Here is a 139,328-nt window from a genome sequence, read left to right as displayed (position 1 = left end):
CGTCTGTGTTTGACTTTGTTCTCGTGCAAGTTACTGTTGGTCTGACTGAGCCTCTGTATGTGGAATTCCCCCTGCAGTTATTGGGCCTGGTGTGCGCCAGTCATAATGGCGTGAGCGAATCGGAGGCATTGGAGATGTTCCCGGAGCTGAGCTTCCCCGCCCTCTCCTCTCTGCTCTGCTCCCTGCGCTGGCTGCTCCTCGTCTCATTCTCCTGTGGACTCGTACGCTTCTGCCACCAACAGGTCTGTTGCCTTTAAGTGTGAGTGTGTGTGAGTGTGTGTGCATATTTAATTTTGGAATGGTGATTGGTGGATATTTTTATTTTGTTTTGCTTTGTCTTTTTTCACATCTTCAGCAGAAAGAAACAAAAATGTTTAAAAGGGGTGTGTGTGTGTGTGTGTGTGTGTGTGTGTGTGTGTGTGTGTGTGTGTGTGTGTGTGTGTGTGTGTGTGTGCGCGCATGTGTGCGTGTAGGCGTGTGAGGCCGTGATGCAAGAGTTTCTGCAGGGCGGTAGGTCCTGTTCCGTCTACAGACAGAAGCTGATTAGCTATTTCAGCCACCTGCTGAGGTCAGTGCTTCATTAAAGCCTTTTCTTGTTGTCTTTTTGAGAACACACACACAGCTTTCTAAAATGTGTGTGTGCATTTATAAAATAAAGCACCGGCCATTTGTCCACACCTGCAACTGTGTGTGTGTGTGTGTGTGTGTGTGTGTGTGTGTGTGTGTGTGATCTCAGTGAGAACAGAGTGACATGGCGTGTCGCCGATGAGTTGCCATGGTTACTGCAGCAGCAGGATGACCGGAGTAAACTACAGCTCAGTCTGCTTAACCTGTTTGTCTCACAGAATCTTTACAAGAGGTGTGACTTTCAGTCCCCACCCACACACACACACACACCCACACCCACACACCCACCCACACCCACACACCCACCCACACACACCCACCCACCCACACACACACACCCACACACACACCCACACACACCCACACCCACACACACACACACACACACACACACACACCCACACACACACACACACACACACACACTCCTTTCCCGCAGCTGACAGAAGGCGCTTTCCCAAAGTGCTGCTCAACAAGTCTCCATGACAATTCCGTGCAACCTGCGCTGCCACATTAGAGGAAGTGTGTGCAGGTCGTGTGACCAGGGAGAGGACGTGTGATGCCTGTTACTGTGCACTCGCAGGGGTCGTTTCTCCGAGCTACTTGCCTACTGGCAGTTCGTGGGGAAGGACAAGGTGTCCATGGCGACGGAATATTTTGATGCCCTGAAGGATTTCGAGCGCAAGTGCGAGAGCGAGGAGAGCATGAGCCGTCTGGCCAGCCTGTACGAGATGCTGGGGCGTTTCCTCAAGGACCTGGGTCTGCTCAGCCAGGTATGCCCGCCCGCTGCCCCTTACACACACCAAACCCGCCCTCACTCGCGCACACACATACACCCTGCCCGCTGCCATTTACGTCTCCCGCTGCTTCTTCCACACTGCCAAATCACTTGCTGCCACCTTGCTGGTCGCATGCTCCTGCTGCCACTCGCGCGGCCTCTGCTATGCTGCCACTCGTGCGCTGCCTCTGCTATGCTGCCACTCGCGCACTGCCTCTGCTATGCTGCCACTAACGCGCTGCCTCTGCTATGCTGCCACTCGCGCGCTGCTGCTGTCACGGTCACACAGCCCACTTTACCGTCCCCGCTGCCCTGGTCTGACCACCCCTTCCCCTCCCCAGGCGGTAGGCCCCCTGCAGCGCTCCCTGGAGATCCGAGAGACAGCCTTGGACCCTGACCACCCCAGCGTGGCCCAGTCGCTGCACCAGCTGGCCGGCGTCTATGTGCTGTGGAGGAAGTTCGGCAACGCAGAGCAGCTGTACAAGCAGGCGCTGGAGATCAGCGAGAACGCATTCGGACATGAGCACGGCAGCGTGGCCCGCCACCTCGACGCCCTGGTGCTCCTCTACCAGAAGCAGAACAAGTGGGGCACGCGGCACACGCCACCCGGCACTGCCCTGGAGGTTTGGTTCCACTTCATTCCGTTTCGTTATGTTTCTATCCGCAGGTATGAGCAAGCCGAGAAGCTCCGCAAGAGATCCGTCAAGATGAAACAGAAACTGGCTCGGCAAAAAGGTCACATGGTGAGGAGCTTCACGCGCGCACGCACGCAGCACCATACATGAAATATCTTTAGATTAACATTCCTAATCCATGTGTGTCTGTACAGCACATAGAGTACATACTTGGATGTCTTAATAGACATGCTCATTCTTATATTAGTACTAGACCGTTGTATGAGTTTGAGGTTTAAGTTAAAATGCAAATATAAAAAAGATGTGTCTAATTTATATCGTGTGTGTGTGTTTATAGTATGGATTCACTCTCCTGCGTCGGCGAGCACTACAGCTGGAAGAGCTGACTCTTGGTAAAGACTCCGCTGACTGTGCCAAGACTCTCAACGAGCTGGGAGTCCTCTACTACCTCCAGAACAACCTAGAGTCAGTGCATCCGCGCTCCTGCCCACCATACCGCTGCTGTCCCTGAGAACAACCCGGTTGTTTCTACATCTTAAACACAGCCTCCACAAATCCCCCGGGTCTTCCGTAACGCATGCACGGCTGTCCCTGAGAACAGCCCGGTAGTTTCTACATCTTAAACACAGCCTCCACAAATCCCCCGGGTCTTCGGTAACGCATGCACGGCTGGCAAACCCAGCAGGTTACAGAGATGGCCCACGTTTGCTGTTCCTTTAAAATCATTTGCGCTACACTACCCAGGCAGGCTGGTGTCAGGAGCCCTGCAATGGGAAGCTCAGTGTGGGTGTGTCTGGGAGAGACGTGTCTGCTCTTCTGCGTTGGCTTTGTGTTTAGTCCTGCAGACCTGTGTGGTCAGATTATTGAACCTGTTGTTTGACTGTTGTTGTCTCATGCTAAACTGCGCTGTAATGTGTATGTGCGCGTGCATATGTGCATGTGTGTCTGTCCCTCTCCCCAGTGCGGCGAAGGTGTTCCTGACACGCTCTCTGGAGATGCGCCAGCGCGTGCTGGGCGCCGAACACGCAGAGTGCGGGCAGTCGCTCAACAACCTGGCGGCACTGCACAGCGAGCGGGCCGAGTACGAGGACGCCGAGCGCCTGTATGAGCGGGCGCTGGATCTCCGCACACGCGCCCTAGCCCCCGACCACCCCTCGCTGGCCTACACGCTCAAACACCTGGCCATGCTGTACAAGCGCAGGGTGAGTGCGCTGCAACCTGGCCTTGCACGGGCTACGCGTCACTTAGCTGATGTGCTGGGGAACTCCCTGGGGAGTTGGGGGTGAAGGTGGCATAACTGGTCATTGACTAAAGAGGCAAAAGGACTTTGATTTTAGTTTGGAGGGATAAATAAAAATAAATATTAATGTTTGATATGATTGCTTAGTCTGGTGCCTCAAATAGGTGCCTTAACGATACACCATTTAGTCCTGAAACAATCCCGCACAAATTCCAGCAAGGAGCAGATGTCGCACTTGTCTTCTGGAATGGCAATTTTCTGTCATGTTATAAAAAATATGGTACAAATATGGCATAATGTTTGCCCTCTTTTAAAACAAAATTAGGCTTTCATTTGAAAATGAGTTAGACTATATTTTTTTTGCTGCTAAGCTTATATTTTAGTATACAAAGGTTTAGCAAACAAGTTGATAATTGTGTTGCGTGTGCGTGTACGTGTGCATGCATGTGCTTGTGTGTGCGCGTGTGTGTGTGCTCCAGGGGAAGCTAGAGAAGGCGGTGCCTTTGTACGAACTGGCTCTAGAGATCCGAGAGAAGAGCTTTGGGCCCAAGCACCCGTGTGTGGCTACAGCTCTGGTGAACCTCGCCGTGCTCTACTGCCAGCTGGTAATGCCACACCCCTCCTCACCTTTGTCAACCTGACATGGTCCAGCCAGGATGTTCGCTTTGACCAATACTTCAGAGCTACACTTCTCTTTAATATAGTGCCAAACATTTTAGCCTGCAAAGTTGTAAAAGACACAGATTTTATCAAATATTTGTTTTTTATATGCCACTTTTTTTTTTTCTTCTTTTTTTTTTACCGAGTTACTACTTTTTTTTTATTGAGTGCATTCCCTGCCCACAGCTCAGAAGAGGACGGAAGAATTCTGTGGCTAATATGGCACACAATCTTGCCCTGAGAAAACCCGACTGAATTTCCATTTATGGCACTTATTTTGAAGAACCGGACGGCTTCTGACCTTAGTGTTGACTGTTTTGTGGTCTGTGTGTGTGTACCGCAGAAGAAACACAGTGACGCGCTGCCGTTGTATGAGCGAGCTCTCAGAGTGTATGAGGACAGCCTGGGCCGGCAGCACCCGCGAGTTGGGGAGACTCTGAAAAACCTGGCAGTTCTCAGGTTTGTTCCCGACACGTCTTCAACGACTCGCCAAAACCTTGTTCTCTCTCCCCAACCTCCATCTCATTGTGCCACTCCCTCGTCCAGCTACGAGGAAGGAGATTTCGAGAAAGCTGCCGAGCTCTATAAACGAGCCATGGAGATCAAGGAGGCGGAGCCGTCCCTGGTGTGTGGGAAGGCCCCCTCCCGTCACTCCTCCAGCGGCGACGCCTTCAGCCTGCAGAGCCCCGCCTTCCTACCCCACAATAGTAGGTGACCCTGATCCCTGCGCTGGTGAACAGACTTCTAACCGAGGCGTCATCCTTTCACACTAAGTGCACCTCTACAATTAAGCACGGACTGAATTTTGAAACGCATAAGGGAGCCATTTTTCTCTGGTATTGGAAGTATTTGTCAGGTGCTGGAGGTCTGAAACAGAATGTTTCAGTCTTTTTTCCTGCTGTAAACACTACTATTTTACAGTATTTATTAACAGTATTTTTAAGGTGTTAGCCTTGTTCCAGAGCAACGGTCCCTTTCTGTCTCCAGTGTCATGTGAGCAGTAGGATTGGATCTAAATGTGAGTGTAAACCTGCCTTAGAACTACACTACAGCTGTCTGGCCTCCAGTGCCGCGGTCTCCTGAGTCAAAGGCTCGTGGCTATAAATGTGAAAAGAGCTTTAGGAGGAGGACGATAAACAGATGACTGGGTACTGGGGGGGATGATGAAACTATTTTTTAAGAACCATTTAATCGAGATTCCACTGAAGATGTGCTGCACTTTTGAAGAGAATCATGACCTTTTACATCCCCAAAACGCTTCTCTGTAGTGTGTGTGCGGTGTGTTCACAGTAAATGCCAGTCAGACGTGTGCTTGGTTTGTGACACCTCCTGTTGTTTTATATTGTTCATACATCATCTATTGGATCAGATAGTCGGAGGTCCACACGTGATCTCCAGAAGCCCCAATTATGGTTTGTTCTGCCATTTATTATAATTATGTATTTTTATATTCTGATTCTCAGACGTTGCAGCTTTTAGATCCCAAATTCTACTTATACATATAACTTAAATATTAACAAAATACTGAGCTTCTGTTAATTTGATCTTTTGTTTGTTTTTCTGGCGACACATCCACATTCTCCTGTTCAGAGCGGCGGATTCCTGCAGCGTGTCCTAAACGTGGTGCCATAGCGTAGCCTATACTAGCCGGCTCACCCCACTAACGTCGCGCTGTTTGCAGCACTAAGCCCAAGTCTAGATTCGCAGTCTGCAGCTGTGCTGCTTCAGGAAAACATTAACCCGTATCCGCACTCAGCTCAGGATGTCAAAATGCCTGATCAACTCAGTATAATACCCCAGCCATATGAGATTATGGAGGCTGCAACTTGAGAAAAGGCTTAGCACTGTTTTGTATTACATTAAATATTAATAGTCTTCAGGGTGAAATTACAAAGTTCACTGACTTCAAAACATACCAATTAATGTAGATTGATACTGTGTGTGTGTGTGTATATAAAATCTGTATTATTTGGTATGTTTTGAAGTCAGGAGAGAGATTGATTCAAAATTGTAGTACACAATCTCCAGAGAAACAGAACATCCTTCCTCAGCTGCGCAAGCATAGTGGACATATATATAATGTCTGAAGAATACACTGAGAATGTTTTTATCCGTATGACTTACACAGCGATTGCTACCGAGTGCACTCTGAACAACGCCAAACCTTTACTGCGTCAGGCAGAGGCACTAGGGGGCACCGTGTGGAGTTCACGCTGCCGTCCATGTTTTGATACTTAGAGAGAAAGCGTTTGGCCCCCCATGCCAGGTCTTAATGTGAAGCTTGTGTGCAGTCCTAATACATCTGTTTACACTTAGAAAAGAAGTATGTTATTTGTATACATGTATGAAGATGAGTTTTATACGGCTGTTAGTGAAATTAGATTTGTTATAAGACATCTGTTAATAATACAACAATTTATACCATCTTATGCAAGCAAATTTCTACACATTTTATACCCAGAATGTACAGCATGATGTGTACACCATATTAACATAAGTATTACAGAAATACAATGAAGGAACAAATAAAGTTATCTTGTGTGTACTTGCTGTGGCAGTTATTGTGTAAATAAACATTAAGGAACAGTATTTTTCCTAATTTGGGAACCACTACTAATATATCCAGATCACTATGGAGTAGCAGATATCTAGAGGGACTGAACAATAGTCGTTGTTTTTGCAATGCTCACGTCACAGGCTCCACTGTACAAGACAGCCCCCCAAATGCTACAATTTATATACAGTTATCATGAATATTAATAAAGATTTTATTGAACAATGTCAATATTTTTAAGCTAATAAAAGCACAAAGAACTAAATGTCCAGCTTGTTAAGTTTACCAGTAAAGTGATTTTGGAAATTAAGTTCCTTTATGTTGAGTACAGTCACATGTACACACACCTATGAACAGGGTGAAACTTTTTTTTTTTTTTTTTTTAAATTTACATCTAGAATCCCATTCCAAAAGGCAGACAAGTCCTGGGTAAATCAACATGGCTCTCCAAACCCGGAACAGTCAGGTTGGTCTTGAGCAGGTGTTCATTCTTGCTGTGAATGAATATTTCCACGCTTGTGTGTAAGAAAACAGTGTTACGTGATGTGGGGCCTAGTCTCATAGAACCTTATAAATGGAGTGGGAGTGTTTTTTCCCCTGTATGTGACATTCTGAGAAGGTGGGTGGGTGAGAGACACTACATTTTCTTCATTTGAGCCATCAGCTCCTCGAGACTCTGCTCCGTCTCCTCTACCATGTCCTCTGGACTCTCTCTGACCTGTTCAAGTTCACATGGCAAGAATCACAACATGTGAGCATCAAGGCAAGGACTAATGTGTGATGGCCACATTCATGTTGCTGTGTACCTTCTCAGGGGGGATGGTGTAGATTGGAATTATGCCCTCTGGTAAATCTGGTTTTGGGCCTGAAGCAGCCTGCAGTTCGTCCTCTGTCACCTCGTCTACCACCTCGATGCCTAGCGGTGTGCAGTAGGCCCACAGCAGGGCAAACACTCAGACGACACTTTTAACACGATCTTCTGTTGTGTGCTATAGTCTGTCATTATATTAACATCACCTTGACTTCTATTTCGAAAAATGCAATGTCTCTCTGTAGTTTAGGATATATGTACATGATATCTGAAGCCAAAGATTTTGAAAAGGATTAAAATTGTCTGTTTTAGTGTTTACTGCCCACTGCTGATCCAAAAAAAGACCCAAGTGTTTACCAAAATGCTCCTTAATTATCGCTAAGACCAAGTGCAGGTAATTGTAAACCCCTTTCATGTGAGAAAGTGGCAAGAGTTCATTCTATTAACCGCTGCAACCACAAAAAACCCAGATCCCATTTAAGAAAAAAAAAAAGCCAGCACTAGCCTCCATGTGGGCACTTCACCTACCCCACTCATTATCTTCATGCACTACTTCCTCCTCCTCCTTCACTACTTCCTGTTTCGGGTGCTCTGTCGCTTTTTTCTGCTCAAAGAGAAAAGTCAGCACTATTGGGTACGGAGCACCCCGGCCTAGAGCAGTTGGGCTTCAGGGGTTCGCACTTCACGTAGGGAACATTTGTGTCTGAATATAGTGCTACAGTTTTGATTTGCAGCTGTGAGATGCTAGTAAACACTGGACAGGGAGAGGGAGAGACCCACCTTGTGCTCCTCCTGCTGTCTCCTGCAGTGCATGTCGCTGCACTGGGCGTTTGCCTTCATGGTCATGCTGGGGAAGAAGTCCTCCATGGCGTTGTAGCCCAGGTAATAGCTAACCGTTCCAAAGCCCAGCAGGTACCTGCAGAACCGCATTAGTGCACTTTAACATGACCCAACCACGCATGCCCGTAGAAAGGAAAGCACTGGACAAACGGGAAGGAAGTGACTGTCCAGGGCCCTGTTTATAATGTTTATATAATCTTTTATATTTATGAGCAGATACTTTGGCTATGAGAGTGAAGGTTTAAAAAAGATTAATCAGTGTATTGTTCCAAAAAGAAATAAATAAATAAAAATCCAATAAAAACTACTAATGAATATTACTGGACATACGAAACATGCTCAGGTTCAGATGTCACCCAGTGAGGAGCACTAGGACTCAGGGCTGTGTGGGTTGTGACTAGCTTACTTTAGGACATTCTGCACAAGGATCCCAGCAACCACGCCCATGGTGGTGGGCAGACTGGCAGCACAGACTCCATCCTTCTTCAGCGTCTTCTCATCGATGTTGGTGGCCACTACCAGGGGAGGGGCGCACTGCCAGACAAAAACTGGACATGAAGCCCGACATGCTCTAGACTGACGCTGGCATGACTCAGATATGATTACGCCACCATCGTGAGTGGTTGGTGAAACTACGAGCTGCCAGCCATTCAGAATGTTCTAGAATTCCATAAAACAAGGCTGCAAGTTTTGTTCCAGGCAAGCACTACTGCCTCAGACCTCCTTGTAGAAAACAGTGCTTAATATAAGGCGAGGTCTGAACCCAACATGTTCGTTATTAGCGCAGATGTTCTCAAACACAGTCCTGTACATATCTACATTCGCCCAAACCCTACACACCTGATTCAACTCAACAGCTGATTATTCAGTACTTCCTGTGCTGAGTCAGGTGAGGGGGGAAGGGGGAGGGGCTTCTGTAGTGTGTGTGGGTTGGAATACGTGTGCGTACAGCGAAGCAAGCCGTCTCTCCTGGGTTAATGAGCTGGATGTGTCCAGACACGGCATTTTCACTGACTCCAGACTCCATCCAGACCTGACCCAACTCATTACAAGCCTAAAACAGAAAAAAAACCTCTCATTTGCTGTTTACTGACACATCATGAGACATGATGGTGCATAGCTCAGTGGTTAAGGTACTTGACTTGTAAGGTTGCTGGTTCAAGCCCCACCACTGCCAAGTTGCCACTGTTGGGCCCCTGAGCAAGACCCATAACCCTCAATTGCTCAAGTTGTACTCAGTCATAATAGTAAGTCGGTTTGGATAAAAGCATCAGGTAAATGCCATGAATGTAAATGATGACTGGACTGCTTGAAAGAGAACCAACTTTAAATATCACTGCGGAACATCATCGTGAAAGTGCAGTTAACTGCTCACGTGTCTTCTCTAATGTAAATAAACCAAGACCAAGCTCTGTCTGAAAAAGCAGTAATAAACATGTTGTGATCAAATACCCACTGTGTTAATAGCCATTCGAGCCTCGAAATTATCCACACAACTCAAAAGCAGGTCCACTGGCTTTCCCTCTTCAAGTCCACCATTACTGAAAACATTCTCACACAAAGTACAAATATAAGTAACTATCACACCACAAATGACAAAGCATGCTGAGAAGAACTTAACTTGTATTACCCATGCTGCCAGCTAGCTTATGGACAAAGCACCCACCTGATACGGTCCATGAAATGTGTGAAGTTGTCCATAGTGGTGATGTTATAATTGTGTGTCTCAAATACAACATCTGGATTGATGCACCTGCAGGTCAAATATGAGCAGTGATGGAGCTCGGTATAAAAAGTATCATCTTTATAATGTGATCCTCACTTAACTTCAGTTACATACGATAAAAGCACTAAATCCGAACAATGACTTTACTACTAAATCTCAGACCTTTCTTTTCTCCAAGCAATGCATGTGACTGTTTTGATCACAATTGGTTAACCATTAAAAGAGCACTAAAAAACAAACACTCTTTTCAGTCTTAAAGTGAGGGGTAGTCATAGCTCAGTGGTTAAGGTACTTGACTAGTAATCTGAAGGTTGCTTCAAGTTGAAGACCCACCACTACCAAGTTGCCACTGTTGGGCCCCTGAGCAAGACCCTTAAGCCTCAATTGCTCAGGGCATACTGGGTCATAATTATAAGTTGCTTTGGATAAAACCTCCTCGCACACCTGAGTGTGTGTTCTGCTGCCTCAACTTTGCTAAGCCCAGCTTGATGTGGTTGGAAGAAGAGGCGGTTCATGTTGGCCAGCTCCACCTTGTCATAGTCAAACAGCAGCAACTGCATAGCAAGAAACCACAGACACAGCAGAAAAGGCCGATCCACACATCACTGCAGAGCTCTGCTTCTAATACTACCTTCACTTCAGTGATAAACATTACAAAGAGATTACAGGTGCTAACCCTGCTTATACCAAACTAAACAGATGGGGCGGGTGCAGGAGGTAGAAGGCTGGCTATGTTACAGAAGGGTGGCATTACCTTACCGATGCCACATCTTGTGAGCATTTCCGCAGTGACGCTCCCGACGCCTCCTACTCCGACCACCGCAACAGTAAACGAGCGGATTTTCTAGAGACGAAACATGGGAAAGTCGATTAGATAAAGAGGCCACGAGGTCTCCTGAGGGCTGACTTTATATTCAGCACAAGCGGCGTACCTCGTAGCTCTTGACTATACCCATTCTTTTCAACGCCATCAGTCGGCTACAAGAAAATAAACGGCATATCAAAGTCAGATTCCGGATAGTTTATTCACTACTACAGTAAAATGAATCGTGTCTGCAGAACAAGCTGCGGGACAGCCGCGCACCTGTACGGGTTGGAGTCCACCACCTCGGCGCTCATTTCTTCGATCTTGGTTCTTACATGCGCTGGGGTTTCAGGATCTGTTTTCTGTTTGCATTTTATAAGTTCATTTTCTAACTCACGGACGCGCAGCTTTAGTTCCTCGACCGTGGACATTTTAAATAGGCACCGGTACGTTCTGCACGACAAATATGAAGATACAGCTGATCTTATAAACACACCTTTGCTAAATGAATGTACACGTCTGCACTTCTGTAACCAGCTGGAACACGGTGTCTCACAATAACGTGTCCGTGTAGAAACCAAGGTCTCGTTAGCAGTTAGTGCCTTGAAATAACTAGCTAACTCCTAAAATAAAATATAATAACATCATCATCAATAATAATAATAATAATTATTATTGCTATTTATTTATTTATTTATAATTATATATTTTGTAAATAAAATAACAATAATAATTATTATCTAGCTATAATTATTTTATTATGTAGAATAAATATCATCATCAATAATAATGATGATCATAATAGTAATAATAATAATAATAATAATAATAATAATATAGTAATAACTATCGACACTTGTCATGTTACTTGTTGAATGAATGCTTTTTTTTGGTCTGTGAAATAAAGTTTCAGTTGAATGAACTGAACAAATGTTTCTGGGGACATCTGCACACAGCTGCCTGTGACAGCCATGGGCTGGTGTCTAGTGAGAGGTGGCGAAGGGGTGATAATTTGGGGCTTTCCTCCAACCTCAGGCAGCTCTCTAGGGTTTCTCTCTGGGGCGGCTCTCTGCTGCCACTGTCTTGGAGCAGCTATCTTGTGGGTGGGACTTTTTTTTTTTTTCCGCCAGTCGCTTTCGCCTTAGATGTAGCTACTGTTGAACCGTGATACACGCTAGCTGATATTGATGTTGTGTACTTTCAGTGTGGCCAGACATTACTAACTTTATGACTCCAGGAGAAAATGGATTTTAATGTGAAAAGATTCGCGGCGGACGCCGGAACCTTCCTTAGTCGAGCGGTGCAGGTAAAGTCTGGTATTGCTGAAAGGCGTTGTTTGGACTGAAATGACGATAACGATAACGTGTTTATGGACGACCGAGCGGTGTGACTAACGTGGCTGGTTAGCTGAAGAAACACTGGACATTTAAAACATACCAGTCGACTAATATTATTGGTAATATCAGGAACCCGCCGGGCTGTCCTCTTCAGTCAGAGAGCTCGAAGCACTTCGATACAAATAAAACTTCGATTGAAAACGGATTCAGCACGAACATGATCTGGGAACAACATTTACGAAGCGGGGGCGTTGTTCTTTTGGATCTAGCTAGCAATATGACTTTTTTTTAAATCTGGGAAAGGTTGAGCTAGCGAGGCAACAAAAAGTTTCCGAGTGCTAGCTCAGCACATCCGGCCCTGCCCAGCCAGCTCAGGGTGAACACGCCGGGCTTTGTTTGGACTGAACCTAGAGCCAGACTAAGGATTACCACCTATCTGGCTACATTTTGTATCACAAGACAAAACACTAATTCGATAATCCAACACAATCAGATGGTTGATATAGATAATGTTAGCGCAGTAAGATAACGTTAGGTTACCAAATGTCCTGGACCGTATAAGTAACGTTTGTGTAACTGAGTCACTTGATTATATAATGATGTATCATTCGGACGTGGGGTGTTTGTTCTGTAATTTGTACCGTTTTGTGTTGCCTCGGTGGATGTAATCGACTGGCTAAAATGAGTGACTACGATCAAACGGTGGCACTGGAATATCTCTGGGGCTTGTGTGTCCCTGTTAGGTTATTCATGCTTTAGGTTTCTAGACATGTGTCCGCTTGTGAGCTTCCCCCAGTTAAGGGTTTCAGTTATTATGGAAAGATGCAGATGCAAGACTGTCGTATTGCAATGGGTTTTATTTCTATATTTTATTGTCTGTCAGTTTACAGAAGAGAAACTGGGCCAAGCTGAGAAAACCGAGTTGGATGCACACTTGGAAAAACTTCTGACTAGAGCAGAATGTACAAAACACTGGACAGAGAAGATTCTGAAGCAAACAGAAGCATTACTACAGCCCAACCCCAGTAAGATCAGAGGGCCTCAGTCCCCTGTTTGGCTATCTGTTCATATTAGAAATGTATAAAGTATGTTAACCGATACCAGTCCTGTATATGCGGTCTACCTTGTAGGGAAAATGAAAACAGCTTACTCAGCGTTTTAATTACTCAGCTCAAGTTTCAGTGGATGTTTATTTTCCCTTCATGGTGTTTAACATTTTAACAGAACTTTAAAGGTGTGTACACAGCTAAATCCACATCAGTAGCCCTTCTAAGATCTCACACAGTATAACTCAGTCTCACTGGAACACAGACACTCATACACTGGCACTCACACACACGTGAGTGCAATGGCATCTGGCTTATTATGTGAATGGTGTTTGGTGTCAGTTTATTTTTCTCTTAATGGAGTTCCTCCTTTAATTTGCCTTGCAGATGTGCGGATAGAGGAATTCTTGTATGAGAAATTGGATAAAAAAGCCCCCACACGGATGAATAACCATGAGCTTTTGGGGGAAGCCATGATAGACTTTGGGAACGAGTTTGGGCCTGGCACAGCCTACGGTTAGCCTCCATCTATAACTATTACTTGAACTAACTAACTATAACAACAGCTATAACTATAACTCAGTGCTTTGTGTCATCACGCTACTGCAGAACGCCATAGAAATGTATAGAAAAAAAACAGCTCTTCTCTTGCTACTGTGTTGAAAACTTTGATGTGTTTCAGTTATTCCAGTGATGCTACATATTGTTCTGCAGTACTGACTAGAAATGAAATAATTCAAGTAATCATAACATAATAGAAAATACTGCTTATTTAGTACTGAGATAAAATCCAGGGTGAGTGAACGGAAGAACCTTTGTGTAAGTTGCGATCCAGTTATGATGCTGAACCTAGCGGCAGGGCTTCCTGTATGTGTGTGTAGGAAATGCGCTGGTAAAGTGTGGGGAGACTGAGAAGCAGATTGGAGGAGCTGAGAGGGAATTTATCCAGAGCTCAGCCATTAATTTTCTTACACCTTTCCGGAACTTTCTGGAGGGTGACTTCAAAACGATACTGGTGAGTTCAAACCTTGGTCAACATTTAGAATTCATCTGAAGTGCAAGTTAAGGCTTGAGAAATTTGTTATCACATGGAAGCAGGTTCTCTTTTTTTTTTGCAGTAATTTCTGTCCAGTGGCACAGAGGCAGTAGTCTAAAAATACAGCGATAAGCTTTCCAAAAATATTTTTAGTATCGCCATATAAGACTGGAATCAGTCCTAACCTTCGATGAAGGGAAGCACGTTTCTCACACAAACTGGTCATTTTGCACCAAGTAATGAAATAACGACAGCATGATAAGTTAGGATTTATCTGCCTTTGTGCACAATGAGTGAAGCAGATCAAATCTGCTCCTGTTTTCACTGTGACCCAGACAACACTCGTCTGGCCGAGGTCATTAGAGGTCAAGGTCAAGATCAGGCTTGTTCGGGTGCTTTCAGTGACAAGGTTGCTACAACTGATTTGAGACAACTCATTTATTTCAAGCTTGAAAATAGCATAGCAGTTATGTTTTAAAGTGACCCTGTTTACATTAGCAGTAATGTACCCAAGAAGCTCTTAGACGGATATAATCTTGGGAAGTATGTTTTAAAATATTTTTATGTGCTAATTTTCATATACATGAATCTGATATCTGAATAACCGCACATGCTGTGAGGTTTTAGAGTTAACGAGTTATTGAAGGTATTGAAGTAACTAACGACCCTGCATTCTCAGCCCTGTGAAATTTTAGAAGAAAGTGTGTGTATTTTTTAAGTGATTTATAATGAGGTGATGCTGGCATGATGTAGCTGCTCTGACCCCTCCGCCTCCACCCCTGAGCAGAAAGAACGGAAGCTACTGCAGGTCAAACGTCTGGACCTCGACGCAGCCAAGACCAAGCTGAAGAAGGCCAGGGTGATGGAGGCCCGAGCTGCTGTGAGTCCTCCTCCCTCCTCTCCTCCGCCTTTCGCTCGGTACCAAAGGTTCCACGGAGGCCCCTGCTAACACCTCCCCTCCTTCCTGAACGTCCTGAACCTGGCGCCGGTTCGAGGTTGAGTGTCGTAGCGTGGTCTCGTCTCAGCAAGCGTGAGCCTGTCTTCGGCATCCTGGTTCCTCTTTTCAGCTGAGTGAGCTGCCTTCGGGAGCTCGTTGTTAGTGTGCCCGGCGAGTTCCTTACAAGGTTCCTTTTTCTGAGTATGCCTGCGATATATTTTTTTTTTTCTTTTTTTTTTTTTTTAGAGGATTTCCATGTTTGCTCAACAGTGCTGAGCCATTTCAAAATTGCACACTTGCTGGTGCTGGGTTGCACTTTTGTAACGGAAGCGCAAGACAGGGCACATCTCTCTCATGCAGACACACACAGATACACACACAATCTAATCTTCTGTGCAATTCCAACAAGCCTGTTTGGTCTCTACTACATTTTTTTTCTAATTAATGCTTTGACTCGGTCACTTTACTAAAATAGTTTTTGCTTGTTTGCTGAGGCCAGTTTCTCAGTGAGGTTTCTCAAGTGAACCACTTGTTGAAAAGAAAGGAAAAGGAAAAAAACCTACTCAGCAGCTGAGGGTAATCGCCTGCTCCCCTATAGTGCTTTAGCGAAGCCTTAAGACTGCTTAGTGCGCACGTGTGTGTGCGGGTTGGTGGATATTTCTGGTTCCCCTCCAAAGATGTGGGCAGAGGAAGTGACAGAGGTAAGAGGAATGATTGGACTTTTGGATTCCTCCATACTACTTGGCAGAGACGTGTTGAGAGCAGCTGCTGTAAGGCAGCACCCCAGTGGCCTTGAAGCCACGTCAGGGTAATGTCCTGAGTAACTGGCATGGACCTCCTCATGGCCGGAGTTTAATCCACAGTCACTCCAAATCTTAGCAATGTTTCCTGTTCGTTCAGTGTGCGTGTTTTAGTACAGGGATAATATAGGTTCAAGGTTCAAAGGTTCAGAAGGCTTTAATGTCATTTCAGCTATATACAAGTACACAGCAAAGATGAGACAATGTTCCGCCAGGACCGTGGTGCAACACAAAACAAGTGCAACAGATGACGCACTACACGAGTGCAACAATACAATGCAGTGCAATATGAAGCTACTTTGTGAGAGTACTTGCATGATTGATGCTTCATTTTATACCATCTAATTTTATGTCTCTCTCTCTCTCTCTCTCTCTCTCAGGCAGAGCAGGATGTAAAGATGACCCAGAGCGAGTTTGACAGGCAGGCCGAAATCACCAGACTGCTCCTGGAGGGAGTCAGCAGCACACATGTATGCATGATGGCTACGGCCCAGAGCCTCTTAAAAAGAGAAATACAGTCCAGCAGACGAGTGTCGCTTGACCCAAAATTATGTCCAAAAGACATAATTTGTGTCTCATAAGGGACTCATAGACCCTGTGGTGATCTTCTAAAATATGAAAGTTGCCGACCCTTGTACTTTTTGCCGGCTGGAGTCTGACAGGAACACGTATTGGTGTTCGCATCCCTAGCTAGCTGGCCTGGCTGTCTGTAGACTGTGGACTGGCCTGAAATTTGGGCGTAGGGACCTGGGGTTCGCTCGCTGCCAGCGTTGAGGCCCCGGAAGGTTGCTGACTTTTTCATGCGGTTGAGCGGGGCTCGACTGCGGGACTGGGATGGGAACTTGGCGCGGTGTGGTTACATGTCCATGCTTATCTCACACAGGCCCATCACCTTCGCTGCTTGAACGACTTTGTCGAGGCTCAGACCACCTATTACGCGCAGTGTTATCAGTACATGGTCGACCTCCAAAAACAGCTCGGAAGGTTCGCCGACTTTCAATACCTTGTTTCAACCCTCGTGTCTATGCTAACAGCTTGGCTAAAGCCCGCGAGGCCGCGCTCCAAGAGGTTGCCCGCTAACGCGATCACCTTTCTTCTGTCTGCAGCTTCCCTTCCACGTTTTCCTCCAGTAGTAACCAGACGGGAGGCGGTGCCAATGTCTCTGTGCCCACCCTGCCGGTGTCCACGTCGCCCGCCGCCGCTCCAAGAAAATGCTCCTTGGGGTTCGGCGAGCTACTCACCGCGGGGGGCAGTCGCCGGGCGCGTGTGCTCTACGACTACGACGCTGCCGGGAGTAGCGAGCTCTCCTTACTGGCTGATGAGGTATGTACTGTCTGGTTGTTATCGCCGCGATACACGGATAACACTGTTTTGGCGAGCTTCTCGTGAGGAGAATGGCACCTTCAGCAGTGCGGCCTCTGAAGCAGCAACTGTCCTTTTCTTGTGCAGGTGATTATGGTGAGTAGCGTGCCAGGCATGGACTCGGACTGGCTTATGGGAGAGCGTGGGAACCAGAGGGGCAAAGTGCCAATAACCTACCTAGAGCTGCTGAACTGAAGAGGGGAGATGGGGATTCAAGAGTTGAATGCCAAGAGTAAACACAAACAAACAACAACAAAAAAAAAACCGCTGCATATAATTCACGTGTGATTTAACACATTTAATGCATATGTGCAACTATGCTTCTGTGAGCTCCGTCCATGCAGACAGTGTCTATGGATGTTTAGGCCACCAAGGGAAGTCTCATTAGAGGCCTTTCTGTTTACAAGCTGATCAGTTGATGTTTGCAGCACTCCGTTTGGTAACGCGGGACAAACTGTGACCTTGAAAATGTGGCCTTCATTTTGAAATGTGTGCAAAAGGAATCACTTGACTTATGACTGAACCTTTTAGGTTGGAAAGACATCCAGTTCCTGCCCACAGTGGAACCTGCCAAGCTTGAGTGCCTGTAATCACAGCCACAGTGCCTCGGTACACACTGCTAGCAGAACGCTTAGCTGTTTGCTCCAGTTCTATGGCTTATGTACAATTAACCCCTTTGCCCCCAAATACCTCCATTTCCCACCTCCTTTTAGTCGAAATGTCAGTTGAAACAGTTTTTTAAAACAATTTTTAAATACCTTTTTACTTTTACTTCGTAGGCAAAACATTGTGGAAAGTGGACCAGCAGTATTCAGTGTAACATTTGTAAAGTGTTTTACAGTTTAGTTTATTGTAAGGTACAGTTAAGTTGATTGAATACTGTAAGTTCTGATCTTGTGTGCCTTAATGTCATTGTGCCTTCTTCTAAAGTTGACAGTAGTTCTTTTCAGGTATCTGAAACAGAAATGGTGGTCTAATGAATGTTAGGCAGCATTAGGGCTATACAGTGTGACAGACTGCACCAAATGTTCATTTACAGCTGTGTTTGTGGTTAAATTCAACTCTTCACATGACTCTTCCTGTTTACGGGTTAAGTATAAGTATTATTTGGGGTTAATATTCAATTTGAAAATGCATTGTTTTTGGGTTTTTGTTTTGGACAAAACATTTTTATTACTAGTCTGTCTTAAGATGAAAGCTGGCGTCCGTTTTAAAGGATGACTTTTATTTGAAATTTGTCTTTGTTTTGTGGTATTTTACAACTTGATTAACTTTTTTTAAAGACCCGTCAGCTTATTCACAGAGTGCAATAGCACAATGATGTTTAAAATGTGCATTTGGGAAACGGTTTCCCTCAGAACTTCAGAAAGTATAGCTTATAAATTCATGTTTGACCGAACTCTAGTCTTAAATGTGAATCTGCTGTCTTGAGACAGGTGACCGTCTTGGTGTATGTTTTCTGCTATACACTACTCAAAACAAAAGCATCCTAGCAGTGCTGTGTGCAGATCCATACGCTTCCGTTTTCTCCCCACCTAGAGATTATAAATATAGGCTGCTGCCACATTCATGAATCCATTATAAAAATGTCAAAGACCTACAAAAAACATGCATCAACAACACACATTCATTTGATGATAAAGTGAACGTGTACACATGATAAATAAGACTTTCAGTATTGTTCCAGAGAGGAACTATATTTGCCAAAACGTTTCTGATTTCTGATGCACGTCTAGAACGATTAGTTTTTAACTGCTAGACTATCAACACGATTGAGGGAAAATTGTACAATATCCTTCACATTTGTTTAGTTGGTCATTGGTATTTTTACACAGTGGTCAATGCTAGTGTGGTCATGGTCATGAGTTTTACCCCAGCTGAAACCTAAACCCAAAATCGCAATCTGGAACTTATTGCAAGTTCACATCCTCAACATCAACTGAGAGGTCTTCTTAGTGCTGATATTTTGAATTGAGATTAGTTGTTAGTGTTGTGCAGTTAGTTTCCCTAACTTAAATAATTGCACTTTACACCAATTACCATATGCAGTACATGCCTGAACTATAATTTCATTTTGGGAGTCCACTGGTATAGTATTCATTTTATCTTATGACCTGCTGTAGATTTATAAAATGTAAAGTTTTTATAATGGATTAAAGACAGGACTTAGCCTTTCGCACTTTTGTGCTTGTCTGAATTTCCGATATTATCACCCTAAAAACGGTCGACCCTCTGTGTCGGTCTATGAAGTTATCTCCATTTGTGACTGATTTCTATATGGACCAGTAGAGGTCAGTCTTTTCATGCAAGTGTTCTATTAAATAATGTATATTTTAACGCTATATGACATGTCTTAAGAAATAGTTACATAATGGAGAGGGACAGTGTTTTTTTTTTTAATCCTTCTGAAGAATTTCTCTGAATTTCAGGATTATCTTAAATGTTTTCCAGAGCAGCTGATCCTGTCCTTGCAGATAAGGGTTTACTTGCAGTCCACACTTGGATTCTTGGAGACTCACACTCATATTACTTGTCTTTTTTACCCTACAGTAATGAAAGGGTTAAGTGGAAATGGAGCTCACTCGGCTGTTCGCTTCCTGTGCTGTGGTTCTGTAAGCCATCCATCCTTGGTGTCCGTTACTGAGTCTCATATGCTGGGGATGGGGGAGTGGCTTTTGGTGTGTGTCTGCGTTGGGGGATCATTCGGGTTCCTTTCTGAAAATAGCAGTGGGAGCACAGCCAATGAGCTGGCCCGGTGAGCTGTTCGTACCAGTACCGAACACAAAAAAACAGACCCTTGAGTATAAGAGCCTCTGTAATGAGAAGAGTTCTGGCCAGGGTGGTTATCAGCACACATGACTCACTCTAAAACACTCTGATCAGCCACATTAGCCAAACGCGCTCACTTCAGCCTGAGAACTCTGGTACATGCTGACAGTGCAGCATCTCTTCAAATGTCATTTTTAATGTTGAGTGGGGTTTTTTTCCCATAGAAAAATTCTAATCTGAACAAATGGGCACGTTTCAGTTTCACCAGTGGAACGCACTCTTCCTCACATTTCTGGAGTGATTTTTTTTTTTCTTTCCTCTTTTACATATCTGCATTTTTATTATTTTTTTTTGCCTCTATAACAACTAAAGATCATTTGTATTACCCCGAGGCCATAAGTCTCATGACTGTGACTCAACGTGAGACCAGAGATATCAGAGCAGCTACTGCGAAGTGCAAACAAGAAGTGTCACAGGTTTCATAAAATTTGACCTCGCCAGCTCCCACACTCCCTGGGATTTCAACATCTAGCATAAAGAGGGAAGTTTCTGCAGATTTTTCCATTCCAACGATTGCAGCAAAACGATCACAAACTTCATTCATTCCACAGGAAACAGGTTTTGTGCAAACAGAAATGGGGCTACTCATGACACACACACACACACACACACACACACACACACACACACACACACACCCCACCCCCCTTTATTCTTTATTTATTTATGCCAGCAAAGCAAAATGAACCCAGACTCTTACACGGGCTGAACCCGACAGGTGGCAGCTGTGGGCTCCGCCTGTGATCCCCAGTTTCTCTTTCTCTGCTCAAACCACCATGACCCATAGTATCACCACAGTGGTATTCTGGTTACACTCTGGTTTAGCCTGCATGCTCTGCTTTCAGCACACTTCACGACTGCAGGTTCCAGTGCCTCGGGACTGTAGCCATGGTCGGGCTCCTGCGTACCTCCTCTCGTGCGCCGCCACCCACAGAAATCCGCTTGGGCAGATCTCCTGGGGGGGGGGGGGGGGGGGGGGACGAGTCGTAGGGGTTAGGTTCAGCGGTCTAACCCGTGTGTTGCGTGTGTTTGAGGCATTGTTGAAATTGACCTACAAGCTTCACTTTGGTCTCTGTGGAGACGCACTGGAACCACCTTGTGGGGCACACTACGAAGATACAGCTCACATCTCTTTTTATTCACACACACACACACACACACACACGTGTGTGTGTGTGTGTGTGTGCGGTTAAATATACAGAAGTATACAAATTGCAGTGTATTACATTTCAAGAATATGTTTTCATGAGATACCGTGCACCGAGGTCCGTGTGGATCTGAAAGTGCTTCTGAAGCACCGGCATTGGGAGGTTAACCCAGTCTGAGCGGTAGAAGTTCACAGAGAGTGGTTATCATTCCTTTCTCCTCAGAATGATTTGAGGTCTGATTCTCTGACTCTTAGTGTGCAGGCCATGAGCAGTGAGCTGCTGGGTGTGCTTGCAGGACTAAAACAAAGAAGTGCACAAGTCTTCTAGGCCCTGCACGGTGGCCTCTTGAGAAGTGAGCATGGAGCCAAACCTCAGCCCTCACTGACACCTTGTGCTGGGCAGTTGCTACAGATCTGAGCAAAACAGGAAATTTCATGTTTCCTCTGTTGCTTTTGGCAACTGTTTGCAACACGCAACTTCTCATATTCAATTTAAACTTGTTCACACATGTATATGTGTGTAAGCAACAGTTTTGCTATAGCATTTGCAATTTGTGAAGTGTTTTTATTACAAATGTAAATTGATTTAGAATCAAACTGTTGTGCATGGTCACCTAACTCCTAGCAGGTCACGGAGACATCTGGCTTTGGCTTATCTGACAAGAAGAAATAGTGTACTTAAGAATAAATCAAAGTATTGATCAGACTTCTGTAAAAAGACAAATAATTAGTCAAACAAAGGGTTTATAATATAGACTTGTTGTAACCTTCATATTTTAAAATACACATGGCACATTTCCAGTTGTGGATTAAGGTTTGTCTTTTACTAAATTGTGATCAACATTGGAAGTTATATGGTCATGGTTTAAGATGGAAAACTGATCCATGATGCTAAGTGGTTGAATAAGATGCATTTCAATAATTTTGGTTCATGCTATTATCACATGTGATAATAGCATGTGTTTGTAAATGTAAAGTTGTATATTTTTGTCACAATACAATATTAAAATTGGACACGGTTGAACTCATTTGAAAGGTTGTAGGAAAACGATCATCTTGAGTTATACAAATATACACAATTGCTCAAAGTTACTATGAATGGGCCACTACCTTTCTTATCCAATGTCTGACAGCCAGTGATGTAAAGAACAACTGTGTGTTTATATTGTTAAATAAAACCCTCTGATTTTAACTACTACGTGGAGCTGTAAATAAATGCTTTAGCTAACATTCATTTTAGGTGGACTAAGACTTGGACTAGACTAAAGTAGGTAATAAATTACATTTGAAATTAATAATGAAAGGCTGTAATTATATATGAAATAATGAAAATGCAATAAAATATATTTTGCTATATCAGAGGCTATTTTTGGTGAACTGACCAAGGAAGACATATTGGAGAAGTGGTAGAATGGCCATATTCTCAGCCACAGAACTAGTATAGTTAATGACTGTATCCGACCCACAGAACTAGGGTAGTCAATGACTGTGTCTCAGCCACAGAACTAGGGTAGTCAATGACTGTGTCTCAGCCACAGAACTAGCGTAGTCGATGACTGTGTCTCAGCCACAGAACTAGCGTAGTCGATGACTGTGTCTCAGCCACAGAACTAGCGTAGTCGATGACTGTGTCTCAACCACAGAACTAGCATAGTCGATGACTGTCTCAGCCACAGAACTAGCATAGTCAATGATTGTGTCTCAGCCACAGAACTAGCATAGTCAATGACTGTGTCTCAGCCACAGAACTAGCATAGTCGATGATTGTGTCTCAGCCACAGAACTAGCGTAGTCGATGATTGTGTCTCAGCCACAGAAGTAGGTATAAAAAAAGTGAAAGTTATTGCTGGAGCTGAACATCATGAGACTTCCTAAGCATTACGTATGTGTCAATTCATATACAAAAGATTTCACAACTTGTCATCAACACATCTCTTCTCTGTGGTATGTGTCCTCAAGAGCTCACATGCTTTAAAAAAAAACAAAAACACTTTTGTTTTAAGGAATAAACAAAAATACTACAATGTGCATGTAGGAAAGGACTTGTGCAAAAATGAGGTTTGTTTACATTTTGTAATCGAGATGGACAATCGCTTTCATGTTCTCTTATTTAAAAGAATGAGCTTGCAATTTCATTATTAGAAAAATGTGTATTTAACTTTATTTGACCAGTTTTACAAGGGCTGTGTATTTCTTCAGTATGGTGTGGGCCGCCAGCATCTCTTTTTGATCGCCCGAGGCAACACCTTTGGCCTGAATGTAAGGAAATAAATGACACCAATGCCCACCAGGGACACACTAACAGATAAAAACAGTAGAATGTACCAGAAAAACGACTCCTCTGTGTTCCTGCGACCACAGAGGAAGGAGTTAAAAAGCACAGCTCTTTGTCTTTGGTAGTGAAGGTCCGTACATGTAACTTCTGATAGATCAACAACAGAAAGTGTTCTGGATGCCTCAAGTGTCCTGTACCACTGAAGCTGGCAGCAGTTAAAGGCATTTCCATTCACATAAAGAATCTGAACTCTGTCTGCCAGCACAAATGCCTGTTCTGACTGGATGGTCGACAACATGTTATCCCTCAAGTCCAGGAGCTTCAGGTTCAGTGTCATTAGTGATCTCGGAAGTTCCAACATTGAGTTTTTGGAGATGTTTAAAGACTTCAAGTTTTTATATGGAGAGAAGTCAAAATTTTGCAACCCTGTGTTACTCAGTCCCAGATGCTGCAAAGTCCCACTGAGTCCTAATAAAGAGTCTTGGTCAATGAGCAGACCAGGGTTGTTAGATAGTTCAAGATGTGTTAGTGGAGTACCTTTAAAAATGATAGGTGGCACATTCATGATGTTACACCCAGCGATATGGAGCTGTTTTAAGGAGGAAAGATTTCTCCAAACAGCACAGGCAGAAGAGTCCAAGCTAGTGGTGTCTCCTGGAAGGCACAGCCCCACCCTGTTGTAACTGAGGTCTACACTGCTGACGCTAGGAAGCATAGTGAACATGTCGGGCGGGAGCTGCTGGATGTCGTTTAAGCTGAGGTTTAGATGCGTGAGGTTGTTCAGCTTGCTGGTTGAGCTCAACTGTGCACGCACCTCGGTAAGTCTGTTGTTGCTCACGTCCAGCTGGTAGAGGGTGACGGGCAGGTCCTCTGCTGTCAGGTTCAGGGACTCTAGACAGTTCCTGGTCAGCCACAGCCTATTGAGGTGAGGCATTTTCTGAAGGAATCCCTGAGGGAAGTATCTCACCTGGTTTACTCTGAGATCCAGCAGCTCGACGGAAGAAATGTCTCCATGAAAGCTGTCATTCCAGAGATCCACTGTAATGTTGCTGAGGTTTCCACCTAAGTTGTAGTACTCAACACTGGTAGTCCAGTTTGGAGAGGTGTGCTCTGCAAGATGACCATAAAAGCTAATCTGGTTGTTGGAGAGTAACAAGGTCTTTAGGCGACTTTTTTGAGGAAGAAAGGGGAAATACAGCAGCTGGTTGTCAGACAAATCCAGCGTCTCCAGCTGAAAAGTCTCTGTGAGGTCCAAATTTGTTATGAACCATTCGATAATGTTATGACTGGCATTCAACACTACCAGCTGGGTCATCTCAAATTTCACCAAACAAGGCAGAGAATTGTAGGCCAGGTTAAGCCGTTGGAGTCTTTTCAAGTGATCAAATGCTCCATCAATTTCAAACAACAGATTCCTCTCGAGATTAAGCTCCTTTAGCTGATGTAGGTCTCTAAATATGGCTTCATCTAGCCTCAATAGATTGTTATTTGATAAATTCAGGAATTCAAGCGATGAGAGGTTCTGTAGCAGGTCAGAAGCCATGTCTTCTCTAAGCCCATTACCAGACAGATCCAGAGTTCTCAGCCTAGTCAGACACCTCATAGAGTGAGCAAGCTGCACGTATCCATGGTGAAGCTCATTGTTGGCTAAACTGAGACTCTCTATCAGAGGTGAACCGGAGAACCCATCCTCTTCTACTGCCCTCAGATGACTGTTTGCACAGCTGAAAAGGCGAAGGGATGGATACCGTGACAGGGAATCATACTGTAATTTTAGGACGAGGTTCTGATTTAAAAAGAGCTCCTCTATTTGATGTGGCAAGTCACTCGGCACAGAAGTGAGGCGGAAGCCATCACAGCGAGCCGTGTTTTGAGTCTGTGGGGTCAGAAAGAAGATAAGAAAGAACACAGGCAATGAGAAAAAACAAATATCTCAAAGTAGATACCCCACACAAAATAAGGAAAACCAAATCAAATCAAATCATGGAGCAATAATTAATCGCTGGTGAACAACAGTTGATTTTAAATGAGCAACTAGTAAGGCTTACATTTCAGGTTTAATTTAAGGATAGATTTTATATTATTTACAAATGTTTACACAGCTAGCTATGTTCAAATAGGCTTTGTGAGTAACTGTGCAGCACTTGAACATTACAATTAAAAGTTAAGTGAACAGAAAAATACCTGGTTATATACTTATGCGACTTCACTTTATAATGCCATACATTGATATTTTAAAATGACAGTCAAGTCTTAGTAAGAGCTTAAAACTGGATTAGTATTATTTATAGTACAAAAGGAACATACTTTATAGACACTGTATTTTATATAAACTATTTTTCATATATTTAACCGAAAAAGCCTCAGTCTGTAGATGTGAAGTCTTATCTCGGAACTCTCCTATATTGTATCATTGGTGTTCAAATAAACTTTGTTGCCCAACAACAACAACGTCACCTTTACAGATCACTGTGTGGCATCGTAGTTATATGTGCGTCGCATTGGATTGGTTTGGTTGGTTTTCCATCTTACCACTCTGCATGGGCTGTTGGGTGGATGGCTCAGCCCCTGCGACAGGGCCAACAGGACGGGCAGAAGGGCGAAGAACGGCAGCGTGCGGGGGGCGCCGAGGTCCGGCATCTTACCATACTCGCTAAAGCCCGGAAAAGAAAGCCAAGATAAAGGCAATAACAGTGAAACACGTGCCGAAGAGAAAACTAATTAAGATATCACACTTTGTTTCAAGGTTTGCTCCATACTGGCGCGTTCACACCATCAATCGCTCTCCCAGTAAAGTCGCTATTCTGAACATCCATGTACGCTGGACACTGCGCTACCGATCGCCTTTTCATATACTTAGACCTAATATTAATGTAGATGTGTTATGGACATATCAAATAACATTTATTTTGTGCTTAATAGAAATCTATGTGAGTTGACATCTATTTTAATAATTTATTTTTCAAACTGATTTTGCATAAAATTCCGAATTTTAATTCAGTCTATCACTTGTTCCAGCAATTTTATCCACCATTAAGAAATTATTAAGCAAATAAATAAAGTTTCAAAGAAAACAGTGTAACCAATACGATGTATGCAGCAATAGATGTATTTGTTTCCACTATAAATAAAAAGTGGAAAAGAGGATAAACACGGCTTAAAATATTGATAACTCTTAAATTATTTTTTTTCTGATTGTATGCCTACCTTAGCCTACAACTCCGAAACCTCTAACTAATTTGATTTAGCACTGACAATATATATCAATACATAGACACGCAAAAGATAATATGACTGGTCCAGCGATGAACCCACGAGTAGGCGCAGCCAGTCTCTGGGGTCAGGCGTTCCCTCCCTGGCTACAGCTGAGCCATACCGGAGGGAGTCCGCGACATCGCCGCTGTCTTCTGTAGACTACGCTTAGGCTCACGCTGAGGGCTGACGGACAGACTGGCTTTAATCCCGCCGTCTCTCGCCGCAGGCGCGTAAAGCTCCGCTGCGGGATCCTGAGCGCTCTTACCCCGCTGGTTGGGCTCGCGTCCACTGCGCAGCGGCAGGTTCGGCTGTCGACCATCACTTGGTTTTGCGACCAGCGCGCTGCGATCGGGTCCATCGGAGAACCAAGCGCTTGACATCTGCAGCTCTGCAGTGTCTTTTGTATTTGCGGAAGCAAGAAAGCAACGGAAACCAAGTCACATGTAGCCTGCCAAGACAGTACAGCGTAGAGGTTCGTATTGCGCGGTGGTAGATTTATATTAGCAGGGCGCGCTCGCTCTCGCTCTCTCTCTCTCTCTCTCTCTCTCGCTCGTGGACTCGCGGCAAACGCAAGAGCGAAAATTCTACTTCTTATATGGTCTGATGTGTCTCACAGGCTGCAAAAAAAAAAAAGCATAAATGATTAATGCGTCTTGATAAGTTTTATTTAGGTCTTATTTAGTAGACCACAAAATCATGCATAAGGAACACACCCATGTCAGCCACTACTGGTTTTGCTCATCAGATACTACTAAAGAGGAAACCACGGAGCGCTCACACCCTTCCTGTCAAAAGCTGCAGCTCCATCACTTTGCTACAACAAACCGTCATATGCTCTGCACAGCCATGCATCAGTAGTCAGACAGCTCAAGCCTGTAAAAACTTTCACCTTTGCCTTCTTTGCCAACATTTGTGTTCTACGACAAGCTCAGGGTAATGTTATTGAAAATGTGTTGTACAGTGCACTTTCTCCATCTCTGTAGCCCAATTTAGAGGCTCTGGCCTTGGGTAACTCTTAGGTGTCTTAATAGGTTTAATCCAGTACATCGTGCAAGCATGTAGGCCAATACATTTTAAATGGATCACAAGTAGCCATGAAATCCACGGGTTCTAAGGTGGGGTGCCATCTGAACTATCTGAGGTCTATAACATTGAATAGGCCTGCAACGAAGCAGTCGATGAACAGAAAGAAGTGCAGGTATATAGTATATAATCCATGCCAATAATGCCACTGGGTAGCCTCTACATAGAAGCAGTCGTTACTCATCTTAAAGTAGTAAATTAGTCTAAACAACTGTTCAGCGCGCTCAGATAGACATTCTAGGAACTTGACAAATCTGGGAAATAATTACTTAAAGTAAACCAGTTAAGTAGGTTTAACGCCCAGTTAGTACAGTCTAGGAACGTACGGCTATTATCTCGTGTATTCTGCATTTGTACAATAATTAAATTCTAGTGACTAGCCCAGTAGATTTTATTTCCCTTATATTTCCATGTTCTTATTATTATAGTAGTATGTATTGACCACTAAAAACAGTTGTAAGTAGTTTACGGACCGTAAACGTTTTGCTCACTGACGCACTAGAGTCCTAGTTCTTAAGCATTTGACCCCACGAGGCAGTGTGTTAACCAGATTAGTTAAAGGCTGCTCCCCTTCTCTTCAACAAACTGGACTGTTGCACCAAATCTATTAACCAAATATATGTGCAAAAGTTGCACAATAGAGGTACCGAACTGGACTGGTCTATGAGACTTTGAGGAATGAGCATTATATGCCCTCTTGTGGTACAGCCACATTCTGTCACCATACACTGGATATTACAACATACACTGCTTGGCCAAAAAAAAGGTCACACACTCTAATACTTCGTTGGACCGCCTTTAGCTTTGATTACGGCACACATTCCCTGTGGCATCCTTTCCACAAGCTTCTGCAATTTCACATTTATTTCTGTCCAGAGTTGCATTAATCCCCCCCAAGATCTTTTATTGATGATGGGAGATTTGGACCACTGTGCAAAGTCTTCTCCAGCACATCCCAAAGATTCTCAATGAGGTTCAGGTCTGAACTCTGTGGTAGCCAATCCATATGTGAAAATTATGTCTCATGCTCCCTGAACCACTCTTTCACAATTTGAGCCTGGCATTGTCATTTTGGAATATTCCAGTGCCATCAGGGAAGAAAAGATCCATTGATGGAATAACCTCGTCATTCAGTATATTCAGGTATATTCAGCTGACCTCATTCTTTGGGCACATAATTTTGCTGAATCTAGACCTGACCAACTGCAGCAACCCCAGATCATAGTACTGCCTCCACAGGCTTGTACGGTAGGCACTAGGCATGATGGGTGCATCACTTCATCCGCCTCTCTTCTTACCCTGATGCGCTCATCCCTCTGGAACAGGGTAAATCTGGACTCATCAAACCACATGACCTTCTTCCATTGCTCCAGAGTCCAATCTTTATGCTCCCTAGCAAACTGAAGCCGTTTTTGGTGGTTAACCTCACTGACAAGCGTTTTTCTACACACAGCCTACACAGCTATTTAGTCCCAATCCCTTGAGTTCCCTTCGCATTGTGTGTGGAAATGCTCTTATTTTCACTATTAAACATATCCCTGAGTTCTACTGTTGTTTTTCTACAATTTGAGTTCACCACACGTTTAAGTGATCGCCAATCACTATCATTCAAGATTTTTTTCTGACCACATTCCTTCCTCAAAGATGATGTTTCCCCACTGTCCTTCCACTTTTTAATAATGCATTGAACAGTTAACCCACTTTTAGTTGTTTCAGCAATCTCCTTAGATGTTTTCTCTGCTTGATGCATGCCAATAATTTGACCCTTCTGACACAAATTAACATCTTTTCCATGACCACAGGATGTGTCTTCCTACATGGTTGTTTAACAAATGAGAAGCTACTCACTGCGTCAGTTAAGGTTCAATAACTTGTTGCCAGCTGAAACAATCACCCATGCAGTAACTATCCAATGGGAGGCTCTTACCTATTTGCTTAGTTAAATCCAGGTGGTGACCTTTATTTTTTTTGGCCAGGCAGTGTATATGGATCAGCAGCAATATTAAAAAGGACTGACAGGTGAAGTGAATAACTGTCATTAGCTTGTTACAAGGGCACCTGTCAAGGGGTGGGATATATTAGGCAGTAAGTGACCAGTCAGTTCTTGAAATTGATGTGTTGGAAGCAGGGAAATGAGTACACTTAAGGACTTGAGTGACTTTGACAAGGACCACACTGGGTCAGTGTGCGTCACACTAGTCAGCTGGGGTGTTCCTGGTATGTAGTGGTTAGTACTTCCCAAGCCTCTTCCAAGAAAAACTGGCAATAGTTTCACAGGCAGCCAAGGCTCAGTGATGCACATGGTGAGCGAAATGCTAACACAGAATCCCGCAGAAGGGCTAATGTAGCACAAACTGCAGAAAAGGTTCCTGGTGGCTATGACAGAAAGGTGGCAGAACACACAATGCATTGATGGTTTGTGGCTACACAGCCACATATGCAGACTTCCCATGATGGTCCCTGTCCTCAACCAAAACGCCTGCACTATACAAAGGCATATCAGAACTGGATCAAGGAGCAACACAAGGTGGTAGCCTGGTGAATCAAGTCTTCTTTTACTTCATGTGGATGGCTGGGTGCGTGCGGGAAGGGACCGCACCTGGACTATGGGAACGCAAGCCAACAGAAGCAAGGTGATGCTCTGGGCAGTTGCTTTGTGTCAACGGTATTCCCTTGTGGCTCTTTCAGCAGGACGATGCTCCATGCTGCTCTGTAGAAATTGTTTAGGAATGGTTGCAGGAACATAAAGCAGTAGCTCAAGGTGTTGACTTGGTCACCAAATTCCACAAAGCTGAGTCTGCAGGACATGCTTGAAAAAGAAGTCCAATCTTGCAACTTACAGGACTTAAAATATCTGCTGCTAACATCTTTGCACCAGTTACCACAAGACACCTTCAGAGGTTTAACGGAGCAAGTGGCTTGACGGGTTAGAGCAGTTTCGGCAGGCTGGTGTGCATTTGTGTGTGTATAAGCACTTCGTACTTGCACATCTGATGAAGGACCTCCTGTCCTGAGACTTCCTGTTTCTCTAGAAATCTTGCTAACTGTAGTGGACTCCAGTAAAAGAGGTAGATTTAGTCAGAATTACAATGAAGTAGAGAGAAACATGGTTCCAGAGAAACAGGACATTTCATGCAGAGGTCCTTTTGATAATTTTGATACCCCGTCCACCATATATCTGTGTGATTGAATTATTAGTTTTGCTCAAACTGAATACTGCTAATATGTAAAATGCTTATAAGGTAGAAAAATACAAACATTTAAAAGTACAAACATCTACACTTAGACTGGCACCGTATAGTTTATTCACTGGTTCCATGAACTCAATGATACCAAGGAAAAACCTAATAAATAAATATATCATACACTATTACATCACAATGGAGAAGTAGTACAGGAACAGTTACAAGGTTTCCCTGCACAAACACTAATGGCGAAAGACAGCTTCAACTTATAGTGCATGCAAAGTACTAATTCTTGTAGTGAAGCAGTCTTACCTTTGAGCTCAACATGGTCACGTTGTGAAGAGGCAACAGAAACATCATTTTGGCATGTCATATGCCTGCATATGAGTTGGTTTTGTGGTGCAGAGTAAAATTCTAAAGTCATCCCGTTGTTGTATTAATGCAATACTTATTGGACATGACCGCTGTCATGTGTTATAAACACACTGATTTCAGATTATGTATAGAGTTTGGGTTAAGATTAGGGTTAAAATTTCCACCTACCATCTTTTCTGGTTGGCTTGATTAACTAAGACATAGCCCAGTGTCTTTTAATAAATTAAATTCAAATGAACTTTAAAAATAACCATCCTCAGCCATCGAGAAAACTTGCGGAAGCCAAGCACGCATCCTGTGGCGCGTCGGACCCATACCCCCCATTTGTTCGTTCCAAACAGCTCATCTCTGTCACACCAAGGGCTGTTCCGAGTCACTGTCATGTGAATGTCTCCTGGTCACGTGCGATGTCTCAGCCATCCAAAGGTTTGCCCAGGTAGACCATTGTGACTTCGGTGTTGCCGTAAACCGCTGAAACTGCTGGAAAGAGGCAGGCCTTGGGCAGCCCCCTGAAGGCCACGCCCAGGAACTCAAAGCCTCGCTCAAAAGCCAACGTCTTATCGTCCATGTCCAGGATCACTCGTATCCTCTCCCCTATCTAGAACACAAGACCATCAGAGTTTCATATTACGTGATGATGAAAAGATGATTCCATGCAAATTTAAATGGGATTCCTTACTGTGCAATCTGTGTTCATAATTCAGAGAGCAAAATCACTAGTTAGAGAAAATAAGTGAGTCTGGAAATTACCAATTATCATGCAGCCTAAATTTTGTTGTAACATTCTGATACCATATGACTATGTGATGATCTGGTTTCATTTAGTTTATAAACAATATATAACTGTGGAAGTATAAGAAAAGCCTGGTTCTGCACAAATAACACCTGTGTTTTAAGCAACTTCAGGTAGTTTTATTGCTTGTATCATATACAACCATGCTGCACATCTCAAGTGTAGTGAAGACCACCTGGATGATCCACAGCACTTCTGAAACAAAGCTCTGTGGAAAGATGACCCATAAAGCTGAAAGTTTTGGTAACTGTACACAGTGTTATATCTGTAGAATCAAACACTGTGCCAACTAACACAACAACCGGACACCAACTGTAAAGTAGGGTGGAGGGAGTTTAATAGCGTAAGACTGCTTTGCCAGGGTGTCAAGTTGAAAACCTCAAAAGAGGTTGTCATGATGCGTTCCTGTGTTACGGGTTATTGTCTTGCTATATTAACAACATAGTGATTCAAAGAGAAGAAATACTGTATTTTAGACTTAGCCAAGTCAACATCTGGCCCTCAGTCTAAAGTAGGATGTTTGAGTAAGACAGCCCAAAAGTATACACAAACCTTTGTATAGAGCAATGGGCTAAATGAGATCAGCACACATCTACACCTTTGGTTGGGTGAAGCAGACATTACTGGTTAGGATATTAAAGCAGAAAGCAACTTAATTGAGGTAGGTCTTCTTAATAAGGAAACCCCTGAGTGACCCTGGAGATCAGATCATATTTTAGGAGCCTGTTGTACAGAAAGAATTAAAAAGAAATCAAGTTTTCACTACATGAGAATATCTATCAAGCTTAAAATAATTTCTTAAAGTACCTGGAAATTACACTATTAAAATGGTATGTCAAAAAACTTTGACTTTTAACATTTCATCCTCCCCTTGATCCTTCTCTCAACAGGTTTGTTCCTAATCATCTTAACCTAAGGTTTTAAGCATTGTCAATGTTCCCATACTTAGGCCTTTCTCTGTTAGTGAGAGATTTGACCTCAATTTGATTTCCACCCTGGCGATTACTTTCAGAGTTTGGGCAAGACGAGACTCTAAACGAGGGGTACACTTCCATCCTGAAGGGCAACCATTCAGCGCATCTTGTTCGTTGCACCTGCCCTGAACCCATCGGTGGATTACCAGGTTTACTGGTGTATTAAGCCATCTTTACACCATGTGATTATCTTGACGATTATGCCATTGCGGATAACAGGTCACTGATTGTGGAAGTCTTTGTTCACAAGCTAATATTCGCCTTTGACCGTATAGTGCATTCTCTCCACGACAGCCTGATTATTGCCTACAATTATCTTTTGGAAGCAGCAGGAATTTTGCTCCATTATTCCGTGTGTGACCACTGCAGCTGCGTTCGTCTAAAAACAGCCAATGGGGAATGGCCTGGAATTGTGCACAACCAGTATGGAGTGTCCTGGAATTATGCAGAACCTGTGAGCCAACTGAAAATATGCAGCAGTGTAGTAAAATGAAGGAGCGGAATGTGGGACGCAAAGGCGGACTGTTCCGTTTAGCAAACGCAAGTCGCAAATGGACAACAAAAGCAGAAGAAGAGTTTTCTAGCACCGTGGGTTTTGTCACCAGAAAAACTTCAATCACATAGTCTGACGTTCAGCACAAAGTCCGTCCTGAGGTTTGGCCAAGATTTCAGCATCTCATGGTCTGATGAGCAAAAAACAAAGAAGACAGCTGGAATGGCACAGGGCACCATGATTAAATGTATACCAAGTCTTGGCGTTTTGCCCATCCAAAATTGAGGCTAAACCGAAATCACTGGGCTTCCCCCCAAAAAAGTGATACTCTCTGAACAGACAGATTGACAGATTAACAGATTAACGGATTAACATATTAACGGATTAACAGATTAACTTTGCTTTTTGGTATTGCCCAGAGGACATTTCAAACCCTTGGTTATTTCAAGGTTTCTTCCTTATGCCATTGCTTCCCCTGTTGCATAAAGTGCTATACAAGTACTATGCAATTAAAGTAAAATAAAGCAGAAAGCCCATTCACAGTAAAACATCTTGGCTGCATTCGTTCGCACTGACTTCAGAGTAAGGAACCGTATTAAGTTATAGATTCTGGACCCCAACTGCCTCGTGTAAACCCAAGCCATCTCACCTGGTACTTTGGTGCATTGTTGCACTGAGGGAAGTTCCCGTTGACTTCACCGTTGTGAAGGAGGTTGTTATCCACCAGGTTCCATCCCCAGCTCTGGTCATCACTACCCAGCAGCGCTACGTAGCCTTGGCACTGCATTGGTGCCCGCTTGGTTGCAATCCCAATCACTGCCACGGTGCCAAGTGGCCCCTCCCACCAGATCTCCCAGGCATGCCTGCCTTCCGTGAAGCCGATCTTACCACGAGCGCCATCAGTGCTCTGGGCGATGGGGTTGCGGTGGAGGGTGAAACCGTTCTTCTTAACATACACGTTCCTCGAGCAGTCGTGGGAGCTCAGAGCATGCTGAAATGACTTCAGCTGTAGAGAGAGCAGGAAAATTAAGTGACGGGTTCAGATTCCGTGCTTCAGATCAAGTACATCCAAACGTAGAAACAGTGTACGCGGAAGGACAAAAATGACAACTATGACAGCAAGGCTGCGGAGCTTGTTCAGGAATTTTGTAACTGAGATGGCATGGCAGATACAAAAAATGTATTCTTGTGAAGGCTAAAACATGCAGGTCATAGATGAAGGAGATATAAAAGAGTACTTCTCAAAAGGTGAGTGATATCTAACAATAACAATGAAGAGCAAGGATGCCACAGCCTGTTCCTTAGGAAGTGAGTTAGTCTTGGCTTAAGCAATAACTTTCTTAAAGCAATAATTCTGCTGCTCTTTGGTTAGTAGGGTTGGTTAAGTTCTACATATGAACCTTACAATTAAACGCTATGTAAGTTTCATCTTGTTTGATATAGTGCATCTTAAAGAAACTGTCACGGAAAGCTTTATGAAAATAGTCATTACTTGACATACTTTCCAAAACATACATTTGGAAATACTGATGTTCACAAGCAATAAATATGTAAGCAATTTAGAACCTATAAATTGTCTGCAAACTGTGGGAGCTCAGTATGACCAACTCCACCACTCTCTTATCAGACATGCTAGGGCTGACTAGGCAGCAACACTGCAACCTGGAATACAGCGCAACTCCAGGACAACTCCAGGTCAGAAATCCTTCCAGACGGCATTGGGATGCGCCGAGATCGTGCGGTCGCTGTAAACGGCTAAAATAACCGATTCCGCAGATCTATATTTAGTATTTACAAGTGACGTCATGAGCAAGTGTCAAACAATCTCTCGGCTGCTTGTAACGTCGACCATACACTGTGCGGCTGCTTTTAAACCTTTTTAAGGAGGTCGTGTGTCCTCTGACGCCCACCCACCCACACACACACACACACACACACACACACACACACACACTATAAATGTGCACTAAACAGATGGAAGTACAAATTCAGCCGGCCAGGTCGTTACTAGCTAGCTAGCTAACCAGCTAATAACGACTTGTAGACATAGGTTAGTTTAATTCCCGATACTTCGTGTTGGCCAACTAGTTAGCCGTGTCCTGGTTGTTGGAATAATGCAGAAATGCGACTTACTTTCCCTCTGTGCGTTGGCAAGTTGCAGAGGATGTCTGAGCGCAGAGCCTCTTCGCTGAGCAAGCGGGCGCAGAGGCTCCGCCACACCTCGCTGTTCTCGTCGGCGAGGCAGTGGTTCCAGTGCCAGCAAACCAAGAAACACTTCGTGAGGTCCGACAACTCCAGATACGAGAAAATGTGCTCCAAAACCCGAGTCGGTAGTCTACCCGCAATGCCCGAACCGCCGCATAGTGCGCCAGAGGTAGAGCCGGCTGAAGTACAACTCGCGGTGGCCGCGCCAACGCTAGCGCACGCCCCAGCTCCAGCCACGCCAGACATATCAGGCTCCTCTCACAGGGCTAGTTGGTGTCAATTAGTGCATAGGAGCACACCGGTACAAACATGAACCGATCTTAGGATACAGGAACCGGTCAGAACCAAATCATGGTTCCGATAAAAAAAAAAATGCTCGGCTAGGAATGACCGACCGAATCCATTTCGCCGCGGTGTTGGTGGTAAGGAAAGGACCAAATCTGGGACTTTTGTTAAGGTCCTCATATGTATTCTGAAACACCGTACTCACAAAGCAAAGCAGACCTTTACGTTGATACAATATTTACAACGTTCGTAATAATATTTGGACGAAACGCACTTTCAGCGATATCTGCACATTACACATGACGCCTCATTTGAAAATATTGCTTCATTGCTTATAAATTACTACACGCCTTCAAGGACCTGACTAACAAATTACGTCTGCCATTAGGCTACATTTCCCCGACAGGTGGCGCCAAAAGATGCTTTCACAAGTCCATATCAGACCAAATTTTAAATGAGATCCAATATTCACTGCCTACTGTATAAAGTGGGGAACACATGAGCAAATAATTCCAGACCTCTTGGCATAAATAAAATCATGTTAAAGAAGTCTCACATTTTGTGTCTCACAACCTGAGGGAATCCATCCTGCTTTAAACTCAAAGCCAACATTCATGATGGATTAAAACATCCTAAACATCAGAGCCTGTAGGAAAGGCTTAAAATCCCACTTAACTCTTGGAGAGGCACTAGGCTCGTACTGCTACAGACTTATCACGTGACCTGTCACCTTGCTCTTTGTCATATGTCGAAGCCCAGTCCAGGTCAGTTATCTTTTGATGAAAGGCTACAGGTTAGAGATCCAGTTGACCCATTACTACACAATAATCAGTGCGGCCTGCGCAACATAGAATATAAAGCAACTGGGAACTGTATAAGAGTACGTCTAGAGAACCACATTTGAACTAATACAGAACAGCATTTTACATATCGTCGTTGGCATTTCCTTTTCTGAAGCTAAGTATGGTGGTGGTAAAATATTCCACAAACAGCTGACTTTACAGCTGACGTCTAGACAAACACTTCTAGATATTCAGATTGTAAGAGGAATAGTACTACAGAGGGAAAACACCATCTCTTTCTGCATATTAAAAAGAGCTAAGAATTACATGTAGAATGAGGAGCGCGACAGACTTGACAAGGCAACAGCAACATGCAGATATATAAACTGTAATTATTTCAATTATAAATAACAATTAACTATGCACAGAACCTCACAGCATAACATCAACAGTAATGGATTTGAAAGAACTTTGCCTGAAAAGAACAGGATCAACATCTTAGAAAAATACAATGTTTGACCTAAGAGAAGTGAGGCTATAATTTACAGTAAACGGCTGTGTGGAAAAACTGAAGACAGAACCTGTCTGGACTTGTTAATGGGTCATTTTATAATTTTTTTTTGCAGCACACAGAGGAGCCTTTATTGGACCAAGTAACTTTTACTGTGCTACATTAAAAATGCACCAATTCAGATCATGTATTTATACATCACTTTATTTGTATATCCATCAAGCGCCGATTTTATGTACAAATGTTGATAGAATAGCTAAAAATCTGAACAATATCCACTGTTCATGAGAATATCTGATCATACAAGAATTGCTGCTCTTTCAGTTAACATGCCCATTTGAGATATTTCCCTCATTTTATCTGTTACTCTCATCTTGGACAGTGTCATGCCTGATTTTAAACAGACAAATTACCACAGAGAAATTTTGGACAAGGTTTCACTGAAAGCCAAAACCCACACTTTTCGTTATAAATAGCAGTTCATTTGGCTTCCATCAAAATGAATCATATGAAATTCAGATTCAAATTCAAGCTAAAACTCCCAGGCTGTGTCTACACATTATCTGACATTTGATATTATTCTCCCAAATATCTCATCTTAACATTTCTACTCAAACTCATTATGCTCGAGCTTGTTTTCCACCTCAGTGCTTACACAACGTGCACAGATGCAAACAGATTTTTCTCACGTGACCCAATCCACTATAACTGAGAAAACAGCTGGACTGCACCATCCACATTGACAGGCTCCCGAGGGTTTTCCTTTATAACCTGTAAAACATTTTTAAAATAAACTATAAACCAACTGACAAATTTTAAATCTTCAAACTGAGCACTATTGAATATATGTCTCAAAAATGCAAAGCATGCTAAAGCCATTTTTACTTTCAAAATTTATGGGAGGCATTTAACAAACGGTAGGTCATACATTCTGCTGTTGAAAATAGCCTTAGTTTTATCTTAGTTTGGTCATGATGGAGCATACTACCATTGCTTTCTGTTTAGGGTCTGGGCCTGTAGATTTTGAAATACTTTTCACATCCCTCTGGACCTCTGAGAAGATCTGATTCAGGTTTTCCACTTTCTCGTTCTTCAAAGTGTTAATCTTATGTCAAGATAAATACAAACGTCAACTCACTCTTCATTCTACACCCAAACAGCAAATCAAGAGCAAAGCAAGTAGCTACAGCACGTGGGAACGCTTAACGTACATGTTTTAACGAAGTTTTAACAGGCTTTGTTTTGGTCTTGGGTTTGGCTTGCTGGTTGGCAACTTGAAACACGTTCTTCTGTTTTCTACCCTTCTGTTTATTTTTTGCCATCTCTTTCTAAAAAGAAAAAAAAGTAGTGAGTTGATAAAACAAAGAAACATTGCATTCTGAGAAGTTAAGTTACGGCGTCAACAATAAAATCAGCTAAAGAAAACATATCTTCCTAACGTAGCTAGCTAAAGACTTCCATGTGGCTAATGTGAGCAGGTCTGATGAAGGATAAATTACTGCCTAGATCGACAGTTAGCCATTGAGGAACCGGTTATACGTTGTTTTTCTATAATATATAGAAAAATAGAAAGGATAACTTACAGTAGACGTCAGACGTTTCTGCTAATATAGCGTTAGTCTACTACCTCAGCAACGCATGTGTTGCTACATACTTCCGTAAGCATCTTCTTCTACGATACTGATTGATAACCAAAATCAAAATGTTTTACCGCCATCTACTGTTTAAAAATAAATAAATAAATAAATAAATAAATAAATAAATAAATAAATAAATAAATAAATAAATAAATAAATAAAATAAAATAAAATAAAAAAAACTTCAGTAAAGTCTCCATGGGACCCAAGAACAGTTTGTGATCTCTTCTGGGGCTACAGATTCGCTAGACAGGCACAGTTGGGGGTCCAGTTTGATTAGGCTGGTCCGAAGGGTCGAGCTTGCATCACAACCAGAAGAGACGTGAGGGACCATTGCAGATCTTGGCAGACTCTGGCAGAACAAGCTATAACAGCTAAGCAGGGTGAACGCATGAGAGCAGAGGCATGTCAGCTCCAACATCTGTTTACCTTCATACTCTATGTCCACACACACCAAGATCTGCACCATTTATTAATTTCAAAGCTTGACTAAATAAACAAGTTTTCAAACTAGACTTTAAAATACAGTCATAACACTGACTAGAAGATTATTCCAAAGCTGGGGGATTTGTATGAAAATGCTATTATCTCTTGCTATAACTTTCATAATGCTAGGTGTTAATAGATAATCAGCACCTTGTAATCTAAGTAGGCATAAGGGTCTATAATAGGAAATATGTTTACCTAGATACTGAGGAGCAAGGTCGTGTATAGATTTGCATGTCAGTAAAACAATTTTGTAATCGATACGGAATCTGACAGACAGCCAATGCTGCGTTGATAATATCTGGCTAACATAGTCAAACCTTTTGGTTCTTGTAAGGACTCCAGCTTCTTAACATCCAGTTAGCAGGGCATTACAGTAGTCCATTCTTGAGGTGATAAAAGCATGAACTAGTTTTGGGGTGTCTGGTACAGACAGTGCATTTCTTAGCTTTGTTCCTGGTGTAATAGGAACAAAGATTTAGCATTAAATCGGATCATTTGTTTCTAGTAACTTTAGGTCCAAGAAGAGGGTTCCCTCCCCCGTACTGTATTCTTTAAGGAAATTAGTGAATATGTGGTTTTGGAAAAATTGTCTCCAAGCTGACATCTAGATGTACTGAAGAAGGTCAAAAGGGGCAAAAATGATAGAGTTCTGATTTGAAAACCAAATGGTATTATGTGAGGATTATTTAACTTGATGTCTTAGAGGGTACTTACACATCCCCAGTGCTTCATTTATGTGTTCCTGTAGCAGGGCTAAATGAGCTTGGACTGCAACATTAGTCATAAGGGTAGTCATATATCATTTCACATAGAAGAATGCAGTAAAGTGATGCAAGGTCTTTCAAACGACAATCATTGATCTTCTTAGACTCTTCAAGCTAGAACAGTTGTATTTTCTTAAATAAAAAAAGCTTAATAGCCGTCCTGGAACAGTTTGATTCTTTTTTCAGACTTCTGTTCTGTCCAGCTGTTTGTTGTCTGATCTTCTATGACCACTGATCCCTATTCAGTCCATCAATATTCGAGCTCTAGACTAGACTACATGCATGCAACTGGTTAAGTTTAGGAAAGTGAAACAACTGAAATGTTATTTATAACTATTCTTAAATCCTTTTAAACTCACGAATTATTATAAATATTTGGCTGTTGGTTTCAATGCTTTCTTCTTTGCCGCTTGAACTAAAATTCCACTCCACCGCCAGATGGCAACGATGGATTTAGCTTTTGCCGTATTCATTTCTCCCCACCAAGCATGCTGATATGATAAATGAGACGAGCCATTCAGTGCATCCATTATAAAAAAAAGCAGCAGTCTATTTATTTTCCACTTTATATCAGCGCAGCGATGAACAGATCTTTTCTATGTGCGTTTGCGCTTTTCGGCCTGCAGTAAACCTCGTTGTAAGTGCGGCACTGCAGCCACGGAAGCGCGCGCGCACGCGCGCGCAGTGCTCTCCCCGAGCGTGCTTACTGCCCACGAGCGCCGGAGGAGTTACACGGACATTAGCGCGGATTAAAAATGCAGCAAGGTGCGCATTCCGACGGAGGATGAAGCACTGTGCGCGGCGGCATCTCGAAGCTGTGGCACAGCAAGAGCGACATCTCAGGACTGTTAGAAAGAGAGGAGAGGAGATGAGAGGAGAGAGAAGGAGAGAGAGATGTGTCATCGATCCTTTGCGCTAGTACCTCCTCCTAGTCGCGCTCGAGTGTGTGCGACCAGCTTCAGAAGAATCGCGCTCAGGGGACCCTATATAAACCCCGACGCGTCTGCGTGGATACTGGCGGTTTACGCACAGGGCTGACTCAAGTAACAGCAGCTGCTCGCACCTACAATCAGTCCAACTGTGACAATGTCTGGCGGATGGGGCTACGCAGAGCACAACGGTGAGACACTACGCTCTCTGTTCCTATAAAGTCAGTTAATGTCACCTATTCGTGCGCTCGGAGGACAAATGTATCAAACCTGCCTGACTGCGTAATAGTGGTTCATACATGCCTGCAGACCTTGTGCATCACTTTTTATTTGACATTGCCAGCGACATATTCACCTTGGCCACGGCTAGACTGATTTTGTATAGACCGAGGTTGCGGTTTTGTAAAATCATCGTTCACTTCTCGTTGCAGGACCTGACAAATGGTTTAGAAACTTTCCAATTGCCAATGGACCGCGGCAGTCCCCCATTAACATTGTGTCTGCCGAAGCGGCGTACGATCATGCGCTCCAGCCGCTCGCCCTGATGTACGACCCTTCGACTTCCCTTGACATCCTCAACAATGGACATTCCTTTCAAGTTACGTTCGCTGACGACGCGGACAGCTCAAGTTAGTGCACCTCTCCCTGCTTTTCAAGTGAATACCGGCATGTGTCGCGGTGTCCGGCGGATGCATCAGTTACAAGCATTTAAGATTACGTGCTTTGCGCTTCGGTAAAACTGGTTTTCTCGCTCGACTGATATTCTGGTGGAAGAATGTCCCTAATTTAATACTAATAGAAATATACAGGCGTGCAGTTGCGTGCAATATGACTACTGTTTGTTGTCGTTAAAGTTATGAAATTATGCAAAAAGGGAAGTTTCATCAGCAGGGTAAAGTAAAAAAGTTCCCAATGAACTTTTGACTTATTGCTAAGTTAAGCATTAAACTCTGCAGTTTGTGTCCGTCATCAAATGTTACACTAAAAGATTTTGCAACGCTCAATCAACCTTATAATTCACACCCGCAAAGGTGTCAGGAGACGCATCTTTTTTTTCCCTACAGTAACGCGCCAGTTGCAAATCGCGCGCACAGTACTGCAATCTTATCTAATCTGTTTACAGCAAACCTACTTTGTCTTTATTTTATTAGCACGGGGACAACATGAATTAAGATCAGTTCTAAGTGTCTAATTTAATGCGCTTACCTAAAATGTATTTAGCATGCAAAAAGGATTTAGACAGTGTATTGTGTCGGTAAAAAATTATTGCACTTTGTGCGCGCGTGTGTATGTGGTGGGGGAGGGCGTATTACGCAGGTGTGTGTGTGTGTGTGTGACTGTAGCACTGCCCGATTCTTTAGAACTTGGTTTATTCTTTAATTGTGGCTGGAATCTCTGACAGCCTCACGTGTATGATGTATCATGCTACATTTGAACTTTTTTTCTCCACATAACCATTTTTTCCCCTTCCGTTTTTGCATCATGCTCTCATCAGCTCTGACAGGAGGCCCTGTTTCTGGCACCTATAGGCTGAAACAGTTCCACTTCCACTGGGGCTCCAGCGATGACAAGGGCTCGGAGCACACCGTTGACAGCAAAATGTTCCCTGCCGAGGTATGGAGCCTCCATGACTTAGTCTTGTACTTGTAGAGAGATCAGAAATGTGGCAGTGCACATGATATGGGGGTTAAACATTTGATCTGTCTTCAGCTTCATTTAGTACATTGGAATACTGCATACCCCAGCTTCAGCGAAGCTGCCAGCAAGCCAGATGGTCTGGCCGTCGTCGGAATCTTCCTCGAGGTTTGTGTACCTGAAAACGTTCTGTTGGTTTACTGTGATAAAATAACTGCTAACAGAGCTGCTCTTCAGGGACATATTTAACTGTGTAGAAGCACCGGTGTCTGCAGGCATGTCCCTAATGTCCAAGGCCTTGGATCGTTATGTACCTGTGCTCTTTTTGGACGTTGATCAGGTTGGTGATGAAAACCCCGCACTCCAGAAGGTTCTAGATGCACTGGGTCCCATTAAGGCAAAGGCAAGTTCTGCAAATTTCTATTAATTGCTTTTACTTTCTGAGGGCTTGAACAGATTAGGCCTGAAAATCCTTTCCCAATCCTTTTCCGTCTCTGTGGTTCTGGGAACAGGGCACGCAGACTTCGTTTGCGGACTTTGACCCATCCGTACTGCTTCCAGACTCTCTGGACTACTGGACATATGATGGCTCCTTGACTACACCCCCTCTCCTGCAGAGCGTCACATGGATTGTCTGCAAGCAGCCAATCAGCATCAGCTCTGTCCAGGTCTTACCCATTTATAAGCCTATTAATTATTTTAGGAAACTGCTGGAATCCTGAATTCATAATTGGTGTATGGAATAGCACTAACTAATCACCATGCACCATGGAACCAAATATAATTTTTTAAATACATAATATTCATGGGATTCCCTTAAAGAGATTATGGCAGACAGAATGTTCTACAACACTATGAAATACTATTGTAATGCTGTAATAATATCTGATTGTTCAGGACTTTTTGTTGTGCTGAAGTAGAGTACTGTGGTTATCTGAACTGTGTAATGTGACGGTTAGTCACTGGACAGATTTTGGGAAATGTAATTACGCTCACCGGGTTCTCCTCCAACGTTTGACCCATTTGATCACTGGCTTCCTTATCAAGGTTGCAAGAGGTCACTGACAAGCACGAGCTAGTTGAACAGTAACAGACAACTTAACTTCCTTACCGCGTCTGGACGCTTTTCTTGTCTTCTGCTCTTCTAACTGGCCTAGTGGGCATCTTGCAACTATATGGAAATGAACACTTTCCAGAGAAATGTTCAGATTGCCTAGAATCTTTTTCCCAAACTTATACTGGGAACATAAACTTGACAGAACAGCCTCCTTTCACTTGTAGTTGCTGTCGGATGGAATTTGCGGCTACTCACTACAAACTTTATCTCAAATTCACAGAGAAGTAAATGAACAGCATTTCCTTTGGCTGCTACTGTTCAGGGCCCCATTTCCCAAAATCATCATAGTGTTAAGATTAACATAAATGAGAGCGAGAGTTCAGTATAATACTCGCTCTACCACTTAAAGATCATCTTTGTTTTATGATGCTTTTGCAAAACCCATCTTAGTGAAATTAAATGAATGAAAGTTGTGTTTCACATCAAGCACAAAGAACAGAGTGTTATGGACACATACCTCTAATCTAAGTTTAGGCTGCATTATCACCTCCTTGTGGAGACTGCAGTTTTAGTCACGTAAGTGGCATTGACAGGTGCTGAAGTCTTTCTCCCCTTTTCTCTCTCTCCACCCTTCGACAGATGGAGGAATTCCGCAACCTGCTCTTCTCAGCGGAAGGGGAACCAGAGCGCTACATGGTGGATAACTACCGCTCCCCGCAGCCTCTGAAAGGTCGCAAGGTCCGCGCCTCTTTTGAATAAGATGGCCGCGGCCTTTACCCTGCACCCCTGTTGCTGTAGTGAACCCCGCGTGCCTCAGTAGACACAGATGGAGCCCACACGCCTGTCATTTTATTCTTTCACAACAAACCTCGCCTGCAGGAGCTCTCACTGAGAGAGTGCTGATGTCTTTTTGATTCTTGTCGCTCTGCAGTGCTGTCATGCCTGGCAGATCCTCCGCAGTCTTAAAAAGCAGGCCGAGAGTGATTTTGCATTCGGTTCCCAGCATGCCCTGATCCTGCTACCCAAAGACTCTGTCACAGCTATCCAGTACAGTGGGGCCATAGGCAGACAGTCCTGCCTACGGCACCAGTGGCCCTGGCCACTGGCCATCTGCGACGGCTGTCGCCCACCGTGCCCGGCTGTAAGCTCTCTCTACTTACCTCAGGATCACTGCAGCTTAGAACTCCCTGCAACACGAACTCTCATTATGGCAGAGTGACCTCGAAATTTCCTCTGGTACACACACACACACACACATGGTCCAGTACATTGAGGCTGGATTTCGCAGAGGAGATTTTCTGTAGTACTGATTCTAACGCTTATACCTCAAATCATAAAAGCAATTTGGTCTGTTTTGCATTAGGCAGCTTGTCCATTAACTCGACATGAATTGTGATATTAGCGAGGAAGCTTAGTGCGGGGTTATGTTGAATGATTCCATAACGAATGTTTATGATCTGATGCGATTTCCCAAATTAGCTGTATGATGCGCGGCTGTGTATGAAGTGTGCTCCTAAAACTCATCTCTTTACGTGAAACTGTGGGACCAGAGAATTGTATCTTGTATGTTTTTGTGAAAATGACTGGGGTTGAATGAAATGGAAACATTTAGATTCGATATATATACACACGCACACACACACACACACACACACACACACACACACACACACACACACACACACACACACACAGTCTGCTATCCACTATTTTGGGAAAAAAGATATTTTAATTAAACGTATTATATGTTTTGAATCTCATTTTATTGTGTATGTACAACTATACTAAGCCACATTAAACTTAAATAGTTCATCATCAGCCACATTCAACTTATATTTAATTTATATTCATGTAAAACAAACAAAATCTTCTAAAAAGTGTTTAATTATTGATTTACATGTTGATAGCTACCTTTACTGATACAGTCTGTCTAAAGGCTAGCCATATCTCATAAGTCTTACGACTTTGATACAGAAATTTAAGGAGCCATTCTGTCTACTCTGTTTTATACTGGCATCGCTCTGCCATGCTGTTTGTGTGGTGCAGAAGTTCTTGACTGGCATTTACTGCTCATTGATGATGCCCACAAATCTTGATGCATTCTCATTATTTGCTAGAAACTGACACTGTGTCAGTGGACTTAGTTACGTGATCTGCCGCTCACGTATAATCTCTGCCTCAGATCTCCTTAATGCAGGTTTTGTGCCAACATAAAATAGAGTGACAGAGCAGACTGGATCAGCCAGCCTGAAAGGGGCCCGGAGCAGTGAGACTATGCTGATGCAAGCACTACTTACGTCTCTCTAGCAAGGCAGAACCAAAGAAGAGTGAGTCTCCAGAAGGAAAGCCTTTCTTCCTGGTCCAGAGGCGGATAAAGCACACACACACACACACACACACACACACACACACACACACATATATTATATAAAAATTATAAATACACATTTAGTTAAAGATAAAGATTTCAAAAAAAGAGAAGTACACAAGGTTTACAGAGAAACAGGATGTTTCAGACAGAGGTCCTTCATCAGCTGTGCAAACAAAGAGGTGGATCTAATTTATATATGAAAAAGTAGATGTTTAAATGATAACATTCAATTCATAAGGTCTTAAAGTCCCAAGAGTGTAGATCACATCTTTTTTTTTAGTTTCACTGCTGCCATAGCTACAACTGGCAATGCAAACAGAACTGTCATTAATGCGGTGTCCATTAATATTAAAATGGATAGTCACTTGAAACGACAAACCCTTAATTCTGATGGTCCAAAGGTGGTCACTAAAATGATTGGCAAGCCTTCTCTTGGTTTCTCCAGTGTAAAGCTGATTACATCTTACAACTTTTACACTAGGCACAGTAATGCAGGAGGAGGAATCATCCATTCATGCGAGTTATTTTACTGGATTTGTTTTGTCTCAGGTGTTGAGCAGTGAAGGATCCTTAAAAAAGGAAGTATTCTTTGCATCACCTTGGAGGAGTCTGAAGTGTTTAAATATAATAATAACTACTGTTTTATTTGTAGGGTAATAAGTCAACACCAAAGAAATTCTTGTTGTCTTAACAGTAGATTGTTTGTAGGTCGTTGCATCCACTCTCTGGTATCAGGTATAACAAAAGAAAAGGCATCATCTATGACTTCCTCGGGAAAGCCACAATTATAAGAAATATTCACACATTTCCATACTTTTCTGGAGGAAGTCTTCATTCTCACTGTAAATGCACTAAAGTCGTAATAGCTGTGAGAAAAGGAAGGAGGCCTTGAAATGTGAAGAGTGGTTCTGTAAATAAGAATGACAATCCATAGCTTTATAATAGATGGTGGTGTTTTCAGACTTCACTGAAGCATCCAGAATGGTTATCCCCATGCCAGGATGTGCTGTATTCCATGTATATCCCAGAGATGGGTGGAACTTGCAGAAGGAAGCAGTAAAAGTTGGAGTTCTTCAAATATTTTTGTAGCTGTACCAAAAATATCATCAATGGATCTCAGAAATACCAAGGGTACAGGTTCAGTGTACTGTTAAAAAAACGCTTCACAACAAATCCAACAAAGAGGTTTGCATAGGACAGTCCCATTTTAGTACCCATACTAACTGCTCTAATCTATGAGTGGTACTGGGAGTCGAAGATGAAATAAGATGAAACACCAGTTCTGAGTCTTATATCTGAATATCTGAAGGAGGGTTCTTCTCTAATCTTGCATTAAAAAAAAAATGCTTTCAAGATGTCAAACAATTTTCATTAGGGATGACTGTATATAAACCTTTAATGTTCATTGAAATAACGAAGGAGCTGACAGGTAAGGTTTCTTTCTTTTAGGTGTTCACAAATTTGTAGAAAATGTGAAGAGTCTTTAACACATGTAGATAATGACTGAACAGTTGGTTGAAAAACTGGGACATTATTTCTGTTGGCCAGGAACAAGTATGTACAATAGGACGTCCAGGATGATTTTCCTTATGAATTTTCGGGAGAAGTTGGAAACGGCTACAGCGAGGATTGTCCACAGTGAGATTCCGTGTGGGATCAGGGAGGTGTCCTGCTGAAATGGCATGACTGAGTGGAGGTCTGTAACTGTGGAGTGAAGTCAGATCTGCTCTGCCTATAAAATCTGGAATCATAAAGCTGTGTTATTGCTTTGTTCTTGTAAAGTTCTTTTCTCCAAACACTCCACCCTTATCATCAGGTTTAATAGCAATGTCATTAATGGCAATGTCATTCCCATGTCATTGTTTTAATTTTATGGACTTATGGGTAATAAGAGCTTTTGATAGAACAGATCACTTCAGAGACGTCTGTTCCAAATCACTGAATGGTAACAACTGTAGTCAAAATAGGCAAGAATATATTTATATATATATTTAAATATATTTAATGATATTACATTATATATTTATGTTGCACAAATACTATCCTTAGTCCAATACTGTGATCCACATGCCAAAAATACATTTTTGGACTTGCATTTTGGAATATCGAAGCAAAGATCTTTCTTGGAGTCAGTTTCACATCATGATCCCAAAATAGCAATTCTATAATAATTCTAAAAATCTGCTTTTCTAGCACTATAAAGATGTCAGGCAACAGACAACCACTGCCCGTACTGGAGCCAGAGGGACCAAACCTTGGGAAAGGAAAACAGGCTCCTTAGCTAACGCCTTTAACCTCATCCTCCAAAGAAAGCGAACGCCCCACTGCTCATAACTAAAACATGGAGTACAGTACACAGCACAAAATTATACATGAGTGTATGAGGCCAAAAAAAACCATAATTAAACCAAAAATGGAAATATGACAAAGAAACCGACAAATGCTAATGTTGAGACTTATCGTGTTAGATTACGCTTGCTACGTTTGTGTTTGCTCACTCCTGACTGGAGGTAACGTGATCATATAACTTTAAAATATGCAGGCGGCATGAGCAACAACAGATGTGTGATTACACAAGCCTTACCCAAGACCGGTGCCACCACGTTTACATCAGACGGGGAGAAAATCTACAAAAGTACACATTGAAAACACACCCATTGTTCATTATCTTGTGTACAGTGTACTCCCAAAAGTCCAGCATGAACTTAATCAGAATGCAATCACAGATGCAGTCATTAGGGCTTTAATATCTATCTTTAATATCTATCTATCCTTCCTCTCCACCACACCAGTCAGCCTGGAGGTGTAGATTAACCATGCAGATTTTCACGTGTCTAGGCTGTACCATTAAATCAACACTGTGTTCCTCACTGTTAAATCCAACCCTAATGTTCAAAGTAAGATACAGCAAATAACCCTTATTTTAGTGAAATTGAGTTGAGATGGAACAGTGAACGGCCACAGCAGCGGCATAGGGATATTTATGTGAAAAAGAAACATGAAACCTTAGAGCTGCGTTTCATGTAGACCATGTCAAGCTCCTTAAGGTTCTTCTAGATCTAGTGCCCCCACGAGCTAATTGGAGGATAGAGACTAACAGTAAGCATACCAATTTTTTACAGATTTATGGGCGTTATTTTGAGAATGATACTTTTAATTGGGATTGGGTGGCAATAGTTTTAAATAATGCTTACAGACAACATATTTTATTCTAGGAACTCCAGACTCATATTACACCTACTAATGACACACAGTCCCCACGGTCCTTCATCAGCATAGACAAAGAGGACACGAAACCAGCATTTCTGCTAATTCATCAAGTGCTAAGGCTTTAATATCTTCTACTTTGTGAAATACGCATGCTAATGCCAGGAAAGAAGCTGAAAGGGCCAAATATTATAGAATTCAGTCAGAAGGGAACATTGGAACCTCTAGATATATGTGAGCAGCTTTTCCTCAACAGCCTTGTGAGCCGAATTCCACCCGCTTTATATCAACAATGCCTTGCACATTTGCCACCTCTGGGACAGGCCATTGCTCCAGGCATAGTGTGGGCACATGCCATTTGGATGCATCCATTCCAGCGATGTTCTCTCCAAAGGCTTCCCACGTTCAGTTTGCATTGCCCATAGTAAACAATATTAAAGTTCAGTGTTGCATTGCACAGTATAGGTAGACCTGGTTTTCAAGTGACTTAGATATTTATCAGTACGGTAGAATGTGTGCACCCAGAGAAGGAACCCAGTAATCTCAATGTAATTAGCGTCTTGCTGTCTCTGTGCTCTACCAGATGAACTACTGGACTGTATCAGCTGCATACATGCAACAGAATTTAGGCAACAATCAGCCTCCTCCACAGAGAACTTATAGCCAATTTATAACTGATATATCATGCCATACATTTTCATACATGTGGATCTGACATCCAGTTTGACCACAGTGAAAGTGCACAGAGTCCAGATGTCACTGCAAAATTCATGAGAACGGGGATCACGGTGGTGGTGTTAGCACAGATGTCTGCGAGGCAACAAGCAGCTAGGCACTGCCCAGGGCAGCACCGTGCCCAGGTCATTCGGACCCTTTTGTGACATAATAGAGATGATACAGATACAAACGAGCTCGTGTCCTGTGAACTCAGAGCCATTGGGTACCACTGGGAATCACTGGGAGTGATTTAGGCATGAACCAGCTGAAATGACAAACTGATATGAGGGGTCAGAGTAGCACACTAGTGACATCCCTCTGACATCAATTGTGAGAGGAGGGGAGCACTTGTGCAGCAAAATATTACATAAGAGAAAAGACACACAAACATGCTCACATACGTTCATTACTGTAGAACCATCTTTATTGGGGATTTTTGTAAAGCAGCAATACAATGCTTAGATCTAAGCCTACAGAAATGTTTTGGCTTGTATCAGTGCAGAATATTACATAGACATAACACATGAATGTACACACACACACACACACACACACACACACAGCCATCTTGGTAAACAGTGTCTCTCATCCATCCCTCTGTCTCTATCTCTTTATCTGTTTCATATGCATCCACCCCCACCTCCCCTCCAAAAAACCAAAACAAAAACCAAACACGCACGCACACACGCACACACACACTTTGGCATGTGTTAATTAAAGAAGAGAATCTGCTGTGGTGAGGTCAATAAAGCGGACCAGGCTTGTCTTCATTATGAATCAGGAGGAGCTGTAGTCAGGAAAGGACAGTCGTGTCTGCAGGCTGAACTACTTTCACTGCTGTGTCAGTGAAGACGCCAAGAAAATCCCCCCCCCCCCATCATCTTCTGATATAACAACCTTGGAACTGAGTAACTACCCAGCAAGCACTGCTGCTGGGTAGTTTATACCTATATAGACCTGCCCTGCCTCTCTGGGAACACACAGCCCACAGGCTAAGGTACCGGCTCTCTAGAAGAGGTCACTTTGAAGGCCACAGGGACAGTTACAGTAGAGTGAGTATGCAGGCTGTAGGATTTATCTCTGTATACACCTCAGGGACAGACAACAGAGATTTCGGGCTTCCGTGTTATGCGCAGCTACTGCCGTCCTTGAGTGTGTCATATCCGAGTGCAAATTCACACTGTGCAAGGATTTACTTACTGCCATGATACTGCTGCTAGTTACATAAACTAGTGGCTGCAGTGGAACCCTGTTTTATGGAGCAGTGCATGTGTGCCACATATTAATCCTCATAAATGGTTGCACAAGTTTTGTAACAATTTTCTGCCGTATAGCTGAGAACACTGCATTATCTGGTTAAATGCTCCCAGTTTCCTCTTTCATTCCATGCAATTGCTTGTCAAGCGTCACTGAACCAACATTATATTGACCTTAGCTGAGGTACAGCAATAAATTTTTTTAAGAGCTAAAGCAAACATTGAGATGTAACATTACTTCATGGACAAACTGCCTGTATTTCCTGGACCTTATTCATTCATTGTCGTTTGGTTTCACAAGCCCAGTGTGTCAGGTACTTTGGCTTTTCAGCAGTGGCTATGGAGATGGCAACTGCACATACAATGCAAATGAGGAAATACCTTACAAAATATGTGTGTATTTGTAAAGCATCTTAAAATACGATGATATAGCAAAATACAACACTATATGCAGATTTTCTTTTCCCCATAAAATTCATTGTTGGATTTTAATTATTCTTATGCAGTTATCACACATATCTTTAACTATATTCTATCATTGCCCAGTGATCCTGATTTATCAGATGAACTCACTGGTCCTGCTCCAAAAAAAACATTTATTTAATCAGTTTCTGCATAATTACAGATTAATCCACGAGAATCTAAACAATCTTGTGCACAAGACCCCAAGTTTTGTTTTTTTGTGGTCAATACCCAAACCTTTTTTTTTAACTGAGAAAAAATATAAATATTTGTTACTATAACACATCCCTAGTGGAAAAAAAAAAAAATTCTAGGAGAGAAAGCACTTATTTTGCTAAAGTTTGATAGTATTGCTATGATAAGATAATTTATCTTAGATATGTAAATTATCCGCATTAGTTAGTAAAGGAAAACTCGCAAGTAAAAGTAGGAAACATCAGCACGGCATGCTTAACGTGATTTCCAGTCCATTGCTGCAGATTCCTGTAAACAGAGATAGCACAGACAGGAACATAGAGCAGTTCTGCTTTCTGTGATTTCCCATGACTGCTCAAACATGTCTCAGCAGATCTTATCATGGGTGGAGAGGCAGAGATAAGTAAATGATCACCAGAGATATACTGCCTATACGACAGTGTTCTGTAGGATCCCCCCCCCCAATAAATAACACCACAAACAACTCCAGTCACCACAACAAAGGCCTTTGCAAGCCTCCCCAAGCACACAATGTATACGTACCACCGGTAAGACAACAGTTCACTAAGCACGGCCCTGCACAAGTCAGGCATGTTTGACTAACTTGCAGCCAATTAGCCAGCATTTTCCCATTAGCTCACCTCTCCTGTCTCCAATTAGCTCGCGTCTCGTGTGCAAGGGCCGCGTGCTCTTGTTTCTCTACACTTTGTTTCTCTCCCATGAACTTAGCAGTTTACATGAGGTGGGTTTTAAATGAGCCGTCCAAGTTTCGGAGAGCCTGCATCTCCCGCATGGTGCTGGGACTCGCTGAGACATGCCACAGTACAGGCTCCAGGCACTCGAACTTCCATTCAGAGGAACCGCCTGCTGTGTAATAAGTAGTTCAGTAAAATGCTACTGGCCAGTGCTCACAAAATATAATACATTCATTCAGTGATTTAGTGTTTAGCCAGTTGAAATGGAAGTCGATGTATAAATCATCATTAAATTAGACAATGTGAATTAGTAATGAGGCCAGAAGAGGTTTCAGGGCTCCTTTTCCACTTTTAAAAAACACTGAACTGTTACATCATATCTGTAAAGTATTACATATATATATATATATATATATATATATATATATATATATATATATATATATATATATATATATATATATATATATACATATATATAATTTATTTTTTCCCCCCCCTAAATGTATTTATTTATTTATTTCAAAATATCAAAAATTCCCATTCCAGCCATGCAGAGTTTAAGAATGTTTAAATCAGAGCACTGTGTGGTGATATAACCATTATAATCTATACTTTTGGACAAAATCCTGATTTACATTAGTCACACTACATAACTTTCATTTAATACTTACATTTATGGCATTTAGCAGACGCCTTTATCCAGAGTGACTTACAAAAGTGCTTTGTCATATACTCATAGAATGTATCCTAGCCAGTACAGTAGGTTACAGTTCAAGATACCATTGAACTAAAATACTGCTGAAATGCAGGGATCATTTCTGATGCCTAGAGGTGCAAAACACATATAAGATCAATCTTAGACACCAATAAGTGCAATAAACAATACCCTACAATAAGTACTGGTGTTTCAATTACTCAACATAGGTGCAGCATCAGTGGTATTTTAAATATTCCACGAATAGATGGGACTTCTGTCTGCTTTTGAAGACTGGTCTGGATTCAGATTCATTCCACCATCTGGGAACCACAACAGAGAATAGTCTCCATGCTTGTCTTCCATGAGACTTGAAGCATGGTGTTTCAAGATGAGCTGTATTGAATAATATGTGTATAGTATGTGTATAGTTTAAAAGTTAAAAAGTGTTTTAAACCAAGTAATAATTATTTATTCCTCAGGCCAGATTAAGTGCTATGGTGTTAGAATGAATTCTAAAAAAAATCACTTGCCGGTGCTAAGAAATACACAGGATGTATTTTTTAAGTAGTATTAATGAAATACAATGTTCTCTACAATTATTGGCATCCTTAGTAAAGATGAGCAAGGAAAAGCTTTGAAACGGTGTTCTCTACTGGCTCACAGTGTCACAAATGTAGTGGGATTAAGGATTAAGAGATTAGGAGTAAAATGGAGGCAGGAGTTGTGCCTTGGGCATGGTAGAGCTACCTCAGGTTATAGTGGTGGCTGTAGAAGATGAACGGTTAGGCCACGTCCTCTAGACAGACTGGCCCCACTCCTCCTGGGCCCACTGGATGGTGAGGAGCTCCTGATTCCCCAGGTCATAGTTGCACTCTGCTGAGGAATTTCCTGGATACAATGTGACTGTCAGTTTTTCAGATTCTTCCTGCTGGAAAAGTATGGTCAAAGGGAACATGATGGAACTGAAGCTCCTAATGAAGTGGCGCTAAAACTTGGCAAACCCCAGGAACCATGGGAATTCCCATACGGTCATGGGTTGTGGCCACTTTTTCACTGCATTGACCTTCTGTTCCTCCATTTGCACACCATCAGGTGAGAGGATATAACATAAGAAGGAAATTGTGGTTAGACAGAACCTGCATTTCTTCAACTTAACAAATAGGTGATGCCCCAGAAGCCAAACAAACACTGCCCCACCATAAGTGACTACTCCCCCTTGATCAGCAAATAGGTCAAGATGTCATCAGTGTAAACATGACCAATGAAGCCTGTTCCTGAGTACTTCACTGATGAAGGCCTGGAATATCAACAGTGAGTTAGCTAGGCCAAACGAAATCTTTCCCGTCTTGGTTGCATTTCAGGTTATACATCAGAGAAATTGGTAGATTAAAGAGTGTGGAGGTGAAGCACTGGGCACAAGGTCAGAAGACGTCAAGGATCAACAGTCCCACTACTGGTGTTGGGGGAGTTCAGTGGCATGGCGCTTGCTGAACACTTCCTCCTGGTCTTTGTAGGCTGCAGGGCTGCGGGACCAGTCTCTCAATGGTTGGAACCTTTACCAACCAGGACTCAATCACCATAGAGGCACAGGAGAGCCATGGCTTGTGTCATTCCAGCCAGGGAAGTCGTAACATAGAGGAACAGAGGCGAGAGGAACAAAAATATGTGTATATAACATGTATTAATAAATCAATAATTTTTGCCTCACCCTTCCAGTGTGTGGTCATATTTTGTTTTTAACAACACTCCTTGGTATAGATCCTGGTGAGGTGGATCAATGAGTCAACAACCCTTTCTGAGTTCTGGATGAGGCCTCTTATTGACAAATTAACTTTATTCATAAAAGTTTTCCCCCTCTTGTTGTTGTATTTCTTTATTGTTGCTGAGTTCTACAGAAATCTTGAGATCAGATGACTGTTTGAATCACTGCTAAGAAATGCCACCTATTTTATCTTCCTGTGGTCTTGTGCAATGTATCTCTCTATTTGCCAGGGAGTCTCTGCATCAGTATAATTGATCTGGATGTTCCTCTCCCAAGGATGGGGTTATAAATGAATAGATATTGGAGCTTGGCTAATAATCATTTACCATAACTGTCCCCAGTCCTTAAGGCATCATTACAGTGGGGTTTCTTCAGAGCCTGCTTTACAATCCACACAGCAATGACCTGACCCTCTGCAACATATAGTCAAAGACCCATCCTCAGCCACTTAGCACAGTTCAGAGTAAACAACAGCTTTCTATGGGTTTAATCATCTAGAGCTAGTGGCTGAACAGAAAAAGAGGTACAGAAGCAGTATTCCCAAGTTTGGGGGATGTCACGATATGTCAACTCTTTCTGTACACATTCCCACAATCCAGGAAGGTGGTTATGAGGGCCAGTTGCTCCTGGCTGCCAAGGTCTTGAAGGAGCATTGATTGTGAGAAGCCCACCTGTTACCTTATCTGGGATTTATCAGTTTCTCTTCTGTCCCACTACACTCCATGTGAAGGCCAACCATGACCTGCTACAGTGTTACTAGGGCGCTGTCTCTGCCTCTAGCTGGTCTTAGTAAAGAGGTTGGAGCGAGTAATGTAAAAGGTGCCTATTGTTCAGGCTTGGTAATGGTCCTGTCAAAGGTTACAGCCTTGCCACACTTAATGGAGTCAGGTTACAAATACATACAGGCAAGTCTATTGATGGTGGATTTAAGATGCTGATGGGATTCCTGCTGTTGCTCTTTCTGAGTCAATTGTTTAGGTTTACAGCATTTTGCTGATGCTTTTATCTAAAGTGACTTACAATTATGACTGAGTACAACTTGAACAATTGAGGGTTAAGGCTCTTGCTCAGGGACCCAACAGTGGCAACTTGGCAATTGAAGGGGGGGGGGGGGGGCTTGAACCAACAACCTTCTGATTACAAGTCAAGCAACTTAACCACTGAGCTATCACTATAGTTCCAGACTGCCTGCTCATTCTGTTGTTGTTGGGTTGCTATTGACTGTGTCTGCTGATGGCAAAGTAATAGCTTTCAGCTCCTTTTGATGTATTACAAAGCTATTCAATAAGAATCTGATGTTCTGTTTATTTATTTTAAAATTGCTATTAAGTGTATTGCTGCTCTGCTGTATGTTATTACTTTGCTCTTGTTTCCAGGAACTGCATCTGCTACACTAGTGGTAGTTGTTCCAGATTTTCCTTCTTAAGCATCAGCTCACTAATTTGTACATGCTCTGTGACCTAAATTCATATCAAGGCAGTTTTTCTTTTTATGTTCAAATGGGTTTTTTAGGTCACTTCCTTGGTCAGTTGTCAGGTGTTTGTTTACTTCATAGATATGAATTATTTGATATTGCCTTGAGCTACACTCATTGGAATCAAACATGACAGGGTGGGCAGAGTAGGTCACTATGATCCAGAACACAGCAAGAAAGAAAAACACACAAAAATCACAAAGATAACAAAGTAAAAATAATGTACATGCTACCTTTCAACAGCCCAATTTAATTAAGTGTAACCCATCACAAGTTTATAATTTGGATTAATATAAAATCTAATCTGCATTAATTACTTACCTAAGGCCCCAATAACTACAGGACCATGCAGACAGTCACATAATTACAGTCATAGTAACGTGATGAAATGAGGTAGGGGTTAGGTGAGAAACATGAACAGATCAGGCATACAAACATATGCCTCCAGACAAGAATACAGTACTGAAATTAAACACAGGCTCAGTTTCCTGTGCATAAATGAACAGAGAGTGACAAACACACATACACACACACACAGAACTCCCTGCAGATGAATGTTATCTGAAAAGACAATGTCACAGATTCACACACACATACACACACACACACACACACACACACTTGCACACACACACACACTCACGCGTGCACACACACACACACACACACACACACACACACACACACACACACACACACACACTTGCACACACAGAGCCTGTTGCAAAGAAAGGTGCTGAACAGCCAAGGCCACAGGTGCACAGAGAATGTGGTATTTTCATAAAGCACTAATAAGTCAAAGTGTTGTGAATCTATTTATCACCAGTATCTCAGAGCATAAACGATAAACCCCTGTTCTTACTCAGCTCTTTAGCAAACAAAAACCAGCATGTACAGGCTGGCATCACATATAGTCATTATTTGAATGCAGGGCTTCTAGAGATAAGCCTGACCTTGCTGGAGCAGAGGAAAATGCCCCCACAAGCCAGACTTCCCATGCTGTAGTTTATTAGGCCATCATATCTGACCTTTGCCTGAACCCTCTGTACCACCTGCAGGAATGCAAAAAAACACCCCTTTGTATGCGGGTCAAATAATGTAGTTTGTATCCAATCAGGCAGAATGGTATGAAAGGGGAGAAGTAGAGCCTGATAATGCTATTAGCATGTGGATCTCATCACCAGTGGAAAATGGAGCTCACTGTGGCAGGTGCACAGGTCATGTCAGGAAGTGTTCAGATCATGTAGCAGATAAAACCACAAATCCACCCACAAGAAATCTGGGGATTCCAATGAGTAAACCAGTGAAGGCCTGTTTAATGTGGGATAATTTCACTCTTTGTAATATCTAAATAGGCTTCTATAATGATTCGCATGCATTGTTTTCGCATAGTTGCTAAGATGGGCCTATGTTTAAATGTACAAGTTCAGGCAGAATGGGTTTAATTGGGAGAAGCCAAAATCAAAGACAAAAAAAACGCTCCACTTTGTCCCAGCTAGACATGGGCTTGCCCCAAGGACATGGTGCAGGCCAACTGTAGCAATCCACAGGGCACTGTGAGCTCAGAGTCTAGTATGTCTTGATGAGTTGTTGTCTTGGGGGGTAGGGGATCATCTCTTCTAGGACACCAGAAATCGTTAGTCTAAGGGATACATGAAAAAATGGTGACAGACGAAAGTAGGCAGACCCCTGAAGCTTATAAATAATGGGTGATTTTGGTGAATTTCTTTAAAGGATTATTGAGTTTAAGTTTACGATAGCACGTGAACCAAGTCAACCACACTATGTCACTGAGCCGGAATGCAGGGGCCTCACTGTGAAGCCTGACAGATTGTTCCTTGACATGCTACTGGGTTTGGTCTATCCTTGTATGTGTGATTTCCCACGTGGCCTCTCTTCCACTACAGAGCAATCCCTTCTCTCTGGATTCTAGTTGTAGAGAGGGGGTTGATAACCTAGGGTAATTTGAAAGGGGAGAGATGGAGTTCTGAGCATTATTTGCTCAAGGAATGTGCCATGCCCAATGCATGAGTTGATCCATGGTGTAACTACGTAAGAATCAGAGTTCTACCTACCCATTTACCTGGAAAGTCATAACCAAATGCCCTCCAAACCTTCAAGGTGAACTGTGAACCTGTGGCAATGTCATCTGGTATGCTGTAATGATGGAAAACCTTGAATAGAGCCTTGGTGACTTGAAAGGCAGTAGAGAGACTGGAAAAGGGTATGAGTCATCACCCTTTTGAGAAGCAGTCTATCACTACCAGCAGAGGTGTGACCAGGGCCTGGAGGCTGTGGGCAGAGGAGCAAGCTTACCTGCTAGGGCATGACGAGGAGACTTGGGCCTAGCACACACTGTACAGTAACTGACAAACTCCTAGGTCTTTCTCCTTATACCTGTTCACCAGTACTTCCCAGCTAGAACTTGGAATGTTTTAGCAACTTCCAACCAGAACCCTCAGAGGTGTGTGTGCCCAGAACAATAAATCAGAACAGCATTGCTCTGGCATTTAAGAAAATTCATGTGGACCTTCATCAGGGGGCACCGGGACTGTTAAATGTCTTGACCAAGATCCCAGATTATGGGGGCAGTGAACAGTGAGAGAGATATAATTACTTTATCTTTCACTTATTGTCTGCTTCTTGCCCTGACTGAGAAAGGGCATCAGCCTTAATATTCTTAGAAACAGGTCAGTAAGATATGAAAAACTGGAATCAGGAAAAGAAGAGTATTTTAGCTGTCTTAATGTACACAATGTTCTGACAAACTGCAGCCAGTGGTGACACTTTCCAAAGCCAACTTGATATCTGATTCCTAGTGTCATAGTTTCTCCCTGCTGATGGGAATCTACAAAAATACACACAGAGGAAAGATTTAGGGGGTTTCCTTGCCTGTGAGAGATAGCCCCTACACCCTACATGCTTCATTGATATACACTTCCATGGCCTTTGGTACCGAAAGAGGGTAGATTTTTCCCCAGGGGTAGTGGTGGTGGAGCCATGCCTGCACAGAATTCAATAGCAGTCTTCAGAATGATGAGGAGAAAGTTCAGTGGCATTAGTCTTAGTAAAACATCTCTGAAATCAAGATACACAAGGGGAATTTTGGTCAAAAGTGAGAGGACTTTTAGTGCACTGGAAAGACTGGCAATTAGGAGACCATGCAACAATTTCCTGAGATGTCCAGGATATAGTGGGGTTATGCTGTGAAAACCATTAGAGACCCAAAATAGTATGATGGGTTGGGAAGCTAGTAATAAAGATATCCTCAGGATGGGTGGCATCTACCCTGAACTGAGGGGAATGCAAGCATGTATAATTAAGCCCTTGGCTACAGGTTTGCTCTTAACTATACATTGCAGTTACACTCAACCATACAATGCACACAACACCAATTCCGTATATTGTTTATTATTAATATATATATATATATATATATATATATATATATATATATATATATATATATATATATATATATATATATATATATATATACACACACACACACACACACATATGCGTGTGTGTGTTAAAACTAACTACTTATTTTAAATATATAGTAGTTATACTCATGAATACTGATTTTTTTTCTCTAAGTTATATTTTCTATCTTTATATTGTTAGTTTCTCTATCTATACACTACCCTTCATGCAAGCAGGCAGTCATCAAAGCATTTCACTGCTAGTTTTATGGCATTTAGCTGACACTTTTATCTAAAGTGGACTTACAAATATGAATGAGTACATCCTGAGCAATTGAGGGTTAAGAGCTTAGACAGCCAACAGTAGTAACTTGGCAGTGGTGGGCTTGAACTGGCAACCTTATAATTACCAGTCAAGTACCTTAACCACTGTGCAACCATTGCACAATAGTTGCACTGTGTATGACTACATTTGTGACAACTATAAAGAATTTTAGAGGGAATGAACCCTCATCTACCAGAGGCGGGTATTGGTGTAATGGGCAACTAGGTAGGGGCAGTTCCATCAAATATGATCCTTATCATTGCAGTAGACATAGAGTCTGAGACAAAGATAACGCTGACGTTTTAGAGCAGGATATACCTGAGTGCCCTAGAGTTCTAATGTTGCCTCAACTGGTTTGATAAAGGACATGGGAATTTCAGGTTTTAAACTATGCTCATGCAGGAGATTGTCTAACCTGATTGCCATTTGGACCACTTTCTCCATTTACAGCCTTTAGCTGACACTTTCATCCAAAGCAACTTAGAATTATGACTGAATATAACTTGAGCATTTGAGAGTTAAGGGTCTTGCTCAGGGGGCCAACAGTAGCAACTTGGTGGTGGAGCTTGAACTGGCAACCTTCTGATTACTTGTCAAACACCTTAACCACTATGCTACCACTGCCTCAAACAGAGGGCTTTCCCTGACCAGGAATCGAACCAAGACCACAGATTTGACAACTCTGAATTCTAGGCACTAGACCACCAGGAAGGAAGCTCTAGACATGTCCTCCAGACATGAAATGCTATCACAGGAAACCATCTCAGTTTGTATCTCTTCCTGTATTCCTCTATGAAACATAACGTGTTGTGCAGTATCATTTCATCCACTCACCACTGCCTTGGTTCTGAATTCAGTGGTGAATTTTGAAGTGAATTACCCTGTCAAAGGGACAACAGTCCATCCCCACCGTCTTAACCCTCAACAGAATAATACATCCTTAATGAAATGCTTGTCGGTACCGCTGGTACCACACTGCTCTAGCCCATTCCAGTTCACATCCAGTCAGGAGAGAAAAGACTGTAGCTATTTTTCTTTTGTCTGTCATGGCAGCAGAAGAGCAGGGGGTAAAATACAAAGAACACTGCAACAAGAATGTGGGAAGCTAATACCAGTTTAGAGGGATGGCACACAACATGGTAGTGGTAGCTCAGTGGTTAAAGTTCTTGACTTTTAATTGGAAGGTTGCCAGTTTATGCCCCACCACTGCCAAATTACCACTGTTGGGCCCCTGCAGAAGACCCTTAACCCTCAGTTGCTCAAGTGGTACTCAGTCATAATTGTAAGTTACTTTGGATAAAAGTGTCATGTAAATGTGGGCTAGGTTAGCACTGCCCTGGGCTATCAGTAGAAAAATAAACGTCTCAATCCTCTTCTTCCTACAAGACACATTGGTCAATATTATTTTAAAATGGCCGAAACCATTTTTGTGGGCAGTAGCTCATATGCTACATGACACAAAGTTTTTGGACAAGACTCCACCTCTTAATGATATTTGATCGTAAGTTTTTGAACATATGCTTCACTCCACAAGGCAGCAGGTTTCCTAGCTGTCTGTACAGTAAGATGGCTTCCCCAATCAAAGCTGATGTGACAAGTCTAATTGAGGAATGGAGTTCCTCAGGAATGTTTTGGCATCTTGAGTAACAGAAGAGCTTCCCCTCATTTTGAGATCTTCCAAATATTTTGAATATCCTTCACATTTTGGTAGTTATCTGTAATTCACTGAATCATCAAGACAAATTTGTCCAAGGGGATTAGTTTAATGTGCTAAAGATGAGTGCACCAAGGTTGGTGCCATATGTCTGGGTCAATCCTCAAAACCTCCATACCCTATCAAATTTTGTTCCATTTTGACATTGTACTCTTTTACCCTCACTCCAACAACACATTACTCACATTAAGATTTTTTCCATCCTAGGCAACAATTCTTTGGCTTTCTTTCCAATTTTCCTTTATGTCTCTTCTGTCACCACACAAAACGTCATTTAAATGTGCAAATCACATCATAGCCCATCCTGCATTTCTGACCTCCGTTCTTTAATAGATGAAGTGTCAGAGTATAAAACTAGGTCAGCGTTATGCAGTGAGCTTTCTCATATGTAGGCAGACCCCTTCATGACAACACTTCTACAAACTGTGATCTTACTTATTTGTGCTTTCTCCATTGAACTCATTTGCAGTTAGCAGCACTGCGCTAATTTGGTTGTAATGCAAGTTAATTCAATTCCACTGTCCAATAAGAAATCGATGATTACTGACCCACTTTCTTGCTGTCATCACCCCTCTAGGGTAACAGGGGTTATGCTATTTTTATTAATTTATTTTGTGCACTGCTACTCTAGCGGTAATGCCTTTAATGGCTCCATTTGTTATCCCCTCATGTGTAAGCTGAATGAATTGCTGATAAACTTATTCAGTCACTCATCTCCCAAAGTGCATAATCCAATTCAGGATCACGGGGGAGGTTGGAGTCTCACCTGTCAGAACAGGCACAGGGCAGGAACCAACCCTGGACAAGGCACCAATTGATAAACCAATTTGTCTAATGTTATTATTCTCGGTTCAGCTAACAGGCAGGCATGAGGTTCGGATTCTAATTTTAGATCTTAGAATCATTACATGATTTTGCCTCTTGTGACTGAATGTTCCATATTGTCAATCTTCTGTATATGTGAGCATGTTCTTGGTCCAATCACTGCATACTTTTTCATCACAGGGCAGATGAATGTGCATGAAAGAGAGGTAGCCGGCTCCCAGGATTCTCTAGCCCTGCCCCACATCCACGGAAAACAGGGCCAGCCACCGCTCTCAGAGACTCTCTCCCTGTTGCACTTGTTTGGATTTATAACCATGGATAATGATGACTCCATTTAGGATTTCACCGTGGCTACCTGGAGTATAGGACACAACCCGAGCCAGTCATACCAATCAGGAAGTAAGCTTGTTAAGTTCGTTTTCTAGCTTTGCAGTGTTAGGTTAGGTTGTAGTTTTGCCACATTGACCAGGCCAAAGAGAGAATGATATGCTCACCTTCAACTGGTACACACTAAAAATTGAGCCACAACCAATTTCAGAACAACTGATTCCTAGTTTTCTTCTAGAGTTCTATTGTTGTAATGTAGATGATTTCATTCTCTGGATTTGAATCACACATCTGCATTACAGTTTGTTTATAGCACAAATCTCTTGTCTTTTCCAGTGTGGAAACTCAGTGAAAAACCTGGAAAATGTGTTTCTTTTTGGTATTTAGGATATCAGCAAACAAAGTGAATAGCAAACAAAGTGTATTTACCCATGTGAGTAAGAAAATATATTTTTTAATGAAACCACTTTGGTTATGCCTATATACTACATTCAACAAAACTAGTTATTCCCATGCGTTATATCCAACAAAATCTATGACCCCAAAATCCTCAGTGGAATCATTCCTAAGTTTAACTAGTAAAATCAGAATTTATACACTAAACATGTTTGTTCTCTTTCATTTACTGATATAAATCAAACTCTTGACCTTTGCTTGTCCCTGATCTTTACGGTTAGGAGCCACTCAATGGCAGTCTGTTGGACTTTCTGGTGTATCCTTCAGGCAAATATCTCACACCAGCATACTCTGCTGGGTTTGTTCAGTCAACTTGCTAACAACTCAAGCAAGCCCAAGGCAATGATGGTCTGATGCATCAGTATTCTGCTCTGCTCTGGTCTCTATCTATCCATCCACCCATCTATAAATAGAACATAATGTTTTTCTCTATGACATGAGAGGTCTGTGATTGGATTTTTTTCAGAGGTGTGGGGGTGAGGGGTATTCACTCAACTCACTTGTTTTCCTTGTTTTTTGTTTTTCCTACCACCTTCTTCACCTACCACACTCTACACCGTTTTAGGAATTGGCCTTTATCAGGGGAGGAAGCTTGTCAGAGAGGAGAGGTAATTAGATTCATATTGCATATTGACTCTGTAGCTAATGACCTTTGCAAAGCATTGCATCAATGTCTGCTGTGCAGATCTCATTACAGAAGTCCTGTACGGTCAAAGCTTAAAATACTTTGATGGGTTCGGGGGTTTGTAAGGCAAACACTTGGGAGATCTTTAGTCAAAGTAACACCTGTGGCATCTGGCAAAGCCATAGACTGATTACATAAGGCATGTATTATAGCACATAAGCCAAGACTCAGGCCTAGTTTGAGATATTAATATTAAAGACTCAGGCCTAGTTTGAGATATTAATATTAAAGACTCAGGCCTAGTTTCCATATTAATATGAGCATTTAATCACTTTTCTTACTGCCTTTGTTACAAATTCATGACTCAACTTCTGTCACAAATTCATGACTCAGCTTCTGCTTTGTAAAGTCACTTTACATGATTGTCTTGTCAAGATTTTTTTCCCCACAAATAATTTCTGTGAAAGAAAGATTTTTTTTTAACAAACTGACATAAGAATGTGATGAACAAGAAGTGATATGACGATAAAAATGACAAATACCGAAAAGAAGAGAATGAGGGATTCTTTTTCAAGATAAAGAATATTCACATACGCAGAGGTCATAACATGATTACATCAGCCCAGGGCCCATATTAACAGTGGCCCAAGCACTGTTATGTAATAGCTGAGCTCTCAATATAAAGATATCTGTATAATATAATAATCATCAATTTGTGCTTTTGCCTGAAAGAAACCGGGACTGAAATCCCAGTTTATTTTAGGACTGTGGTATAAACACAGATAAGGAAAAATCAACAGGAAGGACCAGAGTGAGTTTTGTTCTGCAACTGGTGCTAATCTTCTAAAGATCTGCATACAGGAGCAGCAGGCACCAGATCTGTCCAGTGTTCCCACAAAGAAAAAAAAAAGACAATTATTCAAGCATTTCAGAATATTGTTTTGTGTGATCATACATTCATAGAAGCACCAAGCCCTTTGTCTTGTGACAGTCTTAAGACAAATGAAACACGCATAAATGTGCATAAAACCCATGTTCCTACCATTTCAAATAAAACATGCTTATGCAGATTGCAGAGCTTTCTTTCCCACCCACTGCTGAAACAAATGCAGCATCCTAGTATAGCTGCCTGGTTTCTTACCTTCAGTGTGTTATATTGTAGTGTACTCTTGAATCATTCTAGTTTATACACGATAGCTTCTTAACTTTAGAGGTTTTCCCTCCTGCTGTAACTATTAAGCCATTCTGTATTAGAGATCTAAGCATGTGGATTTGAGGACCAGTTTACATGCTCTGTATGCTCTGTATGTCTTTCAGTGGCATATGTAATATGCCACATATGTAATAATAGCCACATTAGACCATAAGACCATACACTAATCAACTACAAATTAAGTTTCTTACATCTACACTTAATGTTACAGAACTGGATGCAACTCTGTAAGTTCATTGAGCCAGTGAGTCTTTAGAAGTAGTGGAATATTATGGTTTCTTTTTAACATAAAAACAATGATAACTATGGAAGAGTTCCAGTACAGTGCTAATAAAGTCATGGCAGACATTGTGTTTGCAATATAAACTAATAGTTAAAAGATGTTTATACAGTTCTATAGACATAGAGGAAATACATCTCCTTATCTAAGAGTTCCTACAACTTAAGGAAATTTTGAATGCATAGCCATTATTTCAGTAGCCTCCCTCATCATGTAAGCACATAAAATAAAGACTAAATCTATGTTCTTTTGAAGCCAAGGACTTCAGACTATGTGTATAAAATCACAGGCCGTGTGATGGTTACAAGCTCTCATTAACGGCCACTATTTAGCCCTTGTATTTCATTAATGTGACATTACTAATCCTGCAGAAACACCAGAAGTATGTGCTGCTGACCCTAAACGTAGCTGGGCCATGAGTTCCTAGCAGAGCGTTCAGATAGAGTCTCTGCTCCCATGTGGCCACACGTGAGGTTAGGGTTAAACAGAGACCTCTTCCTCCCTACACTTTTCCACTCAAGTTCTGCAGTATGTCTGACGGTCACCATGCTTCACCTGATGAAATACATTCCATCTGTTGGATCTACACCAGGCTCCGTTGGCATAGAAGCACTATCCTCTGACTGCAAGCGTTCCGCTCTGTGACCAATAAGCACACAATCATAAATACTGCCCCCTACCTGGTATACAGTGTAAAACACTTAGGGCTACAGTGCTTAGTAATACGCTTGTAGGCCACTGTGTCCAGGCAATGTTGTCTACGATCTCATATACTATATTATCATGCATACAGAATCTTACTGGGCATGCTGTAAGGTATTATAGAATGCTAGGATACACTCTATGGGTGAATGACAAAGCACTTTTGTAAGTCACTCTGAATAAGAGTGTCTGCCAAATGCTGTAAAAGTAAATATTATTTTGTTTTGCCACACTTTGTGATATAATTCTAATAGCATGGAATCTATACTAAAATTGTTTACACAAAATTATGCGCCTAAGAGAGGAAAGAGAATGGTTAATTTGTCAACATCGTGCCTGAGGCTCAGGTCTGTTGTCAAACTTGTCGTTTCCTTCACACATCAGCTGCTAGCCCAAAGTTTCAGTGCAGTCTATGAGCTGATTCTATGAGCTGATTCCGCATGTTTTGCGGTTTGGTGAGTTGACTTCACCAGGTATACAGAAGCGTGTGCTGACAACTTTGGAAACAAGATGAAAACACAAGGAAAACCAAATGTTTGGCAGAGAAATACATAACAGGTAGACTGTTTCATGTGTAAACAGCGACTGTGTGGGGGTGGAGAGGCTTGATAAAGGCTGATATATGTGAGTGTAGGCAACCATAGGAAAACAGTGTGTGTCTCAGAACAACTTGACCGTTTCTGCTTAAAGAGGGTTAGCCAGGGGCTTTGCATCTCACAAAATAAGACCCATTTGTGTATAAAGTCAGAAGGAGTTTTTCTTTATATAGACAATACTCGCAATACCCATTTTATTTTCCATGAATTGTTTCTGTAGTTCCCAGTGTCTGCTCATAAGAACCTGCTCATCAGAATCTATAAAAAAAAATCGTAGTCACAGCTACTCAGTTCTTATAATGTAATGCAGACCTTGTGGAATGTTGAGGATATGTGGCCATGGAACGGAGTCACTGATTCACTAGCATTTAAATTGACAGTGTGGTGGCAGTGTTATGTAATTTCACAGGCTTTCAAATAACTTAGAACCAACATGTTCATAGGCCTTCAGAAATTGTTGTGTCTATTTGTGTGTCCGGGCGCGTTTCTGTCAGGACAAATGGAATCTGGACTCCCCATACGATCTTCTTAAATATTAATATCAGAGAACAAAGTTTCCACTGTAGCCCAGGATTCGGTTGTATTCAGGCATGGAAAGCTGGCTTGACATCTGTCCCTAAATAGCACAAGAAAATGACTGAGGTGGAGCTTCTCAAACATTCAAAACCTGATCAGTTTCGTTGGAAAGAAAACACATATATTTTTGTCCCAGAATGACTGACTCAAAGATCACAGTTTTCCTTCAGGGTAAATGGGCTTAAACCCTTTAGCCAATGAGATGTGATCTGGTTGACTGAAGATGCTCTAATTGACTTTGCTGTCCTTTCCACCTCCCATGTGAAGATGCTCTAAGTCTTATTTTTGGAAGTCCACAGGAAGATCCCAGCAACCACAGGAGACAGAAACTTTGCCATGTTAGATCTGCATTTCCAGGATGTCATCCTTTGATCACACTGGGTTGGGTTACTGCAATACCAAGCTTTTCAATGAACCTTGGTGTGCATGACAATCAGTGTGTGCTCAGAAGATGATATATTTTTCCAAGCGGCTGCAAAATGTCACATGATTAGATGCAATAACAACCCTTAGCCTTTTATATAAACAAAGCCTGTTGCATAAAGTTATTTTTAGGTCATGACTTATGAATTATATTTATGTTTGTCAAGTTATCAACACTGCAGGCCAAACACATGTCACTAACAACTGCTAAAAGAGAGGGACTATACATTAAGTCAAGTCAAAGTTGAATCAAATTTATATATAGTGCTTTTTACAGACTTTGTAAAGCAGCTTTACAAATGACTGGATCCAGATCCTTAATGAGCAAGCCAGTGGTGAGGGAAACTCCCTGGGCGGATTAAGGAACAAACCTTGGGAGGACCAAGACTTAGTGGAACTGATCCTCCTTGGGTGGCCCAGCTAATAAATAGTCCATTATGTTTAGTCCATTATGTTTAGTCGTAGTAGCCACTTCAGTATTGGTGTGGGAGTCTCAGCTAATCTGGTGGATCTAGAGTGGGGAAGCTGATCTGGCATCCATTAGAGATGGACTGTTACAATGGCTTTCAATCACCTACATTGCAATTAATCTAATTTTCAAATGGGTCTCAACATGAGCTTATTAAAAAAATGACTTTTTTACTCTTTGGATTTGGGCCAGCTTTAAAATGAATTCTCATAAAATATACAATTTACATATAATTTACATACAATTTATATAAATTTTACATGTCAAACACACGGGCTGAATGATTTTAACCAAGATGTCAAATGCTGCGACGCCTTGCCACTGACCTACAATAAAGGCTTCTTGCTATCGCTCCAAAAATAGCTCCTGCACTCATTCACCTTGAGCTCAGTGCACACCCTGCCTCCAGGAACAGCCGTGTACCGAACCCTCTTCATCATCACAATGGCAGCCTCCAGTCCACGCAGACAGCACACTCACATATGGCCATTACACCTACACTTTCACTGGAGTAATGATTGCATTATACACTTCTATCCTGTATTCCCAAGGACATCAAACAGGGAAATTATTCATGGTTATTAAGGGTTATTAATATCCCGGGGGAGTTGATATCTGGAGAAGTTCTTTGACAAACAGCAGGCAGGCAAATCAGATACTGGGATGTATTTGATGTTCACAAGAGCAACATCGGTTGTGCTTGAAGATCAGACACCAGCTGCCTTATAACAGTGGAAGGAAAATGTGCCACTACTTCAAAAGATGAAAGCACACATGTTCCAGAATATTCCAAAATACAATGTGGTATTCTGGGATTTAGCTTCAGGTTTGTATTTTTGTGTTTTAGCCTAAACCTCCATGATAATCCATTATATATTTATTAATGTTAAGTATTGATGTTAAGAATGCATAACACCTCAGCTTACACTGGAAGAAAAAAAGGTTGGATTGGGAGTTGGTAATAACAGGAGCTTTTTGAACCGTATTGTTGTTATTTGTTTATTTTGTTCCTGTGGTGTCTGGTGTCATCCAGATATGCTCTTAGGGGGTTTTTCCTCACCACTGTCACCTTCAGCTTTCTCACTGGGGACTCGGACATCTGTAAAGATGCTTTGTGACAACAGCTGTTGTAAAAAAAAAAAAAGAAAAAAAAAAAAGAATGCTATAGAAACCAATTTGACTTTGGTTTTAAAGTTCTATCAGAACCAATTGCAAAAGTAATGGTGTCACTAGGTCACCACTTTTACCAGCATATATCTGTTATTGAGTTGTTTGCAGAGTATAACAATTGCTTCCCATAAATCACTTCCATACACCAGAATGCTTCTAATAATTAGCTCTCAATGTGTATTCATGTTGGCTACTTCCAGCTGTTGACCTTCCCAGACTAGACCAGTCCATGGCTTATTCATCTTTATTAATGTATTAATTTATTATCTGTAAGATAGTATACGTTTACAGCTGTTTGTCAAACACTCTCTGCGTCATGGCTGTAATAAATCTAGAAAAGAGAAGAATTGAGGTGAGATATAGAGATAAACTTCTTTTAAATAAACTTCACTGAAACTTCACTTCAAGTTTTTTTCACACTAATAGGGCAACAGCAAAGAGTTGTAATATAGTTTTATTCTATTTATAACCTCCTCTTTGTGTATTTAACTGTTCTGGGGAAGGAAATGTTTACTCAAGCACTATCAGCTGATGTGTGACAACACACATCCTGTTCTAGATGTCCCTGAGTATATCAGTACTGTCATATTCACGGCTGAAATAACACAGCTTTGATTAACGTCAGCTTGGACTGATCAAAGCACCAGATCCTTCACCAGTGACAGTGCACGGGCTGCACAGCACAGATGAAAAACCTGAGCTTTAGCTTATTACTTGGTCTGTAGGGCAGGAGTCTTAATAGTACTCTCCCTGTTTTAGGCAATTGATTTCTTAAATAATAGTGTTGCCCCCTGGTGGTGTTGTGTTTTATTTAGCCATGAATCACTGTAAGGTCAGCAGAGAGTTGGTGGGTTTTTGCAGTACAGTATGAAATGCCAGCATTCTCTTCTCCCCAGAGGAGCTTGGTATCACACCAGTCTGCAATGGGGCCAACAATGAGAAGAAAAAACAGCTGATGTGAATGTTGTGTGTGTGTGTGTGTGTGTGTGTGTGTGTGTGTGTGTGTGTGTGTGTGTGTGTGTGTGTGTGTGTGTGTGTGTTTTGTGAGTGTGTGTGTGTGTGTGTGTGTGTGTGTGTGTGTGTGTGTGTGTGTGTGTGTTTTGTGAGCGTGTGTGTGTGTGTGTGTGTTTTGTGTGTGCGCGCGCATGTGGATTTTAAGAAATAAAGTAACAGTTGTGCATGGCAATTAATGACCTGGGCTGAACTCAGGTTGGAGAGGTGAGTGCTGGAGTGTGAATTTTGTCATTCAGCTGCAATGAAAAAAACTGCATCAAGAGAGATTCTCACAATCTGATGATCTTGCATTTGTATCTGAGGTCTGTGAAGGTTCTGAACTACCACATCTCATTCAATTAACTAATGAAGCAATTATATTAACTACTTTAATATAGCTAATATAATTATCCTAAAACCTTCTAAACATCTAAGCCTTAGCCACTTTAAACTGCCCTCATGCCCACTATATGGCATGGTATTTCATATATGGCATGAGGACATCTCATGTTTCTAAAATATTTTTTGGCAAATACATTTAGCCTGCTAAAGAAAACACTGCCTTTTTTTAAGCAAGAAAAACGATGCAGTTCAAATGTAAACAGCTACTGACCTCTTGTGGTGAACACAAGTAAAACAAAATTGTCACTGAGATATTAGACCACACTAGAATGATTAAAGTAATAGGTCAGTAACTAACACGCCACACAGTAGCATACGTTGTTTTAAACCAATTGATTGCCTAATTTAGAACTCGGATATTGCATAAGATATATATGCTGCAGTTCCATGTTAATATGCACGGCATTTTGCATGCAAGCATGAATGTACTGGTTATTAGAGTAAGCTTAATGTTTCTGAATACTACTATTTATTTTATATATCTTTAAATTAATTGTTCTAACATTGAAAAATAGTTTACAAATATAATGTCTGTGATGTGTTGAAAGTTTAAAAAGTACATTATTTCAATGCATTCACATTCCAGGCTATGAGGCAACAGGAGGTGAATTTCCTTTTAATATATTCTATCTGCTAATGTTGCTAACCAGTTTATACTATTAGTAAAGATAAAGAGTAATAATAACTTTGAATCTCCATTCATTTGCTTTATTTGGGTGTGATTAAATTGTAAATTGTAATACATTTCTTGCGGCAATTTCCAGTGCAGAAAAAAGGTTTAAAATTATTTTTAAAAGGGTAAAAAGGGATGAATTTAGCATATGTTACACTTTTCCTCCCAGAATGAACCCTCTGAAACTTGCCTTTGGGGCTTGTGTGGAATAGCTTCGGGATAATAAGAATAAGATAAAAAATATCAACACACACCAGATACAAACACCAGATAATATGAAAACTAAAACAATGAAATAAGATTCAAATTGAATAATTAAGGAGATTTTTAAATTTTGGGCATTTTTTGTTAAAGACTTGATAGTTATATTTTCATCAACGTGAATAAATGTATAAATTGACACAAAACCCACATAAAACTACATTCAAAACTAGATTAAATCCTACACATTTAATTTTTTTTTGACAGTGTAGGCCTATTTGTAGTTTATATGTAACTGTTTGTGTGTACTGTAATAATTTGAACCGTATAGTTATTGAATCTCATTTTTGTTTGTTTTTATTCTATGTTTAATGCATTAACAACTTTAATGAATGAAACAAAAAAAATCCTAGGATTAGGGTTAAAAAAATATTCCCTTTAAACATTGCCATAATACCATAGAATATTCCAGAATTCCAGATAATAGATATTATCTAGGCTCTTTTATTATTATTCTTTTTCTGATGTAAATATCATGCTGGTGTTTTTTTTTTGTTTTTGTTTTTGTTTTTATTAAAACAAGACAAATACAGAGATAACATACTATATAATCACACACAAACATCCAAGCCTACAGATACACATAGTTCCAGTTGATCACAAAAGTAATTCATAGATTTTTTTTAAATGTCATTTTGATGTCATTCTAATAAACAAGAGAAAGAGAGTTTGTAAATGACCACAATTACATTTATGAAGAGAGAATTTGGTAAGTAAAAAAAGACTAAGAAAATCACAGTATAAAAGCTGTTGTGTATGTGCGATTGGAATGCATTAGACCAGTACTTCACCAGGACAAATGCACAAAAGTTTCAGGATTTGCTTCAAAGAAAGAGAAGGCAGCATGCAAACCCTAAACAAATCCAGCCAGAAACGTGGCAGATTCTATGAAGTAAGAGAAATATATGCCTTCTCTTGCTGTATTTGTCAACAAGAATTTGAATGGCAAAGCCCATACGTTTATCTATAGTATGTTTTTCATTGTACTATTCCATAAAGATATAATATTACATATATAATATTACAAAGAGACCTGTCCTATTGAAAAAAAGTTTTAATTTTCCTACTATTGGAACAGTACGTAGAAACAAACTTTCCCCACAGCCAGCACACAGCTCCTGTAAGAATGCCTGTAAGAAATTATAGTAAAAGCTGACCATTGAGGTTAAGTAATTGACTGACCAACTAAACATCATTTAAAACTAAGGTTAAAAAAAAAAAGATTTATTTTTACAAACAATTTTTTGTTGTACCATATGAATTATACATGTGTGTGAGAGTGGGGGGGAGTAATGTTTAAAAAATAATAGATTTGCTGGTGTAAATTTTATAATTTGACGGGCATTTCTGAAATATTGTAACTGCAGATTAATAAGCCTCTCAGGACACCTACTTTAGAAAATGTACTGAATGGATTGGCATTCCAAACAGACCTCATTCAGGAACTGGGAGCCAGTTCACCCTTGAAGAGGAGGTGTGGCGAATATCACTTATTCACTTAGAAGGAAGCGCTGTTGTAGCCAGCCAATCCCTTTACAGTTGTAGCGATCTTTATCCAATCCACGTACAACAGGGACGGAGTGGGCGGGCTAAGGCGCCGGTGGTGTAGGTTGTCCCATACATTACCGGCGCTTCTTAGTCGTGTAACTGGACCGCATTACACAACGTGAGTATCACACGAGGCCCTACGAGTCGTTTTATGAATAGAAAAGGCGGACACAAATGCGACTAGATACAACTCTTAGGTCAGGAAAGGTGAGCTTCATGCAGGATATAGCCGTATTGTTAATTTAGCCAGCTACCCTAGCTTCTCTATGGTCGGGTGACCAGCTCAGTGTTAGCTAGCAGGCTAGCGAGCGAGCTAATTAGCATTAGCATCTTAGCTTACCTATCTTGGCAAATGAACCGTGGTCACGTCGGTTTTGATGTCCTAGCAACTTCTTTGTAAACTGTATTCCTTCGTCTAATAAAGGTTTGACAGCAATACTGCTGATAGAGCTCCTCACACTGTCTTTTTTGTTTACTGGTTTGCCGTTGTAGCCTGGCGTAAGCACGTTGCTTATCTTAGGTGTCTTAGATGGAGCTAACTGCTACTTTCCTTCCCGCAAGGTGACGCGTTGTAAAGTCTAATGATTTTCGCTTTCGGTCCATTTTAAAATTTTAGCGATGCGCAGATCGCTGAAATCACACTCTTTAAAAAAAAGAACATGCCGAATGCCAAAATAACAGACTTTATTTCAAGGGCTGCCTGTGTAGCTAGCTAGCTAACATTTTAACTACTTTACAAAAAGGATTTGTGAGCGAGATTTCACCCAGTGGTTTTGCTTTCATCTAATAAGATGGTGATTTTAAAAAACTGCATAATAACAATAATGTTTACCTCTTAGCATGGGCAGTGTATTGGCTGCCAGCTCCCCAAACCCTCCTGGAGCAGGGGGTGGTACCCAAGGGGGCCCTGGACTAGTGACGGTGCCTCCAGGATTCACCATGCCACCTGTGGTCCCAGGCACACCTGGTCAGCCTGGGACAGAGTCCGATGGCTCTCTTCTTAACCCAGGCACATTTGAGGAGTGTCATCGTAAATGCAAAGGTCAATTATATTGCAGACTGTAAACAGACACTTTCTTTTTCTTTGTGATTATCTCTAAATATTATTAAGAACAGTAAAATCAAATTTGTGTGATGCACATAATGTTGAATAGAGCAGTCACAGTAAACCTTTAATTTTTTTCTGACCATCAGAGGTCTTCCCAATTCAGATGGAGGGAGTGCGACTGGTGGTCAACAAGGGTTTAAGTAATCACTTCCAGGTAAGTGTTGATGTAATCTTGCTTGAATTATAAAATAAGAGGTTAATTTCATCATGGCATGCCAATCATCCTTTTGTTTACATCAGGTTAGCCACACCATTACTCTGAGCACCCTTGGAGACTCGGGTTACAGGTTTGGAGCCACATATGTTGGGAGCAAGCAAACTGGCCCAGCTGAAGTGAGTTTAAAATTATTAGTCAAAATTTCACCAATCCGATAATTTTATGCTGATATCGTCAGTCCACTGTAACTTCATGAGAGGATTAAAATAAGTCTTTAAGTAAAATAAAGAAGTTCATCATAGATATTTTTTAAAGCTCCATGCATGAGCAGTCTTTCTGTAGTAATCAATGTGTCAGTGACATGTAGCACCTTTAAACTCTGAGGATGTTTACATCACTTGTATTGTAAAGTAGATAAAAACACTTGTGACAAAGTTGCATGACAATTTCATGTACAATTTTTTTTGTAGTCTTTCCCAGTAATGGTTGGTGACATGGACAACACAGGCAGTCTCAATGCACAGATTATCCATCAGATGACTACACATGTACGCTCTAAAGTGGCTATGCAGGTGGGTGCTGCACACCATAGGAAAGGATCAGCTACCACTACACCTTGACTGATTCGGATTCAAGTTGGATTGGATTGGATTATGTGGTGAATTTATGCATGGATTCTCTAATTTCTGTGTTTTTGCTAATAACGGTGTGCCTGCAAGATTTTCATATCCATAAGCAATTGTCCTCAAATGGAGTGTCAATTTTGAAGACAAAGAGAACAAATCCATGGTTTCCATGTGATATTCCAAAGGCTTTGTCAATCTATCTTTGGGCCTGAATATTTATCAGAAGTACAGATATGGAGCATGTTCAAACTAGCAAGTTAGTGAGTTTATGAAAGGATGTGCAGGCAAGACTTCAGTTTTAAAGTGTTGTCTGAGGTTTTTGAAAACTGTCAAAGACTTTTGTAAGCCATTTCTGGTGTAAAAGTTGTGGTTTTCATTGGGTTGAGGCATTGTCTTATTTTGCAGACACAACAACACAAGTTTGTGAACTGGCAATGTGACGCAGAATACCGCGGAGACGACTTTACCGCTGCCGTAACTCTCGGCAATCCAGATGTCCTCGTTGGATCTGGTAATTTCTCACTTGATTTCAATTCAATCTAATGCTTATTAAGAATTAGTTAAGGATGTTTTTCAGTTTAAATGTTATAAATCTATACAGGCTTGTGCTGACCTTACCACAAGTTGCATTGGCAGGTGTCCGCTCCTTTGTCCTTGATGGAATTTTGCTATTAATTAAAAAAAAAACCTAATTACTTGTTCTATTAGCCCCCACCCCTAACTCCCACTGTAAACATTAATTTAGGAAGAAATATCAAGAAAGCAGCTTTCTAACACACAGTAAATACAAATTCCAACATCCAGCTTTAGGTAGATTTTTAGGTTTTGTTTGGAAGTTGTTTGCTATAGGTAGGAAAAGTCACTCAAGTGTGTAATGCAAGAACATGCAATATATAGGGGGTCATATAATAAAGGGATGAAGTCCCTTGCAGAAATAACTGCATTTTTCTTGGTTCATTAGGTATCCTAGTGGCTCATTACCTTCAGTCTCTGTCTCCTGCCTTGGCGCTGGGTGGTGAACTGGTCTACCACAGGAGACCTGGAGAGGAGGGCACAGTGACGTCATTAGTGGGCAGGTACACAGGTGAGAATGGGGAACCATTACAAACATGCCACATCTGAATAACGTTTGCCAGCACCAGGAACATGAAATGTGTCTTGACACTATATGATGCTGTCCTTCACCAAAACGCGCTGTAACTTGTGGTTAATTTAACCAGACAGCAGCAGGTGGGATTATTCATAGTGTTATAGTAATTGTGACAGTGTTATTGTAAATGTATAGGCTAGTCTGTTTTGGTCAGTAAGTATTTGAGATGAAGGACCTGGAGAATCAGTTTAAACACCTCTTGGAAACTCATTTCAGTCCTCTGGAACAGTCATCATGTCTGGGAGGTCTCTGAGAGAGAGACCTTATTCTGGCTGGCATGTTTCCCACATTCAGACTACTGCAATTCCTCCTATTACCTATAGATTTTAACATCTTTTCCACTCCCAAGGAAGGAGACTGTTCTAACAGCGTAAAGGCAATTAAAGGAAAAAAATAACCTAAAGGAAATGTTTCCTAGTATCCTATCATTAATATATGCTTGTTTGTAATATTTTCTTGCATTTATTTTTACTTGTTCAGACCTCCATATAGATTTAGCTGTTTGGCTCTAACATTCAAACCATAAAGACATTAAGCTTTAGATTAGTCTTTAAGTAATAAAATTTATGTCTTGGCCAGATTTAATAATGTTCTTTCATATTGAACCACTAGAGGCAAAAAAACAGCATTATTGCATAATATAGATGATCTCAAAAGATGGCTCTGTGGTAATGATACTATTTCTCTCTTTTAGGCAGCAACTATGTGGCCACGTTGACTGTTGGAGGGGCTGGCGCTCATGCATCCTACTACCACAAAGCCAATGACCAGGTTGTCCTCAGTTTCTCACCCCTGCCTGTAGCGCCGCATGTAACAGCAGCACGACACAGCATGTCTGCCAGGGTTGCAGATGCAATTGTCTGTCAGAATACAATAATCTTGCTGGAATTTTTACTTGCTCAAAACCATTAAATAAATTTACCTGTTTGTCAGATAATAGTGTGAGTAAAATATCTGCACTGTTGAAATGTGGGTATCAGTGCTGTGGTAGTAAGGTCAGACTTTAATAAATGGATGGCATCTGTTCTTTGTCATATGAATGCCTCAGCTGCAAGTCGGGGTGGAGTTTGAGTCAAGCACACGGATGCAAGAAACAAGTGTGTCTTTTGGCTATCAGGTGGACCTGCCCAAAGCTAATCTTCAGTTTAAAGGTACCACCTGTCATATTAAACCAAAGTACTTAATGATTTTAATCAAAAACTCATTTGTATGGAATCCATTTTTTTCTTTTTCATTCTTCATCATTAATTATGCATAGTGGTGCATTAAAACTCAGATGCACCTGATGTTTCCTCAGTTAAATAACAGGCTTCTAAGGTATCTTTGAGCTGTCCTGGAGTCCAGTCCTCCAGGACTGGACCCGTGTCTGAGTTTAACAAACCAAAGTTAATTTCATTTCCATATATATTTCTACTGCTCCTCCCAGGTTCTTTAGACAGTAACTGGGTGGTGGGGGCTACGCTGGAGAAGAAGCTGCAGCCCCTTCCCCTGTCTCTGGCCCTTGGCGCCTTCCTCAACCACCGCAAGAACAAGTTTCAGTGCGGCTTCGGCGTCACCATCGGCTAAGGGCGAAGCCCAGCGGTGAAGGTTCGTGGCGGACTCCGCCCCTCTGCCGGCCTCGGACTGGTGAAGGGAGACGGGGGACACAGAGCGCCGCCGCGACGCATGCCCTGGCTCCCAGCGGCCCTGCAGTTAACCCCCACCTCAGACGGACCACAACCAAGAGCTGGCAGGACTGACTGTACTGAGTCCGTCTATCCCTCATCTGTTTCTACAAAAAATCCCAACAAGCAAACAAAAAAACGGGAAAAATGAGACAGTTTGGCAGTTTGCTCGTCCACTTCATGATTAGACAAGTATAATGCTAAAATAACTAAGGAAAAAAATTCTTGTGTGCTTATGATATGGTGCATCTAGATTTCATGGGGATGTCTTTTTTTGTTTTATGATTGTTCCTCATGATTTCTGCAGTTTAAACCCCCGACATCTGTATCTGGGCATATTTCTGAAAGGGAAACGTTTAATCTGTTAAGTCTTCTCATTCCTGTTCTGAACAAGCAAGTATGCATACTTAAGTGCTTACTTCAAATACCTTTGCTTTACAGGACTTTCATGATGTGCCCCCCCCCCCCTTTTTTTTTTTTTTTAACTTAATGTGACTATTGTCAGGAAACCAATTTACTCACTTTTCCATTTCAAAAGCTCAAAAGCAGCGTTCTGGTTATTCAGGAACAGAAAAAAGTGGAAAATAAGCAGGTCACTATCTCCCATTTCCAGTTTGTAGTATACTGTACTGTTATGGAGTGAACGTTTCCCTGTCCCAGTGTCAGACATGTAGTTTTGAAAGGTAGTGGATCTCTGTGTCATTTCATTTGAGGCCTTGGTCCAAATTTGTATGCTGGGTTCGTATTAACACATTTTTTCCAGTAGAGTCAGGGATCACTTTTCAATGCCACAAATTGAATCCATTGTCATTTCTTCATATTGGTTTGAGGATGATGTAAACTCTGGATTAAGTTCTCATTGTAAAGCAGTCATAGACATGATGGCATGCTGTTGTCTGCTGAAGTGACTCAGTTTACACACGGTCCAGCTTCAAACTGAAAAAGTCTGGTGTCTGTTATCTCACAGCAAAGTCACTTTAGCTGAAATCCAGACTGTCCAACAGGAGACTTGGTGAGTAAAAAACACATCCTACTGGACAATCCTGACCTTCCAATAGCTGCAAAATCTTGCTACTAGCCCTGTGTTAGGTTCGATTCCTCAATATTTTAAGGAAATGATTAGTGACTACATTTCCCTGGATAAAGGGGGAAGTGATATTTGTGGAGGGGAAGCATGTTACAAACAGTGGTTGTTAATCATTTTCTTGGGGTGGGACTTACTGCCTTTTTCCTTGGCATGTGGGGCGTGCAAACACTCAGATTTGCTCAGTTCCTCCAAGAAATGGTACCAAATCCAGACATCACAGAATTCATGGTGGCTGGTTTCATCAAGACTACTGTGTATCATATTGGGTTGGGCATGTGTCCCATTTGACTGCCTGTCTAGATAATGTGCATTATTACCCTGTAGTATTCATTTCTCATGCAATGATTTCATGTCTTTGACAAGGAGAAAGACTACTTTTATGGGTGTTTTGATTATTTTACAATGAAAATTAAAATCTGGCTCTGGTTTCAATATTGAGCATATGTAATTTGTCATCAAGATTTTAAATAAAGAATGATCATTCTTTCATAAATATTTTTTTAAAGATCACTGCTCCATCCAAAAACATTTTCATAAAACATCTTTGCACATATGATTCAATCAGTAATTATTACATAGTGTAATGAAGGCTGAACATGATACAAAACAAAAGGCAAAGGGTACAAATATGTAACATTTATTTAAAGGTAAACAAGCCTAACACACATTAAGACATAGGAACAATTTATACTTTGAAATACAAAAACAAAATCTCAAATACCACTCAATAATAAACTAATATTCTATCAAAAATAAAGATGGCAACTATTACGTGGCTCAACCTCAGCTCTTTCCACTCTGCCTCTTATGATTCTGGATCATCCTCTTCATAACCATGTCAAGTTCCAGATCCGACTTCCTGACATCTGTGTTTCCACAGCCAACCACAGGACAGCTGTTAAATCAGCGACAAGGACGGGAAAAGGTGAAGATATTCCCAGCTTTTAAGTGTATGGTTGCAATCTCTGCTTACAAATGATGTGATTAAGCTGTATATTTTAAGACTAGAAAAGTGCATTTCCTGAAGAAAATGCAGAGTGACTGTGCAGCTAAAGTGATTCCTATTATTTGGTAGGTGGTTGCTTTGGTGTCTCCAGTGGTTTCTATGGTGTTACCAAGTGGTTGCTCTGGTATCCCAGATGGTTTCTAGGGTGTTACCACATGGTTGCTATGGAGTCCCTTGTGGTAGTGTTACCAAGTGGTTACTAGAGTGTTGCCATGGTCTTCCTAAGTGGTTGATGTGGAGTCCCAGGTGATTGCTAGGATGTTCCTAAGTGGTTACCATGGTATGCCAGGTGACTGCTACGGAGTCCAACTGATTGATAACCAGTAGTGTAACCATTTAATGTGTAACCAGTGAGAGTGGGTATGGCTGTGTGACAGAAGGTGTGGCTGTGTGGTTTCAAACATTTCACCATTCATTTCCTATGGGCCAAATTTGTGGAAACAAATGGTTGCTATGCAGAAACCTTTTTTCCCCCCCAAACAAAAAACTGAATACAAGCATGTCTTTCCCAATCAGAACAAACATTCCAGGGTTGGTCTTGTGTTGATATCAAAAACAGCGGGACAAAGTAACGGTAAACAATCCAGCAGAAAAATAATAATAAGAAGAATATAGCATTGAATAACAATAGTGATTGTGCACTGCATTGTGCAATCACTAATAATGAAATATATCTGGCCTTGTGCAGTAAAATCTGTTTACTACACCTCTGTCCACTGCAACCCAGAATACAGGCATGAGCTATAGGTTCTAATTGAACAAAGTAATTCAGGGTCGGTCCCTTTTTAGGGGTCTAAACAAACACACACATCTTGGCATTGTCCCCAGTAAAATTCCAATATCATACAGATAACAATAAATTCAAAATTGTCCTCATCAGTAAATGATACATCAGATGCCGATATACTGTGCACCTCTGCCTAAAAACTGAACCAATTCCCTTCTTGTCCCTCCTTTACACAGACTAAACATGCTCAGGAATGAACAACACCAGAAAGCAAATCCAGCCAACTTCACAGAACCCTGCACAAACTGAGCATTGCTGGTAGGCTACGGCCATGTCAAATGAAATCAGACGTTTTAACCGAGTTAGGAAGTTGAATCAAGTCACTTAGCAGGTAAAAGACTACATTTTAAATGTCTCCAGACTGCCTTAAGACATTTCTCTTTAAAGCAAATGAATTCAGACATCTGCGCTAATTATGACACAGAACAAAAAGTCTATGAACCTAACCCTGGATGCTCTGAGTTTTTATAAGGGACAGCATAGTTAGAGGTCTTACTGCAAAACATGTACCAGTGGAATCTAACTGGTTTTGCCAACAGGCACCGTATCAGCAGTTCAAGGTTAACTTCAGCTTACCGAAACGACTTCTTCTTGCTCTGCTTATTTTTAATCATGGCCAGCACAGCGTCTTGATCGTAGTAATGTTGGCACTTTTTGTTTTTTACTGGATTCACCATCTCAACCTGACAATAAAAAGACATCAATTAAGCACCACAGTCATCACCTAAAATGAACATTACCAATTGGTTACGATAAAAGAAAGACACCAGATAAAATTGTCAAGTGTGATGACTGTCATCAAAATTTCAAAATTGGCCTTGTCATACAACATCGCAACATTCCTCTTGTTTTGGTGATGACAATATCAGTATGATGCTACAACAGGAAGACTTTTCAATAGATGCTAGGCCTTTTTTAAGACTTGGATGTGCTGAATGATTAAGCAGGAATGTGCCTGGGTCAGAGGGCATGTAAAGTTTGTCTGGCTCTGTGTGACCGCGATGTCCTCATCCAGCTCCTCTTCGACATTGGAACCTGTCATTTCATTTTCTTTACCCAGGCAGAAAGTTGAATGGCAGTGTCACACACACACACACACACACACACACACACACACAGTATCAGTACTGAATCATCTAAATAAATGTGTAACTAAACAGGTTAATGAAGCCATCCTGTTTTTCATCTTCATATACTGTATTTATCTGACTAATCTTGCTAGTTTAACTCATGCTAAATAAAAAGCACTATTAAAAATTGGCATTTACAATGAATTAACATTGAGACTCGAGATAACAGATTACATTAGTATCCTACGTTTGATCAGAGATTTCCTGATGCTTTCTTTGAAGGCGACAACCTTGCTATGCCTTCGAACATCTGCATCTGAGACTTCAGCCATAAGTTCTTTGAAGCGGTTCTTTACTGAATCTTTCAAAGTGAACATGGCTTGTGGAGGTTCATGTCTCACCTAAAGAAGGAACGAAAGCCCTTTGTAAATGAACAGACTGGAGGTAATTAGCAAGCAAATGCGAACTCATCTGCTGGAAGACTGAATATATTGAAATACTAACCTGAGCTGTCATCTGTTCAGTGGATGCTACAAAACAGCTGATCTCTTTGTCCAGTCTGGCGCATTCTAACATCATCTGCTCCAGTCTCTTCAGATTCGGACTGTCGTCAGTATCTAGATGAAAAGACGTAACCAATTAGCCACATTACGCCAGACAGGCGAGTATTTATATATGTCGCTTGGTCAGATATGAGCATCATAGACAACGTTCATGGTGAGCCAGTATTACTTAGAAGCTATTAACCGAGTCTCCACTAACCTTGTGCTTCCACCAGATCCAAGGCAACCTCTGACACAATGTCCATCCCCGTACCAATGTCTGTCTGGCATGTCTTCAGAGTAGACACCGTGGGTTGGATTGAATTTAGTGACATCTTTCTGTGTGCAATTAATTTTTAAAAAGTCAGTCAGACCAATGTCGGTCATACGAATGTGTTTGGTTAGCTATCCTAGCTAAGACAAGTGCTCATATTTAACTAGCTAGCTAGCTACCAAATATTGCGTTATTTCGTTAACTGATCCTAAAATGCAGCAAGATTTCCCTTAATAATGGCGCCTCTTCAAAACTGCATCAAAAACAAACAGCCAAAATATTCAGTTTGTTTACTATTCTAGCTAGCTACTATTTACCTGTCAGAACACTTGCAGCCAACAAAAAGGTTTCCGCTTTTGCAAGTTAAAAAGGCATAAGAGTCTTTAATAACATAAGAGTCTTTAGGACCAGTGTCTGTTCTCGTCTGTTGAGATAATAAGTATAGAGTACACAGAAAAGCAACTTTACTTAAATTTAGATTTATTTATTTTTTTGCCGCGATGCTATTACAGTTTGAAAGGATTGTGTTTACACAGCTTAGCAGACCTTTTATTTTGACAATCAAGCGCAGAACCGGAAAATTGCAACGTGAACGTCTCCTGCGGGGCCACGTCACATAAACGGAGAAAGAGTGCGTCGCTCCGTCTAACCAAAATAGAAGCTACCGAAACAGGATTTCCCCGCTGCGATCGCAGTCACATCAACTTTTACCCTACACACACCGGGAAATACTGGACACGGTGTCTCCGGGGCTTCGTATCATATGGAAAGATGTCGGACATCGGGGACTGGTTTAAAAGCATCCCTTTCATCACTCGCTATTGGTTTACTGGTTCCATTGTGGTCCCCTTAATAGGGAAACTGGGATTAATCAGTCCAGTTTACCTTGTGCTATGGCCGGAGGCATTCTTCCATAAATTCCAGGTAAGATGAAACACATTTTTGAGCATGATACACATTATGGGGTGTTGTTCAGGCCTAGGTGTCGCTCTCGGACAAACAGGGAAACGACACGCAAATGGGAAACTTGGACGTGCAGCAGAGCTAGTAAGCGTGGTGGTGTACTTCCGTGGCCTTGGCCTCATCATCCGACCACGGTACCAGTGTTCGTACTTTGGTCTGCGTGTGCAGCCGTGGAAGTCATGCAACATTCGTGTTTATGGGGGTTGCTTGTTCCGCAGTGCGCGGAATCGTTTTGTTTTTTGTTTTTTTGAATTACGCGCCCCTTGTGCTTGCTAAATTGTGAACATATATGTACACTGAAGGGACATGCATCGCTCGATAATGATTAAATATAAGCAATGTAGTGCTTTCCAAACCCCACAGCAAATGAACGTTATCCACTTGCAGTGACGTTTTCGCACGTGGGATTTAGGTTTTCGAGGATCACTGGTCCGAGTCTGTTTTACCGGCGATTCCACCAGAGGGCGCGAAACACAAATTATGCTCTTTAAAATGTGCCAATGGAGCAAAATGTTTTAAACATGCCACCGTTATGTAAATAAAGTACATTTACATAAGTAAGTAAATATTTTTTGGCGCCACCCCCAAATAAAGACAATAATCGGCCCCTTAACTGCATTAGTTAAACACTGGCTTTGCACTCCAGTGATTGTGGGCACGTCAGGTCTGGATCTGTTAAGACATTTATTAGTCGGATTATTTTTGACCCGTAGATTTGTTATTCATGTTAACGTAGTCTCAAAGTCTTTTTACAACGTTTTTCGGCTTTTGTAATACAGAAGCTATGTGGATATATTTTTCTTACAACCGAAACGGGCGGGGGGGTTTAAAATAAAATAAAAAAATTAATAAAAAAAAAAAGCTCTTTCAGGTTCTGGTACAAGCTAAAAGTAGGCGAAATGAAGGGTACATCCACAGGGAGTGGGTGGACCTTGGCAGCTGCCTCTGCCTATTGTTCAAATGGCCCCCTTCTGTCCCTCTGTCACAGAACGCTGGTACACTCACACTAGCACATTTCTCACACTTGGCCTTTTAGTGACGCTCTCAGTACAAGTGCTGCATTAGTTTGAAAATAGGACCTAGTCGAATTACGCGTCGTCGAGTAATCGAAACAAAACAGGATACTTCTCTCTAGCAGTGGAGTTTTAATGTCCTGCTGGCTGTAGAAGTCGAACACAAAGTGTTTCGCCATACGGAACGACGCGACAGGCCTTGTGAGCAAACCGTTGTGCGGTTGAGAGGCCACACGTATGGGCCGGTCTCTCCCTCCCCCACTCCTCTCTGCCCAAGCCCCCTCCCCGCACAGCATCCTCCTCCCTCTCGAGTGACCCTGCTGTGCTTTTTAACCCACTTTTTTTCTGTGCTGCAGTTGTCAGAGGTCACCTCTCTGTGCGGGCGAGCAGCCCTGATTTATGCGGTGGCGTGAGGAGAGGAGGATGCTGGGATGGCTGGCGTGGTGGGACAGCCGGACTGAAGTTGTACGGCTTGGCGCCAAGACCTGTAGACCTTCATTGACTCTATATGTGCGGGGGGGGGGGGGGGTTTGGCGGTGACTTCACGGTGTAGTAAACTGTGAGGGGGGGCAGTGTTTGCTAACCCAGATCTGTGCTCGTATGGATGACGGGGCAGATAAAGTCTGCCTGCACATACTTCTCCAGCGCCGCTGCTCCAGCTGTGCTTGTGCATGCTGTGGCTGGTTCCCACAGCAGCCCGTCAGGTTCAGGAAAAGCCAGCACAGCACTGACAGGGTGACATCACGTAACAGGCCACTTGCCTTTATCCGTGCCTCGCGCTGCAGACAGCGGTGGCATCTGTGGGCATATTGTGACTGTCAAGACCCGCTTTGTGCCTGGAGGTCTGACAGGTGGAAAGCAGCTTGCTGTTTGATGTCCCAGGTTTACTCAGCATGCAGCTTACACAGCTAGGCCTAAACAAAACATCTTGTACGGTGATGCACTGGAGTTCCACTGTTTGCAGATGAGTGGCTTGTGTGCGTAACCTGCTGGATGAGAAATGTGATCTGCATTGATTGTACGGTCTGCTAATGGTTCTTCATTGGCTTGCTGCAGATATGGAGGCCAATATCGTCAACGCTGTATTTCCCAGTTGGGCCAGGGACAGGGTTTCTCTATCTGGTCAACCTGTATTTCCTTTACCAGTACTCTACTAGGCTTGAAACAGGTAAGAGGTTCTGTTCTATGGCCATTGATGCTGTTCTGAACTACCACTGCATGTGGTAATTAACACTGTCTGAGCAGTAGAGCTGAATTTGATCATTTAGGCCTAATTGTTTATTTTAAATGTAAAATTCATGATCTGCTTTTAGAATAATTACAAGAAGTGCTTAGCATTTGTAAAGGTTGCACCCTCAGAAGTTTTATGAACAGAAATTGCTCCAGCTGTTTTACTGTCAGAAATGTTGGAGAAATTAACTAAGAATCAGTCCACTGCTGGTGTCACGTATTAACAGAAGTTTGGCATCCGATCAACACTTGCACCAGTAGTGCACATTTATTAAACAGGTTTATTGCAGCTCTGCTCATGTAGAACTTCAGAAGACTCAGACAGTGTGTAAATTTAATTTGCATCCATGCAAGTCAAGATGTTTGTTGTGTAGAGAATGATCATGTAAATGAAGTTTTTTTTTGGGGGGGGGAATCTAATGCATTTAAAAAAATAATTTAAATGGGTGAAAAATTGCAGTGATTACCATTTCAACACACCCTTTGACCTTATAATAAGGGAATATGTCTATCATGCACTTATGTGGTTATCACTAAATATTATTGTTTCATTTAAAATTATTTAAAGCAGTCATGTAAACATTAACAGTAGAATTTATATATTTCAAATTGGTAACCACTTAATCCATTTTATGTTGGCAGTATTGATTCTGTTGCTTTGCTGCATATTTATAGTGTGTCTCCTTTTATCCTTCATCAGTTATACTTGTGGATTAAATGAAATCATAAATTTGATTTTGACAGATCTGTTCTTTTTACATGATCTTTTTGTCATTTAGGGGCATTTGATGGAAGACCAGCAGACTACATTTTTATGCTCCTGTTCAACTGGATTTGCGTTGTTGTATCCTTTAAGACTGAAGGCATTATGATGGTGCTTGAGAACTGATTGCAGTCAGGTGATGGTTTAAAGCTGTGAGAATTTGCTACGCACAGTTTGCATAATAGCAATGTTAATGGTAAACAGCCAGTTTCATAGTAGGAAAACCTCTTCCTCTAAAACCATATTGGTAAAAAACAGGCAAATAACATCAAGTTGATTAATATATCCATTTATCATGTTTTTGACTTTAACAATATTAATTCAGATAACAGGCTTAATGATTGATATGCAGGTTAGTCTGTTGTTCTCCTTCCCTCCAAATTTCACGCCGTGCCGGACATGTAGACATTCAGGCACATCCGCTTATTTGAAAGCCCCCAGCACTTGTTAAAGCCTTCCACAGCGTTTCACTTTTGAGTGCAGTAGGTGTACTCTTGGTGAACTAGTTCATTAAGAGGCTTACTCCCATTCTGCTCCGAAAGCGAGTATTGGTGGGCTGGGTCATGTTTCAGAGAGGGCTAAAATCGCTTCATCAGCACAAGTGCACAGCTGCTCTGGATCAAAGTAATGTGTAATAAATCTGTCCAAAACCTTCATGCGAATCTCCATGAACTATGAGACCAGTAATTCTACTCCGTGTACTCACTAGACACTATTTGGCTCACACAATCTGGCCTGAAACTGCAGTAGCATTTTCATAGGGGCATAAATTATTAAGATCATTAAAAAAGATGGTTAAAAATATTTTTGGAGACTGAAAGCAGTTGACGGCATTTTTTTTTTTTTTGCCCTCCTAAGTGGACAGAGGCAGTTGCCTTGCAGCACATGACAGGTTTCGGCTGCAACACCTGTCTTTTTCTACAGAAGTGTCTGCAAGCCGCCATTGCTAAACCCTTTGCATTCTGTCTGGTGGAGAGCTGCCTTGTTTTTTGCCACACAGTAATTCATTTGATTTTCTTTTCTTCTTCTGATCTGTTTCCCAGCTCCTGATGATCCCTTTGATCATGTCTGTCCTGTATGTGTGGGCTCAGCTAAATCGAGAGATGATTGTTTCCTTTTGGTTCGGTACTCGATTCAAGGTAGGCGCCGAGCTTTGCCGGACCAGTGGACCCTTTCATACCTGCAGTAAACTCTTCTAATGTTTTCATATCGAACGTTTGCAGGCGTGCTATCTCCCGTGGGTCATCCTGGGATTCAACTACATCATTGGTGGCTCGTAAGAAACTTTTTCAAATTCCAAAACCCCATATAGAGTAACGCCACCTGAATGTGTTCCTTGCAAACAATTTTCTTCTCCTACTTCGCAAGTTGCAAATTTTGTTACTAGTTCTGTGTTCATTCGCTGTGTCATAAACATTGTTTTCCTAACACTGCTTGTGAGAGCACATTGCTGAACCGAGGGAGTTGCATGTTCTTAACTTTATTGATTACTACCTCATATTTAACAGGTTTGCATGCTGCCCTTATGTGTTCTTGGGTTTTTGCCTCATTATGGTAATTGAACAGAGCTGTAATATACTACTGTGCATATTAAATATTGCCTCCAAAATGTTTTAAAACAATATGCCCAATGATAAAAATATTTACGTGGTGTCTGATGAGAACACTGTTAATACTGGATGATGGCTAGCTGGTACAGTAGAACTAAATAAACTGAATTGTTATATTGGTTTATGACATATATTTATGATCTCTTTCAAAGCCATCAGAACATCAGCCTGGGGCAATTTTTCCTTATTCTATACAAGCCTAATAACACATTTTGCTTTGAACAAGTTGACATTTGTTGACCAAATGACAACTGATAAATTGTTTCTTTTGTTTTGCAGCATTGTGAATGATCTGATTGGAAATTTAGTGGGCCATCTTTACTTCTTTCTCATGTTCAAATACCCGATGGATCTGGGCGGCAGGTGTTTCCTCTCCACCCCACAGTTCCTGTAAGCTCCTAGTCTGCATGTTCTCTGTCAGGTGTAGCCTATGGTTCAAAGAAAAAAAAAAAACACAAAAAATAGCCTATGAGTCAATTTGACAAAATGATGATGACAAATGATGACAAAAAGTAGGCTCTCATTTAAAAAAAAAAATCCAAAAGCAGTTGGCCATACTTTACTTTTTCTTGCCTTTGCCGCTAGAGATCTGGGTTGTCAAGCTTGTCGAGCTTTTTTGTAATGTAATGTGAAATAATTACATTTTAATTTCTTTTAGGTGGTCTTTGCTATATATTCCTATATTTAATTATAGTACATTTTATAAATTAATATAAGAGAGACTTTCCTGGATGTTGTACAAACAAAAAAAAAAAATCCTGGAAAACATCTAGCCAGTGAGCTCAGAGGTGAATTGGTTTACACAGACCTTCCAGACTTGAGGCTGCTTTATAACCCATTGTTTAGGTGCCTGTCAGTTCCGTTATTGTTTGTTGCAGTGCCATTCTGTTCATTCTCCACAGTACAAAGAATGACGCTCATTATGACGTTCTCGTGTGGGGCTCCAGCTCCTGTTGTCATTTGACAAGAGAATGTTCTGTTCTCACCGCGCTTTGTCGCAAAAGACTACGACCTTCAAGCCTGCCCGATTCCTGTTCTTAGAACCGTCGGGATTTCCGGTAGTGCTAGGTTCATTTGAGCTCTCTTGGTCTTCAGGTACCGGTGGTTCCCCAGTCGGCGAGGTGGGGTGTCTGGGTTCGGAGTCCCACCCAGCAGAAGACCCATGCCGCAGGAACAGGCAGGTGGAGGAGGAGGGGGGGGGGCAGGCGGAGGACGTCACAACTGGGGTCAGGGCTTTCGACTCGGGGATGACTGAGGGTGTCCTCGCACGTGGCACCTATGGACACTGACGCTTACATAGATGCATACCGGGACATCGGTGCTGCAGAAACACAAGTTTTATACGTTTGAGGATTTTGTTTGGGGTTTTGGGTTTTTGTTTTTTTTTATCTCTCCTTCTGAATCTAAATGTAAAGAAAGTTATCACAGAGCTCCCTCGCAGTTTCACATCGGTGCGTTTATTTACTCTTGAAGTAATGCCGTATGTCACACCGTAATTGAGTTTCTCTGCATACAGGAGCAGCCTTGCAGAAACGTGCTCGGGCAGAGCTTGTTTCGAGGAATCGGTCAGTTTGGCAGAGTACTGAAATGTATTTGTTTTCGTTTTCCCAGCATATTCTGGCAGGGAACACTGGATTCATCTTACATGCTTTTATTGAATAGTTCAGTTGGTTTCACAGTCTTGTAACATGTTCGTATTCAGTTACAGAATCTGAGGATGTACAAATTCTAAATATTAATTGCTAGTTTTATTACTGATTTTTGTTCAAGTATTAAATTATTGTAACCTAAGGCATAACGGCTGAACTTGCTGCATCAAAGGCTATAACAACCACAATAGCCAATGAGCATCAGCGAAAGGTAATTTGTGAACACAAATATTTTACTGCGTCACTAGAATACATGTAGATGCCAATATATTTTATTCCCAAGTCCTAACACAAATATGGTGCCTTCCAGTAGACAGTAAACTGAACTATGTCAGATGTAGAGCTTGCATCTAAACATACCAGGCATGGCTCAGTCTGTTTATTTGAAATAAGCAGCATATTATACAGGGGTTGAGGCAAGATATGGTTAAACTGTTAACATAAACTTTTTTTTTTTTAAATTTACAGCTGTATAATTGGCAAATGATCCATCGGAATTTTTCTGGATACCCCCACCCAACAAAAATTCATTAACAACCCCTTCATGAGGGTAGTTGGATATGTTTAGGGTGCAGAAATATCTGTGGCCTTCCATGACTAGAGCACTCCTGACTGAAGATGCATCACGTAGCTAATTAAACTGAATGCAACTTGTATGATGTAGGAACGAGGCGATGTTCCTCCTCTCATCTCATCCTTTGGAGCAAAGTAACAACTAAATGATTGAAAAAAAGAAGTCCATAGTGAAAATGTTATGATTGTGTGAAGCAGCCATGTCTAAGTTGTGTGGCAATAACTTGCCAAAATCTTTTTCAAGCAGGAGCCTAAATAAAATATTACTGCTGGTTCTGTGTGAATACTTCTACTCGTTATATTCTACCAGGGGTTGGGATGGAAGAGATCATTATCTCCAACTTTAAGCTTTAGTTTCATCCCTAGTTTATGTAGAGCTTTTATTTTAAACTTTAAAACGTATATACAGAAACAATGAGCTGAAGCAGATCATAAACGGTCACCCTGACCAACACAAGAATGCTGTATAAAAGAAAACTTTGATTATAATGTCTTGAAGAAATGCCCAAAGCTTGTGAACAGCCTTTTGATAGGTGGTGTATTTCTTTTCTTTTTTTTATTGAGTTACAGCAGACTTTTTGAAAGAGCAAGCACGGTTCTTGATAGCAATACAGTATTCCTCATACATGTCTGAACATGACACTAGAGCAGTGGCAAGAGAGGAACAGAATACACGGAGCCATCTGAAAGCAAGCCACAGCTGACACTGAAATGGAACTTATACCTTGAATACCAGAAAGAGCCAGCCAGCACGATTCTGCTGTCGTAGTAGTATTGCAAAAATGAACCACAAATAAACACTTTTTTTTTCTTTTTTTTGCATCACTGCACTGATTTCAGTTACATCTATCCCCCTTGGTGGGAAGGTACAGTGGGAAACTGCAGGTAATGCTTCTATGGTCCAAAGGAAAGTTCGTAATTTCACCTCGTTTCAGGAATGAGATGGTTTTCAAAAGAGCACCACTTTGTCCATTTGAAATATTAAGTGCTATCGTGGACCATGTTTTTTCAGCAGTGTGAATCGTTTACTGCCCTTTCACAAAAAAAAACCAAAAAAAAAACCAAAAAAAAAACACAAAAAACACAAAAAAACCAAAACAAAACATCATTCCATTGTAAGGGTTAAGCAAAATGGCTTGGGGACACCTACATTATTATAAATGTAACAAAACTCTCATCCTCAGAAAATTTTACAAATCTGTTGAAAATATATTTACAAAGGGCCCTTTTTCTAAAAAACAAAACAAAAAACAAAAACCCCCAAAATCCCCAAGTAGTAACATAGCAGTCTGACTTTGGCACTCCATGGTCAGTCCCTGGCCAGTGCTTCACACTTCTAGTCCTCCTTTTCTCTGATGATGTCAGAGTCCAGGTGTGAGATCATTGGTTCCAAGTATGTCAATGCAACTAGTTTCTTGTTCCCCCTTTGGGGTTAGTCGTAGCAGCCTATGTTTAGTCCTGCAAAAAAACAAAAACAAAATCAACAAAAAGCAAGTTTTAGGCTACACAAAACTCGATCATTAATTTGACAATGGCTGAAAGTGGAGAATGGTAAATAAAATATGGAATTAACATCAGATCGCATCTCCAAAAATATTTGGCTGTGAGTACTCTCTAGGAGAAGATTTTAATGTCAACATTCCAGGTGGCTTAACACTAAATCAGCAAAATGTACAATGAAAGCTTTCACTCACCATTTTACAGTTTACTGTGACTGTTACCATAATGCTAAACCAATACATATCAAATGGGGTACTGATTTTTGAAAGAATGTTAGGAACCTTAAAAAACGAATTTTGGATTTATAAAATGGTGGGAACCTTAAAAAAAAAGTTTTTATTTAAAAAACTCACTAAAAACAACTAAAACTCAAAGTGATGCCTACGTTTCTCATTTCATCCTGTTCCTATGTGTTCTGCTGACAGTATTTCAAGGTCTGAGCCCACTCTCTGTGTCTCAGAATCCTTTCTTTCATTGTCAGCTGCCATGGAAACCTTAACCCATCTCCCATTGTCCGCACTCCCTTGCTCATGTTGGTCCTTGCCCTTGCTGATGTCTGGCATGGTGTGACCCAGCTTACTGGTAAACCAGTTTACTATATCCTGGTTGGTGAGTTTCGATCGCTCTGCAAGCTTCTCAACATCCTCTCCTTTCAGGACATTTGCCTCCTGGAAGTGTCGCTGTAGGACACTCTGGGCTGGTTCTGTGGTCAGTGAGCTGTTCTTCCCATTGTGCTTTTTGTTACTCATATTCTGGAACTGCTCCATCCATTCCAAGGTTCCGTTCTTCAGGGCTGATCGGTTGTCCTTAAACCAGCGGACAAGTTCTGTGCGAGCCAGGCCTGTCTCAAGTTCCAGTTGGTTGTATTCCTCTGGCGATGGCCACTGAGTCTGTGAAAAAACCTCCTTAAGAAGACCAAGTGACTTGCTGTCGATTTCAGGACCCACAGAAGATGTTAGAAGGGGAAGGGGAGAGGTTCTGGCTCGAGCTTCCTGCTCATGAACACCCATTCAGAGCTACTCTGTCCAACCTTTTGGAGCCCATAGAGAGTTGAGCAGGGCTTGTTCAAGGTTATCTCGCAGAGCGCGCCGCTCCGTAAACCAGCCCTCAATTTCTGTTTTGGACAGTCTAGTGTCAGCCGCAAGGCATTCAATCTCAGCCTGTGTGGGAAAGCTTGTCTTCTGGAAACACTCCTCCAACATCTTCATTTGCTCAGAGGATTTACCCTTCACTCTTTCCAGAAGTGGAAACTGCGTTGCCACAGGTTTCTGCGGCTGGCTTTCCTTCAGTGGAAGGTCAGCCTTCAGTGACTGCACTGCTTTATGGTTTCCGTGACGCTGATCACTGAACCATTTTTTGATCTCTCCCCAAGAAAGACCAGTCATCTCAATAAGACGATACACTTCTTCGTCATCAGGAAACTGGCATTGGGTATAGCTGGCCATCAGTTCTTTGATCTGATCTGGAGTCTTTTTGCAGTCTGAAGCAAGACCTTGGTGTAGGGGAAGCAGATTTCGAAGTAGTCTGAACCGTCTGGATATTGAGGGTCTTTTCACTTCAGGTGCAACCACAGAAGCTGTGAGGGGGACGCTTAACAGCCTGTGCTGCTTGACTTGCAACTGTTAGTGCAAGGGGAGCACAAGTCGCAGCTGAGCCATTGGCAACTGGCGTCAACACCAAACCGGACTGTCCAAGCACATGGCAAGGTACGGTCCTGAATAAGAGATTGTGTGGTTTTTGGAGACTGGGTTAACTGGGCAGGTAAGACAGTAAAATGCTTGTTGTACAGGCTGAATTGTTCATTAAACATTTTCTTGCGTGCCTCTTCAACCTCCTCCTGGAGACCAGCTAATGCCTTGTTTTAGCCTTTGGGTCGTGAACCAGACTTTGATTTGTTCTTCTGGGTGTTTAGAAGCTGCAGTAAGCCATGAGAGCTCAGCTTGGGTTGGGTACGGGAATTTATTGAAGGAAGTGATGAGCGTCAGGTTTCCATCCAGGGATGCGTTGTATTTTGAGGTGTTCAGAGGGACAGCGATTTTTGGTACTAAATTGTAGTTAGGTGGACGTTGCAGTGCTGGCATTATGTGAGAGAGACCATCCTTTTAGTGTTGCATCTGGGATTATCACTGTTCCATTCACATTTACTGCAGTGATCTGTTTTTTGGGTAACTCTGTAGTGAGCTTATCCATCTGACTATCTATAAGCGGACGTTTGCTCTCGGTTTTTGGCTTACCTATCTTCACTGCTATGGGTTTGCTCAGAGGAAAGGTAGAGAGGTCTTCTCCAGTCTGGGGACTGGTTGCATCATAAATGACTGCACAGTTGGAACCCTCAATTGTCTGCTCCAAGATGGTCTGACTGTTGAGTTTGATCCTCTTGAATTTGAAATTGCTCTCGCCAGGATGGCATTTCTCATTGTGTTCCGTCAACGTGTCAAACTTTTTTGTGTTGAAGTTGCAGACGGCACATAGGTACAAAGGGTTGAGAATACATTAGGATGGTTGGAATCCACGTGTTCTTTAACTCGTTAAGGTTCTGAGTTGAGAAAGTAACAGTATTGCATTCATAGCCTCCCTGTACCTTTTTCTGTGGCCGAGCGTCTGCCTCAGGCTTGTCTGGCTCAATAGTCTCTCGTGTAGTGCTTACAAGATTCTTTTTGTCAGTCCAGTTCTCACTAGCAGGCACATGTGAGGCTCCATTCTCCAACGTGCTGTCCAGACAGACGTCCATGTCATCCTGTTCTACCAGGTCATTTGGCCTGATCATACAGGGAGTTGTGGACTTTCTGCGGCTAGCCATGACCTTGTCGGGGACTGCAACAGTGCAACCTTGACGAGGGACAGTTGGTGAAGGTTGGTTGGATCTCTGTCTGAGAAAGAACCCAACGTGAATATTCCTGCTGACTTTTAATGTCAGCTGCAATGAGTGACTTCATGAGACTTCATCCCAGGCCACACAATCTAAATAAAGAAAAAAGAAAAATTCATTTTATATAAACACACTACAGTACACAACATTAAGTCTATTGCCAGCAGTTCAAAATGGCTAGGAGGTATCACTGCAATAATTTTAGATTCTTGTAAATTAATCTGTTTTCTTCCAAAACGTCACAATCCACCTACTACACAAAAGCCACTTAAGCAGGGTCTGTCACATGTGAAGCCAGTTACCACATCTTTGTAAGCAATGCCACATGCTACCCTCTTTCTGAAATGTTCATTTATACAACATAGGCAAATTCTCCCTACTGGGATGTCACTTTAGACAAAACTGTTGTAGTGTTAAACAGAACAGTCATGGGGGGATAGGGATGCATATAAAAATATCCTAAAATGTCACATACACACTTGACCTTTATAAATAAAACCCAGGTCTCAGATCTGGAGGCAGCGATAACGAAACTGCATTCTCACCTTTTCAAAAACCATGGGGGGCAACATGGAAAAAATAAATAATAGGGCCAAACACTGTTTTATAACAAAGAAAATGAACATTGATTTAAAGGGACTTTGGATTTTGTGAAGTTGCTGGATTTTGGATTTTATTTTTGTTTACTTTACAAAGAAGAGTACATTTTAAAATGCATATTCTGATTAGTTCATTTAGTTCAACTAAAAACATCCTAAGAAGTTTGAAAGGGAAAAAGAGTCTACAATGCTTTCACACTGAACAGCAACCCAGATGCATAAAATGTGTTTTGGTACTAGACTGTTTAAAGTAACAGTCTAAAATGCAGTTAGATTCTAATGAAATATACGAGGCACTTGGCATTTACTGAAACTTCAGTCACATTGTTCCATAGTTCACCATCTGGAAGGAATCGTTCAGTAGTTCCACCATCAGGAAGCTCACTATGAATTATGGGGGCGTTCTAGGAATACCTTTAACTGGGAGATATCTGAGCCTCTGGTTGTCTAAATTGAAGATGTGGTAAACTACTTTATAGTTGTACAAAGAATCACACGAAGGGATGGGAAACTGCAGTGTAAAAAAAAACCCCAAAAAAACAAACAAACAAACAAACAAAAACCCAACAAGCACTACAGAGTCAGGTCATAAATCCAAACATGAGCACGGATTCTGAAGTTCACACTACCGGCACCAAACCGTTCTGGAATGGACTGCCGAGTTGTTCTCGATCCATACCGGGTCTGCCCCGTCATAGTCCGAGCAGGACTTCATTAAAAATGTATGTAAGCCTCATTTTCATGCTGTAGTTATAGCAACTGCATTGAAATATGCTTGTGCTACTTTGCAGCTGCAGATTAAAAGGGTCCTTGCCGACTTTAATTAGAGGGGAACGAGAGGTCACTGGCAGAGCTGGGGCAAAGGGTCCATGCCAGGTTTGTGTGGTGGTCACCATCCTCCTCCTTTCCTCAGGCTTGTAGTGACCTCACTGGATCACAGTACAGCAGAGACTGATGAAAAATGCATGAGGTCACAGTCATCTCGTATCTCAGCTCACTTCGGGAGTACCAGCCAGGCGCAACCGAGGGTTAAAGTTACCAGGGCTTTCTTGGTTTGTTTGTTGTTTGAAATTGTGCTACAGGCAAAAGAAGAAGCAAAAAAAGGAAAGTAAGTGAAAGCTTTAGAGTTGGGAATGATCCCTAGTAAGGGGTTGGTTCATACTGTAACTTCTTAAATAAGATTGGGGGGGGGGGGTGAAAGTCAATTAAGGTCTAGTTAGAGTAGATCATAAAAAGTACACAGCCACTGTCTCTAGATATAGGAGCCAAAGCCACAGTAATGCCATGCTTGCTTTATATAAACCTTAACCAAAGTTTTTGCAAAATATCAAGCAATGGTTAAGAAATTTAGCATTGAATCCCACGCTATTTATAAGCATTCGTCTATTATTGTATTCATTTTATTAAGAAAATAACTAATTGCAGTATTTTTCCAGCACTAGTTCTATTAACCTTTTTAACAATTACAGCTGTTAGGAATACAATTAAAATATAATATAATTAAATATAATATGTTTAGGATTTTTTCTATTCCTCCCCCTAAATCAACTTCGAACAAAAAACAAATTTTGTTTGGACAAATTTACTAAATAAAATAGACCATGTATGTAAACCATGATTGTGTCTCAACAAACGACCCAGAAGCGAATGCACCCAAAATGATCCAGAAGCAAAGTGTTAAGCGCACACGGGCGGGCGCGTGCGCTGTTCATCGTCGCCTGATTTAGCATCAAAGCGCTCGCACGACACACTGGTTAGTTCAAATCCAAATCGTCAGCTGCACGAGACCAGGCAGCTTCAAATGAAACAAGCAAACCAGCCTCCCTGTACTAGATTACAATTACAATCACAGCTTGTGTGCTTGGGTTCCTATCTCTTAACAGCCATATCCCACACATGTTTACATGAGTGGGACTGAGGCATGTGCTACGCAGAGTTGACAGGAAGAGGTAGAGGGAAGGAGAGGGCCATCGTGCGCTTTTCCCACCGGCTGAGCCGCATCCGTCCATGGGAGGATGTTACTGCAGAGCTGCTGTGCGAGGGGGTGGAGACCGAGCCGTGTTAATACCACTCTGTGCGGAGGGGGCCAGGGGGTGGTGGGGGGGGGGTTGGAGGGGAGGAATTTGGGATCACAGCAGAATTAATTTAAATCTCATCAAATGGGGCCTAGGAAGTGAGCAGCGCTGCACGGAAACTTGTTCCGGTCGCAGTGCTCCCACAACGCAGGCGGGAAGGGCCGGGAACAGTCGTCTCAAACGACCGACTCTCGTATTCAGATCGCAGGCTGGATGTTTGTGCGATGGGAAGTACATCGCGGTGCCGCATGGTGACACACACACACGTGGAGTCTCTCAGTGGGGGCTACTCGAAACAATACAACTGACATTTCAAGGACACACACAACAAGCCCAACAATTCCAAAAATGCGGCATGTAAAATACACAATTGTTTACAGAACTTTACAATGTAAACGGATAAGTGTTAAGGAAACAAAACCCTTCTCTGAGTAATCAACTACAGGCTTAAAAAAGCCCATCTTTGTGTATGTAGTTACTCTTTCACATGTCGTATCTTTCACAAAATGAAAAGGATACAAAAACAAAACAACAAAAACAAAACATGTCTCCCCGGGTTACTTCAGTTTTTGGGGGTACCTGGGGACGAGGCTAGAAAAATCTGAACTCATGAGTTACCATGGAAACGGCCTAGCAGCAGGTGGGAGGGATTTTCTCAACAGATCCAGATGAGGAACATTCCGCATTCCTATTTTTGGCCAACCCAATCCTTTCGGGTGGAAATCCACACAGAGCAAACGTGACTAAAGCTATTCACATTGTTCTATATAGCAACTAGTGATATACTACTGATGTGTTCTATATAGCAACTACTGATATGTACTATATAACAACTACTGCTATACTACTGATGTGTTCTATATAGCAACTACTGCTATACTACTGATGTGTTCTATATAGCAACTACTGATGTTCTATATAACTACAGATATACTACTGATATGTTCTATATTACAACTACTGATGTGTTCCATATAGCAACTACTGATATACTACTGATGTGTTCTACATAACTACTGATATACTACTGATATGTACTATATAGCAACTACTGCTATACTACTGATGTGTTCTATATAACTACTGATATGTTCTGTATAGCAACTACTGATGTGTTCTATATAGCAACTACTTATTCCTATTATCTGTAAATACTGCCATGACCACTGGACAGCTCCATAATAACAATGATATAACTTGATGCACATGAATCATTGTCTAAAAACAACTCTGGACAAAATTATGAATAGATGCATTTTTAACAAAAGAAAAGAATTCCCCATTAAAAATTATATACACCATAACCTATTGTGAAGTTATTATTATGCATCAAGATTAATAATAGCATGATATGCATAATAGCTATAAAAACACCATCTTTCCAGTACATGCATTTATCAATAATTATTAGCTTAATTATCAAAGCCTAGGTAACATCAAGGTCTGATTAATAAACTTTGATATTATTTATAACATAATTACTTTTTTCTGTAAACTCCATAGCCCTAGTCTCGCCTTTGCTGAACTCACGTCAGCTCGTCAGAGGTGATTAATATTTTAAGTGGTACAGCAGCTTTAAAAGTCCTTAAGCCAACAGACAGGTCATGCCTTGTTCGAAGAGTTTGTCCTAATGAACAGTCTACACAGACCTCATCCATGAATTAAAGCCATTATCCATTTACTCTTTAATTCACATTTTTAGCAGTGTATTAAATACTGATAAGTATATTCTGATATGTACATTTGGGGATAATTCATATTTGTAATGAGGCACAATTAGGATATTAAATTGCAAACCAGACATGCACTGGTTACAGTTAATTCCTAACACATTTTCCTGAACTTTAGAGTAAGGCAATAAAACCTACACACACACACACATTTATGCACATACTTTGCATATACTTACTAGGCCTCAGCGGTATGATCTAATACTGCTAGTTGTTGCGTTTCTCACCACTACTACATCAGAACGTTGGCTTAAGAGGACACTCAAGTTCAATGGTGGAACACAGATCCCTAGCAAATTCTTAGTACAGGGAATTTTGCTGAAGAAATAAGAACTTGGGGATGTGTGTTTGCTCCAGCCATGTGTAAGACGGAGCCTGTGGCCCCATATGGCATTTCCAGCAGAAACTAAATCTGTGTCACCAGCCATGACTTCTATGGCTGCCATCCCAGTTATGAAATACTGGCACAGCGTCATGGTGAGGATCAAAAGATCAGAGTCATGTTTTAGTGCTTCCCCCCATTCCGGCTTCGGTACATTTATGAAACAACACACTGACAACAGTTAAAATCCAAGTCCCATCATGTGACCCAAGACACACACCTTTTGTTTTCTACCCATGGCAAGATCTCAGAAAGGGTCAGCATCTGAGACCTCTCTTGCACGAACCAGGAGCCTATGCACAAACACCAGGGACCCGAATCGTGTTCGGATCGGTTAGTATTTACCAGGAAACACATTACAGGGGTCTAGCATGGTTTGGCATGGCTGCACTTTTGGAGTTAGCGCTCACAATGATGACCTCACTCCTCACTTAGTCTGCACTGCAGATCCAGACATGTACATCAGCTCTGCCTGGAGCACGCCCACCAATGCTTTGAAAAACAGCAGAGAGCTCTGTGAAAGCACCGCCGACATCCAACTGTGAGGTTGAGTCACAACATCCAACAGCTTGAATCATATGGATCCCACAAACCTGTTACACTGCCCTTGCAAAAATCTACACCTGAGGCTATAAAGAAAAGCAATACTAGTACTCTGCAATGGACATTTAGTTTGAAGTTCTAAACCCTCCTTAGGGGACCAAGTGCTAACAGGAGGTACATCACGACTCTTCTCCAGGCTTCTGACACACAAATGAGAAGAGCATGCACATAAAGAACCTGCAAAGAACCTACACAACTTCACAGCGTACACAACAATGTACCGAGACACTACATTAGTGGACTACTTCATCCTTTACACTTCACTACATGTTTTCTTCCACCAGACGGCAAGATTCACTAAAAAACGTCAGATCCATCACATTTTAATCTTAATTCAGTGTTACATTCACTGAAAGTTTATTTGATGTAATGAAAACACAACAACAACATGAGCACATGATATTGGAATCAACACTAACCAACCAGATTCTGTCTTTCATACAGGAAATTGACTCAGAAGGTTGTCAAAGGTCCAGGAAGAAACCCAAATAGCAAACTTTATATTAAATGATTTAATATTTCAAAAAGTAACATATACACACATACATCCATATTTTATATATATATATATATATATATATATATATATATATATATATATATATATATATATATATGTGTGTGTGTGTGTGTGCGCATATAGACGAAATTGTCCTTTATTACTTCTTTATGTACATTAATTATCTTATAATACTTCTTTATATACTTTAATTAACTAACTGGACAATTCTGGATGTGTCAGCAGATTTGACAAACACCAGGCCAAATTAACTAACAAAATACATTTGATCTAGCTAGGACAGCTAATTATTAACTCATGAAAGTGTAATAACAATGATATCTAAAATGTTAGAAGGTTCCCGCCAGTAGAAAATCTGGGTAGAAAGCAGGCACTCCTGTGAGTAGGTTAATGTAGAGTTAACGTAGGGTAAACGCAGAGTTAACACAGAGTCAATGCAGAGTCAATGCAGAATCAATGCAGAATCAATGCAGAGTCAATGCAGAGTCAATGTAGAGTTAATCTAGAGTTAATGTAGAGTTAATGTAGAGCTCTGGTGGGGGGAAAAACTTTTAACTGAAATAGAAAGATCAAACCACAGCTCTGAAACAAGTCAGATGCAACAGTATAATGTTTCCAGTAGAATGCAGGTTTGGATAGAATAGCTGTTTAATTCCCTGGTGCCTGCTTAGGGTAGAGTGAGTATGCACGGGGGGAAGTGTATGCCACACAACACTTTCACACACGAAACCCTCCACAATGGCTAGTGCCCAAATTAAATTTGACAATCCTGAAATTAAGGTTCTAAATTCTTACTATGACCCTACGGTGTCCAACTAACACCTCACACAAAGAAGCTCACCAGTCAGAGAGCTCCTCCCCTGGGGACAGAGCCCGTGACGTGCTACGGCTCCAAAATCTCCTGCTGCAATACTGCTGTTCCTTTGAGTCCCCTTCTGTACCTACATTTAAACAAACAAACAAACAAAAAAGATATTGTTGATATTCTCTGACATTAGTTTTGGAGAAATCTGAAGGTATGTGATTTCTGATGTAAAATTCAGAGAAATTCACCCACAAGTTGATATCAATAGTAAACATCAATGACACAAGGAAGGTAAAGAAATTTTTTAAAAACTTCAACGCTGAACTGAAAACAGGCACTTGGCACTCTTACTGCACTGATCTTCACTTACAACTTCTGACTAAGAGGTGATGCCACTGTGTAATGGAGTTATTTTAGGGTATTTCCACACCTAAAGAGGTTTCCAGCTTTCAAGATCCAAGTCTCTTTTAGCATTCTTAATATTCCTTCGCACTGTGTACAGCCAGGGCATATTTTTCAAAAAGGATTTTTTGCCATCAGACACTCACACAGATTACAGCAACATGGGGGGAAAGAAATGCAGGCTAATGTTTGGCATTGTCTTATGAAGTGTGCTTATCTAATTTCTCTTATAAAGCATACAGTAACAGAATTACACAGAGATACACGTGAGTGACTCATTTTCATGCAAGAACTTGAAGTCAGTTAATTATAGCACCATAGATCATTATTTTCTGACTCAAATAAAATTAAATATTAGCAAGATTTGTTGGGACTGTGTACAAATTAGCAAATCATCCTATGAAATAAGTACAGGATCCTGATAAACACCAGGAGGCTCAGAATGAAAAGCAAAATATTTCCAGTAATATTCTGTGTATTGGGTATGCATGATTGACATGAAATTTTGTTGTGAGAGCTGAGGTATAAAATGGCAGGGTAATCAAACATTGAAAAGATGGTGCTTGCTTGTGTTGTGTGCTCAGGGTGGTGTTTACCAAAACCTACAGCACCATCAGTGTCAGCATATAATTGTCATCAATTTTGTAAAATGTTTTCAGAAAAACAAACCCACATTTCACTATAATATAAGGCTGTCCGTAATGATGTTACCTATGTTTTGATGCGATACAACTACCATCAGCTAAGACAGAGACCAGAAAAGTTAACTCAAAACATATTAACCTACTTTATAGTTATTACTGTTAAAGGAACATGCGACACAAAAAACCCAAAACAAATTCAGTGTTCTAACTACAAAGAGACCTAGATTCAGAGACCTAGATAGATGTCTGTTGTCTCCATGAACGTAAGATAGATGATGGTGGTACACATAGGACTGCAAAGATTGAACACAGAAAGCCCATACTTAAGGCCACCAACACAATAAACATAAACCTGTGTGGGATTTACCATTTGTTTGCAACTCTGAGCAGAACATGATGCTGTGGTCAGACAGGACAAAGTGGGAAGGTTCTGAACATCACTCACGTTCGTGTCAAGCAGTGAACCTCACAGCAGCCATTAAACATGGTCATGTACGCTTTGGCATCTGGTTGCCTTGCGCGAGAAACTGCATCACTGGCACGCCGAGTTCTCCTTCTACCAAGTCTGTCACCCGAAACATCTCGTGTCCATCTCCGACGCGATTTAACATGAACACAGACACCACACAAAAATCGTGTGATGAGTAAATCTCATGAGGTGTCCTGCCACACTGATGCTGTGTGCTCGCTGCTGGGAACCACCGCCTATTGCTGGTGTTCCTCAAAATGACCAAGGGCCACCCGAAAGCATCACAGCACGCTGTTAATGGAGCAAGTACTACTTTGGAGAGTGTCAAAAAACACAAATATGATGGCCATTACGCTGCAAAGCTTTTGAGAAGCGTGGACCCGCCCATCTGTCCTAACACTTGTGGCCTGGGCCAAGTTCCTGCCACAATTATAATAAGCTAGGTCATTAGCACATTCTGGTCAGTGCACAGTTCATCTCAGTGGACCAACAGCTTGCTAGCTAGCTAGCTCTCACACTTCACACGCTACTAAAACAATTGACAGGCACCTTCGGTAGAGCGCCCACTAAATCAAAAAGCCGTGACAAGAAGACAGGAAACGAACAGAAAAGAGGGACAATAGCTTACTTGAAAAGAGTGGTTTTGTGAACAACATTTAGACAGTAACTCTGCTTTAATATCCTGAAATTAAAATCACCTTACAATTACTATGTCTTTTTAGACAGTGTGAACTGCTCGAGCGTAATTCAGTATGTGAACATTCCCACACAAATTCCCACACAAACAACACAGTAAATGTAGCCTACTTGTAGTAATTCAGTTCAGATCAGATGCCCATCTGCTGCTCATTGGCATAACAGCACCAGGTAATGAAAAATAAAAATAGAGGTTAATTTTTTTTTTCACTTATATCATAAGATTCCTATATAATTTTGTTTTATGTGAACCAGGTTAAAGCAGGTATAATTCATGTAACAGCTACAATTAAAAATTCACCAGCTCCTCAGCAGTCTACCAGGCTCTGCTGTAAATATGTGATCAGCATGTTTTACTTTAATTTGCTCAAAAATAAGAAGAGACATGATCCAACTTGGCAACGGAGCACTTCTTCCATGTAGATTTAGAGACGGGGTGCAACGTTCAGCGTCTTTACTAGAGGGACTTGTTTGAACATAACAACTAACCTGATGTTAAGATTTTGCCAAAAGTCTCAAAAGGTATGACATCAAAAATATTTAACACTATGAAAGGTCAAAATAATAAGATGTGAAGATAAACTTGAATATAGCAGTATGTGTCTATAATAAGTGTGACACTGGCAATGAGGGTTCAGGAGACCCAACAAAAGTGATCTGAAATCAAGTCCATATTCAAACAATGACTTTCTATGTGTGGTATGAAATCTGGTGCTCAAACTTGCGATTATTTTGAGAAATTACAGTGGTGGGGGAATAAGATCAAAATATGGTGTTCAACTACTTTACACACATTCCTGTGAGTAAAGGAAGTAAATTCTGAAGAGTGCACACATTTAGCTGCTGAACACTGTACATAGCTTAGTTTAGGTTGTCTCACCCACATACAAGCAGAACACAACCTAATACTCTGTATAGTGGGAGGTTTGTGATGTTGTAATGTACTTTTTTGTTTCTACAAGCTCTGGGAAACTTGCTAGAACACACAGCATCAGAGATGTCATCCTTTTCCAGAATATCTTAGGGTAAAAGGTGGCCATCTCTGCCAGGAAGCTAAAACTGGGTCACTGTTGGATCTGCTGGAACCACAATGATCCAAAACATTCCTCCAGATCCACACAAAAACATCACTGACCACAAAAGTCAGGCTGTGGTAACAGCCTGCGTAACCCAACAGCTTCGAGGTGAGCAGAACAAGATGAAGGAGTACCAAGGACTCCGATCTGCGTGGAGAGATTGAAGCTGCACTGAAGAGCATTGTCAGATTGCCTGTGTTCCTTTAACTCATCAAACATTACAAAAGGGAATCCAGTGCTGTTATTTTACTGTGTACACACTTCACGGGTACTCATATCAATCTTTAGCCCCCCCACCCTCCACCCCGGAATAATTCATATTCCCATGCTTAGGACACACTTGATAACCATTCAATCATTTCATGGTTAAAGTAACTTGGCAATACAGGTGGCATTCAATAGCTAAAGTGGTGCACCTTCATCACAACATACATAAATAAATAAATACAATTTATACCCAACACAGCACTTCCATTACTAAAGGAAAATATGATATGGTACAATGAGAAAGCATAACCTGAACTACTTTTCATGATGTACAGGTCAGAGGGCAGCACGAGTTTAATTTCCCAAAATAAAACTAAACAGCTGAAACAACCCACTATATTAAAAGATATGAACGCAAAAACAAAGCAATTTATAGCTTTTTGTGAGAATTACGAACAAATAGCGTGGCCCCAGTGTGAGGCAAGAAACCCTGACAAAAAGGCTCTCCATGCAGTGAAGTCATGACCACCACCGACAGAGAAAACACAGCTTTGAAAGGAGCCCTGCCCACGGCTATGACATCAGCGACTCTGCTGGCTTAGTCACCGACGCCACAAGCTCCAGGCAGAGGCAGTAGCAACCGCCTCCTCAAAGACGTCAGCCCTTGAGTATGAACGCAGGCAGCCATTTTGAATCCAGCCAGTCACCTGGCACAAGAAAAGATTTTGTGCCACAGCCTTGGAAGCTGAATCGAGGTCCTGAGTTATTAGTCTGGTAGTTGGCTAAATACTTTAAGTCTCGATTTTGTATCGCTGATAAAATCTTTTTAAAAAGTTCGTAATGGACAAAACTTTCCTAACTATAAGACATTCGTGATATCTAATTTATCTGTAAATCAGCCCTATTCATAGTTTAAGGCTATAACCAAAAATACAGTCGCCAGTCATGCCTTCCAATAATCCGAATGTTGCTCAAACCTCCCTTTGATTAATTAGACGCAGCTTAAATGAGTTTGTATTGTCTAGAGAGTTTTACTGATTATATTACTGCCACCAAGCCTATATATGTCATGGCAGCACTTTTCACATAAATTCTATGACGATGCATTTTGCTAAAGATGCTTTAAAGGTCAGGAATCTGAAGTCCATTTGCACAGTACTGCTTCAACCCATCAGTGGTCAAGCTTTCGCTGTAGGAAAACACAGTTTACAGGGCAATGGTGGCAGGGAGATGGTAGTTTAACATATATCTGACAAATGTCAGGTCTGCCCACAGAGGATTTCAGAGAACTTGTATCCTGATGCAGCCCTTCAGGTTGTAGTGTCTGACACTGGTTTGAGCACGTAAACTGCTCCTCATTATATATAACTCCAATACAATGTTGTTTAGCAATGTTCTATCAAAAATTAATAATCCATCAGACACTTCAAAAGCACCCCTAACCACAATCCAATTTGTAGGGTGAAGTTAAGTTGTAAACACTTGTTTCACTTCAGGGAGAATGCCTAAAAGGTTGCATCGTGCCTCATATCACGACCTGGTTCAAAGACGTCGATTTCTGAATAACGCGTCGGTTACGATACGCCGGAGGAAACAAGACTCGAGCCCAAGTTAGGTCTGCAAGTGCCACAACTGTCCATTTCGCGCGGCAGTTGCGACAGTTTTGGGAACTATCGCAGACGCGAACACGGTGCTGCAATGTAGCGCGGGGCTTGACGCGCGAGCCATGCAGAGTGCTTGGAGCAGGCGTCACCAGTGCCTACATCACGCGACTCCAGCCCAAAATCAAAGTGGCTGGCTAGCGTTCCAGGGGTCCGCGAGCTCTAGCCCCGTACCCGTGCACACATATGCATGAATAAATCATAGCGGCGAAATAGCACGGCCAGCAGCGCTGCGTGCACAGCACGTCGGGCTTTTGTAGCTAATGGTCAAATGACGGACCTATACAATCACTCGAGCCGACGTAACGCCATGTCGACATTGGTAGCCATATTTTGCTGGTTATTTCGACATCGAAGTAGGAGGCATATTCACGCGCACGTCCCCTCTTTTCAGGGTTTTGATCAAACCATCAAGTTCCTGCATGAAATCTGCCGACGTTTAATCACGACACGAGCCTATTTAAAACCGATCTTAACAGGGCAGCCGCATGATGTTTTCAGGTACCCACTTTCTACAATATGGCTAGGACAAACAAAGTTCAATGGATAAGTTAAGAAATTATAGCCACCGAGTTACAGTTTGGACCACAGCATTGTTCGCCTAGCGAAGAAGTTAGCACGCACACACGCTATAGTCACAACTTTTAGATTTGTTTGCTAATTTTACAGTCGAGTGAATATTTAATTCGGCGGCTTCTTACCTGTCCGCCGCGCACGGTACACTGCGGGGCGACAGTGCGCACAGCTTTGTCCCCAACGTGCTTACTTTTCCCAGCGAGGGATGAGCGGAGGGCCACTATAATTGCAAAGATTCTGCCGGATCCTAAAGACAACAGCCGAAAAAAATCGGCGATCGCAGGGGGATCTACGCCAAAACCCACATGATCACCTACGTCAGCGGGCGGATTTGCATACGACACGAGGAGCGCTCGCATGGTTGTCCTCGCGAAATGCGTCTGCACGGGTGCAAGTTTCCGACACGCCGACAGCAGGTTTACTGGGCGGAGAGAGCGAGTCACCCCGCACGCTTGCACTGCCAGCCTTCCTTCTCTCAGTCGAATGGACCACTGTTGTTTTCACAGTCCCGCTGCTGTTTTAGGTGATAGGTCATTGAATATTAAGCATTTGATACAAGACCAATGATAGGATCTCTCCCCCCCTCTCTCTCCCCCCCCCCCCCCTCTCTCTCTCTGACCCCTCCTTTTCCCCAAGCGTCTCCTCCCACTTGCTTGTATCCTGCATTAATCAGAACGTGCAGAAAACATATGAAATGATATCCCCGCAGAATCCCCTCAGGACTATTATGGGAATTAGGCTATTAGTGGCCCCCTTAATCTCTCCTCCAGCCACTAGGCTTATCTGTGGGAAATAACTTATCTCAGCTACCTTTTAAAAGTGTAAACGAAAAGTGTTTTTCACCTGTCCACAGCGGCAGACTCGACGCTTCCCAAGCTTGACTAAAGCAGCACGTCCATTTATTTATACAGGTCACATTAGTCATGTTAGTTCTGTTCACAATTTACTTTTCGCTTCATCTGGGAAGGGTTGCAATTATGTGAGCTAAATGACATTTTCTTTACAGTGTGATATAAAGATTGGACGCAAGAAATACCCACAAAGAGAGATAGCAATAAATCTGAGAACCGTCTCTTGACGTACCGTTTATTTTTTTACAGGCACGTTCAGTTTAGTTCACTACTTGACTACTTGGCGCGCAATAGAATAATTACTGCTTTATAGCGGGCTACTTGCTGCCCTCTAGAGGATTGTTTGTGTAGCGTAATTATACACTATTGCATTATCTGTGCAGTTTGTAAGGGACAGCCTAGAAAAATATAAAGCTGCAAAAATACGTTTATTTGATATTAGTATGCTAATAACCTAAGTATTTGAAAATTTCTCATCCATAATTACAAAATTACTTCAGTCTATTTGATAAAATAAATGAATGATAAGCTACCGTAATAATACATGTGCCCAAATCAAAACACTGAATATTACATTGAATACATTGAATATTAATCTTACCTCTCAAACGTAGATTTCTTATTGTTGCAATGTAGTTATTACAGTGAACAGTATTCTCAGTTGCTCTAATAAACTTTTTCATTTATGATTACTGATACTCAGCTTACTATTAAATATCGATTTGCCGCAAAAGGTTACGTCATGTCGTCCTGGAAACAAAACGATCGCGAGCAGACTTTGCCCGTCATAAAGCTTTTCAGGAAGCAGCGCTGGTACCGAGTGTGGAAGGTAAGATGGAAACTCTCCCTAAAATTAAGTTAAATCTAGTCATAAAGAAGTATCAAATAGATAGACATTAAAAAAATAATCACTAATATACTGCAGAGAAAGAGTAACAGAAGTATCAGCAATTGAAAATTACTTTGAAAACCTGGAGTCTTTTCATTTTGTGTATGTGTGTGTGTGTGTGTGTGTGTGTGTGTGTGTGTGTGTGTGTGTGTGTGTGTATATATATATATATATAAGATTTTATGTATTATTAACCATTTCAATTTACTCTTCCTCATCCCTCATTTTGGTTAGTCAGACTTAACATGGAAAGACCAGCAGTGAACACCAGTGAGCAGCTTCCCCCTGCCTACAGCCCCTCATACTCCCAACACGATATCCATGGAAAAGAGAACAGGACTGGTGAGGAGGTTGGTCAGCACAGCAACATAGATATGCCAGACAGTGCTCCCCCGGCATATGGCCAGAACTTGGAGGATGTTAACTGCTTCTCAGAAGCTGACATCAGAAGAGGTGGGTTGAACTGTATGTGCCTGGTCAGAACTAGAGTTATTAAACTCAATTACTATAACCCTTTATCACAATATTATGTCTTTGTTTAAGCAGTTTTGTGCCTGTTTGTTGGTATGAGGGTACTCCAGTGTTGCTGGAGTTTTTTCATGTGTCAGTGTCCTTGTTTGATTGCTAAAAAAATGCAGCCAACACCACTGGTCAGAAACTAATAAAGAGTAGGAAGATATAACTATCAGATCCTGAGCTGGGCTATAGGCCAGTCAAGCAGACCATTATTGTCATCGCAGCCATATACAACGTGCATTACAGAGTCAGAATAAATAACATTTCCCCTGGAATCAACGTGCAAGGTACGTGTACACATGTTTAATACTGACAGTATTATCAGTACACCTACAAGGTGTTCCTACTAAACAAGTCTTTCTAATAACATCCATGTAATTGTAGAAGTGAATGTATATGTTTCAAAGTGTGCTAGTAAGGTCTACCAATTTCTGCATGATTTTATTATTAACAGTAAAGCTGGATAATCCATGACAAGATAAAAAAATATGCATAGCAAGGTTTCCATCTTTGAATTCAGTGATTGGAAACGGCTCATATGTTTGCGTACAGGTTTTGTGAGAAAGGTGTATGTGACTCTTATGGTTCAATTGCTGATAACAATTGGCATCATCTGTGCATTCCTCTATTGGTGAGTCAGACATTTATTATCACAAATTAATGCAACAATTTGATCAGGTTTTTGCAACACCTTTTGAATTATCTGGATTTATTCATAAATGTCTGATAAAGATGTGACCTCATATTAGGAATGATGCCATGCTGCAATTTGGAATTCATTGGTATTCCAAAGATGGAAAGTATCCTTGTTTTGAGGCATCAAAGGAGAATATTCTGTTGTATTCCCATGCAATGGCATCTGTTGAACCCCCATTCCCAATGGCAAAAATGCTGAATTTCTTTAATTTTTAAAGTGGACTAGGGTTAGGTTCAGGGTCATCTGCCTGATGATCAGTTCAGGTCCAAGTGTTTAGAAATCCTTTTCTAATTGCCCGTTGTTTTATTTGGGCCATGGTGCACCTGAACATAAATCTGGAGGTAACCAAAATGACGTGTTTTTATATGGCAGGGAGGGTCCTACGCACACCTGAATTTAATTACCCTCAATGAGCTTAATTATTCCATAAAGATATAGCAATGCAATATGTGTGTTGTTTGTTATATGTCTTTATTTATTATGTCTTAGATAAAAATTTAATGACATTTTAGGAGCCAATTATGCATAAATCTAGATCATTTCAAAGGATATATTTTTTGCAAACCATAAATGAGTAAATTGGACCAGAGGGTTGAGAGAGCTAAAATTCTCTGTATATGGACTTTTAACATTAAAAAATCCTATTTAACTGGTTCTTTGATTGAAATACCTTTGGAGGACCACTTTCTTCTCTGTATTTTACAGGGACACCCTGAGAACATGGACAATAAGGACCAACTGGTTCAATTACGCCATGATGTAATTATTCTAAAGTGTTCATCTGCCAAGTGGGCTTAGCAGTGATCTTATCTTAAACCCTGAGTCACACAATTCTGAAATGCTTTCTTTTTGTGATTTCCTCACAAAGGGCGACAACATTCGTTCTCATCATGGTGCTTTCGTGCTGTGGGGACATACGTCGAAAGGTTCCCTTGAACTTCTTTTTCCTTGGACTGTTTGTAAGTAGGAGTTCAACCAGCCACAAATCTAAGAATGCACTGATTATATGCAGAACTTTACAGGTTCTAACTGGCCTCTCCTAAACAGACCATTGCAGAGGGTCTGCTGCTCGGATCAGTGACAGTGTGAGTACTTAGAGTGTGTACTGATTACCAAGAACTTATAGGTTTACTTTAAAAGTGACAGGCATTAAGGATATAGTGTATAGTTCAAACAAGCCCCCAAAAAAGGTGGACTACAATACCGACATGTTTGTTTTCAGGTTCTATGATGCACAGGCTGTTATGTGGGCTGTGGGGGCCACTGCTTTGGTGTCCTTTGCTCTCAGTGTGTTTGCAATGCAATCTAAGGTCAGTATCATGTTAAATTTATGACATTTAGCTGGTACATTTATCCAAAGTGACTTAAAATATGACAATTTGAGTAACTGACGATTAAGGGCCTTTGGTCAGGGGCCCCAACGGTGTGACTTGAACTGGCAACAGAATGCAATGCTATGAAAAGGTGTTTGTCCTTTTCCAGATTATCCATTTTGATGACTTATATTTCTACTTTAGCATGCAGCATGATCAAATATGCAACAGTAGGACAGATTAACTGTCCCCTCTAGTTAGTACAGCCTGTTTGTTGAGGTTCTCTGTGGGTAGGTTTAGGGTTGGCCTTGCAACCAAGGGCAGGTTCAACGCAATCTTTGTTAGAATTGGTGTTTCCTATTCCTTTATAATCATGCATAGCATTACCCCACTGATAGCTTGAGAGCTTTGAAACTAGGCATCTCACTGGCTTTAAGTCCACTGGGAAAATCATATAAGGCTTCCAAAACCCTCAGAACACAAATCTTCATATCTTCATTCCAGAAAAAAAATCACAAACTATGCCTTCCGTCAGTTTTTACTGACATTATTTTGTGTTTCAAAATCTATTTTCTCTTTGTTACCTCGGCACCAGAAGCAGGAAGTTGGACACCTAACTATTTTTTCCTGAGAGGCTGTTTGGTCAGGACGTATCCTATTATAGCTAAGTCCAGCAGTCTGGAATTCAGCAAAGAATAAGGGCTTAGAGGGACTGTGGGTTTTGAGTGTTATTCATAGTTAAATTCTAAAAATTTAGAATTGTAAAACATATCCTGTGTTTCGAGTTGCATGTACATATGCATATATATACACTTAAAAATAAATGCAGATAAGTGTTCAGACTTGCTGTCCAAACTTTTTTGCCTTTTAGTGGGACTTCACAGTAGCTACTGGTTCGATGTGGGTAATCTGCTGGACACTGATTTCATTTGGATTACTTTGTGCTATCTTGAGATCCCAGGTCAATAATATGACTATCAATAATCAATGAAGCTATATTATCTATAGTATTAACACTATTAACAGTTCTTCATCCAACTACCCTTATTCTACTTTTTTTTCCCCAACAGTATCTTAACATTGTGTATGCATCTCTGGGAACATTGGTCTTCTCTATTGTAAGTATTCATCTGAATGTTTGGAATGTGGAAATCCATAAAGCCCTGTAGAAATCAATGGGATCACCAACACAGGTGTCAAATCTTTCTCTCTTTCTGCCTCTCTCTAGTACCTTGTAATGGACACACAGCTAATGCTAGGTAAAAAACACAAATACAGCATCAGTCCAGAGGAGTACATATTTGCAGCGCTGAATCTCTACATTGATATCGTGGTCATTTTCCTGATGATACTTCAATTGATTGGGCTCAGCCGTTGATGGAACTTGTCAGCACCTACCAAAAAGAGGCACTGTCTATCCTCCAACCATTACTCCATTTTTTTTTTTTTTACATTTATGTAATTATGGGTAGCCTTATTACTGATATGCATGAAGCAATAAAGTCTAGATACATCGTTATGAACTCAATCACAGCAGAAAGCTGAAAACAGATGACAGAATAATTTTTTTTTTTTTTAAATCAGCGAGCTCACAAGCTAGCTGATATGAGTTGCCAGTGTCTTTCAATACAGATGAGCTGCAGAATATCTGCTACTGCTTACTGCCTGAACAGAGTGGCACTATGAGACTGGACTTCCTGCCTACATCCTTCACATAACACTCTTGCCCACATTCAGATCAGTTCAGACACCGCTGTAACCGTTCTACTGTTTAAAATGATCATGCACAGAGATGGAGTTATAAAGTTCACCACGGGGGGCACCCTTTCCGTTTCATTTACCGTGCCCACCAAACATCTATCACAAGTTTTGAAGCAGTAACAAAAAATAATAATAATAAAAAGTCAAAAGAAGTCTGGCTTTGATGCAGCTCTCTCACCTGCAGCATGCAGTACGTCTATGCTTGATAAACCTGACATTCAAATGATTTTTTGATGACAAACAGTGACTAGTTCTCTCTGCTGGTTTAGGCTGGTTGTCGACTGACCAAAGATTACAGAATGCCTACAATGCAGATATACGTTTTTTTCCCCCCTGTGGGCTATTGAAACGAATGAAAAATGCAAGAATTAAGCGTATTTTACTTCTGTAAATAACAGCAAACAAACAAACAATACAGATTTCATACGCTGTCTAACCTTTGCTTACGGATTGTGGTGCCGGGCCAAATGTTTGATACGTCATTTCTTAAGGCTTCCTTTAAGCTACACCTAGGTTTTTTATATAGCAAATTAAAGTTAAAATCAACTACATTTGTTTGCTATTATTGGTCAGTCAGAGGATGTATATACCATAGGATGCATATGATTTTCCAACCACGTTTAGGATAAATCCATTCGGAGCAGTGAACTGTTTCATGACCTACTACTACCCCAACTACGGCTAATTTTATCAAACCCTAGCAAACATTCCCTGTGCCCGTCCTCGAATGCCATTGCGTGAACCGGCCCGGTGGCGCAGTCTATCCCGGTAAGACCACAGCAAATCCCGAGCGTGGGCTATGCCCACATTACCGTAATGCTCTGTATATATGTCCGCATTGCACGCCAACTTGCTTGCGATGACAGACCTGTCATGGCGGATTCGGAAGGAAGAGTGCATGAACTGCCGAAAACGCTCTCAGGTGCACCTGGAACCGCGAGAGACATGAGCCCCGTTACGAAACACAGGCCTCGGAGCGCACGGGGCGTTCCCAGCACGAAGGAATACTGCGAAAAACTGCAGGAGTGGATGTGGCAGTACTACTGCGGTTACGCAAACTGGCAAAGCTGGGGCTCCTTTCTACCCGGTTTCGCAGCGCCGGGGGCGCCGACACGGGGGCTCGAGTGGACGAACGCAGACCCGCGCGGCTGGGTCGAGCGCTCGTGGGGATTCGCTGCACCTTCCGTCCCTGCGCCCGCGACAACGTCTCCCAGTAGCGCGAGGCCCCGAGAAGTTCCTGATATTCCACCTGCGCAGTTCACACAACAGCAGCACGGAAATACGCAACCGCCAGGTAAATAAGTCACATGAGTTCATTTTACTCCTATATTTCATGTTCCCCCTCTTTTCAAATGGGTAGCGTTAGCGGGCCTATTTAGCTCTTAATTTCAGGCCAGCGAGTGCATCGCGATTGTACTGGCAGCTAGTTTCGCACCACCAGTCACATCTGGGTGGCGGGCAGCAAGGTGCCTGCACGTAAACGTGTAGCCTACAGTTTAGCTGGGCAATGCAATGCAGCGCTGCTATCCCTCTAACTAATGTGCAACGTTGCCTTAGGTCGGGAGTATTCGGTTCCCTCTCCTTTCCAACGGTTCCTGGCGGAGATGCTGGATTTCTTCCTTCTTTTCTTCATAAAAGCAGCCGTCATTCTCAGTATAATGTACATGAGTGGAATGAAGTGAGTCGTACATTTTTTCAAATATTCTTTTCAAATAATTCTGTACAATTTTGTATGAGATGACGACATTAGCAATTCCCTTAGCATTTACACAATTATGCTTGATGTAAAAAAACAAACAAACAACAAAAAAAAAAACTGCTCAACTTCAAACTCTAATAGCAGTCAGTAAAATAGTTGCTCTGAGGGGAAAAATGTTCTGATGATCGTCCTTTAGAGGGTGGGGCTTTGGAGAAAACGTTGCATGGAGGGTGTGGGACTCAAGGGAGGGGGAGAGACACCAAGTCTGGCAGGGCTTAGCAAAAGCAAATAAATCATGGCCTGTTTGTTTTGAATCGCTGCTACGTAGAGCGTTTTCGGAATAGTAGAGCAGTATCAGTATAGGCAATGTTAAATGGAAGCAGTAGCTTAGTACTTAAGGTGCTTGACCCCTACTCAGAAGGTTGCTTGTTCAAGCCCCACCAGCTTGCCCCTGTTGGGCCCCTGAGCAGGACCCTTAACCCTCAGCTGCTCAAGTTGTACTCAGACATAATTGTAAGCTTTTTTTGTATAAAAGTATCAGCTAAATGTCATAAATGTAAATCACAGTAATGGTCATATGCAAATGAGCAAAAACCTGTTGGGGATGAACCTCCAGAGAAGAGAACAGATGTGAACTAAACTCACAACAGGAACTCCTCTGAGCGCTGTACCTGTTTAACCTGTGTGTTTGGACCACGGCTGCTTTGGGGTGCATTATACACAACCTTTACGCAGACTTGAAGTACTTAGTTGTTATCCAAGTTATTTGTTTGAAATAAGTGGGTTTTTAGAAACGCCGATATTTTATAGGGACCTATCGAAGTTTGCCCTGCACTTCGTTGTGGAAGAGATGGATGAAGACACATCAATGGAGGAGCTGCGAAAGATGATGCTGGTGGCCCTGGTGTACCGGATACTGGTGTGCTTCTACGAGGTCGACTCCTACGCATCCGTCACACAACGGGTGCAGTGAGAACCTGGCAGGCTGGATTATTTGAACACGTGTGAATCATGTTTCAGATCGTATGTATATGGGGCGCCGGCGGAGCCACTCCGGGTAAGTTCCTGATTGGCCTTCGGGTGGTCACGTGCGACACTGCGGTCCTGACGCAGCCCAACCGTGTTCGCGTCGTGCCGGCGACCAATGTCAGCCTGTCTGCGTAAGTGCTGACCTTTTTATGCAAATCAGGGAGTTGTTGCTGTGGTGATAAAGTGAACAACAGCACTTTACTGCCAAGAGCTACGTTATTCTTGAAAGCATGTGGGTTTCTTTGACACCGTGTTCACGTGCCTTTCCTTTTAGATCTGCAGTGCGAGCCTTGAACAAGAACTTCTCCATTGCCTTCTTCTTCCCAGCGTTCATCACGCTCCTGTTTTTCCAGCACAACAGGACTGTGTACGACATTGTGGCGGGGACTATTGTGGTCAAGAGGAACAGGCTCAGATGATCCCGACCAGCCGTGGTCGCACGCGAAAGCGGAAAAAAACAACCACATTCTGAGGTTAAACCTCCAGACAAGAGAACAGATATGAACTGCAACAAAATCAGGAACGCTTCTTTAAAGCAGAAACCTGTTAAACCTCAAGTGTTTTTCGCTCTGTGTTTCCAGTGCGAGAACTCTTTAAAGCCCAGGTTACTGCGATAAAAGTCTTTTTTTTTTTCCCCGCACTGAATAAACTTTTTTTTTCCACCATGAATAAACTGCATGAACAGCTCTAAATATTTCTGAAGTTCACATATACTTTACCTGTGCTAGCTTTTGGGACACAGATACACAGTCATAACCAAGCCAGTCAGAATTGCATTGTAATTTTAATTACAATCAGGACCCATCCTGTATCTGAAACTGATGAATTGTTTTGTCCAGTTAAACATTTTCCAAAAAAGTATGGCCCTTGTGTTTTTGTTGTTTGTTTAATTATTATTTTTCTTTTGAAGTTATCAGAATGGTATGCTTTTTTTTTTGTTTGCACACAAGCACCATGCATGGCTTCCTCAGGTCAAAAGGTCAAAGTAACACTCTAGGTGTTGGATTCCTTTTAGAATGCAGTAGTCCTGACGAAAATCTTCATCACAGCAACCTGGCAAAAAGTCATCACTACAGTATAACCAAATTCACACCTTTTGTACATTTAGTACTGGTTAATTTAATAATATATATTAAATGAAATATATGCACACTTCTTGGTCTTCTAACCCTTCTAAGTTTTCCAGTGCCATCTGGAATTGAGTGAAACCCGCATGGTGAAGCAAATCTCTGCTGTGGAGTCCAAAATATGCCTCATGGCCCATGTATGTCATTACAGTTTACATTTTACATTTACGGTATTTGGCAGATTCTCTTATCCAGAGCGACTTACAAACGTGCTTTGTCATTTACTCATAGAATATATCCAAGTACAGTAGGTTCGACTCCAACATACCAATGAACTAGAATACTGTAGAATACAGGGATGAATGCTGATACCTAGAAGTGCAAAATACATAAGGTCTGTCTTAAACAATGATAAGTACAATATACAGTAAGTGCTAGAGTTTGTTAAACAACATAAACAATACTCTACAATAAGTACTAAATTAGTCAATATGGGAGCAGCGTCAGTTGTCCTTTAAATATTCTGCAAATAGACGGGTCTTCAGTCTGCGTTTAAAGACTGCAAGGGACTGCTGTCTGGACAGCAAGTGGGAGTTCATTCTACCATCTTGAAGCCAGGACAGAAAATAGTCTCGATTAGTGGTGGTTATGTCACGGTTTGCAGCCTTCAATGGATAAATCACACAGAGCAGTTTCCGAAGGGTCAGACCTTACTGTTGATCTGATCGGCCAAGGTTTACACCAATATTTCTCAACTGTGAAATAAAGAATCAGTGTTCCTGCCCTAACTCCAGGAATATTTGATCTGCATAACAGGAAGTTAAACACTTTGTAAAGGAGGCTGGAGTGTATTAACTAAACCTGAAATGACACAAGGTTAGTAATATTTAAACCTGAAATTATGCAATGCTAGTATGTGTTAATTAAAGGTGAGCTGATGTAAGCTGGTGATGTAAGAGGTGTCTCCAGTGGGTTACGAATGATGCAAAACTTTTTCGATCTTAAATTATATCATGTTCTTTAAAAATGCTCAGTTGGTTCTGCTACACTGTATAATTGCAGTTATTTTAAAAATCTGATACAGGTTGCCCTGTAATTGGTCTTGTTTCTTGAAACAGAATAACCTTCCTTATTCAACAGATTTGAAAGGGCAGTTAAAACTCCATTGTACATCCCATGCTACAGTCTGTAGTATGCCAAGTATAGAATGTAGTGTTTTCTTTAATCAGAGAGCCTAGTTCACCAGTAGATGGGGTAAGAATGCTAAAGATTCCTTTATGTTCCCATCTTGCCACATCAGCTAGCTTTATCTTCCAGTGACTACTACCAATAGTAAACGCAGCCATGTGCCAACATGTCACATGGCAGATTTACTGGGGTGCATGTGTATTTCCATTAATCATTATCATAACTGTTGACACATTAAACAGCAAGCATTAGAAATGGTACCATATAATGTGACACTGTGCAGATTCAGGGACACGTGCAAACCCGTGATTTTAGGACAAATCTATTAGGTTGACATGACCTGCTCTTTGGTACTGTTCCGTTAAGCATGTCTGTGAAGATGTGTCCAGTCTCATTTTGTTGGAGGCCTTATCAGAGACTGGGCTTTCTCTTGCATGCACTTATTGTGTTGGGTCTCAACAACACGCAAAGGAAAGCTGACAGAGACAGATGGTTCTCCCTCATAACAGACCCCCTCTCCCCACAGATCTCTCGCTCTCTCTCTCTGTCCACTTCCTGTTAACACCCTGTCACTATCACCCCACTGTCTTCATAAACGCAACGCATGAGCAGGTCTTGACTCTGCTCTGCCTGCCCTGCGTCTATCCGACACCGAACTGCTGTGGCAGTTGCATGTGCTGTTATTCGGTGGGAAGCAAATTCATGTTTTGGTGTCTAGAGTTTATCCTTAAATAAGAAAACAGTTAGTGAGGTGGAAATGTGTTCTGTAAATAGGAAGACCTTCAGAGAACCACTAGTATTCTCTGTGGTTTGGTTTGATGTGACCAGAGCTGCAATCAAATCAAGCCACAATCAATGGCCAATACATGCTGGTTTTCAACCACTTATGTGCAGGTGCATTTTTCTAGTATGTGTTTTTGCCTGTCCTTTATCTGTTAGCCTACATGCATGTAGCAAAATTTCTAGTGCTCAGTTTTCAAATCTCAGTGCACTTTCATTCATGCCTTGAATGCATTGTTTGCATTGTGTAAGATGGGTGTGCACGTGTGCGCACTCCCAAGCGCACGCCTCTGCCTGCACATACACCGCTGTGTTTGCATGGGACCGTGAGAAAATAAAGATGTCTGAGTGGTCTGTGGGATGAAGGAAAGAAAGGACAGCCAGCCAGGGTGGCTGTGTGTTGTCAAGGGCTCCCTCAGAACAGCCTCATTGGCTCATTGTGCAGCGCTCCCACATTAATTGATGAAGTATCAGACTTGTTGTAGTAATGATGTCATTTTCAGCCAATCAGAGCCCATAGTGACTGGCACTGGAGGGTCCCGATTGGCTGTTCATATCAAGAAGGGAAGAGGAACTGGTTCACCACCAAAGACTGAAACACACTCGGAGAACGAAAAGGAGGACCTTGTACCCTCGAGGAAGATGGACAGCAGTGGATGAATATTCCCAGCTCCAAACAGTGAACATGTGACCTCTTCTCACGCCATAATTTTAATCCACCATGGCCTACTTTCCTTTGTAGGCACGTTTCCTCCCGACAGGGTTTTGTGTATAATGTCATGAGAATGCAGCACGCAGCCTCATGATGGTAAAAAAGAATTAGCTTCACAAACTGGGTTTACTGGGGCCACCCTATGCTACTGGGATGAGCCCTGCACACCAGGGAAAGCTTCTTACGCATGAGTATACAATAGCACATGAATGCAATCTGCCTTAAGATGCTCCCATTGTTTAATCTCGTCCTTGCATTTGCTTCGTGACCTTGACAGATTTGCGTTATTTAGTAGGTTGACATTTAAACTTGTGCTTGGATTTTTAAATTAAATCATTCTCTACTTACTGTGTATCCTGTACTTCAGCTTTGGGTCTTGATTTGTTTCGATATGTTCCTAGAATGCCCTGCATCATCCATATATATGATATGCATAAATCGATTTAGATTTAGAAATGGGTTCAACCTGTTTTACCTTCATTTCTTAGGCAACATTCAGTGATGGACCAGATGAACTGACATCTGAGGGAGCCGTTCTGGTACAAGCATGTGAATTTCCTAATTACATTGTGTATTTGTGTATTGCACTAGAGGTTCTGGATTGACATGCTTCGGGATGTGGTGTTCAGCACTGATAAGTTTGGTACAATGCCTAATAATCATAATCACAGACCCACACTGTATGGATTACATTTTGAAGGGTGTTGTAGGTGATACCAACCTCAGAGATTATAATTCTAACTTGTTACACCAGCTTTCCATCATTAATCTCATTATTATCATCCCTGAATGAAGTATTACCTTAAGAGGAAGAAATATGTAACCACGGCTGTATCAAAGCTCACTGGTCTAATCTCTGACTTGGTGCATGTCTGCTTGCACGTTCTGATTTCAAAGCGCTTCTTCGCACCACGAGTTTCCATTCAAATCTGGTCTATGCCATGCCTTTAGTTCTTGCCGCTAACTGATGGAGACTGTAATAAGCAGGCTGTCTTTGTGTCAGGTGAGTGGAGTCTGTAGTTTAATTAAGAAACGTTTAGTTGGCGCTGAGAAAAAAGGACAGCGCTTCCCATAAAACTTGGCAATGAAGCTGATTTTCGTGGGCCCAAGAACCATTTACTCCGCAACAGATCCGTAAACTAGACAGCTACACAGTGGCTTTATTAAGAACTCCAATAATATACGGATTTACGCATTCTCCAGTACACATACTGGGTGAGTAAAGTGTGTGTAGAGTCTACATCCAAGAAGACAGCCTCAACCATTTTCAATATGTTGCCTGTTATGAAGGCTAGAAATTGCTTGTTGGCTGCCGTGAGCCAGAATTGGGGGAATGTTCTGTTCTGTCTTTTGTGCTGAGTGGCAACCATGACACTCTGGGGAAAGGCCGTAGTGAGCAACGGGGCTCTCCTTCCACGCCCTGTGGCAGCTGAAAGTGAAGTCACACTCAGTTACACTAGTGCAGCTTCCCCTTTTGGAATTAGGCACAGTGAATGAGCACTTTGGATCTGCCCAGCAACAGGTTCACTGTTTACCAAACAACCTACGGTTCTCCTTTTCCCATACAAAAGGTCTCAGGAACGTCTGCAGAATTCTGTCCATACACTCTGAAAATGTGTTAAGTAGAAGAAGAAAAAAGAAATATGGAGATTGCGATAAAATCAACTGAGTAATCACTTACATGTGTGGAGAAAGCTGTTGTCAAGCAACAGAGATGATGTGACCTGTGTAGGATGCTGTGGTTGTTTAAAGAGACATCGTTCATTTTACACTATAGACCGTGTAGTAGCTTAACGCTTTAAAGTCTGCTGTGTTCCTCCATGTTTGCATTTGAGAATGGGTCAGACGTGGTCTTCTGAAAAGGTCACACATCGCTCCCCGTTTCTAAGAAAGCTAAGGATTTCTCTGAAAAGTTCACCGGGTACAAAGTGGACATGCTACATTCGGTCAGATCGGATCTTTGAGCATGACTCTTTGCTTCCTTCCTGTTTGGCTGCCAACCGGTTGGCAGGAGCAGAGGTGCCCTCATCCTCGGGCTCGTTACGGAGCACTGCTGGTTGCCAGACCTGCAGATTAAGGGGCTCTTGTTTGACTCGTGGCAAACAGTAGGCAAAAATCACTAACGAGCAGTCTGGGTTTCAGTGTAATTAAGATCCAAGTTCTTCTGTCCCTCATTTTAGTGTTGTCCGCCTCCCTCTGCATCCGATGAGGGTAACACGTAGAGGAGCTGCATCATGTTATGCAGCAGGATTTGGTAGAATGATTGAGTTGAAGCCACATGGGCTTTTTTTCTTCCCCCTCTCCCTCCCACTCATGGGGCTTTGCCCTTACAGCACAATGCCTAAGCAAGGCCTGGCTATTTTGGGGATAAATTGAGCTCTTGGCTCTGTGAGACATGGGAAAAAATGTTTTAGCTCAAGAGAAATGCACCCATCCATTGCTGTGGTCAGGCTTTATTTAACAAGAAAGATCCAGCTTTTCTCGTTTAGACAGAGAGCAGAGAACGCGACATTTTTCGCAGTGATAAACAGTTGCGGTGATAACCAGAGTACCAAATTCTAACTGAGAATGCTGAGATCTTAAATAATAAGAAAACCTTTGCCTGGTTCCCCATTTATGAAACACAAGAATGGCCTTAAGTGGTCTATATGATAAACCCATTATTAACAACACAAATCCGGCTTTCTGTGATGTTTCACAGAAACTGTTAACAGCAGTTCTTTTTTTTTTCCTTTTGATCTTCCTAGAAAGACATACTTTGATACTGTAAGATCATCCAAGAGGAAATGTGAATATAGACCTTAGTTTTTTACTCTGAAGTTAAAACCGTGAGGTGTGAACTGGCGTACAAGAAAAACATGGTGTAGGTGTTTAACATCTGTACTGTCTCACAAGTCCTTGGTAAAGGGTGCTAAAGGGCAATTTTTGGTGAACGAATTTCTGGGAGATTTTTCGTCAATACCACCTGGCCCTGGGGTTTACTGGCCCAACCATGCTCCCCCAGGTGAGCTCAATACGTTCTTTGACTGAGTCAGGCTACAGCACTGCTGGAGTTCATGCACACACACACACACACACACACACACACAAGCCATGCTCACACAGACACAGTCGTGCTCGGATGCGTGCTTACACCCAAATAAATGTGTGTTTAAAAATTGCATGTTTCTTAATGGGTACCATAAGACTCTACGGCCAGCCCATGTTACCTCGGCAACCAGGGTCCGTTCATATTCTCCACACATACCCAGCGAGCAAGCACTTCCTTTTGAATTAAACGGACTCTCTTTCTTCCTGTCTCGTTCTCACTCGCACACACCTTCTGTGGAGCTCAGTGACCAATGCTTATTTTCTAAAGGAGACTGATGTAATATCTGTCTCGTGAATCCAGACACTTCAGACGCTTTAAGCTTTCACTGATAGACGGTCTATACAGAGCATTTACATGATGCTACTATTAAGTTTTTCTTCCAGTTTTTTTTTTTTTTTCTATTGCACATTTTTGTGATCATAACAACAATTACCAGGATACATTTAACTGGACAATTGGACAAGCGTTAAATGAAAGCCTGTGAAAGTCAGTGTAAATAAATACCCTAATTTCCGTGAAGTATAACGCCTTACAGCACTGTTACTAGTCTTATATTTATGTAGACTCTGTTGGAATATATTAATGACTTTTTTTCCCATACAATTTTATGTTCCGTTGTCTTCAGCTCTACCTTGAAATACCATGAATGCCAGAGGAATGTATGACCTCTGCTGTGTTTCACCTAATGAGTTAAAATACATGAATTCTATCAGGTGATAAGGGCTCAGTATCACTGACATGATGCACCATATTATATTAAACAAGTTTATCAAAAAAAAATGTTTTTATTATTCAGCACTCTCCCCAAACTAAAGGTCACTGTACAGATCAGATCAAGGAATATGTACTGACTATAAAACAAACATTGGGAAAGAAATCATATATATGACAGCAGCAGAATGAGATAGAACAAAGAGAATCTAGAAAGACATTTTAACTGGGATTTGACATCAGTGATGGAGATGCTACAGATACTCAGATGGAGTTTATTCTAAAACTGAGACACTACTGCACTGAAACATCTGCCATCCATGGATGCGAGACAAAACTTGGGGATGGTAGGCTGAATAATAAGACACAGAATGAGGAACATGGTTATGCAGAGGTTCAAAAGTCAAGAGAAGTATCTTAATAGGGGTGATATAGTCACTTTGTTTAGTGTGTGTGGGTAATCTAGCCACTGAGTTTTGAATATACTGTAATCTAGAGATGGTGTTGCAAGGCAAACCTATGAAAAGAGCATTGCAGTAATCATGTTGATAAATGCAGTGACCTCTGACCTCTGCTTTTTGTTTGAGCATGGGGTCAACACATGCCGTGTTGCACAAACAGGAACAAAAGCAGTCCTTAAAAAGGAAGTTAAAATGTGCACCAAAGGTGTGTCTTGGGTCAAAACTAACAGTAGGGGGAGGACACCATTTAAGGCAACAGCCAGATCTGCACAGATGTAAATCTGTGAGTTGTGACTACAAGGACCTGTGTCTTGTCAAGGTTTACTTTGAGGAAATTTGAATGTAAAGTAAGTAAACTTTAAGCAACAATAAATACACAACCACAAACTTAGGTCTTTTAAATAAAAATGCATTCATATTTCATTCTATTCTAGTGAAACCTATCACAGACTAAGGCCATAGGCTGCTTTCACGTTACTACTTTTCAAGAATATTGTAAAATATTTGAAACAAAAATGAAAAGGCACCAAAACAGGCACCAAAAGGCACCTATCGCTAAGTGAGTCATTTTCTCGAGAATGAAACGAATGTGATCTTTATTGGACTGCTGGGAGCTTGAAGAAAATAAGAACAAATTAAACAACCAATTGGATTCTAAGAACAACATTATAACCTACATGCCACCTATATGTTAACTTACAACTTCTTCTGCTATATTACAGTGGGAACTATTGGAAGCTGAGGACTATAAACTCAGTTAATCCTGTTCTATGAACAGTATTCAGTTTCTTCACCCAAATAATCAAGTCACAAAGCCAAACTGATAATTTACAACTGCAGGTAGTCACTTAGGTAGTCACATTTTAAATGATGAATGCCATATGTATTGTTCTTGGCAGGTCGATACTTTGACTGGCATTAAAGAAGTTGCCGTTGTAATTTGTGAGTATAATATTTTGAAATGTTGATCTAATGAACCATAAACCCTTAAATCTGAACCCCCAAACCTCCAACCCCCCACCACACACTTGTTATGTCTTATGTTCTGACGACGTCAGCTGCTCGGATCCTATCCCAGTGCATGAACCTTGTCTTCTTCATGCATGTCCAGACAAGTTGGGACATGTCTTTATGAATAGTTTGAAATACTAGTTGAGACACCTCGTCTGAGAGTTGAGTGTGAAAAACAGGTGCTGAGGAGGATAAACATGAGGATATTCTCTTTTCTATGGGAAAACACTTCTGATGACATCAAGGTAAGCTATGGGACATTGAGCAATGAAACAGGACCTAATATTGGACTAGAGTGATGTGATGTGACTCATTGGGGATTTAAAACTTGTTCTATGAATCTGATTTTTTCTTTGTCATTTATGTGTTTACTTGTGAGTGCACACAGGTACACATTTAACTCTTATTAATTATTTATATTTTTAATAATAAAGCCTGGCTCTGTATCAGACCATATGTGTACCATCGATATTTAGTGTCCATGCATAATTTGAGTAAACTATACATATTGTTTCATAATAAATTGCATTGTTTATTTTGAATTTTTAAAACCAAAATTGGTTTAATCAGATTGGTTAATCTGAAAAAAGAATTGTAGAATGTCCTGATGTGCAGACAGTAGCAGTGAGAGAGAGCCACAGAAAGATGCTAAAAGGAGGGACCCTGGTTCAACAGAAGGCCTCTAAACACAGTAACGTAGCAACCTTGGTCAAATCTCCTTCTATTAGGAGGAGTAGAGCTATCAAAGGCTGTCACTCAGTGTGGCTTTGTAGGGTTTAGGCACTGAGCCCTATCGGCTGAAAGCACCAGTTCTCGCACAACGATTCTGTTTGGCTCCAGTTCATCGCTGCTACTACTGCTACTTTGACTCCTAGAGGTTTTCAGTGAGGTTTTAAATAGCTGTATGGAAAACCTTTGTCATGTAATCCACGTATACACATTCAGGGAAAATAACCTTGACTAACAGAGCTGTAATTACCTGTATGCACAGTGATTCAGTACAGAGGCTATCCTAACTTGTAATCTTTACACACTTTACACATCTCTATGAAGTTAAATGAAGAAACTGTTAGACTGACTGATTGTTAATGTTGCTTATATTAGCCAGTAGTGAGTCTCTTTTGTTTTGTTTGGCATGCCTGAGCTATGAAACTCCTATTACGAGAAATTAAGGGAACTTTTCCCCTTCAAATGCAGGATGTTCTGGCAGGAAGTTTCCGTGCTACGTCTGGGCTTGCACATGTACGGAGCGCTGATCAGAAAATACGAGTCAGGGTGGCGGGACCGGGCCAAGCTAATTTTAGAGACAGAACATTTTGCTAAGGGCTTGTCATATTTCTGCACAGCCTGATTTGACAGTCCACACGAGGGTATTTCCATTTAGATGTAATGGTCAGAGGAAGTGTTTTCATTCGCTTTTCAGTGTTACTCTTGCAGAGTCCATATGTACTTTTTTGTGTGTGTGCATGTGTGTGCATGTGTGAGTGAGTGTGTTTGTGTGTGTGTGTGTGTGTGTGTGTACATAATGTGGAAACAGCACTTTATTCTATTTCATATGTCAAAATAAACTCATATAGACAAACAAGGCAGAGAAGGTAGAGATGTTGAAATCATTTTATTGGGTTATACTGCAACATTAAGAAAAAATAGCTAAGCAATTAACAATTGTTTGTAAATGTTTAATAATTAAATAATTAAAAACCATCAAAATCTCAAATTACCAAACTATTAGAGCCAGATAAGACGATATCACTCACCAAATGTGTTACCAAAGCCCTACAGGAAACAGATTCAAAAGGGGGACTTGATGTACTTAATCTGATGGCAAATCATTTAAAACTATCTTTTTTGTGTGTTTTAAAATAATCTTTTCTTAACTGTTTAATAACATCCCTGAATGATCATTTCAGAGTGTGAGGTCAGTCTGATGTGAGACCTCTGCTAGAGTATTGGAGCTCTACAAAATATTATCCTTAAAAACATTCAAACTCACGACTACACAGAGTTGAAGTTTGGTTTCTTCTCAGCCTTTGTCTGTGTGTGTGAGTGTGCATGGACAAAACTTGAGGACTAAACAGGCCTTGGATGCCAGCTGGTCTGGTGTAATCACAAGATAGCTCCTACCAGGAGCAGGTGTGGGCGAGGTGACACCAGGACAGAAGCATGCACATGTGCTAACCAGTGTACTAACTCCCAACCCCATACGCAGCTGGGTGGAGGCGAGGGGAGTGGGGAATTAGCTTCCCACCAAGGAAACCGTAATTAGAGAACAACCATTGTAGCTTGGTGAGAAGCTTTGAAAGACACTCTTAGGAGGATTACATGGTGTTTTCTTTCTCTCGTATGCGTATGTATGTGCGTATTTTTGTGTTGAGTATGTCCTCCTGTGCATAGTGGGCTCCTTGCTTTTCTAGCTTCTCCCTCCCTCCGTGTGAGCGTAGTCTGGGCTCCCTGCCAAGCGGAGTGTGGTTTTTTGAATGAATACCTGATTAGCCTGACTGCGGGAGGAGGAGCTGCATTCACTAAAGCACTGAGCATGTGTGTGTGTGTTTCTGTGTGCGTAGAGTGAGAAAGGGAGAGGAAGGGAGGGAGGGAGTGAGTGAGAGAGTGAGAGTGAGTGAGAAAACGCTGGTAGTCCGCTCTCCTTGCATAACATACGCTGTGCCTCGCGCGCGTAAGGGCTTCACGTGAGACAGCCCCAGACGAGGGGACTTCCTTTACCCCCCCACTCCTCCGGGCCAACCGCAGAGGGGAGGAGAGGACAGCGAGGGGCAGGCACAGGACATGGACGTGAACGAGTGACGAGGGGTCTTTAGAGGCGACTTGGCGTGTGCGCTAAACCTGGACAAAGGACAGCTCACCAGCGGTAGCGTGCCTCGCACTTGCACACTGTGCCAAGAGAGACATGTTTGCTCCGCTGTAGAGGTAAGGCTCTTCACAAAGGCATCCTCACCCGGACGCGCTACGGTGTCGCATGTGTTCGGGCGCTGGGCTTTTCTGTTTATTCTCCAGTCTCCGGGAAGCTCTGCGTTACTACATTAGCCCTATAGAGTGAAAGAATGACATTTCCACTCATTTAAAGAACTGAAAAATGCAAATCATGTAGCCACGCAGCTATAGGTCATCTGTGTGTGTAGAATGTTTGTGTGTAAAAGTGTGTTTGTGTGTGCATGAACATGGTAATGCTTTCCTCAGAGAGAGAGCGGGGGGGGGGGGGAGAGAGCGAGAGAACGAACGAACGTGCAGAATAGCAGTCTGTAGTCATTGTAAAGCAGCAACAGCTCTGTTTGGATTCTTGTCTAGCTTAGGACTCCCCAGCCTGCCTCTTAAAGTGACAGGCACCTACTGAAAGGGCAGCAAGACGCAGAGAATAGTTTCTTAAAAAGCAGTGCGTGGTAAAAAAAAAAAAAAAAAAAAAAAAAAAAAAAAAAGAAAAAGAAAAGAAAAGTAACACTTTTCCTTGACCAAAACGAACAAGTGGGAGTTTTCCCCAACACACACTGTTTAGATCAATAGTGGTTGATTTTACACTGCAAGTGCTTGAATCCAGTCTGTCTCTTCATACATCTCTGAGATGACATCATGTTTTAGGTCCCTTTGATTGCAATGTTATTAGCTTTCGTGAATCGATGTATGTAACACAAAAAGAACGTACACAGTAATTATCAGTACATAGTTGAATCTAAATGGCAAATGCATAGCAGGGCTTTTTTTTGTGTTTATTACATGTTAAGGTGAAGGTAAATTAGTCATAGTGGAGTATTTTTGTTCGTTTTGTGTCATTAAGCCTGTGCTTTGGCTTGTGTTCTTTAAAGCCTTGTTTCAACATGTCTAGCTGTGTGTTTGGGTCATTCAAAGAAGCAGGCATTTGTGTGTGTGTGTGTGTGTGTGTGTGTGTGTGTGTGTGTGTGTGTGTGCGTGAGTTGGGGAAGTTATGCTGGGGGCCTTGGTCAGCTATCTGCAACAGGGCAGCTGTGTGTGATGGCCGATTTATTCAGAGTAGAAGTGATACTGCAGCGTACATATGTGTGTGCGTGTGTGTGTTTGTGTGTATGAGAGAGATTGAAAGGTGGGTGGAGTCGCCGCAGTTGACAAACCATCTGTACTTGACATGAGCAATAGATCTGGGAAAATCCACATATCATTGAAACCGAAATGAACACCAGTGCCACAACTGACTTGTGATACTAGCATGGCCTAGTACTGGCACACAGGAAGAAAGGAATACGTGCCTAGGAATATGGGAAATGTAGTTTTTTATACAACTTCATTCTCACGGCTAAGCTACACTTGGAGTCCCTGAAGTGTGTCTGTTAAACAGACTCGGACAGTTAGCTCAAACCGAAACAATGACCAGGGTCTGTGTGGGCATTCCAGAGAAAAGGCTGTGTGATGCAAATGTGACTTGTAGACTTCCGTTTATAAAAGTGTGTAGGTGTGTACTGGGTTTGCGTTGGCGCATTTTTAAATGAACATATCTCATCATATGTTGTGTCTTTGTATGCTAACATTGCAACATGTTATATACGGAGGCGCAGTGTCGATTCTTCCTTGGAGTCATGGTGATAAAATGCATGTCTCTGTTGTGTGCTGGATTACACTGATAATAGTGACATCTGCTTAGCTGTATCACCGCGATGCATGCATAATTGTAAAAACATTGATTTCTGCATGCAGGTACACACTTTAATCTGTATGTAGTTACAGTTCACGCCAGCATTTTTCCGAGCCGGATGTGCCACGCTGTTCTAAGGCCTATTCTACATGCAGTGGAGCGCAACACTTGTGTGATCTAGGAGTGTGGGACAGTGATCGCAGCTTTACTGTGCCTTTCTCCTCCAGTATTTATCTCTTTCTGAGGCAAAGTGAGTAACACTGTTTGGAGTCGTGGTGCCCCAGTGTCACTGGAGGTACGGCAGTGTGGGAAGGAGGTCGTCAGGTTCAGAGATAAGGAGAGTTGAGGCCCAGCTTTTCAGCAGTTTAATGTAATCTTTTTTTCATCTTGCATTTTCACACACACACACACACACACACACACACACACACACACACACACACAAAGGTACATTAGTGTATATACACAGATTGTCTATGTAGACACCAGATACCAAGCAAATTATTATGAATGATTTTGTGGGGTTGTTTTTTTTTTTTCAGATAGCTAGAAGTAAAACCACCTGGCAAGAAGTGTGAGATGATTCCACATGAAGTATCTAGTGACTGCCAGAACAACTTTCTGCTTCAACAACTAATCTCCTTGGTACCCTAAGACGAAACAGAGAGGCAAAATTTAAAACGGCACATAAAAGACAAACTGTGAAACGATGGGCTTCCCAACATTGGAGTTGCACTCTTGCATTTGATTTCCAATCAAAACCAGCACAGAGAAGCGGAGGAGCCTGAAGACCATGAAGTCCAACCAGGAGCGCAGCAATGAGTGCCTGCCTCCCAAGAAGCGGGAGATCCTGGCACTGGAGGAGCGGCAAGTGCTGGTAGCGTCAACTGTGAGCGAGAGCCAGAGTGGGGAGAACCTGGCGTGGTTGGCCAGTGTGGCCACCATGGCCAGCATGGCCAGCGTTCCGAACCGCACTCCGTCGCGGAACAGCACTTCCGAGCCTGACGGCCCTTGCCCGTCAGCCAAGGCCCTGGCCGTGGCGGCGGAGTACCTGCCGTCCACTTCGGCCTGCAGCAGCTCTCCGTCGGCTTATGTGAGCGCTGTGCCCAAAGGAAACCTACGCGGGACCGCCACGATAACAGCCAATCCTGCCGTCCTCTCCTCCAGCCTCCCTCAAGCAGCGGGACCAATCCAGCACGCCCAGCTGCCACCTAACATCCAAATCATTGGACCATACACAGGCTACATCTCCTCCCAAATAGTGCCAGCAGCAGCAGCAAGTCCAACCCAGTCGTGCAGAAGCACACAGGAGCTGTATGCCACCACGGCTGTCATCCCACAATCTCCTAATGGAAACCCACAGAAGCAACACATGATGTCCTCCTTGCCGAGTGTAGCTCATACCACCAGTCAGTGCATTCAGGTAGAGGGTGCCCCTGTTGGCTTGACGGTTACATCCCCCTCTACTCAAGTACCCCTTCAACTTCACCCCCATTCGGCTGTTCTTGCCTCTCATGGCCTGGCTCTTGCCCCTTCCCAGGTGCTTGTGCATTATGCTGATGGACTCATCACCAAACACCCTGACTCCCAAAGCAGAGATTTGCAGAACGGTGCTCTGGGAGAGGTCGCGGTGGTCAAACACGGTGCCGGCGTGGCCAAGGATTCCTCTAACAAACTAGAGAGCGATGACAGTCAAAGGCAGAACCAGAACCTGGGCCTCCAGGCACAAACTCAGGTCTTGCTCCCTGCCGACTACGCCACTCACGATGGTGCAGGACTTCAGACATCACTCATGCTATTGTCAGGCAGCCACCTGGTGGCCAGTAATAGCACTGAGCTTCAGAGCGCCCTGGATAAAGATCAGTCATCTCTGGCTCGTGTAGAAAGAACAGGACTCTCTGTGGGGAAACCAGTCTCCAGGGTTTCCTCCCTTACTCTATCATCAGCAGACGGCTTGGCGGCACCTCTAGCCCCAACTCTGTCCTCTCATGCCCTACTGCAGACGTCCCCGTGTGCACCCACCCAGGACCTTTCCACAGGCCTCTACTCAGCTGCACAGCTGCCCATTATCGGGTACATCACCAGTGCATCTGGGGGGCCCCAGCAGGTGATGGCCAGTTACCATAGCAACCTTCCACAGCATTTAGTGATCTCAAGCAACCCCTCCCTCCTTATCCCTGTGAGTGCTGGCAGCATCAACACGTCTTCTGCTGACCCAGAAGTTACGCGCTGCTCCATCTCCACCATAACCCCCTCCAACATACCAGCCGTAGCCACAGGTCTGCCTCAGGCCTACATCACCACGGCAACGTCCGCTGTTGCGGCCTCTGTTGCCCCTAACGATAAAGAGGCCACAGCGTCCGAGGGACATTACGCAACAGCTGCAGTGCAGAGTTCCAACCAGGTGCAGCTACCTGTCCTCTCAGGCAGCCTTGTGCCATCCCCAACGCCTGCGCTCACCCCGGCCCCCGTGAGCCCTCAGAGCACGCCCCTGTCTCCATCTTCTGCCCTGCCACCCTACTTCATGAAGGGCTCCATCATCCAGCTGGCGGACGGGGAGCTGAAGCGGGTGGAGGATCTGAGGGCAGAGGACTTTCTGCAGAGTGCTGATTTGAGCGGAGAGCTGAAAATCGACTCCAGCACAGTCGAGCGGATAGACTCCAGCAGAACGCCCGATGCAGTGATCATACAGTTCTCAGTCGGGGAGCACAAAACACAGGTCAGTCATGAGTCTGTAGTTTTTTGACATTGTGTTCCAACATAATCAAATAATTGACTGATGCTTTTTAAAATTTTGATAAAAACAGCCAGTCCTAGTTTTGGCCCATACCTTACACTTTCACTGATCCTCTGGAACCATGTGGACCATATGTTACTGTGTACATTACTGTACAATGACATGACACAGCTACTCGACTGGCTTGTACTCACTGATACACTGAAATATTGATTATATATCTATTAGGCCAACTAAAGTATTTGGGGCAACAAAAGACCAATTACAAAGCCATTATAATTACCAATCTATAGTCATTTTTGCCTTTTCAAATAATAAATAAGCTACGTTATCACATTATATCTTGCCAGCTAAATAATTATTATTTTTTTTTAGTTCAAACAAAACTCAAGACTGTGCAAATATAATGAAATGATTAAGTTGTGATCCTGACATGACCATTGGTTATTATTCTGAGAAATCTTTTTTTTAAATTTACCTTTAGCAATATAATCTTGATGTGACAAAGTTTACAAACTCTGGACACCCTCAACTTATGTAAAAAAAAATATATAAAATTTTTAAACATTTTCTAACATTCCTCAAATGTTGTTTCATCAGTAAAACTAGCAAAGTAGTTAACATTTTACTAACTAAATATAATCTAAAAAGGAAGTACACCTTTTCATGACATGCCCATCTTGGCAGAAAAAAGGGTTTTATTAACTGAAGCTGCATTTGACCTTTTGACTCATGGAGAGCCATGTTTGTGGTCGTCTTCTTGGCAGGTGTGTGTGGAAGTCCTGGTGGAGTACCCGTTCTTCGTGTTTGGTCAGGGTTGGTCATCCTGCTGTCCACACCGCACAACCCAGTTACTGGCCCTGTCCTGCGCCAGGCTCTCCGTGGGAGACGTCTGCATCTCCCTCACTCTGAAGAGCCTGAGGAACGGCGTGCTGAGGAAAGACCAGCCCTTTGGCTCAGTCCTGACCCACAACACCAATCACGTGAAGACAGCCAAGACCAATGGCCAGGTCGTGGAAGGGCCAGCTTGGAGGAAGGACGAGGGGTATGGAGGCAACGGAAGAGCAGGAGGAGAACAGAATCGTGAAGGTATCGGGCTCGAGGGTCTCAGCTCTGCGAGGGGCGTCGGCCTCTCAAAGGAGGGGGAGGGGCAGCCACGGAATGCCGGAGGCCGCAAGAGGAGGTGGTCAGCCCCAGAGAGAGGAGAGATGGGGAGATCTTCGGAGGGCATTCTCCCTGAGACTTTGCCCAAAATGTCCTTCCTCTCCCAGGAGGTGAAAATCAGCATAGAGGGAAGGTCCAGTATGGGCTCCTGAGCCCCACTGTGTCTCCCTAAAGAGTCCCGTCACTTGACATGGAGAACTGGACAGTCTCCCCAGGCAACAGTGCGTCAATGTGGTTCAATCTTTTATTCATACTATGAAATAATTCCTTCTATAGTAGTGGCGTTGGCTGGCAACAACAACAGTTGGAAAAGATTTTTTGTTTTCACTGGATAAACAAAAAGGCTGTCTCCTGCCCAGTCACAGAGAAAGGTCTTTACCACAGACGTGTACCCAAAAACATAGCAGGGCAAGAATGACAGGATTTATTTTTGTGAAATGTACTACCCTTCTCATTATAGCGTTTTTGTTACATTAGCTAAATTTGTGTGACTTGGTATGTGGTTTTTGTAACGAGACTTGGAGACCTATACTTTTTGACTGGCTTGAGGCATACCTATTGAGGGGGGCCGGTTTGTTTGCTTTTTTTTATATATATATAATTCTGCCCTTATCAATTTTAAGCACACACACACTGTCATGTGAAATGAGACATCACTGTCTTTCAGTCATAATCAGTGACTTGAACACATATGGACCAGAGGATTGGAGGAAGAGATAGAGGAAAAATACGTTCTGTGACAAATTTGGCCCATATACAGTGTTTTAAAGCTAAACTACTACTACTATTATTATTATTATTATTATTATTAAAATATAATATGCTTAAAAAGACATGAAACAACTGAGGTAATCATGTCCTGAATGACCCTTTGGCAAGTATTGACCATCATTCCTGTTTGAGATTTTAAATAATTTATTTTCAGATGAGTTTTGATAACCCAGCATAGTTGAATTAGTAAGGCTAGAGCAGCATTTAGCCTGTAGTTAACCCTCCCACAAACCAGGGTACAGGGAATATGTCCAGTTATTTTAATGCAAGCTAGAAATAATGCTCAAATGAACAGATGTTCCAGTAATCATGAATATTTTTTTATCAGTCCGTGCCCATTTGTTGAGACATGACATAAATATCAGATTGAATGTTGGATAACACATTTTCCAGTATCTTGCAATTCAGTCAGTGTCCTCCTGATATGCAATATTAAGATGATTCATATACCTCATGTATGACACAAGGCTGTTTCCGATAGCCCAGTAGGATCTGTGGCCTATGTAAAACATATTCAGAAACATGTCCATGTTCATATTTATATAGAGGATATGCTTAGCCCTTGAATATGAGCACTTTATAGAAGGCAGTAGATAGTTAACACCCTCACCTCTGATATGTTGCCTAAGCAACAGACATTTGCACAATGTAGAGTTTTAAATAATGTCAGGCAATCTCGGCCCCATCACAAATTCAATGTAATCATTTTATTCCATTGCTTATGTGACTTCAGGATGTTTGAAATCCAGCTGCAACAAATGGAACCACAACCTAGTGACCTGTAAAAGCATTCTCATCGTAATAAAAGTCTTGTATAGTTTAAACTATTGGATGATTTATACACCTTATGTATATAACGGCTGTCCCACGGGGTTAATGTAGACCTTTTCAGTACATTGGCCCCCCCCCCCCCCAAAAAAAACAAAATCCATTTATTTTGTTTTGTTTTTGAGGGTTTTATTTGGGGAGGTTGTTGTGTTTTTTGTTGCTCTTGTTTTGGTTGTCTTGTCAGTGAAGGTTTATGAGACCCAGTAGCGACTACAGAAGTGGTATAATGGCAGACAAGCTCAAAATGTCAGCGCAACAAAGTTCTGCCAAAACATCAGGAAGCTGTTAATATTTTAAAGGAACAAATGAGTCAGGCTCATAATTCACAGAAAATAATAACCCCTGTGATTTTTTTCCCCCCCTTAGACTTCTTTTATAGTGCACTGCTCAGTGGGTCAAGCAGACGTTTACCAAAATGTTCAACACAGGCTTTTGACAGGAAAACCTCAGATTTTATTTTCAGTAAACAGTGGCTCATTATGCCATTGTTGGGATGCATATTGTGACATGCAGTCACAACATAACACACACAACTTCTCTGGCTGTCTAATAAATAAGAATGCTACTATGATGACAAAGCTATACTTTGTATACCAGTAAAAAGAATTTTGCTATTTGCACAAGTAGAAATACTAAAGTAGGATTGTGGAATGTATGTGTTATTTTGTTATTAGTTGTTTTTTTTGCCTTTGAGATATATCTGCTTTTTGTGTTCTTACCACTTATGATTGAGTTTGGATATCCTTGTAAGAGTGTCTGAATAAACCTTGCATTTCCATTTTTTTAGATGACCAAAATGTCTAAATATACTCATAAGTGTGAATGTTCCTTGTTTTAGTCGACATCTTTCAGCCAAACCTTGTCGTTCATATTACGATCTAGAGAAGAATACGAATGTCTAGAAGAAATGATGTTAAATCTCATGTTGCAGAAGTAATGCATGATTGCACATTCAGCTGTTTAGGGTAGATTTTACGCACTTTCAGCAGTGTGTGTGTGTGTGTGTGTGTGTGAGAGAGAGAGACAGAGATGCACAGGAGAAAGGGATGAATAGAGTCAGCACAGAGATTGTGAGGTAGTGAAGAAGTGTGAAAGAAGAATGTTCAGTCCATGGTTCAGAACAGTGTAAAAAACTAGCATTACATACACACATTAAGGTGATGCAACTTAACTGTTTTATTTGATGTTATCAGTAAAGAGCTTGGTGCTATGACATTAGAACAGAAGCCATCTGTATAGAAGTCTGATTCTAGTCTCGTGTGTCACTTGTCATTTCTGGTAAATGTACAGTATGAATTTTCTTTTAGTTGTACTAAATTTCGATGTGTAGACTGTTGTCTGGGGAACTTCAGTGACAATATTTTGCTCTCAGTTAACTACTGTAGATGTTTGTTAAACTGTTGATATGTTTTAAATATCAATTAGTCCAGCTATAAATCACTGGGCAACTTAGCAGTTCATAACACCCTAAGCCATGTAAAATCACAGCTTTCCAATTATTTGATTTGCTTAAAATCTGCTATTTAGTTTCATTATTGGGTTGAATCATTATTTTTAAAGCATGCAAATGATGCCTTGAAAATGAAGTGTATATAAATGTGTTTTGCAAATTCAAGAGCACCACAAAAGTAGCTTTCAACTACTGTTTTCAACATTGAGTTCATGTTGCGTCATGTTAACTAATGGCATTCTGTCAGTGTAGACATAATCATTGGTTGCCCAGAGGGATTTCATTTTAAATAAACATTTGGTTTTTATTTAAAAAAAAAAAAAAGTGAAAAGGATATATAGTGACCTACTTAAGGGAGCAATAAGTATTTTTACCAGCAAAAAGTAGCAAACAATATTTAATAATATTCCCTGTAAAGTGCAGCTCACATGAGATTAAGAATCAAATTGCTTTGTAGTCCTCAAATTAACCAGTTTATGCTCCATAGTGCAGGTTCCCCACATGGAGGTGGCCATGTTTAAGAGAGATTTTAGTACAGTCTCTCCAAAACATCCAGGCCACTAGGTGTCAGTATAATGCCTGTTTCATAATGTGAAGAAGAATGATTGGAAAGGTAACTTATTGCTCCTTTAAGTTCAGTCAGGCTTCTAAACAAGGGATTTCTATTTGATTTTCCAGTGCAAAAAGACAGACTTTAGGCTCAGGATAGGACACTGGCCAAATGACTGTTTCTTTTATCATATGCATAATACCCATCCAAAATTACAGATCCCAATGTGTTGTCATTTATTTTGGGCCCAGCATAATGTCTGTTTTTCACTCTGAACTGCATGACTGCTACCATGTTTACACGGTTATCCTTGCTCCAAGCGTTCACTGTCGCATTTGCTGGGCTCAGTAGGCCTCATGTGCTGTGTGTTAGTTTGTATGTTCAACATGGAAAACGTATAAGCACCTTGTCGTAGTTCCACGGCTGGAAAACCAGGCGCATTTCACTTGGATTCAGTTATATATGCATGCCTCAGCGCTCCATGACCAGGAAGAGCCTCAAGCAATAGCACCACGCCACACTTAAGGGGGAAGGAAGGTCACTGGACGTCTGCGCTCCGGACTGCTCTACTCAGATTACACGTACAAGTGGTTAGCAAGAACTGGAGCTTGGGGGAGGGGGAGCAGTGTTCTTTGGCTCACACAGTTATAGCGCCACTTGCTGGACAAAACCTCCACTAACAGACTTTAATATCTTTCTAGTAATTGATTTTATTAACAGTCTTGTGGGATTTTGAATACAACTGTTGATGAGAGTGCTGAGGGCGGATCTCTTAGCTTACCTAATAAAACCTCAAACACCAGAGTGGTCCTTTATCCAGATGGAAAAACAAACAAACACAAAATGAGTATTTCTTTTTTCTGTAATGTAATTACTGTATCATAATGTTACTATTTGTGAGTAGTTGTACCTGTGTAAAATAATTTTGTTTTTTCTTTTGAACTTTTCATTTTGCATAAACACCAACACAAGCAAATAAGGCAGAATGAAACCTCAGATATTGTTATTGTGACGTATTTATGTGAACAATGCATCCAAGACTGTTCCGTGGAGTCAGTGGTCTATTTTGTTTGGCGGTGCTTGAAGATTTTTATAGATAGAATATTATTTGATTTACATGAAATGTTGGACTCAGCTTTTAAAAACTGTCCAATTTAGAAATAATTTGTTGTACAGTACACATTTATTGTCTCTGTATACGCTAATAAAATTCGGTGCAAATTTTAGTGCCTTTGTTTCTTGCCATTTTTACTACTATTTTACTATTACTTTCACTGCTGCTACTACTACTGTTATTATTGTGTATTTTACAAATAATATGGTTTTAGCTGTTTACACTAGGAGGCCACAGGAGGGCGCACAAGTTATTGAAGCTCAAGTAACAGCAGTTTGACAATTGAGTGCAAAAAAGATGTGATCTGCATGACCGTATAAAATTAGATATGGGACATAGAATGCCATTGTTATTCTAATCTTAAAGTTCAATACTGCTACCATTTCGGCAGAAAGATCAAAATAACTACAAATATTTTTAAATTCAACTAAGAATGTCAGTGTCACATAGAATCTGGACACTGATGGCTTGCAGTAAAAAGCACTCTTTACCTGATCT

At 41.8% G+C, this 139,328-nt stretch overlaps 14 protein-coding genes across 18 annotated transcripts in view; 8 read left to right on the top strand and 6 right to left on the bottom strand.

Annotated features, from left to right (window-relative positions):
• Positions 1 to 6,485, top strand: part of nphp3 (nephronophthisis 3) — a 15,018-nt gene extending 8,533 nt beyond the window's left edge. Inside the window, exons 17-27 of the mRNA XM_035530768.1 lie at positions 78 to 242; positions 474 to 568; positions 737 to 859; positions 1,211 to 1,400; positions 1,747 to 1,988; positions 2,073 to 2,148; positions 2,378 to 2,505; positions 3,002 to 3,242; positions 3,760 to 3,885; positions 4,284 to 4,399; positions 4,487 to 6,485. Of these exons, the coding sequence (XP_035386661.1) occupies positions 78 to 242; positions 474 to 568; positions 737 to 859; positions 1,211 to 1,400; positions 1,747 to 1,988; positions 2,073 to 2,148; positions 2,378 to 2,505; positions 3,002 to 3,242; positions 3,760 to 3,885; positions 4,284 to 4,399; positions 4,487 to 4,655 (1,671 nt within the window). The 3' untranslated portion in view covers positions 4,656 to 6,485. The remainder of the gene's footprint in view (positions 1 to 77; positions 243 to 473; positions 569 to 736; positions 860 to 1,210; positions 1,401 to 1,746; positions 1,989 to 2,072; positions 2,149 to 2,377; positions 2,506 to 3,001; positions 3,243 to 3,759; positions 3,886 to 4,283; positions 4,400 to 4,486) is intronic.
• uba5 (ubiquitin-like modifier activating enzyme 5) lies at positions 6,475 to 11,218 on the bottom strand. The gene is made up of 12 exons (XM_027007231.2): positions 10,956 to 11,218; positions 10,804 to 10,849; positions 10,626 to 10,715; positions 10,316 to 10,425; positions 9,812 to 9,898; positions 9,602 to 9,686; positions 9,095 to 9,199; positions 8,552 to 8,679; positions 8,086 to 8,221; positions 7,834 to 7,909; positions 7,301 to 7,410; positions 6,475 to 7,212 (listed from the first exon to the last, which is right to left on the bottom strand). Exons 1-12 carry the CDS (start codon positions 11,105 to 11,107, stop codon positions 7,132 to 7,134), a joined length of 1,206 nt encoding a protein of 401 aa, XP_026863032.2. The 5' UTR covers positions 11,108 to 11,218; the 3' UTR covers positions 6,475 to 7,131.
• A 450-nt stretch (positions 11,219 to 11,668) lies between these two features.
• Positions 11,669 to 18,428, top strand: sh3glb1a (SH3-domain GRB2-like endophilin B1a). The gene is made up of 9 exons (XM_027007232.2): positions 11,669 to 11,982; positions 12,897 to 13,038; positions 13,447 to 13,575; positions 13,941 to 14,074; positions 14,883 to 14,975; positions 16,213 to 16,302; positions 16,716 to 16,816; positions 16,939 to 17,155; positions 17,282 to 18,428. The coding sequence occupies exons 1-9, from the start codon at positions 11,920 to 11,922 to the stop codon at positions 17,387 to 17,389; spliced, it is 1,077 nt and encodes a 358-aa protein (XP_026863033.2). The 5' UTR covers positions 11,669 to 11,919; the 3' UTR covers positions 17,390 to 18,428.
• Positions 18,429 to 21,017: 2,589 nt separating this feature from the next.
• nrros (negative regulator of reactive oxygen species) lies at positions 21,018 to 27,202 on the bottom strand. Its single transcript, XM_027007234.2, has 3 exons — positions 26,966 to 27,202; positions 25,978 to 26,098; positions 21,018 to 25,321 (listed from the first exon to the last, which is right to left on the bottom strand). The coding sequence occupies exons 2-3, from the start codon at positions 26,083 to 26,085 to the stop codon at positions 23,366 to 23,368; spliced, it is 2,064 nt and encodes a 687-aa protein (XP_026863035.2). The 5' UTR covers positions 26,086 to 26,098; positions 26,966 to 27,202; the 3' UTR covers positions 21,018 to 23,365.
• A 3,863-nt stretch (positions 27,203 to 31,065) lies between these two features.
• On the bottom strand, positions 31,066 to 36,404 carry fbxo45 (F-box protein 45). Its single transcript, XM_027007318.2, has 3 exons — positions 35,737 to 36,404; positions 34,253 to 34,609; positions 31,066 to 31,941 (listed from the first exon to the last, which is right to left on the bottom strand). Exons 1-3 carry the CDS (start codon positions 36,052 to 36,054, stop codon positions 31,756 to 31,758), a joined length of 861 nt encoding a protein of 286 aa, XP_026863119.2. The 5' UTR covers positions 36,055 to 36,404; the 3' UTR covers positions 31,066 to 31,755.
• Positions 36,405 to 37,572: 1,168 nt separating this feature from the next.
• On the bottom strand, positions 37,573 to 39,061 carry rbis (ribosomal biogenesis factor). Of its 2 annotated transcripts, none has more exons than XM_035530918.1 (4): positions 38,970 to 39,061; positions 38,598 to 38,714; positions 38,375 to 38,491; positions 37,573 to 38,157 (listed from the first exon to the last, which is right to left on the bottom strand). In XM_035530918.1, the coding sequence occupies exons 2-4, from the start codon at positions 38,706 to 38,708 to the stop codon at positions 38,089 to 38,091; spliced, it is 297 nt and encodes a 98-aa protein (XP_035386811.1). In that variant the 5' UTR covers positions 38,709 to 38,714; positions 38,970 to 39,061; the 3' UTR covers positions 37,573 to 38,088. The 2 variants fall into 2 exon arrangements, with proteins under 2 accessions (XP_035386811.1, XP_035386812.1); XM_035530919.1 differs by having other exon boundaries at positions 38,598 to 38,710; positions 38,970 to 39,059.
• A 1,898-nt stretch (positions 39,062 to 40,959) lies between these two features.
• On the top strand, positions 40,960 to 45,715 carry ca2 (carbonic anhydrase II). Its single transcript, XM_027007316.2, has 7 exons — positions 40,960 to 41,396; positions 41,637 to 41,834; positions 42,701 to 42,819; positions 42,916 to 43,008; positions 43,181 to 43,243; positions 43,353 to 43,508; positions 44,537 to 45,715. The coding sequence occupies exons 1-7, from the start codon at positions 41,363 to 41,365 to the stop codon at positions 44,654 to 44,656; spliced, it is 783 nt and encodes a 260-aa protein (XP_026863117.2). The 5' UTR covers positions 40,960 to 41,362; the 3' UTR covers positions 44,657 to 45,715.
• A 28,078-nt stretch (positions 45,716 to 73,793) lies between these two features.
• tomm40 (translocase of outer mitochondrial membrane 40 homolog (yeast)) lies at positions 73,794 to 79,969 on the top strand. 2 transcript variants are annotated; one of them, XM_027007313.2, is made up of 10 exons: positions 73,794 to 73,857; positions 74,579 to 74,781; positions 74,934 to 75,001; positions 75,088 to 75,180; positions 75,475 to 75,576; positions 76,036 to 76,141; positions 76,592 to 76,714; positions 77,475 to 77,551; positions 77,829 to 77,931; positions 78,207 to 79,969. In XM_027007313.2, the coding sequence occupies exons 2-10, from the start codon at positions 74,580 to 74,582 to the stop codon at positions 78,344 to 78,346; spliced, it is 1,014 nt and encodes a 337-aa protein (XP_026863114.1). In that variant the 5' UTR covers positions 73,794 to 73,857; position 74,579; the 3' UTR covers positions 78,347 to 79,969. The 2 variants fall into 2 exon arrangements, with proteins under 2 accessions (XP_026863114.1, XP_026863115.1); XM_027007314.2 differs by lacking the exon at positions 73,794 to 73,857 and adding an exon at positions 73,866 to 73,946.
• A 178-nt stretch (positions 79,970 to 80,147) lies between these two features.
• Positions 80,148 to 83,568, bottom strand: nsmce2 (NSE2 (MMS21) homolog, SMC5-SMC6 complex SUMO ligase). The gene is made up of 7 exons (XM_027007206.2): positions 83,528 to 83,568; positions 83,157 to 83,275; positions 82,899 to 83,011; positions 82,642 to 82,795; positions 82,280 to 82,374; positions 81,901 to 82,007; positions 80,148 to 80,426 (listed from the first exon to the last, which is right to left on the bottom strand). Exons 2-7 carry the CDS (start codon positions 83,269 to 83,271, stop codon positions 80,315 to 80,317), a joined length of 696 nt encoding a protein of 231 aa, XP_026863007.1. The 5' UTR covers positions 83,272 to 83,275; positions 83,528 to 83,568; the 3' UTR covers positions 80,148 to 80,314.
• Positions 83,569 to 83,807: 239 nt separating this feature from the next.
• Positions 83,808 to 91,285, top strand: derl1 (derlin 1). Its single transcript, XM_027007213.2, has 8 exons — positions 83,808 to 84,134; positions 86,243 to 86,354; positions 87,196 to 87,260; positions 87,505 to 87,531; positions 88,223 to 88,318; positions 88,403 to 88,455; positions 89,069 to 89,179; positions 89,885 to 91,285. Exons 1-8 carry the CDS (start codon positions 83,982 to 83,984, stop codon positions 90,042 to 90,044), a joined length of 777 nt encoding a protein of 258 aa, XP_026863014.2. The 5' UTR covers positions 83,808 to 83,981; the 3' UTR covers positions 90,045 to 91,285.
• On the bottom strand, positions 90,897 to 108,304 carry zhx2a (zinc fingers and homeoboxes 2a). The gene is given in 10 exon segments (XM_027007211.2): positions 90,897 to 92,469; positions 92,897 to 94,097; positions 94,099 to 94,225; positions 94,227 to 94,348; positions 94,350 to 94,614; positions 94,616 to 95,003; positions 95,006 to 95,032; positions 95,035 to 95,472; positions 102,131 to 102,230; positions 107,951 to 108,304. Coding segments are annotated over 7 exon segments (2,397 nt in total). The 5' UTR covers positions 95,312 to 95,472; positions 102,131 to 102,230; positions 107,951 to 108,304; the 3' UTR covers positions 90,897 to 92,469; positions 92,897 to 92,906.
• A 1,112-nt stretch (positions 108,305 to 109,416) lies between these two features.
• Positions 109,417 to 113,963, top strand: zgc:110410 (uncharacterized protein LOC553618 homolog). Its single transcript, XM_027007281.2, has 10 exons — positions 109,417 to 109,505; positions 109,804 to 110,018; positions 110,634 to 110,712; positions 111,484 to 111,537; positions 111,647 to 111,737; positions 111,826 to 111,863; positions 112,001 to 112,088; positions 112,963 to 113,052; positions 113,162 to 113,209; positions 113,320 to 113,963. The coding sequence occupies exons 2-10, from the start codon at positions 109,811 to 109,813 to the stop codon at positions 113,467 to 113,469; spliced, it is 846 nt and encodes a 281-aa protein (XP_026863082.1). The 5' UTR covers positions 109,417 to 109,505; positions 109,804 to 109,810; the 3' UTR covers positions 113,470 to 113,963.
• A 712-nt stretch (positions 113,964 to 114,675) lies between these two features.
• fam8a1b (family with sequence similarity 8 member A1b) lies at positions 114,676 to 117,441 on the top strand. 2 transcript variants are annotated; one of them, XM_035530399.1, is made up of 5 exons: positions 114,676 to 115,146; positions 115,410 to 115,530; positions 116,362 to 116,470; positions 116,572 to 116,711; positions 116,855 to 117,441. In XM_035530399.1, exons 1-5 carry the CDS (start codon positions 114,726 to 114,728, stop codon positions 116,997 to 116,999), a joined length of 936 nt encoding a protein of 311 aa, XP_035386292.1. In that variant the 5' UTR covers positions 114,676 to 114,725; the 3' UTR covers positions 117,000 to 117,441. The 2 variants fall into 2 exon arrangements, with proteins under 2 accessions (XP_035386292.1, XP_026863001.2); XM_027007200.2 differs by having other exon boundaries at positions 114,677 to 115,146; positions 116,362 to 116,485.
• Positions 117,442 to 128,227: 10,786 nt separating this feature from the next.
• On the top strand, positions 128,228 to 138,942 carry atxn1b (ataxin 1b). 2 transcript variants are annotated; one of them, XM_027007236.2, is made up of 4 exons: positions 128,228 to 128,526; positions 130,444 to 130,586; positions 130,759 to 132,935; positions 133,721 to 138,942. In XM_027007236.2, exons 3-4 carry the CDS (start codon positions 131,010 to 131,012, stop codon positions 134,267 to 134,269), a joined length of 2,475 nt encoding a protein of 824 aa, XP_026863037.2. In that variant the 5' UTR covers positions 128,228 to 128,526; positions 130,444 to 130,586; positions 130,759 to 131,009; the 3' UTR covers positions 134,270 to 138,942. The 2 variants fall into 2 exon arrangements, with proteins under 2 accessions (XP_026863037.2, XP_026863036.2); XM_027007235.2 differs by lacking the exon at positions 130,444 to 130,586.
• Positions 138,943 to 139,328: the final 386 nt, after the last annotated feature.

The sequence above is a fragment of the Electrophorus electricus genome, chromosome 10 (genome assembly GCF_013358815.1).
Source record: "Electrophorus electricus isolate fEleEle1 chromosome 10, fEleEle1.pri, whole genome shotgun sequence".
Classification (NCBI taxonomy): Eukaryota; Metazoa; Chordata; class Actinopteri; order Gymnotiformes; family Gymnotidae; genus Electrophorus; species Electrophorus electricus.
Note: the sequence above shows the minus strand (reverse complement) of the source record. Positions and strands in the feature narration are given on the sequence as shown.

What these genes read in the sequence shown, in the direction of transcription:
- sh3glb1a (XM_027007232.2), top strand. Translation starts at nt 11,920, where the DNA reads ATGGATTTTAATGTGAAAAGATTCGCGGCGGACGCCGGAACCTTCCTT. An exon ending in GTGACTTCAAAACGATACTG is followed by an intron (nt 14,075 to 14,882) that starts GTGAGTTCAAAC and finishes ACCCCTGAGCAG; the next exon opens with AAAGAACGGAAGCTACTGCA. An exon ending in TGATGGAGGCCCGAGCTGCT is followed by an intron (nt 14,976 to 16,212) that starts GTGAGTCCTCCT and finishes TCTCTCTCTCAG; the next exon opens with GCAGAGCAGGATGTAAAGAT.
- fam8a1b (XM_027007200.2), top strand. Translation starts at nt 114,726, where the DNA reads ATGGCGGATTCGGAAGGAAGAGTGCATGAACTGCCGAAAACGCTCTCA. An exon ending in ATGTACATGAGTGGAATGAA is followed by an intron (nt 115,531 to 116,361) that starts GTGAGTCGTACA and finishes GATATTTTATAG; the next exon opens with GGACCTATCGAAGTTTGCCC. An exon ending in TACTGGTGTGCTTCTACGAG is followed by an intron (nt 116,486 to 116,571) that starts GTCGACTCCTAC and finishes ATCATGTTTCAG; the next exon opens with ATCGTATGTATATGGGGCGC.
- nrros (XM_027007234.2), bottom strand. Translation starts at nt 26,085, where the DNA reads ATGCCGGACCTCGGCGCCCCCCGCACGCTGCCGTTCTTCGCCCTTCTG. An exon ending in CCAACAGCCCATGCAGAGTG is followed by an intron (nt 25,322 to 25,977) that starts GTAAGATGGAAA and finishes CTGACCCCACAG; the next exon opens with ACTCAAAACACGGCTCGCTG.
- zgc:110410 (XM_027007281.2), top strand. Translation starts at nt 109,811, where the DNA reads ATGGAAAGACCAGCAGTGAACACCAGTGAGCAGCTTCCCCCTGCCTAC. An exon ending in TCTTTTTCCTTGGACTGTTT is followed by an intron (nt 111,738 to 111,825) that starts GTAAGTAGGAGT and finishes TCTCCTAAACAG; the next exon opens with ACCATTGCAGAGGGTCTGCT. An exon ending in CTGCTCGGATCAGTGACAGT is followed by an intron (nt 111,864 to 112,000) that starts GTGAGTACTTAG and finishes GTTTGTTTTCAG; the next exon opens with GTTCTATGATGCACAGGCTG.
- rbis (XM_035530918.1), bottom strand. Translation starts at nt 38,708, where the DNA reads ATGGCAAAAAATAAACAGAAGGGTAGAAAACAGAAGAACGTGTTTCAA. An exon ending in TTAAAACTTCGTTAAAACAT is followed by an intron (nt 38,492 to 38,597) that starts GTACGTTAAGCG and finishes TCTTGACATAAG; the next exon opens with ATTAACACTTTGAAGAACGA. An exon ending in ACCCTAAACAGAAAGCAATG is followed by an intron (nt 38,158 to 38,374) that starts GTAGTATGCTCC and finishes AATGTTTTACAG; the next exon opens with GTTATAAAGGAAAACCCTCG.
- derl1 (XM_027007213.2), top strand. Translation starts at nt 83,982, where the DNA reads ATGTCGGACATCGGGGACTGGTTTAAAAGCATCCCTTTCATCACTCGC. An exon ending in CTCTACTAGGCTTGAAACAG is followed by an intron (nt 86,355 to 87,195) that starts GTAAGAGGTTCT and finishes TTTGTCATTTAG; the next exon opens with GGGCATTTGATGGAAGACCA. An exon ending in AACTACATCATTGGTGGCTC is followed by an intron (nt 88,456 to 89,068) that starts GTAAGAAACTTT and finishes TTTGTTTTGCAG; the next exon opens with CATTGTGAATGATCTGATTG.
- atxn1b (XM_027007235.2), top strand. Translation starts at nt 131,010, where the DNA reads ATGAAGTCCAACCAGGAGCGCAGCAATGAGTGCCTGCCTCCCAAGAAG. An exon ending in TCGGGGAGCACAAAACACAG is followed by an intron (nt 132,936 to 133,720) that starts GTCAGTCATGAG and finishes TCTTCTTGGCAG; the next exon opens with GTGTGTGTGGAAGTCCTGGT.
- nsmce2 (XM_027007206.2), bottom strand. Translation starts at nt 83,271, where the DNA reads ATGTCACTAAATTCAATCCAACCCACGGTGTCTACTCTGAAGACATGC. An exon ending in CAGGAAATCTCTGATCAAAC is followed by an intron (nt 82,375 to 82,641) that starts GTAGGATACTAA and finishes GCCTGGGTAAAG; the next exon opens with AAAATGAAATGACAGGTTCC. An exon ending in TTACATGCCCTCTGACCCAG is followed by an intron (nt 82,008 to 82,279) that starts GCACATTCCTGC and finishes TTTTATTGTCAG; the next exon opens with GTTGAGATGGTGAATCCAGT.
- ca2 (XM_027007316.2), top strand. Translation starts at nt 41,363, where the DNA reads ATGTCTGGCGGATGGGGCTACGCAGAGCACAACG. An exon ending in GCAAAATGTTCCCTGCCGAG is followed by an intron (nt 42,820 to 42,915) that starts GTATGGAGCCTC and finishes ATCTGTCTTCAG; the next exon opens with CTTCATTTAGTACATTGGAA. An exon ending in TCAGCATCAGCTCTGTCCAG is followed by an intron (nt 43,509 to 44,536) that starts GTCTTACCCATT and finishes ACCCTTCGACAG; the next exon opens with ATGGAGGAATTCCGCAACCT.
- fbxo45 (XM_027007318.2), bottom strand. Translation starts at nt 36,054, where the DNA reads ATGTCTGGCGTGGCTGGAGCTGGGGCGTGCGCTAGCGTTGGCGCGGCC. An exon ending in TGCCAACGCACAGAGGGAAA is followed by an intron (nt 34,610 to 35,736) that starts GTAAGTCGCATT and finishes CTCTCTCTACAG; the next exon opens with CTGAAGTCATTTCAGCATGC. An exon ending in ACAATGCACCAAAGTACCAG is followed by an intron (nt 31,942 to 34,252) that starts GTGAGATGGCTT and finishes CTTGTGTTCTAG; the next exon opens with ATAGGGGAGAGGATACGAGT.
- uba5 (XM_027007231.2), bottom strand. Translation starts at nt 11,107, where the DNA reads ATGTCCACGGTCGAGGAACTAAAGCTGCGCGTCCGTGAGTTAGAAAAT. An exon ending in CATTTCATGGACCGTATCAG is followed by an intron (nt 9,687 to 9,811) that starts GTGGGTGCTTTG and finishes GAATGTTTTCAG; the next exon opens with TAATGGTGGACTTGAAGAGG. An exon ending in GAGAGACGGCTTGCTTCGCT is followed by an intron (nt 8,680 to 9,094) that starts GTACGCACACGT and finishes TTTGTCTGGCAG; the next exon opens with TGCGCCCCTCCCCTGGTAGT.
- tomm40 (XM_027007313.2), top strand. Translation starts at nt 74,580, where the DNA reads ATGGGCAGTGTATTGGCTGCCAGCTCCCCAAACCCTCCTGGAGCAGGG. An exon ending in GCTCTAAAGTGGCTATGCAG is followed by an intron (nt 75,577 to 76,035) that starts GTGGGTGCTGCA and finishes CTTATTTTGCAG; the next exon opens with ACACAACAACACAAGTTTGT. An exon ending in ATTAGTGGGCAGGTACACAG is followed by an intron (nt 76,715 to 77,474) that starts GTGAGAATGGGG and finishes TCTCTCTTTTAG; the next exon opens with GCAGCAACTATGTGGCCACG.